The following is a 144179-nucleotide window of genomic DNA, read 5'->3' on the forward strand; positions in this document are numbered from 1 at the left end:
AGTATCATGCAGGTGTGAACAAGGTGAATAAGTGAACACAGAGGATAGCATTTAGCATTCATTATAAATGATCCAGAAACTACTATTAATCAATCAGTATGATTTTTTCAGTTGTCCACTATGAATTATTCAGTAACTACTATTAATTATTTATAATCCAGTATAAATTATTCAGTAACTACAATGAATTATTTAGTATATAGTGTGTGTTATTCAGTGTCCACTAGGAATTATTCAAGGGTTTTTGAATTCATTAGTGTCTACGATGGATATTCAGTAACTACTATGAGTATTTCAATTACTACTATGAATTAACCAGTATGTACTATAATACACATTATTCAGTATCCCCTATGGAGTATTCAGTATCTAGAATGAATTATTCAGTAACTACTATTAATTATTCTGTCTCCCCTATAGAGTATTCAGGATGTACTATGAATTATTCAGTATCTCCTATAGAGAAATTCAGGATCTAGTATGAATTATTCAGTATCCCCTATAGAGTATTCAGGATCTACTATAAATTATTCAGTATCTCCTATAGAGAAATTCAGGATCTAGTATGAATTATTCAGTATCCCCTATAGAGTATTCAGGATCTACTATTAATTATTCAGTATCCCCTATAGAGTATTCAGGATCTACTATAAATTATTCAGTATCTCCTATAGAGAAATTCAGGATCTAGTATGAATTATTCAGTATCCCCTATAGAGTATTCAGGATCTACTATAAATTATTCAGTATCTCCTATAGAGAAATTCAGGATCTAGTATGAATTATTCAGTATCCCCTATAGAGTATTCAGGATCTACTATGAATTATTTAGTATGCCCTATGAAGTATTCAGGATCTACTATGAATTATTCAGTATCTCCTATAGAGTATTCAGGATCTACTATTAATTATTTAGTATCTCCTATAGAGTATTCAGGATCTACTATGAATTATTTAGTATCTTCTATACAGTATTCAGGATCTACTATGAATTATTCAGTATGCCCTATGAAGTATTCAGGATCTACTATGAATTATTCAGTATGCCCTATGAAGTATTCAGGATCTAGTATTAATTATTCAGTATGCCCTATGAAGTATTCAGGATCTACTATGAATTATTCAGTATGCCCTATGAAGTATTCAGGATGTACTATGAATTATTCAGTATCTTCTATACAGTATTCAGGATCTACTTTGAATTATTCAGTTTCTACTATGAGTCTATGGCATCACTCTAAGAACCGTTTGTAGCAGCGCTGTACTAAGAGTACATAATGGGGCGTATCAGATATCTGGTGGAAAGAAAAGTGGAGTATTGCTTTAACTGAGCTGTGGGGTCACATTTAACACACAGCGCTATTCACAGTTTGTGATGCCATGCATATCTTTACACACCCTGCCTGTTGTTTTTTCATCATATTCCCCTTTTTCTTCCTTTCAAGTCTTTTTTCCTCCCCACTGAGTGTTTTTTTCATGAACTTCCTTTGGCTCAGATTCACATCTCTCTGCAGACGCAGGGCTGGAAGAGGAACACAGAACCTACATACACTCTCTCTCTCTCTCTCTCTCTCTCTCTCTCTCTGTCTCACACAGACACACTCGCAGTCACTCACTCACTGATGTCCCTCTCAGAGTGAAATGGGAAATTCACTGTTGATTCAACTGCAGTGACTTCCAGTCAAACTAAATCATAAGGAGATGAAATGAGCATCTCTTTAAAACACTCGTTTGACAAACATCATTAAAATGATGATGATAGTCTGTTTATGTTTTGCCACAAAGTGGAAAGAAAACAAACAAACAAACAAAAAAATTCAGATCATTGTACCAAGCTCCATAACCAGCAGCATCCAAGGAAGATGAGACAAAGTTTTTTGGTTTTCAGATGAGATGCAAATGCCCCAGAAATGCAGAATGAATAGACTGACTCACTGTCATAACTCTTCTCTTTGGGTGTCAGAGTGATACATGACCACTATTACAACTATGACAGCCCCTTTAGTATTGTATTTACATCACATAGAACTACTGTAAATACAGCCTCTTAGAGAATGAGGACATCAGTATTCATGTCAGTATTCTCCCATGTAGGCCTGCTACTTATCATACAATATATGGACATGAGTAGGCATTTTAGGACCACTTAATGCCACTGATCTAATGATAATAGCATAAAGAAAAATTAGACCCTTCTGACCTCCTAAAAAAAAGCCTATGGCCGCCAGTGGGCCAAAAGTGTTATTGCAAACTTCTATTACCAAAGAAAAGCCCTACCAATCCCTGTAGTAACTGAGTAATACGCTTTAGTGTGTAATAAGCCTTGGAGTGACAAGGGGTTAATGAGCAGTGAACTCTGAATCATTGAGACTATCCAGACTTTGAAATTAAAATGTTTGAAATGTCTGAAATTGAATAAATACATAAATAAACAGAACATAAATAACATATTATCACTGGTGTTACACAAAGCCGTCATACCATCTCATTCCCAATAATGGGCTCTCCTTACTCATTTGGTTTAAAGCCGAAATGTCCCCACACCGGAGCTGTGGAAGGCAGCTTAAAAACCAAGTCCATTTGAACCCACTCTTCCAAACTTTCTGTCTAGAGCTACGTAGCTTTGTCCAGCCTCAAGTGCAGGGCTATGAACATCCCAACATATACAATGATAGAAGCTGACTGGTGGTGCCCAAGAAACTGTGTTTATCGTAACATAGTTGAATAGTGAGAGTTCGGTCCATGGAACTGATGCACAGTGGGGTGAACCTCCAACACTGTGCGGTCTCTTCATTCCAATGCACATCCTGCGTTAGCAAAACAGGGCTGTAAAACAGACCAGCGTTCTGGCCCTTCTCCAAGATGGCGGTGCAGTAACATGCAGCAGCCAGTTCTTGAGGACCTGATACTTTTGTTCTTTCTGTAGTCGGTGTTCGGATATTCTTTCCCAATATGTGCTTCAACAGCACTGGTGAGCAGCACATCACTGCCAGACACTGCTAGGTATGGGAAAATATGCAACCTGAGCTTTACGACATGCGGCAGGCCTTCTGAAATAATCTGATTAGACAAACTGCATGTTGAGTTATCTCAGCATGCCTCGCCGACGTCTCGTCTTGGATGGCGGCTCACCATCTCAAACTCAACCCCTACAAGACAGAGCTGCTGTACATCCCGGGAACTGCTGGACCAAGAAACGATCTTGCCATCACCTTTGAGAACTCACTGGTCACTCCTTCTACTGAAGCCCGAAGCCTTGGTGTATTGATGGATGATCAGTTATCGTTCTCAAGTCATGTTGCAAACGTAACTCGGTCATGCAGATTTCTTCTGTACAACATCCGGAGAATTCGACCCTTCCTCTCTAGAGAGGCCACCCAGGTCCTTGTTCAGTCTCTCGTCACTTCCAGACTTGATTACTGCAACTCTCTTCTGGCTGGTCTCCCTCTGCGCACCATCAGGCCCCTGCAACTCATCCAGAATGCAGCGGCACGGGTCGTCTTCAATGTCCCAAAATTTTGCCATGTCACTCCACTGCTGCGTTCTCTCCACTGGCTTCCTGTAGCTGCCCGCATCAGATTTAAAACCCTGACGCTGGCCTACAAAGCCAAGAACGGACCAGCCCCTCCGTATCTGATGGCAATGGTCAAAAGCCGATCCGCACCAAGAGCCCTTCGAGCTTCAAGTACGGCTCGGCTTGACCCGCCATCCCTCAAAATCCGCGGAAGACAAGCGTCCAGGCTTTTTTCTGTCCTGGCACCAAAGTGGTGGAACGAGCTGCCCCTGGGTGTCCGAACGGCCAAGTCACTCGCCGTCTTCAAACGCAGACTGAAGACCCACCTCTTCAGAGAGTACTTGGACGAATAGTTCTATGGTCGCCTTATTGTATTGTGTTTAGCAATGTCTAAGCTTAGAGGTATCTTTTGAATTATTAGCCTATTCTAACTAGCTAAGGTTTTCTTGGGTAAATAGCAAAGCACTTTGTAAGTCGCTCTGGATAAGAGCGTCTGCTAAATGCCGTAAATGTAAATGTCAATGTTGAGTGTTACTCGCAATTCATCTCTTTTTTATGTTCTGTTGCCATTATTATTATATTCATATTACTCTTTTAATAATATTAAGATTACTACTATTATTATAGTACTATTACTATATATTATTATAGTACTATTACTATATATTATTATTATACTATTATTAATTATATAATGATATTTACATTTACGGCATTTAGCTGACACTCTTATCCAGAGTGACTTACAAGGTCACTCATATTACAGAGCTGGACCAATGCAGTGTTGGAAGTCTTGCCCAAGGATGTCTTATTGGTGTAGCACAGCATAGTCACCCAGACCGGGAATCGAACCCCGGTGTCCCACATGGTGTGGTAGCTCATTGGCAGGTAGTGGTTTTATCTGTTGCGCCACACCAACCACTTATTATTATTATAGGAGCAGTGGTGGCTCAGCGGTTAGAGTGCCAGGCTATCGATAACAGGGTTGTGGGTTCGATTCCCGGGCCTGGCAAGCTGCCACTGTTGGGCCCTTGAGCAAGGCCCTTTACTCTCTCTGCTCCCCGGGTGCTGGAGTTGGAGTTGGCTGCCCGCGTGTGTGTGTGTGTGTGCACACACACCTTTACCTATAAATTATTATCATTTTTTTTTCATTTTAATTTCTTTAGGATTATCATTATTAAATGGGTGGAAAGTGAGGGTTTAAGAAATGGTGTGTATTTAAACTATGTAATAAAAACATAACTAAGAAAAACGGGTCGAATTAGTCGTTCATTTGGGGGCGAGTTCATGTAGCAAGTCCTTTAGTTACGGAGGTTTTGGGGAGCATTTGTGACCAATAAGCCTCATCCCCCACCATCTCATTTGGGAGCTGGTTTTAGGAAGAACTTTAATTCGGTAAGTGAATTAGGCCCAGTCTTCAGAGCCAGTTAACGAAGTAGTTGTGGTTGCGAAGCTGTTTTGGGGGGGGAAACTTAGCTACCCCTGAACTGAACGCAGCCGCAGCTGCAGCTCGCTGCGCTCTCCCCCTCCACCTCCACCTCTCAGCTGCGTGCGCGTGCCCGCGTGTTTCTTCGTCACTGGCTTAACCCGGACGTGAAGTAGCGCGACAGAAAAATATCCGATACGGTCGAAGAAAAGCTTCAAAAAAGGTAAGTTTGGAAAGAGAAATATGGCGCTTCGTGCGACAGATCTTCATGCTGGTGGTCTGTCGCACTCCCACTGGAGCGGGGGCGCGGAGGACGCGCGCTTTAGCACGAGCGGGGAGACGCTTTGCGCTCGTTCTGCTGAGAGGAGGAGTGTGTTGACGGGCTTAGCCACAGCTAACCAGTAAAACTCAGTAGCTTCGTGCTACTTGCTGCCAATTGTGCTGCGATTCTTACATAATGACACAATTACGTCTGCGATTGACTTCATGATACGCTGCTTTTTGTGTGTTTGTAAAAATAAGAGATCTCAGTTGGTTGTTAAGCAGCTGTTCAGTCTCACAGACCTCTTGCTTAAGGCTTTGCCTCCAACTCCTTTAGCCTCATATTTAAAACTCGTATCTGTTCAGCCAGCTGACCAACTTAGCTAGCTAGCCTACTGGCTAACTAGCTAGCCTGGCTGCAGGTTGCTAGCTAGCTGTGTTTTGACTGGGGGGTTAGCCAGCAGCTGAGTTTGGGACTCCCTTAAGACCAAGCTGAACTGTTTACAGTATCGTTTGCTCATTGCTGTAAAGGATAAGTGGACATACACACGCGTGGGACCGTTCCTATGTGAATTAACGAGCAGGTTATTTGTGTTAAAGGGCCTGTGCGTCAGTGATGTTTAGCCTTTTGCCAAATAATGCGCCCTGATGCCGAGTAGGGGGAGTTGTGAGTCTGCGCATGCGCACTGACCCATCTCCGACGCCTGCTAAATAATGAGCCTTTTCTCTGCATGCGCAGTGCAGCGCTGCAGGGGAGCTCTCTGCCAGAAAGTGAGTTTCTCTGAGGTTGGGAAAAGAGGGTTCAGTGGCTGCTGCATTGCAGGAATTAGGTCCTGGAGGTCAAGTTGAGCTAGATGGGTAGTCGTTAAGCCTGGACGAAGATCCTGGCGTGGACGAGCAGTGACAGTAATGAGGGAGGAGGGTGTTTGTGCTTTTGTAAACAGGCCTTTTCAGTTGCTCTGCCAAAGTAGACCCCAAAGTGTCCAGGTAGAAAACTTGTATTTAGAGACATAAATCATTACCTAGGGTTTAATAAATCATGTTGTCCAAATCTGTCCATTCTCTAAAGTCTGCTAACAGTCCCTTTCCTCTACTTAACAATCCATTTTCACAATTAAGTATTTTTTCTTATTTTAAAAGTCTATTTGCCATTCGTTTCCTCAATTTAATAAATACTTACCTCAATTTTACTATCCGTGCTCTGTTACCCCCCTCCTTAATTTAAAAGTCTGTTTACTGCTGTTTTCTTTATTTAACAATCCGTTCTCCCAATTAAATTCCCCCCCTTATTTCAGGTTTCCTCAATTTAATAAATTGTACCTTTAATTTCACAGTCCGTTCTCTCAATTAATTATTTTTAATTAAATTTTTTCCTTTATTTTAAAAGTCTGTTAACAGTCAGTTTCCTCTATTTAACAATGTTTCCTCTACTTATCAATCATTTCTCCCAATTCAAGATTTTTTTCTTATTTTGAAAGTGTTTACAGTCTGTTTCCCGTAATGTAATAAATCATTCCCTCAGTTTAACAAGTCGCTTCCTCATTGTAAATATACCGTCCTGAGCTAAGAGGGGACTCTTTTGATAAACTGAGGGAACGGATTGTTAAATTGAGAGAGATTTGTTTAAATTGAAGGAATGATTTATTAAATAGAGAGAGCTGTTTAACTCCGTTTTATTTTGTTGTATCTTGATACTTTTGGACCTCCTTACTTTTCTCCACACTTGCTGTTCATAGGCTCCGGAGAAGTCGCAGAAACTCTGGCGCAAGAAAACAATCTCAGAGCAGTAATGATAACTATACTATCAACTATTTCAGTTCGCAGAGATGAAGATAATGAGCATGTGATTCTTCAGGGCTGCTAACCTGATATATTACATTTTGCTGAGGACCACCAAAAGGAGGCTTACCCATAGATATGGGTGATATATATTTTTCCGTAATATCTTGATTTAAAGACCTCTTTTTGATGCGCAGTATTTTATTTTGTGTGGGGAGAGGGGGGTCATTAAATGGATGAAGATGCTTTAGATAAAAAAAAAAGTTCTTTTAACCACTCACACATCCCTGTTACAAACATGGTTCTGTATGGAGCCAAAAATGGTTCTTCCACAGCATTGTCCAAAGAACTGTTTAAGCACCTTTAGTTGTAAGAGTGCACACACTGCTAGATTTTAGTTATTTTAAACTTTTTCATGAACTTTTGGCTGGAGAAAATAATCAGTAGGGTAGACATATCAATATTTCTGATCTGAATGATTGCTTATGTGATTTATTACTTATGTGTTTCTCAACTATCTCTCTCTCTCTCTCTCTCTCTCTCTCTCTCTCATATATATATGTAAAGGTGCACATATTTGTGTCCTCCGCAAAATGTGTCCTCCACATTTAACCCATCTGGTAGTGAACACACACTCACTCACACACACATGTGTTAGGGGCAGTGAGTACACACACACACCCAGAGCGGTGGGCAGCCAACTCCAGCAGAGAGGGTATCGATAGCCCGATAGCTCTAACCACTGAGCCACCACTGCCCCTATATATATATATATATATATATATATATATATATATATATATATATATATATATATATAATGTATATGGGTATATATATGTCTATATCTACATATCTATAGCTATATGATCTATATATATATATATATATATATATATATATATATATATATATATCTATCTATTATAACTGACTATTTCTGAAATGGTATATGTAATTTTTGCTGAAAAGAAGGCGAAATAAGAGAAAAGTCCCTCTGCTGTGTGAATATGATGACCTGTAGAGTACGCAGAGGTAGTCTGTGTAAAACCAGCCTAGTGCTAAGGGTTTTATTATTATTTAATGCCCACATTTTCACAGTGATTTCCTATTCTTAGAAGACTTTTAGAACTACATGTATTGGCACTGGGTATTGCTCATCACCAGTAATGAGGATTGGCGCTTTTTCCTCCTTTGTTTTGTACACCGGGCTTTTTTGGTTGAAGATGCTATGCGCTTGTTAGCGTGTGCTTTTCTCTACACTTGCTGTTCATCCTTGGACTCTGTAGAAGGTGCAGAAACACTGGCACACACACACTCTCCTACCTGTCACACCTGTTTAAACCACCCCTCCCCCACTCTCCACTTCAGCTTAGCTGTGGAACAAGTGTGTGTGTGTGTGTGTGTGTGTGTGTGTGTGTGTGTGTGTGTGTGTGTGTGTCTGCACCTGTCTGGGCATGTATGTTCAGTGAATGTACCCTTCAGAACTGTGCTCTATATTGTTGAAATTGATGTCTGTGAAAGTTGTCTCACTTTATCATAGTTATAATGTTAAGACTTGTAGTTGCAAAGGCAGCGGAAGGAGCTCCTCAGCCCGGAAGCGTTCTTCAGCACACTGTGAGGATTTAACTAAGAACTTTCTGTTCCTACCCGAACATTGTGGTGCCCCGGTGCTGGCAGTGTAGGTGTGTTTCAATATTTTTGAGAATTGGGATATATGTAATGCAACAGGTGTGTTCTTGTTATTCAGTGTAATTATTGAAGGAATGACTAAATAGCTGATTAAGTTGGTCTTGGTTATTTTGGATACACACACACACACACACACACACACACACACACACACACACATACCATGATGCAGTCATTCAAAAATGAGTCTGGCGCATGGGTGGGCCATAGCAACTTGGTATTGTCAAGTTTTCCACTTTTTGAACAATATTGATATGCTGACATGCTACTTACACCACAGAAAAGTGATGCTTTGAATGTACTTGATTTAAATGTACATATGGACAATAGAACCAGAGTTAAATTGTTAAAATCACTGTGGGGATGTAATGGGGAGAGTCGTGCTTTGTATCTTTGGTGAAGTGGGCAAGACAGTGCTTGTGAGAACTGTGTAACCGGAGTCTATATATTAGTGTGAGGTCCAGTAACATTACTCTACCACCTCAGTCCACATGATTGTCTCACTTTCAGTGGCGGTTCTGTATCTCTCAGCTTGTCCAGAAAAGCATGTCCTTTGGGAAGTAATTGTTTTGGTGTAATATCTAACTGATATGGGAATGGTGTACACGTTTTAATAAAGCATATTTTTATTACAAATCGAAAATGCATCACTGCAGATTTGCTGTTGTGATTTTGTGAGGTTTACATTGTCACAATGGCTATTTCAGTAACTAGCAGAGTTTTGGTCATAGTCATTCTGGGACACCTTTAAATGGAATCTGAATTTTAAGAATAGCTTAAAGGGTTAATTTATCTCAGGTGACTCTTTTGTAATTTTTCTGGTTTTGGGCTCACAGTTTCCATGATCCTTGTAACATCTGTGTCATGGGTGGTCCCCCTGACATCATTGATGCTTTTGCATTGGTTAAAATGACTTGCTGTTGCTTACAGCGTTTTCACGATTACATGACTGCAGCCGCTGCCTCGTCATCAAACACAATGAGGGGGCTCTCATGGGATTATGTTAGCTAAACACAAAGAGCCAAGTAGCTACCTGACTTAGTAGTGTGCTGCTGGCACTCTGTGAAATGAGCTCTTATATAACATAAGGTATGAACTAAGCTGGCTGTTAAACAGTGCTTAGGTTTTGCAGAGACTAAACCATGCCTAATTGCACAGCCTATATGGAATTACGTCAGGATGGACCAGTTTGGTGGTGTTGGGGTGGGGGGGGGTACCATACCTCCCACCCCTGAAGTTAGAACCTCATTTCCTCTCATTCTTTTAATGCTTTGGTTTTGTAAGTGTGGAGGCCTTTGTATGTTCTTGCTTGTGTGCTGCTGTCTTGGCCGGGGTTCACTTTCGTTTTTTTTTTTTATTTCAGTGTGACGACCCAAATCCTGGTTAAGTAAAGGGAAAAAAAAGAGGCATACGGCCCCATAACTGCCCCATCCATTTAAAGCTGTATAGCATGCTTTATTTAGCATTTTCACTGTTAATCCAGTTTGGTGTCACTCTAGATTAAGTCTTATAATGTGTAAGTGAATTAGTCTTAACAAGCCAACTTCAGCAGAACAGTCGGTGAGGCAAGTGGTAGGGACTAATGTAAAAAGTGGGCCTGGGTTTGAAAATGTTGTGTTTTTTGGGGCTTAATGGAACACTGGAACATTCAGCCAGTCACATTTTGAAATGTGGTGTGCGAGGGTCTTTAATACTATCCTCTAACCAGACTATCTACTCAACCATCTGGTTGACTTAAGAGCGATAATGCAATTAGTAGACTGGTTAATGCAGCCACCCTAAACAGTAAAAATACAAAAGTGATATACTAAAGTATACTCCCCAGTGGAAGGTGTTAATTGTCTTATCCTCTACAGTTGGGAAGGGTGTTTTGGGCTTTAAGCCACCCCTAAAGGACATGCCTTACACATGCATTTCTGGACAAGCTGAGAGATTCAGAACCGTCACTGAAAGTAAAAGAAGCATGTGGGCTGAAGTGGTTTTACAGGACTTATATAACCCGGGTTATGCAGTGTTACACAGTTGTCGCGAATGTTATCTGACTTGCTTCACCAGATTTACAGAGTGCATCTATCAGCGTGCCGAGCCCAGAGTAGCAATGTCAAAGACACTGTTCTTCCTATTACCGGTCAGTAGAGCATCACTGATTTTAAAGCTGTTATTTTAAGGTAAACATGCTGTTTTACATCGAAGAATCATGCCATATCAGCCCTAATAATGCTCACAGCGGCTAATCTGTTGCCAAGTAGAAGCTTCGAGAACGTTTAAACATGCAGCCGGCAAAGCGTCTTTTCTCTTCCCTCATCTAAGCTAGAGGGTCTGTTCTCTGTCCGTCAGCTCTGTCATCAGCTGCTTATTAAGCCCAGACTTGGAAGACGTGTGCTGTAGTTTCATTAGGATGTGCTGCTTGGTAACCAGAGCGTTGCCTAATAATAAAAGTGGCTTTGGAGGCTGCATGTGGAGAGTTTGAACACACAACAGTGGCATGATTGAGTCTAATGAAGGTGCTGCAGAGACGGAGCTGAATACCTGAACCGAAAGTTTGGGTAAATGTTCGACACGTTATAAGTGAAAAATCTTGTTCATGAAATGGAATTGATCCCTTTTTCTTGGTGTATTGGACTTTATATAATACAATTTAACCTCTTCGTTATCTTGCAGGTCAAATTGACCCGTTTAAGAAGTTTAGAACATTTTTTCCTGCATTTTTAAAATAATTTTTATAACATGAAACCGTTTCTGCAGGGCTGAATTGGTGTAATGAATATGTAAATAGAAAATGACTTGCATTTATATTGTGTGTTAATACATTTTTATATTACACACACACTTTTCTGGTCAATTTGACTTGGTAGAAAACAGTATACAACGTAGGTCAGTTATTATATTTTTGCGAATTATTATAAGTAAGCTATGATCTGTATGGATCACACTGCATATTGATCATATTGCTATTAACTGAGCTATAGATGATGTTAATGAATGAAAATATATTTTTTAAACCTAGTTTTGGATTGTTAAACATGGTTATACACTTTGGGACCTGGGAACATTATTGCTGTTCATTACAATTACAGGTAAAGGGAGGATTAACATTATTGGAGAGCAATTGGGTCACCAGAGGCACAGCACCACTGTTCAGAAAGGTGAGGTCTGTAGGGTGTGTTGACACTGTAAATTTGAAGCATTTTTTATAAAAACACTGATTTGGTTGTGTGGTAGTCTTCATCACAAAGGTATGAATCATGTTTACAGCGTAAGGATACAAAGATATTATATATTAGTCTGAATTGAATTGGTGAAATGTTCTATTTTGCCAACATCTGCCAATCTGACAGTTGTTCTTTACGTTGTCTCAAAAAAAGCAGAAATGCTCCAGAATTACTTAAAATCAAATGTTTTTACATGACGTCCATTGAAAGTTAAGAAGGTGGTTTAAGGAGATACAGGGTTTTATGTGGCAGCAACGATGGGTTTGTCTGTAGTGAGCAGTGATGCTAAACTTATGAATGGTTGAAAAAGAGACTCGTATAGAGCCTTAGATAGTACTCAGTGTTACTGTACTGGCACTTACACACTGTATCAGTATTGGCAATAGAGAGCACTGATACCATGAAGCTTACTGACACACATTTTTTTTTTATATTAAAATATTTATGCATATGACATTTTTGTTTGTATACTTTGTGAAACCAAACATGTAAACAACCAGTAAAACCCAGTCATAAATACTTATTACCATTAAACAGACATTTATTAGCACTTTTACATTAACACTCCATGTTTCCATGTTTTTTTTTGTTTGTTTTTTTGGTTCTGAAACCAAACGTTGTTAAAAGGCCAGATATTAAAGTTTAGTACTGCTCTGAAATAGGAATTTAAAACACCATTTAAAAAGCTGTTTGGTCAAGTTAGCAAGATTATGCTTCCCTTCTTGCATGTGGAAAGGTAAAAAAGATAGATAAAGGGTAAAGGTGCACGTATTCGTCACTGTACAGCGAAATGTGTCCTCCGCATTTAACCCATCTGTGGTAGTGAACACACACACACACTAGTGAACTAGGGGCAGTGAGTACACACACACCCAGAGCGGTGGGCAGCCAACTCCAGTGCCTAGGGAGCAGAGAGGGTAAAGGGCCTTGGTCAAGGGCCCAACAGTGGCAGCTTGCCAAGCTTGGGAATCGAACCATGTTATCGATAGCCCGGCGCTCTAACCGCTGAGCCACCACTGCCCCATTGTGTTTCTGTGTTGTGGCAATATTTATTTTTTCATAGCTCTGAAACAAATGTGCAGTTACTGAACAAGGTAATGCTGTTTTTTCAAGCTTACTGTATCTTATTTGTGATAAGATATAAAAAAGTACAGCCTATAAAATCTATCATGTTTTATAGCCATCTATCAAGCATTTAAGTCACCCTTAAAGGACATGCCTTACACATGCATTTCTGGACAGATGTGTCCTGGACAGTCCTGCCCTGCACATGTTTGTGGACTCCCTGCTTTAACAACCCCCCCCCCCTGCAACTCTAAAAGGGCTTGTTAATGAGCTGATTAGTTGAATCCGGTTTGTTGGGAGCAGGGTAGGGTTCTTCCAGGACCAAGATTGAGAAACACTGCTATATCTGACCCATTTCAAAAGGTTTTCCAGTAATCTGAAGAACACTTTAACCAGGCAAAGACCCACTGAAGCATCCAGGCGGTTCTTTGAATTGATGGTTCTGTGTTAAGCCATTGCCCTTACTAAAGAACATTTGAGAAAAGAAAGGTTAAAGCACTATAAATGCATAGATTCGATTGGTCTGGGCAGTTGTTGTTGCTGTTTACGCTCTTCAGGAAGCAGGTTATAATAAAACTACTGCTGTTGAGATTAAGAGAGATCCGTTTTCTTTTCATTAAAGTTGGTGTGTTCAACCAGGGTCAAGCTACTCGGAAACATTTAATGCATGAATTTTACCTGTTTAATGTAAACTTTACCTAGGGAAGAAAATTAGCATTGGAATGCAGTTTGTAATGAAGTCGTTTACAGACGAACAGATAAACTGATTAACTGTATTGGCTGAAACTGTGTATTTTGATTAATCAAACACCAGTTAATAAACCTAGTTTAAATATCACAGATTCTGGTGAGGTTTATAAGTCTGATACAAGGGAGATGTGTGTGTGTGTGTGTGTGTGTGTGTGTGTGTGTGTGTGTGTGTGTGTGTGTGTACGTACGAGCGAGGAATAGGGCGTTTAAAACCTAGGGGCGAGAATAGGCTCATTTCTCACAGGCGATTGCTGGTGAGGAAATACAGCCCAGATTGAATTAGTTTACATGAGGGGATGGAAATTGAAATATGGATTGGGGTCGCAAACGACTGTCTGCGCTTTCATATACGGGATGAAATATGTTATTGCTCTCTCACATTGTGTGTGTGTGTGTGTGCGCGCCTGTGCGTATGAGTATGTGCAAGAGTGTGTGTGTTTTGAAGCATCTTGAGCTTTTGTTTAAGAACAGTTAATCTGCAGTTTTTTTCTTTACATTCATTAATTCATTAATTACTTCCTATTTAGGATGGTTCGGTGTGTCTGTGGAACTTCTGTAGACATTTAAGATGCTGATTTTTCTAAACTTTTGAACTTTATGCTCACACAGCTTGTCTAGTCCCTGTAGAGAAGTACTGCTGACAGGATGGAATATCTCTGGAGCAGATAAACATGAAGCTGGTGGCACCATGCCTTATGCCAGGTGTGGGCTAGAGGGGTAAAAAGCCCCCAGCATTGAGCTGTGGAGTCTTCTCTAGAATGATGGTGCTCCATGCAGAACTTTTGGGATGAGTTGGGGATAAGGTGGGGTGGATTTTGTCGCTGAATGCAATCAAATCCTCACAGCAATGCTTCAGAATCTAGTACATCGCGTAGTGTATTTCTGTCCATATGTGATATCAGAGAAACATTTCAACTCATTTGCATGTTCCCGCCCATCAAGCTGACCGTAGTTAGCAGTTCTCAGGACGATGTTTGCTTTGATTGATTTCTGAATGACACACACATTATGAGCCGGACAGCCAGCCACAACAGAACTATCTTATATCCTTCTTAAAGGTACAGTATCAGAAAAGCCTGAAGAGATATGGGAGGTTGGAAAATTATAGGATAAAAATGAATAATGACCGTTTTTGGACCATAAAGCCACAGAAATGCTGTAAGTGGACCCCAGGGAAAAATAAAATACAATAAGAGCTGGAGCACCACCACGTGCACACACACGGGTTTCTTTTCCTTTGGCCTGTCTAGTGTTATATCTTCATTAGTATTCATGTAAATGTAAATCGCTGAAGATTGTTGCAGATATGACTGGATGGTATTTTCTTCGACTCTAGCCAAAGTGAGAGAGAGGAAAAGAGAGTGCGACTCTGGAAAAGAAAGGGCAAGATATTTTCAGGAGATACGAATAAGTGGCATTTTAGTAGCTTTAACCATTTTTTGTGTGTGCGTGCGTGTGTGACAGTAAGAGAGATTTTGGCAGATATGCAGAATGGATGGCATTTCAGTTTTAACTTTAACCTTTTGGTGTGTGTGTGTGCGCGCGCGTGTGTGTGGGGGGGTGGTTTTGGTACACTGAGCAGGCCTGGGTGGCATACAGTTTTGTGGCTGATTCAGTGGGATTGGCTTGGCTTTAGACAGTCTTCAGTAGAAACTGTCCTTCACTGATCATACGAATATCATAAATATTACCAATGATGTACCAATAATTGGTGAGGTGTTTAAGTCAGATACAATGGAGATTTTGTGTTTGTGTGTGTATGAGGGAGGAATCGGGCCTTGTCCTTGGTTGATTGATAATGCCAGTGTCAATAATATTACCAAAAATCTTCCAGTAATTTCAGAAATCTTACTGGGGTTTGAACTGACGATCTTCTGACGATGGGCTGGACACGCTGCTAACTGCTCTACGTAACTTTCGTAAAGTGGGCAGAATAACGATCATGCAGAGTCATATTTGTCCTGTAATTTTACTCGTATCCTGTAGTGGTGACCCAAAGCATGAATTACTCAGGAATTAAGAGCTCTCCAAAAACACGCTGTGTCATGAAAACGCACAGGGGAAATGATACGATGGGTCAGGATTGAGAAGCACTGTCCTCTACGGTTTAACCCACTGTTAACAACAACCGTTGTTAAAGCAGCGTTATGTGAGAATTGATCTTTCTTGCTTCTGGGCTTCCCCTACAGTTGGAAAGTGTAATTCATACTTTGGGTCACCACTACAGGATACGCTTTACACATGCATTTCTGGACAAGCTGAGACCTACAGACCTGTAACAGAAAGGAAGTGAAGCATTTGGTGGTACAGTAAAATTACAGGACAAATATGACTCTGTATGATCGTTATTCTGCCCACTTTACCAAAGGTACGTAGAGCAGTTAGCAGCGTGTCCAGCCCATCGTAGCAACAATAGAGATACTATTCTCTCTTTTACAGGTCAGTGGAGCATCACAGTGATTGATTGAAGCTGATGTCATTCTAAGGTCAAAATGTGACATAATGCTGCTTTAAAATAGCAGACATGAAGAATGCGTTCAGGCCTGACCTTTAGCATGTGATCATTTAAATAACAAAAAATAACATAGCAAAACTAGAAGAGGTCTGGGTATCTCCACCATCCTCCTCCGTTATTTATAACGTTTAAGGCTTTCCTTTAGTCTGACTTTCGGAAATGTGAGAGCAGCGTTAGAGCAGGTCAATCTGTAAACTGTGGGCTAGACTCCAGCCCTCTCTTCCTCACCCCTGCTTTAGACACTGAACTGTGGTACAAAGAGTTCAGGGTAAAAGAAGCCAGTGTGTGGCTGTTTTCCCGAGTCAAGTGAGCAAAGTTAGAAGTAATTGTATGAGCAGAGCAGGAGAGAGAGACAGAAAGAGAGAGAGCACTTGAGACCATTGGCTGAGTGAAATCGATAGTTCATATAGTTGTGAAATTGGCTTTTTGGTTTTTGGGAAAGAAGAAGAAGAAGAGGGCAGCGTGCGTTTGATTGTATACAAAAAAAAAATAAATCCAGAAATCGCTTCAGCTCAGTGTTCTGTGATCTCCAGGGGTCTGATTCACAAACGCTTTCCTAAGTAAAACAGTTGCATATAATCCAGTGCTGAGTGATACGACCTCAAATCAAATGATGCTTAATATGACCTCTGTTATGATTAAAGAACAGGGCGTGACTGGTCATGTGGCCTATACCTGAACGCGTATACAGACACTTACATAAGATAAGATAAGATAAGATAGTCCTTTATTAGTCCCGCAGTGGGGAAATTCACAGTGTGACAACAGAAAGGGATAGCAAGACACTCAGTTACAAAAATTTAGATAAATAATTTACACTATATACATAATATAAATAAGAATTAAAAAAAGCAATAAACAATATTATTTACAGCAAAAGACTCTTAAATATACAGAATTAACAGCATTTAAGAAAGCTGTATTAACTAAATGCAGTCGATCAAACTCTAAAGTCCACTGAGGGTGACCCTCGTTTTCAATGCAGCCGTCGTTCTAGAAAAGAGCTTCAACCATCTATCAGGACAGTTATTTCTAGAGAGTAACAGACAGACTGTGAGACAAATAAAGTGAGTTAAAGGCAGATATTGTAGTGTAGCAGTCAAACGTCACCTCAACATTCTGCTCTCCTGAAGATCAATAAATACGTCAATAAGCAGCCCTTATTAATCAATAGGTGATCGATCTCAGTTAGCAGTAGTGGACTGTGATCACATTACAAAAGCCATTAATCAATTCCGTTTTTTTTTGCTCGGATCGGATTTGGCTATCTTGACCGTTCACATTAACAGACTTCAGATTTGCTTTTGCTGGTTTTGGCACCGTAAAGAAATGTGTCAGAGTGTATAACCCAGCTCAATAAACACATGCAATAAATACAACAAATAAAAATGGACTTTCCGATGTTGATTATTAATTTTTAAGCAAAACCTCTGCAGTCTTAAAACATGTCTAAATGCAAAAAAGGCCTTTTTAATACATTATAATTTCTGTAGTTATTATGTGTTTTATGTGTTATGCTTTTCTTCTTGCAGCTGCATTTGTTTACTTTCTAAACTGGCAGCAAGAGCAGAACGTGTGGAACAGGGAGAGAATGATCGCCCCAAACATCTGAAAAGCCTTTGGAAAAGGGCTGGATTACGTTCAGCCCAAGATTCAAATTGGAGAAGGCGTTTGCCGTATTGCTGCAGGTGTTGGAGTAAATTGTGTTTTGCTGTAGCTACACAAACACACACTGTTTTCTCACATGCATGTGCACACACACACACACACACACACACACACACACTGCTGTGTTGCAGCTAGTGCCCGTTGGTGAAACAAAGTGAGACCAGTGTAAGACAGCTGTGAAGGATCCGCGTGTTCTCCATTTATCCTCTTGTTCCTGACACTTCTGAAAGATTAAGTGCTGGGAGGTGGTCTTCTGCTGAATAATTAGTGAAGCAGAGCTCAAATCACCCAAACCACCGTCGCTAATAAGCTGTTTAACTTTGAACAGACCAAAGGCAAATAATGAATCGAGCAGGCTCCTTATGTGCAGACCTCTTGAAGCTGGTCTTGTGTTTGAATTCTGTGCAAGATTTTATATTTAAGGTATGGAATTAATTGTATGAATGGTTTTAACCTGGGGGGGGGGGGGGGGGGGGGGTATTCCTCTATTACATCCACTAGCCACCAATACTGGGATGGTGAAGACCTAGTACATGCCCAAAAGCTTCCCAATACTATTGTCAAACAGCATTGGAATGGCTTTGTTTACATCTTTGTTTACATACATATGCAACTTTTAAAAAGCTGTGAAATTCTCTATTTAGGTGAAGCTGGGCAACTGTGCAGCTATCCCAGCTTCTTCATATTTAGTAAATATCTCAGCACTTAAAATATTGGGTAATATTGGATGTCAGTTCAGATATCAAAAGTATGAATGGTTATAACTTTTTTATTTTTTATTTTTGGGGGGGGGTGGGTATTCCTCTATTACATCCACTAGCCACCAAACTGGGATGGTGAAGACCTAGTACATGCCCAAAAGCTTGTGTCCTTTCAAACTGACATCAAGCTAACATCACTGAACACGCTTGGAGAAGAGCACTAACCTCCAACTACCAATGTGGTGAGAGCCGTGCTACCCAAGATTTGATTTTGGTGATCAGATCAGGTTCAGACCCAGGATGCACTGTGACCATCTTATGGTCAGATTACTCAAACCACATTCAGACGTGGTCAGAGATGAATCTCGACCGCATTAAACGCATTTAAGTGTGAACGGAATATGTTCTCCGTTTCCGGATACAGTTTGGCAAACAGAAATACCATAAGATGAAAAAGATGGGATTTGACGTGTCCGCACAGCCCTGAGAAAATCTGATCTGTGTGACATCAAGTCTGATTCGAGTCACTTCAGCCTGGAAATGTACGAGTAGCCTTAGATTGTGTTCCTTTGTGGTTGAAAGAGTCCTTCACATTTTCTGATTGAGGTCATGGGAATGTCAAACCATCTGTTGTTCCACAGCTTGGTGGGATCTCCCATCGTTCCTCAGAATCCTTCATGATTTCATGAGTCATACCACCTTAATGGGAAATCATTGCTTATGTGAACTTTAACAGACATTAAGTCCGTGCTGAAGTCCTTTTTATGTGGGGAAGTAAAAGTGGATCTGGAAGCGCAGTTTTAGTAAAAAGTGGAACCGGAATCTGAGCATATCCAGATGCTTCGTGGGTATGAAACGCATGCTATTACATGATGTAAACAGCCTCTTGCACTCCTGGCCACAGATGGCTGTGGCATCTCCAGAGATCGAACCCACAGTCTTTCAGAATTGATCGCTTGGGCAGCTGTGCGACTTGGTAGGTATTTCTGGCTGTCATCCTGCAGATCGTCAACGTTGCAAAGGTGTAACGTTGCTTTTCCTGAGCCTGAACCAGGAAAAGACCAGGATCCTGGTCTTCCTATTTTCTGTCTATCTCGCTTTCCCCTTTCTCTCTCTCTCTCTCTCTCTCTCTCTCTCTCAATCCATTGTTGTCTGTCTCTCTCTCTCTCTCTCTCTCTCTCTCTCTCTCTTTCTCTTTCTCTTTCTCTCTCTCTCACTCTAACTCTGTCTCTCTCTTGCTCTCGCATTAACTCTCTCTCTAAAATATCACTTGTTTCCCCACTTGTGTGGTAATGAGTTTGATGAATATTCATGAAGCAAGGCAGTCGCCAGCATGTGGTTCCAGAATTCCTCAGAAATTGATTCTGCCTGCGAGTGTGTGTGTGTGTGTGTGTGTGTGTGTGTGTGTGTGTGTGTGTGTGTGTGTGTGTGTGTGTGTGTGTGTGTGTGAGAGAGAGTGAGACTGTGTTGGTGCAAGAGAGGGAGATTGAGATTCCGAGGTTCTTGGATGCTGTATCGGAGAGCATCTGAAGAAGCCGTAGGTGTGTGTTTGAATGATAGGTGCTCCTCACTGATGAGAGTGGGTCATCTATTCTCCTCCTCCTCCTCCTCCTGCCTGTAGGACTGAATGACAGTCATGCAGAATTAAAGGGGAAGTCCACGTTTTTGCATGATTCAGTTGTTGAAACAGAAAGTCATTCAGAGGGTTTTAACGTGAACTGACTCATTGGAGACAACTGATTCTTTGCGGAGGTGGTGGGAAGGAACCGGAGTTCCTGATGCCTACAATACATCAAATATATATATTTATATATATATTTAATTTTTTTGTTTTATTTCCTCTCTATAACCAGTGACATTTCTCAGACTTTAAATGTCATTCTGAGAATGGTAAAGTGTTGTAAATCTGAAACAAAAAGTTTTCCTTGGGGATTATTTTATCTTACAGCACTCTGAATGCAGCTTAGTGCCATGAATGCCTTATTCAAAAAAGTGTTTTAGGCCAAAACCTTCTCAATGCTATTGTCAAACAGTGTCTTAAGCCCCAGGATACGCATTTATAACCATCTCATATCTGAGAGGGAGCTTTGAGAGCTTAGCATTAAACTGTTCTGATGTCTCTCCTTTAGAGCATTTTACACCAAACCACTCAGAATGGCTTTGTTTACATCTCATATGCAACTTTTGAAAAGCTGTGAAATTCTCTATTTATGTGAAGCTGGGCAACTGTGCAGCTATCCCAGCTTCTTCATATTTAGTAAATATCTCAGCACTTAAAACATTGGGTAAGATTGGATGTCGGTTCAGATATCATAAGAGGTCTCTGTAGGCCACAGTATTAATATTTTTGGACAAGGTTCTGTCTGAGAAATAATTGTGATATGGCATTATTGTCTGTATTCTTTTAAAGACTGTTTTATGCCACTGATAAATTGATAATGTAATGGCATAATAAAGCAATTACAACAATTTAAAGAGAATTTTTAAATTATTAATAGTTTGGAAAATGTATGCTTTTTTGGATGCTGTGCGGGTCATTTGACATTTTGTTATTTGACCGGTAGAGAACAGTCTGATGTCAAAGAATGGCGCAAGTCTGTCTGAGAAAACAGTTTGATGACCTTTGGGTCATTTAGGGAAAGTCACAATGCCTGTTTGCCTCAAATAAAAATGGCTAAGGTCAGCAAAAATGACATGTCTGGTGACAGTGACAGTCATGTCTATATATTGTACGAAAAGGTGATGGTTGGTGTGGCGCAGCAGATAAAACCACTAGCTGCCAGTGAGCTATTACACCATGTGGGAGACCAGGGTTTGATTCCCAGTCTGGGTGACCGTATGCTGCGCCACACCAATAAGAGTCCTTGGGCAAGACTCCTAACACTGCATTGGCCCACCTGTGTAATACGAGTAACCTTGTAAGTCGCTCTGGATAAGAGCGTCAGCTAAATGCCATAAATGTAAATGTAATAACAAAAGTATCAGTATCAGACCAGTAACTGGTCTGGGTATCTGTAGGTAATAAAAAATGCATTCCTAGGTTTTGCAGTATTGACTTGTAAAACTTTGTAATTGAATTTTATTGAATTTGTATTGAATTGTAAAACTTTCAAACGATCACCCATTGATCACTCATTGATTAACTGGTTCTGATGTCAGTGGTATTTCAGGTGAAGTAAGGCTAGGTAGCATTTTTACCTTTAAAATAACAGCTTGATGCTCCACTGACTGTAACAGAGAGGATAGCGGAGATACTCCGGGCTCGACACTCTGGTTACTGCACTATGTAGCTCTGGTGATTTTTCAGAAACATCCTGTAAAATTAATGTGAATTACACTTTCTGACTTTAGGGGAAGTCCAGGGGTGAGAGATGCCAGTTTTCCATAGTGTTGCTTTAGGCTGATTCTTAGTCCTTGTCTTGTCTGTACTTGTCTGTGTTCTTTTGTGACAACATCAGTCGCAGCCCAAATACTGTTCCATTCAGAAGTCTGCATCGAGCCAAGTACAGTCCAAAGGATGTGAGGTGACTTGTGTGGACTTGGGACAGCCAAAGGTCCTAGAATGAATGTAGCACCATGCTGGTGTTCCAATTGTTCTAGCTAATTGGTTCACATTGCAGGACTGCAGTGTTGAAACGAGCCCTTTATTAAATAGCAGAAATGGTAGTCGTGTGCTGAGGGCTTCCTGGATGTTCCTGGCTGAATCTCTGTGTGTGTTTGAATGAGTCACAGCATTCATGTGCTGCAGCGAAGGTAAATAAAGCTGGGGAAAGTGATTCCCGACAGCCTGTTGATATTGTTGCATGAACATGCTGTAATATATTGGGAAGTATTGTGTCCATATCGTGCAGTTCTATGATTAAACGTTAAGGGTCACGGGTCGTGAGCCTGCTGTGCGACGGGCCGTGCACATGTCGCTTGTGCGTCGGCAGGGTGGGCGAGAGTGAATCAGGAATGGAAGCCCGCTGTAAACCCGCCGAGCCGGTCAGCGAGAGCGACAGCTGGAGGAGCCGTGGAGAGAAAAGGCCTCTTGTCATCAGCGGCGTGGGGGTGGTTGGCCTATTTTAAGTCCGAGAGGTCACTTGTGGAAGGATTGGCTGAAAACAAGTGCCCGCAGCACTGAGTAACGCTGGCTTCTGTGTCTGGGTGTCGATTACACCGTGATCTGTAGCACTGACAGCTTTACTGCTAAGTAGTGATTCAGCAATCAGGAGAAAATTCCTGAAAGTGTGGGTTCTGATCTCACGTGTAGAGTGTGTGGGACATTCTTCAGCTCCCTGTCCATCATGTCCAGCGTGACCTCAGCACAGACTTAGTTTCAGAGATCATGCACTGTGTTAAAGGAGCATTGTACTGAGACGTAATCAGACTGCTGAGTTGTGCGAATCAGTCCGCCTGTTTACGTCACGTGTAGGCCACACAATAGGGCACTGAAAACTGAAGGAGCTGAAGTGGGGCTGCTGCGATTAGTCGCAGTTGAACAGTTTTCTTCATTAGGTTTGATTAAAGCACGGTTGATTATTGCAAATAACTGCCCGTTTCAGAGCTTAGGAGCTTCGTCAGGTAAAGCAAAAATCAAACAGCGCTTTCTCAATTCCCTGCTGTGTGTTCCTCTGAGCCTCTGTTAGCTCATTTCCCTTCTTTCATACTGTGAGCTTTGTTCTGTTCCTCAGCCCTCAAACAATAACTTCCACACACCTGTACACACATGTATTCCTGTATTCTCTCTCTCTCTCTCTCTCTCTCTCGCTCTCACTCTCGCTCCTCTCTCTCTTGCTTACCTGCTGTTTCTTGCTCTTTCCCCTTCTCTTTTCTCTCTCTGTCTCTCTGTCTCTCTCATTCTCCACTTCCCTAACTCTCTGCTTCTCTCTCTCTCTCTCTCTCTCTCTCTCTCTCTCTCTCTCTCTCTCTCTCTCTCTCATTCTCCACTTCACTCATTCTTTGCTTCTCTCTCTCATTCACTTCTCTCTCTTTCACTCTTTCTCTTTCACTCTCTCTCAAATGCTGTACTTCACTCATTCTCTGCTTCTCTTTCTCTCTCTCTCTCTCTCTCTCTCTCTCTCTCTCTCTCGCGCTCTCTCTCTGTCTCTCTCTCATTTTCTACTTCCCTAACTCTCTGCTTCTCTCTCTCTCTCTTTCTCTCTTTCTCTCTCTCATATTCTCTACTCTTCACTCATGCTCTGCTTCTCTCTCCCTCCCTCCCTCTCCTTCTCTTCCTTCTCTATTTGCTCCCCCTCTCTCTTCCTGTCTCCCTCTGTCTGTCTGTCGGTCTGTCTGTCGGCCTCCCGCTGTCATGTTTTTAACAGCTCGTTAAGCCATCTGCAAAATCTTTGATCTCTCGCCGTCCGCACGCGGCAGCCATGTGGTGGGGTGTGGGTGTGTGTCTCAGGGCTGATCGGCACAAGAAAAGTGTGTGTGTGAGAGAGCGAGAGAGCGAGCGAGAGAGAGAATGAGTTTGAGACACTTTCTTTCCCTCCTCATCTCTTGTGTGATTGGGGTGGAGTTGTGAACCCCTCAATCAGCGCTTCTCTTGCATTATTCCTGGACAGAATAGCTGCTGGATAAGTCGGATAGCAGCGCTTTTCTGTGTGGGGTAAACAAATCCGTGCTATCCTCTTCACCCTCACTTCCATTCAAGGTGAACAGGGTAATCGTTCAGTGGGTTGCATTGGCTCACTGTTAGTTATGCAGCTGGCATCGTTATGCATTAACAACCTGGTGAAGGCCTTCTCCCAGCTCCCTGAAAGATGTTTTTGGGATGCCAGTTTCTGTGCTTTTTTTGTAACCCCCGCCCCTGAGTTAATTGTGGGTGGGACACCAACACATGCTCCTTTTGATTCTTTAAAGCATGTTGACTCTTGGTTACAGTCTAAACCAAAAAAAACCCCCAAAAAACATAATAGTGGGATCCTGTTCGTATTTATGTTTAAAAGGTTCTATGTGCACAAGGTCTGAAGTCTGAGGAACCCTGTAAGATCCATTTCAGAAGCATTCATAGAGGCTATTTTAATATTGCATAATTGCAGATTCTAAAGAACCCGTGTGTTCAGTGTTCCTGGTCTTCCTGTTGCTCTATTAGGAATGTTCTGCTGGTGATGAGGATTTCAGGTTGATTGTGTAAACTAGTAAAGTAAGGCCCAGGATACCCTCAGAATAGTTGTTAAACACTGGGGCTGTGTATTGGGAAGAGCTTGGTGATATGATGCGCATCACGATATAGAAGTTACTACTGGGGATGAACCGATCTGATCCAGTGTCTAGTGATCTAGTGTCCTAGTGTCCTCGAGGCGATGTGAAGCCGGTGGAAGTGAGCCAGGCCCTTTTCACGAGTGTTTCCACTTTAAACTCCATGATGCAGTTCTGTAGGGGAATTCACAGACTCTTACAGCGGGTGCTTGCAGTTCTGCAGTGTTTCAAATGTGGCTGATGTACAATTACAGAAGCCCTGCATGTTTGCTTGGAAAGGTTAATATGGCATCCAGCCTCAATCAGGAAGATAATTAGTGATTGTTATTGGCCCCAAACACACTAATTTGTCCATCTCTACTAATCAGTATATCGCCGTACTGTACATAAAACTAAATATTACATTTTTTATCAAATAACTTAATTATTTATTTATTTATTTTTGGTACCGTTTGGCACCAACAGCTTGAATCAATGGATTGATCCTGCCTTTTGTCAACAGTCCAGACTGGTGCAGTTGTGTGGGGAATGTTTTCTGGGCACACTTTGGGCCTGTTGATACCAGTCAACCATCACTTTGAGTATTGCTGCTGACCATGTGCTTCCCTCCATTACCACAATGTACCTGTCTTCTAATTGGCGACTTCCAGCATGATGATTAACAATGTAATCACAACTGGAGATTCACTCCTACTGTCACAGTCTGCAGGAATGTCCTGATGCAGTCTTGTCAGCATGGACCAGAATCTCGCAGGGATGTTTCCGAACTCTTTAGGAATCCATGATGTGTCGAACTGAGGTTTTCAAAGCAAAAGGAGGCCCTATTTAGTGTAGTCTCAGTAAGCGTGTGTGTGTGTGTGTGTGTGTGTGTGTGTGAGAGGCGGCAGCAGCAGAATACTTTCTGGTGGTCTTTGCTTTAAAATGTCCTTGTGCAGCCAAAAGCACGTCCTGGAAAACGAAATCTAAATCTTTGTCTTTCATCACCTGTTTCTCGCTCAGTTTCTCGACAGGGCCACCACACACCCTCATCGTCGTGTCTTCTTCCTTCAAAGTGCTGTCCGTCCTCGGGGGCTGAGGTCACGTGACCTGTTACCGCGTCTGATCGCTTAATGATCTATCGGTCTGATCAAAGCCGGGCAGGAGGCAGCTGATAAGATGTCATTTGCTCAGCAGTGAAGGTGGCTAAAAAGGCTCTGTGCGCTAGAGTGACTGAACGCCACACACACACACACACTCACTCGCGTCAGCGCCTTTTATAGTTCTCCGATGTCTCACCCTCTTCTTGGGAGCAGGTTCACTGATCAGTGATAAAGTTAATGTCACTCTCTGAAGGCCTCATTCTCCTGCTCTCTCACACAGCTTCATCTTTTCTCTCCTCTCTCGCTCGGCTCTTCCCGTTAAGGAGAGTTTTGGGCCAGATCCATATTTTTGGTTGAATGAACAGAAGTAAAAGAAATAAAAAAGGTAAAAAGAGAATTCAGCAGGTTCTGAGTTCACGACTCACTCCCTCCAGTCCCTAATCACACTCTACAATCTTAAAAAAAGAGGTGCTATAAAAGGTTCGTTTGGTTCCTCTATAGCATTGCTCAAAAAGCCTTTTGTAGAACCTGCATACAAAATGTTTGTGGACACCCCTTCTAATGAATGCATTTGGCTACTTTATAAAGTTGCACCCATTGCTGACACAGCTTTGCAAATGCACACACACTGTAGAGAAGTACTGCCAATAGAATAGGACGCTCTGGAGCAGATAAACATGAACCTATTGGCACCATGCCTAATGCCAGGTGTGTGTTACAGGGGAATAAAGCCCCCCAGCATTGAGCTGTGGAGCAGTGGTACTGTGTTCTCTGGATAGATGATGCTCCATTCAATAGCTTTGGAAAGCTGCCTCAAGCCTAAACTGATCCTCCAGTATGTCACGTCCATGTCTAGTAGTTGTGATTCTCTGTGTACTGATGGTTGTACACGCACCCCTGGGTTTTTGAAAAGTGCTGTGTAACTGTTTAGTCTTTGGAGTCTTGCTTTGTTGGTCAGTGAGCTTCAACAAACAAGACTATAGACACCTAGTTTACTCTGGAGTGATCTTCTGTCCAGCTGACCTTGTAGAAATTTGGACATGGTCTCTTCCTTGGATGTGAGCCATATCTAGAGCTGCCTCTGTCTGTGGTTGTGCAAGTTTACCAGGTGAACAATCGTCTCATCAAGTCATTTATTGCTGCGGTCAGGGTTAAAGGATTAGTCTGCTTTGTCCGGTACAGCTCCGCTAAACAACCTGCTTTGTTGATCTTGCTGCAGCACCGACCACTTCACTGCTTGGCTGACCTGCTGAGTGGACTGTCAGAAAGTGACTGATCCTGCTAATACTAAAATCTCTACTGCCTCTGCTGTCAGTTGCAGAGTGCAGTGACAAACTGAGCCCCTTGTTATTTCATGATTCACTCATGTTAAAATGAGTGCAGTTCTCTTCTTACTTGAAATCAGGTCGCTGAACATAGCTGTGAGCATTGTCTTTCACTGTACGTAGTGAAAATGTTCTTCTCTGTGTGTGTGTGTGTGTGTGTGTGTGTGTGTGTGTGTGTATGTGATAGAATAGAAAATAATAAGTCAGTTTAGAATGACACATCTCTAAATTGTGTGGCTGTATTAAGTTTGAGTAAGGATTAGTAAAGAGTGGGTAGGTATCAACTGATGAACATTTAAGGTGGTTTGATCAGACAGAGGACCCAACACAACTGGATTGGGTCTATTTGGTCTACAATATTGTTGGTCTGCAATAAAATATGATGATATTATAATATAATAATAATAATAATAATAATAATAATATAATATATATAAACATAATAATATAATGTGCGTCAGTGCTTAAAGAAAACTGATCAGCTACATGCAGTTTTAATCGGATGGAGTTCTGCACATTTCGAATAAAAGTCCCTGTCCTAAGTATGGAAGAGTTGTAATAGTAGCTTTTTAAGAATCTGCATTTTGTCTGTGATCATGTAACGTGAAAATATTATGAAATATTGTTATATACATTTTAATTTTTTTATCTCACCCAGTCCTAACCTGGACATCCCTACTCTGTACCTTTTATTTTCTATGTATTATTTTAGATTTATTTTTATTAAATATGAAGTATTTTAATAAATATTTACATTTTTTTATAGTATTTTATTTTTTATCCATATCATTTTGAATTGTTGTAGATTTTAGAGTGCCGCTGTGTTAACTGTAGTTTTGTTGGCTCTCCCGTCTCCCTCATCATGTTATATCAGACGAGGATGATGTGCCAACATTCTGCCATGAATCTGGGTGTCAACATTTGGACGTTTGCTACCTACCGCTACGCAACATAGGGGAAAATCCTCACTATTTGCGAATGTAGACAAACTGTATTTTCTAACCTCTGGGTGGAGCACTAGCCCTGGTCTGAATAGCAAACTCTTGGCTTTTAGGCATAACATGGCTGCTGTTGGACGGAGTTACCTATTTTAAGTAGCTGAACTGCTTTATATAAAGTGGTTAGTCAGTTACTTTTCTCCTGTTGCTTTTTGTCTGTTCCTTTGCATAATGTGAAGACTCTTTCAGGGAGGAGCTCTCCCTGCAGGTCCTAAAACAGTGTATCCCATCTACCGCCATCAAGGCTAAGCGGCAAACGGTACATAGCTGTGTGTCTTATAGCTGTGTGTTCGTGCCTGTCCTAATCAGTCACGTCTGCCCAGGCGTTCCAGACGTCAGGGGGAAAACCTAGCTCTTTATGAAGTAACACACAGGCTGGTCCTATGAGTTTAATTATTTCTACCAGTGGGGTTCTTGTATAGTCTGCTCAGATGGAGGAAGAAAATCAGAAGTGTTGCCAGAAGTATTCTGTATCATTGCCATGAGTGGTTCTGGTCTTCACTCTGTTGCACACACACACACGTTACTGTTTGTCAATGAAAGTAGGAGGAAAAAGCTTCACTAAAATGGAAAATCTAAACTACTGGTGCTGATTTAGTCAGTCGTCATCTCCCATGTCCTCAGATCGCCTCATACACAGGTCGCTGCTCTTGAGCAGTTTCCAGATTTTGTGTATAATAATGCGTCATTGCTGGCCCTGGATGATTCAGCTCTGAATGTCATTAATGTATACTTTCTCAGAGTGATACATCTCAGCTCACACGAAGTAAGTTAGCTTTACTGGACAAATTAAGCCTCTCTTTCAACAGACGAGCTGAGAAGTCCAGTGTAGGACAACTTAGTCTGTGCAAGATTTCATGTTCATGTTTTGCTGTCTGCAGATAACTAGTACCTGGTGGAACTAGGAATATAGTTATATTTTAATATTCATATCTATAAGAGCTGATGAGAGGATGGTTGGGTGCTCTTTGACATCTTCATGCGGGTTTCTCTCCTCGGATGATATTCTAACTTTACATATTCATATATATATCTCTGGATCTAGCTAACATCAGTTAGAGTAGGTAATATCTAGCTAATATTGATTACAAGTTGTTGACATCTAGCTAATGTCACCTAGATAAATAACATACATCTTATGTCAGAGCTGTTAAAGGTGCTGTACATGATTCTGGAGAACAACTGTTGATTTGAACTCACCAGCAAAACAAACACATCCCCTGCCTTCAGTGCTCCTTCAGAAACCACCATCTTTTTTGTTTCTGGATCTAATTAGCATCAACTAGAGTAGTTAACACATACCGAACATCGGTAGCTGAAGTAATTAGCATGTAACTAATGTCTGGTAGAGTAGTTGGCACCTAGCTAGCATAATTTAAAGTATTTAACATTTAGCTAAAACCAGTTAGTCATTATCCTACAGACGCTTTTTGCATTTAGTCTCTCAGTATTTACCTTCAGATTATTATCAGAAGTCAATTTCCAAAACATAAAAAACCTCAAATAGCATTTTGTGGAAATGTGGTTTATGCCTAGTACATTTTGGAAATGCTGTGTAAGCTTACTTTGGTGGAATTTTAAGAAAAGCAGAACAGAGGAAAACTTTACTGACACAGCTTGTTTTGATTGGACTCCGAGGACGACGACGTTATTCAGCTTAATAAATGCAACCTTGAATATCAGTTAATACCATGAAGCTGTAATATATATTTGAAAACTATATTGTTATTGAATTTGATCATTTGATTAGTCTTCACAAAGTCCTAATACCTGCTCCTGATTTTACTCAATCAATCAGTCTAATGCGAATTTCCCCTTTGCTCTGCTTTCAGTTTCCTGAGTGGACCAACCGAGACACGGACAGAAAAGCACAGCCTTCTGAGACAAACAACACAGCAGTCAATGGAGAGAGGGACAGAGTGACGGAGAGAGTGAAAGACAGACACCTGGCTGGGCAATGGCTACTCCTGCTGCACCAGATGTTTAATGGACTTTGATCTCAAACCAGGTAAGAACCATGTGAGAGAGCAGGGGTGCAGGCCTGTTCCACCACAGCAAAGGGTGAAAGAAGAGAGGAAGGCTACTTTTAAACAGAGGAGTAAGAGAAAAAAGTGAAAGCAGCTTTTAGGTGAAATGAAATTAGGGATGGTTATCACGAGGGGACATTAGAGAAAGGTGGACAGAGCTTAAGAGATGGAATTAAAAAAGTTAGAGAAACTGAAAGTATAGGCAGGGTTAAGCTTCTTGATAAAAGTAGTGTGGCTGATATTTTTACCCATCCACTGAACCTGTGTTACTAGGTTGGGCAAGCTTGACATTGATAAAAAAAATCTTATTAAGCCTAATGAGACACTGTAGCACACAATACTTAAATGTAGAGTTGTTCATTTATTATAATGCCTGTATTATATTGTATATTACATCCAATCCAAGTACCTTATAGCTGAGTCTCGGCTGATGCCAGTCCTGGTACCACACCTTTTGTGTTTCTATAGAGAATACGACCACACAAAGTTTCTGGTAAACAGTTCATGTAACGAGGCATTCTAGTTTGATTTCATTTAAGTTTATTTAAGTATAATACAGTCTGCCTGACCTTCCTGATCGTTCTGCTGCAGGTGGAACCACAGTGGTACACACTCTGGACTGATATCTACTGTTGTCGACTACTGTTGTAAAATTACTATTTTATAGTGTGGTGAATGTGCTGTGATAATGGGGGTGGGGACTAGAACCCCAGATATTATGTAAAGTTTTCAAGTTCTATTAAATAGTTTCATGCTGCAGATTGTAAACCAGTAATGCTCAACCATAGTCCTGGATGGCCAGATTCCTGCACAGTTGTCCTGCTCAAGCTGCTCACACCTGATCAAACTCACTTAATTGCCAGGTTTAGTAGGGAAATCAGCAAACTGTGCTAGACTCCAGCCCTCGTTGCCCACCCCTGCTGTAAACTGCTCTGTTGACTACTGAGAATGCTCCTTACTGCTTTGGCCTATGGTGGTAAAAACCTGGATGTTGGTTTATATTGGTTTAGATTTGGCCAGTATTTCTAATTGGTGCTTGATGGTGTATTTTGTGTCCTGGTAGAGCAAAATGTTAGGTGATCCTCACAACAGTTACAGCACACTGTAACTAGGGCTGCACAGTATACTGATTTAGCATCGCTATCACAATGTGGTTATGCGCAGTCGTCACGTTGCAGGACAGGTGAAGCCGCATAAGGCATATTCAATTAAAAACTACTACTTTTGCTACTTGATACAAACGGAAAGTCCACACTGTTCTCATTTTCCAGGACGGCTATACCAGAGTCAGATTATATCTGCCCAGTATCATTTATTTTTACTCCAATTTTGGATACTTGGATTGCAGCATTGTCTTTACATGTTGGATCATTGACATCTGATGAAATCTGGTGAAAATTTCTGTATTTTTAAATATCGCAGTATTTACTATTGCAGAAAATAAATATGTTGCAATGTCAGTTTTTCCCCCCAATATTGTGCAGCAACACAACCACTGCGTATATATCCCAGGTCTTGCCAGCCCAGAGAATCGAGCCAGTAACCTTCTGGTCCAAAGCCTACTTCTCTAACCATTACGCCAAGGCTGCCCCCCAAAACATTACTGATGTGAGGTATGAGTGTCTGTAAGGAGTCAGTTGTTAAACAGGCAGGTAATGATGACAGTACAGCACTACTGAAGTCAGAATTCCCTTGTTGGTCAATGTAGGCGATTGTGAAAATGGGCACCCACCAGTGGCTGAACTGAACCACCGGTTTCTTGGAAAGGGCCAGAACCCCCCGTTTTTTGCTCTGTATTACACTTCAGACCAGAGTGGTCAGGAAAAAGTGTGACGGGATTTTGTGACCTATGTTTGCCTTTTAGGACCAGTTACAATACATTCACAGAGACACATATATACACACACACACACACTCAAACCTGACTGATCTGATGTGGCACCGTTTTCTGAGAGAAAGCGAGAGACTGATGACCCCCACAGAGACGGGTAGGTAAAATTGGAGATGAGGGTCAGAACTGGCTAATTACCCTGTCGGTAGAAATGTGGCCATGTCTTTGATCAACACAGAGAAGCCAGCACATCCGCCTCTCTCTCTCTCCCTCACCCGCACGCACACACTCTCTCACCGAGTGCTTCTCACTGCTGCTTTGTAGTTCGCTGTCGAGCTTTGCCTTAAAGGGGAATAACATCAATTTTCAGCTTTTACAGATATTGCCTGAACGTCAGTGAACATTTGCTCTACAACTTAGCTCTTTTAAAAGTCATTAAGATGCGCTGTGAGCAGACTTCTCCTGGGGTGTTCAACTCTGGTTCTGGAGGACCAGTGTCCAGCACCGGTGATTTTCCTTTCTCTAGCACACCCACCACACTGGCAAATAACAGCTGAAGTTGAAGCTGGTGTGTTTGAGAAGGGAAATCACCAAACTGTGCTGCATACCAGTCCTCCAGGACCTCTGGACATCAGTTTTGGATGTGTAAATAAGAGCCAGAGTACAAATAACACTGTGGTGCTTCACTGACTTGTAATAAGGAGAATAGCATCTCTATCATTGCTACTTTGAGCTCGACACGCTGCCAGCTGCACTAGGTAAATCTGGTGAGGTGGGTAGGACAATGCTTCATATTTCATATTTGTGTACAATTCTGTAATATTACTCCACCGCCTCAGTCCACATGCTTCTTTTTCCATGTGATGATTCCGTATCTCTCAGCTTGTCGAGAAATGCATGTGTAAAGCGTGTCCTTTAGAGGAGGCTCAAAGCACGAATTACTCTTTCCGACTGTAGGAGGAGCCCAGAAGCAAAAATACCCATTCCCACACCTTAACACTGTTAGTGTTTAAAAGATGAAATTTCCGAAATCCTAATCTCACTGTGTCCCTCAGTGGATCGAAATCTGCACCAATACAAGCAGTTTTGATGGTTTGGGAATCAGCTGTTTTGAGCTTTGATCTTTTTTTCTGATCCTGGGTTTTTACCACTGTGCCACTGTGTTCTAACACCTCATCCTCTGGTGACCTTCAGCTTTTAGCACCAGGACCCAAGTTTATCAGCATTAGTGAGCTCTTAATCATGCATGTTTAAGGTTTCAACACTAAAAGGGTGATTGACTGTCTAAGCTCCATTCCGTACACGTGACTGATTGGCCTATAATTCATTACGGAAGTAAATCTACCCAATTCCAGCACTCCACTCTTATTTCTGGATACAGCCACACCTCTGTTTTAGTTTCTAATATGCTAAAAGGAATCCCATCAAATTCAACATGCAATAAAACTGTAGCACCACGCAGCCCTGTGCCCATTTAAATGACTGTGGAGAACGTTACTTTGCTGTAGGAGGATTGAAGTTTGTGAGAATAAGGAGATGATGTCGTGTTTTAATTGCTGGTCATTGTGTTAATGTCATCCTGACCATTATGTGGCCAGAGGTCTTCTAGAGGGGAAGCAGCAGCTCAGTTAGTTTCATCGCTGCAGTGTTTCGATTTCAGAAAGGAAATGCCATGTTGGAATAACACCAGTGAAATGACAGTGGTAGCTCTGATGTAGAGAAACTGTGCTGGCCTTCGCTGGAACTGTGTTTCGGAGATCAGGAAAGGACTGTGGATGTAACCCAAGCTTTATTAAGTTATGTAGATGTTTGTGCTGGTTTCTGAAATGAGACACTCTCATTTCTATATTTCTCACTCTCTCGCGCACACCGTCACATTCTCCCTTTCTGCTCTGCTGCTTCACTGTGGATTGTTTATTCGTTATTGCAGTGTTGGCCTTTGCCGACAGCCAAAACATGAAAATGAGCCCTCGAACAAATCACAATTTCATATTGCGTGCTGGGAGCACCCTGAAAAAGATCTTAAATGTTCCAGAGGAGTGTTCGCAGGTTGTTTGGGTGATCCAACTGGAGTAAATGCTCAGAATAATGCAGAAAAAAGGTTTCCACCGTGGTCCTTTTCTAGGAGAGGAGTAGCGTTCTGATAGGGGCTCTTAGCTCCAGTCGTGCCCATTGTACGATTGGACCCTTTTGGGACTTGATGGCCATTAACAAGTGTCAGTTTTGTTAAAGCTAGAAAATCACATCTGCTCTGATTGATCAGGACCGTGCGAGTGTTTGAGACGGCATTGGGATTGACGGTGCTGTAGCCATGGCTACATAAGCAACCCCACAAGGGATTCTAGACTTTGCTTTTCTGTCCGAGATCGGACTTTGCATCTGTGTGACAGATCAGCTTGGAGTGGAGGTTGTGGAAGTTATGTTCAAGTAAGTGACTGCAGAAGCCACTGTGGGAAGTGTTGGTGGCCATTGTGAGTTGGAATCAAGTCAGTTGTGCCAGCACTGTTAGCATTAGGTGGCTATTTGGCTGTTTTATGGGTAGCTGGCTATAGGGTTGTAATGGGATGATTGGGTAACCGCCTCGGAAAATATCACCATATGTAAGTTTTACAATTATTTGGAAGTGAATCTACCCAATTTTAGCTCTCCTATTTCTGGATACAGCCACACCTCTGTTAGGGTTTATAATAGGATGAAGGGACATTAAAACTGTAGCACCCCACAAGGTTGTTTTGGCCATTTTGAGAGATGTAATGGCGTTCCGAAAATTAACCCTCATGTCTGCCTGTCTTTAACTGTATAATCTAGTCTGACCTTCTCATTAGAATTAATATTCAAGGTAAATATGATGAATATGCTTAAAGTATGCTATTAATAAATTGTCCCAGTATATTGCTGCTGACCATTTGAAAAATGGGTATCACCAATTTGTTAGTTAGTTTCATTAGTTTTCTCCATGGTTTAAACCTTGTAGCTGCTCTGTACACTGTGTCAATAATTCTGGTTGAATGGACCAATAGAAATGCTCTAAATTACTTGAAATAAAACTCTTTTTTTACATTGACTTCCATTCAAAGTTCAGAACATTTTTGCCTTTTCCCGTAAAGTCGCCATTTTGGAGCTACAGTATTTTCTGCCTTATGTGATTAGTGTTTTGACAGGTAAGTTAGAACGGGCCTGTCCTTAACGGCATCACCAGATTGTTATATGTGACTCAGTGTTGTTTATTTCTTGTTGACTCCAGATTTAATTTGAGGTGTTTCGCTGCGTCAACTTTAGCTCTGTGTTTGCTCCGAGTGGAGCTCTAAATGACTCAGAGTGAGAGGTGGAGCGCCTGTGGAAAGGATACTTTGGCTTGGTTTGGAGCCCAAGGTCTTTTGCTGAGTGGGAGGTGTGTGTGTGTGTGTGTGTACATAATTCACTTTAAGACTTTTTGCATACAAGCTGTGCTGCTTTAAATGTCACTCCTCCCTGTTTCTTCATTTCTCTCTCACATCCAGACAGACTGCTCCTCCTTCTGTCTGTCTGCTTCCGGAACTCTTACAGAATGAGAGAGAGAGAGAGAGAGAGAGAGAGAGAGAGAGAGAGAGAGAGAGAATGTGTGTGTGTTTGTGTGTGTGTGTGTGTGTATGTTATCTGGTTGGCATTTGGAGTGATTTGGTGGTGAGAGGAGAGATAGCGGTGCCGGTACCTTCAGCCTCTACGATAAAGAACACCACCAGCGTAGCACTCAGGACCACTTAACCTCTGTCATCACCGCAGCAGAGCGAGGAGGGGGAGGAGGAGGAGGGGAATCCTGACCCCTTGTATGTAGCTACATGTGTACTTAAGAGTTTTAGCAACAGCTGCTACAAATTATTACTCCTATGTGTACACATGCAGGTGGGCACGAGGTAAGACCGTCTCTATAGATCGTGGGCAGATCTTTTTCCCCTTGGTTTAAATGCCCCCCCTCTTTGCTTTCTCTCTCTTAGACCATAGCAAATTTCTCAAGCAGGATACATTCATACATTCATGTCTTTTGGGTCATTATGTGAATTTCATGTCACAACATTTGAGATCACATTGGGAGCATAGTAATGTGATCGGGACGTCCCTAATAAATATATAACATCTTTTAATGCTGAGTATTGTCTGATTCGGATCTTTGTGTTTGTATAAATAATACAGCCAGATAGTTTAGATAAGATATGCTGCTTATTAATACTGAGGTAATAGTAATGAATGCATGAATGAATTAATTGAACTGTTCTATACTGTGTTTAGTATCTTCTAATGCAGTCTGACTCCCCTTTCTGACTGTGAACTGCAGTCAGCTCACTTTGTGTGTATGTGTGTGTGTGTACTAGGGCTGGACTAGGGCTGGACTAGGGCTGGACTAGGGCTGGACTAGGGCTGGACTAGGGCTGGACTAGGGCTCTGGTATAATCTACCAGAGACAGATTATATCTGCCCCATATAATTATTGGATACGCAGAGTGCATTATTAGTATCATGACATGTTGAATCACTGACTTTTTAATAGTGTAATATTGCCAGACCCCCCCCCCCCCCAATATCGTGCAGCCCTACTATGGACTGATCTCTGTTGATCAAGCCTGGTGAGAGCAAGGCCAGTTGTGCCCTCTAAAGGCCCTGGCTGCTTTTTTTACGTTAACCATGCTTGTATTGCAACCCATAAATTAGGGAAATTCAGTATTCCATGATAGGGGGGGCTTTAATGTGGCTTTAATGCATTGAACACCCCCCCCCCAGTTGCATGTATAAGCCCTGTTTAAGCTGTGGTACATTTTACATGCTAGTTTAGCTCTGTTAGTCACAGTTATGATGGCGAGCAGCAGTTTCTTGTTCAGCTGCACTAAAGCTGTGAGTGTGTTATTAACACACATCCAGAGAAAGTGCTACAACATGGCTTCTTATGACTAATTTTGAAATTACAAATTAAGTAAACATTGTGATTGCAGAGAAGCAAGCGTGGCAAACGTGTCCTATATTAATATTAATGAGGGAAAGCTGCACAGCGCTGCCACCAATGCGGTACTTAGCTGAAAGGGAGGCTAGATTATTCAGTGGGAAAATGTGAAGACCACCTGAGTGCAGATGCTAATTTCTCCACACATTCTCTCTCTCTCTCTCTCTCTCTCTCTCTCTCTCGCGCTCTCTTCTTCTCGCACTCCCTCTTTCTCTCTCGTGCTCCGACTCTGTGTATTTCTTGTGCACTCTCTTGCTCTCACACTCTCTGCCGTTGTTAAGCTCTCTCTCTCTCTCTCTCTCTCTCTCTCTCTCTCTCTCTCTCTCTCACTCTTTAAGTTCTTGTCTGACATTTGGCACCCTTTAAAGCTGGGTTATGTCCCCTGCTGCAGTTGGTGTCAGGCCTCACTGCATAATGCATTGATTCAGTGTATATAATAGGAGCTGTGGATAATGTGAGCATACACTGATTTTAGTGAGAGGTTCTGGTGGAGGGGAATGTGTTTGCATGTCTTTACAGCAGCGCAGTAAAGTTTTCTCAGATTGCTGAAGTCAGTACCCTAGCTGGGCTAAGAGGTCATCTGGCTGGGCTAAATCACAGCATTGTACTATATCAGGATTATTATTAAGCAGGATGTGCAATAGCAGTTAATATTTGTCACATGGGTGAGCACCTAGTTTGTCTAGTAGGGGTGCAATGATGCCAGTGATGAGTATTCGGACTGTATGGACATCACGGTGCGGTGCACTCAGTCACACGGAGAGTGTGTAGTAACTGACAGTAACATATATTGTATATTATATTAGTGCTATATATGGTTATAAGAGTTAATGGAGCAGGTGTCTGGCTGGCTAGCTAATCTACATGGAACCACCCTCCTGCTTAACAGGACATGGCTCTAGCTAACTAATGTTCTCTCATTCATCTAACTAACGTTCTCCCATTCAGCTAACTAACGTTCTCTCATTCAGCTAACTAACGTTAGCTCTTTATCGTTCTGTCATATGTGAGCAGCACAGGTTGCTACTGGCCACTCGGCCCGCATTCCCTGCTGCAATCTGTACTGTAGATGTGTGTGCATGCTCAGCACAAAATCGGGCAGGGGGCGAGAATCTGGTAGTGACAGTCTGTGCTAAAGAGACAGTGCTGTCCTCTTACACAAGTATCATAGCGCCGCCTGCAGTCCTGGAGCACCCATACACAACAGCCAAAATACCCCAATTTAGACATGAAATTACCCAAGCCGCTCATTAGTACTCTCGTCCAGGGTCAGATAACGTTTGCATTTTACTCTGGGATTTTGTTGAGCTGGTTGAGTTGGTGTTTCACAATAGTGTGTGTGTGTGTGTGTGTGTGTGTGTGTGTGTGTGTGTGTGTGTGTGTGTCAGTTGTGCAGCATGTTAGGAAGCTCCTGGAAGTGGCTGGAAGCAAACCCTGTAGAGGTCCTCAGATTTGAAGTTTACAATGACGATGCCCTGAAGGTGGAGTGCTCTGGTGTGGCGCGCCAGACTGTTGGCTATAGGCATTGTTCAGTGAAGCCAAGAGCTGTCTACTTTGATAGGAATGGGGTGCTTTACTGACGTACGCGACGGCCAATCACAACCTGTGTTTTGCCTGACTTGCAGAGACAGGATATCAGAACAGTGCTGGAACGAGAGCAGAGCTGCAGGAAACCGAGAGATGCCCGTCAGCAAACAGGAGGAGATGCTGCTGTGAAGAGCAGCTTACCGCTGACTAACCAACATGTAGCTTTTATTAGCGTGTGTGTGTGTGTGTGTGTGTGTGTGTTTGCTTATAAGTTTTATTATTGTAGTTTTCTCCCTTTTCTCCTAATTTATATTTTACACTTTTATGTCTGTCTTTTTGTCCCTATGTCTTTTTTCTTTCTGTCTTAATATTTCTTTGCCCTCTTTTCATCTGTCCCTCTGTTTTTTTTCCTTTTGTCTTTGTCCCCGTTCTGTCTTTCTGTTTTGTCTTTTTTCCTAACCCTCTTCTTTCTTTCTTTTTCTTTTTCATTTTTGCAGGTGTTTCTGTCTATTCCTCTTTCGTCTGTCTTTCCGGCCTTTGTCTATTCATTCTTTTCTTTCTGCTCACTAGTGTTCTTTATACACTGCATACCTGCCTAAGTAGTCCTTCTTTACTGCACTAACAGCCTTTACATTTCTCTGAAGATATACTGCCACATGTTGGAACTGCTGGTGGAATTTGATTCCTCGCAAAGTCAGGTCATCAGGTCATTTGGGTGGTTAAATGGTTCTTCTCTGTGATGGGCAACGTTTTGTAGATGTATCTGTACAGAACCTTTTGAAAAATGTAGACCATCAGAGGTTAGGCTGTTATTATGAGCCAATCAACCCGATTTCTGAACTGTGAAGAAACCCTTTTTGCCAAGAATGTGGGCATCTTTCTCGGACGAAACAGACAAGAAACAAAACACAAGACACAGGATCTTCTGCTGGAGCAGAGTTCAGACGTCTCATGGCTCTCAAATATAAGCAGAACCCTAATGACTGTTTAGATATCTGACCGTTCAGTCTCTCACGCTAAGTGGTTCGTACAGGCTGCTGGTGTCCTTGATTTGTACCTGATTGAACATGGTAGGCATGTTTAAGTGACATGCAGTCTTTATACTCTACACACCAAGTTTGTAAAAGAGATGGGAGGGTCAGGAACCTTTAAACCTGATAATGGACCTTTATGTTAACCCTTTGTAGCACTTTTATTTTTCAGAGACAGTTCAGGAACAGTCCCATAGAAGAACCACATTTGGTTCCATGAAGTTTGTAATCGAGACGTATGAATGTGAAGAACTTTTCAAAGGCCTAAAGATTTGAATTTTTGACTTGATTGGTGACCTTCAGCAGTTTACAGGTTCTTCACATCACAAGGTCCTTTTTTCTGTGGCATCACTCAAAGCACCATTTGAAGCACCTTGAATTTGAAGAGTGTATTATAACATTTCTGGTCAGATTACAGATCTGACTGGTGGAATGTTGTGGCAGGAAGTAGTTCTGCTGTTTGTTCCTGATAAAAAGGAAAAGCAGTTTGATGGGTGTCTCATGTCTTCTCCATGTCTTGCTAGTTTGATGGTAGTGGGTTTGACTTTCTTGCAAATAAATTGGCACCACATGGAAGAAAGGGTGCTGGGAAAAAAACCTTGGCCGAGGGAGAAAAGCACTGGGTGTTTTGAGTCGTTTGAAAGCGCGGCTGTCCGAGTGTTTGTGTGGAAAGGGGGATCAGTAGAGATTAGACGCAACCGAGGGGAGCAGACAAAACTAGCTGTAGACATGCTTTGTTTTGCCGGCTTTTATGAGCAAGAGTGCCTGCTAATTGTGCAGCTCTGCGGTAATAAAAACATCTTTGAAATCCACTGGAGATGGATAATTGATGCTAGAAATGTGTTAACCTGGCAAAGTCAAGCTGAAGGACATTTCTTCTTGCGCCTTTCTCCAGTTGTGACTATCTTTGGTTTGAATTGAAAAAGCCCTAATGATCCATTTGGGAGAAGTTCTTTTTGTTGCTTCTGCTGTGCCTGTGTTTTAACTCTCTGGCGTTTATGCTGAAGCCAGCATTTGATGTACAGTAGCAAATTAAGGAAGGACCCGAGGGTGAGCCTTGGGGAACCCCTAACTGGCTGCGTAGAGGGCATGAAGGGACGTCCACAAATCTGATCCGTGTTAATCTGTTATTTTCCTGCACCAGCTTTGAACTTGCTCTCAGTGATGACTGATTGATGATCTGATTTCTAATAGAAATGGAGATAGTAATTAATCAATTAGTCGGTGTGGAGTAATTCTTAATTAAGGTTTTTAAGCATACAGTGTAGAAATAGACTTGGAATAAAAACTTAAATGTTATAATAGAAAAGATTTCACCCTTGAAATGTCTTCTGAATGTTAGATATAACGACTGTTGCACAGAGCAAGGTCACTCTGTAGTTAGTGCCGAAGATGGCGCTTGTTAAAATTTAACCGAGTTCTGCTTTAAGAAGATGTCAGAAAGCATTGTCTGTCTGCACAGAGCTGTCAATGGTGAGAAGTGGATTAGAGGCATGTAAAGGATCTTTGTAGTAATACTGGCATTACGCTGTTACAGAATTCTTATGAGAGGGGAGTGTGCTGTAGAGAAAGGAAGAGGGAGAGAATTGCAGTGAAATTTGATCATGTCTAATAGACTGGCAGTGCAGTGCATTTGCATTTTAATTATAAATCGCATAATTACAGGCAGCGAGTTAACCGCTCCACCTCTCACGCCCCCTCTGCTTCCTTCTGCCCCTACACCCCCCCCCACTCCCACATTTCTCTTCCCTCTTCTCATTATAGCAAGAAACTTCTGGCTTTTTCTGATGAGAAAACTGTAGATTGCGGACTTGCTGTTATGACAAGTACGTCTGCGCTGGTCCTAATAATCTGCTACGGTCTTCTTTTGATGAATCTCCTGGATGGAGATGCTTCCTGCGGATTGCGTGCCCTTTTCGGAATGACACACAGTTTATCAGGAGACGGTTGGAGAATGTGGAGCATAATCAGTCATTGGGAACGCTGTGTGGATGGATTTTTTGGGGGGGGAAGGGAGTACGTTATGGTGGCAATCACGAGGAGTACTCCATCTGTTGTGACTTTTCAAGATTTGTGATATGCTGCTGTTTTGTAATATTAAATACATCCATATTGATCTCACTTCTCTATAGCAACACTGTCTGCCTGTCTGTTTATAAATGTTGCGTTTAATATGCATGTAGCAAACTAAAGGAACACAGGCACCTACTGCCCCGCCTCTTGTAGTCTGAGGCCCCCCGTCCAGACTTATCGGGACCAGCAGCGTTTCTAAAAGTCTCATCATCCACACAGAAACGCAATAATGGCCCGATAATGCTACTGTGAGCATGTCAGCCCTGCAGGGGGTGCTAACCTCACAAAATTGGATGTAAAATTCCTCAAGAAGCAAGAGTAACGACCAGGATAGACCTAAATACAGAGCTCAAACATATTTTCCCACTCTTCCCACGCTTTTTTCCAAATGTGGCAGAGGACGTCCGACCACAGTGTAATTTTAGCAGCAGGTGTGCTGATGTGAACTGCTCGTTGTCAGCATTTTTAAAAAGCTGTGTTTTGCTTGTTCACACAAAACGCCTGAAAACTGTTCTTGAAAAAGCATTCTTGAAAACCTCATTTTTGAAAAGGGCTTGGCACGGAGCTGATGATCTGATACAGGGGTTGCACACACACGGCTTGCCTAGTCCCTGTAGAGAAATATTGCCAATAGAATAGGGCTCTCTGGAGCAGATAATCTGTCCATCTGCAAATGCCAGGTGTGGGCTAGAGGGGTACAAAGCCCCCCATTATTGAGCTGTGGAGCAGTGGAACTGTGCTCTCTGGAAGGATGGTGCTCCGTTCAATACTTTTGGGATACGTTTGTCAGTAGGGGATAAGATAGGGTGGAGATCATCCAACATCCTGCGCTCAGCAATGCTGTTATTGCTGAATGCAGTCAAATCCTCACAGTAATGCTCCAAAATGTAGCGGAATACCTTCCCTGGACAGTAGAGACAGTTACTCCAACAAAACAAATGCCCTTGAATTTGGAGGGAACAGTGAATGAACAGGTGTCTAAATACTTTTGTCCATTGTGTATTACGTTTTAGAAAGGTTTATGTATCAGTGTCCACATCAGCTGATCTGTGAATGAAAGTTTCATCCCACAGCTCCCTTATTGGTACATCCCTGATTAGTAGTTCAGTGAACTGAAAGTAAGTGATGTGCCTCTGTGTACTGATTCTGTTACCTAAAATATTGTAAGTTTGTGTGTGTGTGTGTGTGTGTGTGTGTGTGTGTGTGTTTTGGTTATACTGCTAGTGTACAGGCTTTTGCTCACAGGGAACTGCCTTTGGGTATGTTGGTCTCTTGATTTTGCGTATATAGAAATTGTGCTGTGCATTAATTTGTAATTAGAAGTGCCACACCGCTGTGTGTGTGTGTGTGTGTGGTGTGTGTGTGTGTGTGTGTGTGTGTGTGTGCGCACACAGTCTAATTGATCACACTGAAGCAGTATGCAAGGGCAAACTGTTAACACAAACACCAAGACTCCAGCACTGTGTACTAATGAGAGGACACCCAGACCGAGAGAGTGAGGGAGAGTCTGAGGCCGAGTAAAGAAAAGCCAGTGATGAGTGATGGAATCAGGACAGAACTGGGCTTTCGGACACTGGAGCTGCTTGCGTGATTGTTTCAGAGTTGGGACTGGGTGACGTGGAGGTGGAGCGGAGACCTCCTGGGCCTGAGTTCAAAACTTGGACATGAGCTCTCTGAATAATTCAGATTGAAAAAAAGTCACTTATTCAAAACTGTCTGTGCTGTTCTGCACTTTCACTACAGGGCTGAATATAGTTCCCAGTCCTTGATATAATAAATGTTTATAAATTGTAGAACCTGGATTATAACCTATTATTTTGTATTTAGGTTTTTTTATTATTTTGTATGTCATTATTTATTTACTCATTCGTTTCTTCATTTCCGGCCATGTGGAACTCTTCTAGCTGGCATCGGCTCTTCTTACGTTAACAGTCGTTAGATGGTCCAGAACTCGTATCATCACTCAAGCCCATTCACAGTTAGTTGAGGAGAGAAGAATGGAGTAAGGGAGCAATGAGGAGATGGGGATGGAGTAATGGGGCGTTGAGGTGGTGGCGATGGAGTAAGGCATTGCTGAGGAGATGGGGTATCGGGGTGTTGAGGAGATGGGGGGTGGAGTGTCTGGGCGTTGAGAAGATGGGGATGGAGCAATAGGGTGATGAGGATGGAGTAAGGGGGTGTTGAGGTGGGGTAGAGTGAGGGAGCTTTGAAGAGAGGGATTGAGATGGAGTAGAGTAATGAGGCATTGAGAAGATGGGGATGGAGTAATAGGGTGTTGAAATGATGAGGATGGAGTGATGGGTGGAGTAAGGGGGTGTTAAGGAGGTGGGGTAGAGTGCGGGAGCTTTGAGGAGATAGGGGATGGAGTAAGGAGATTGGGTATCGGGCGTTGAGGAGATGGTAGGTGGAGTGTCGGGCGTTAAGGAAGCATTAAGGAGTTGGGGATGGAGTAAGGGGGCATTGTGAAGATGGGGATGGAGTAGGGGGGCGCTGAAGAGATGGGGATGGAGTAAGGGGGCGTTGTGGAGATGAGGATGGAGTAAGGGGAGCGCTGAGAAGATGGGAATGGAGTAAGGAGGCATTGAGGCGATGGGGATGGAGTAAGGGGAGCGTTGAGGAGATGGGGATGGAGTAAGGGGTGTTGAGGAGATGAGGATGGACTAAGGGGGTGTTGAGGAGATGGGGATGGAGTAAGGGGGCGCTGAGGAGATGGAGATGGGGATGAGGTGGAGTAGGAGAGGGTAACAGGTTGGCTCAGACAGCTAATACTCATCTGCTGATGTCATTGCTATAATGTTTCTGATGCTCTACGTATTTTAGTTTATCTGAATTGGTTAAAATCGTTAGAAAATCCAGTGCATCTTCAGACTGAAATGAGGAGTAAAGAAATAAGGCCTCTTCTCTGATGTTTTCACCAGTATCTCGCTCTCGCTCTCTCGCTCTCTGGTCGTACAACCTACAAATGCAATTCAAGGTTACAGCCGTTTGATGCCCACACCCCTCCCGTTTCTGTTATAAAGCTCCGCCCCCGGCTGACGGCGATCTGGTGACTTGGACAGTGGGAGGGGCTTTACTTACTTATTTATTTATTTGAGTTATTTATTTTTTAGAAAAATGGGATGGGACACATTTCCTCTCCTCCACAGGAAGTGGAACCCGGAGGGAGAATCTTGTGGGTGGCGCTGCATTTGATGTTTCTCTTTCAAGTCGCAACTAAAAGAGACTTTCAGGCCAGAGCCGCTGCGTGTGGGATGCTTTTTCTCCTCCCTTCATTAATTCATTAATTATTTTGGCAGGCTAGCGGCTGCTGTAATGAGTTCCTGAAGGGCTAAATCGCCTTGCCTGGCAGCCGGCTCCTCCCAGTACGCCCCAAAACTCCTCTGTGCTAACACCAGAGCTCATATCTGCTGTGGTACACAGGGTTCGCTTTTCCTGCGCCGGCTTTGTTTTTCAGCTGTGCCAAAATTCCACAGTTAGCTACAGAAAGTACAGAGGTTTTGTTCATTTGGCCTAACAACAGATAAGGAAGTAATATTAGAGAGGCACCTGAACTTGACCGATTTCCCCATGTCCTGTCCCAGCTTTGGGATGTGGTGTCCTAATTCCGAAGCCTCTTTTTGTCCCTCACCTCTAGCTGTTCAGTTGAAAGGTGTAAGGTATAAGGTGACAGGATATGAAGGTTCTGTATCGTAGTGGTGTTTATGTTTATTCATATGGTAAAACATAAGAACTAAAATAATCAAGAAGAAATAGATATAAATAAATAAATAAAGCAGTGCAGCCATGGCTGTGAATAATGAGCATACAGAGTTGAACTTTTTATTCGGAGCAATAGCACGGAGCACAGGGAACGCAGACTCACTGAGCTTGGCTTAGGGAAATGGAAATTGAAAATGAAATTGAGAAGGGAGGGCAACAACCCCGTTATACAGCAGAGGAAGGGGGGGGGTGGGTTATGGGGGAGATTTGGGAAGGCAGTCACTGTGTTCTTAGCTTTTCCCGACCGAGGTTGTTGAAACTTCAAGCTTATCGCAGTTTGGTGGTGTTTTATCTGCTTTGTATGGTGATAAAGCTGTGTTGTCAGGGCATGTTGTCTGTTGCTTGGTAATAGACGTAATTAATTGCCTTGGCGGCTCTTAAATTGGGTCTAAACATGGGATGTATCTAAAATATAGCTATTTATTTTCACCTGCAAGAATAAGGTTTTTTTCTGAGATGGACAACTCAGCCAGAAGCCTTTAGAATCAATCAATTTAAACAATAACTGTGTTGTGGTGAGGAGTGAGGTGGAGTGGTCATTAAACATGCTGTCTTCACTAGTTAAAAGAAGTAATGAAAGGATGAAATGATGATTGTGCAGGTGTCCCAATAATTTAGTCCATAAAATGTGTATATTGTGTCTGCATGTGTGTGTGTGTGTGTATGTATAGTGGCTGAAGTTATTGAGGTTATTGATTTCTGACAGTGGCTTGTAAAGGCAGTGTGAACAGTTTCACAGGTCAGTTATAAACCTGCCCAAATGACCAGGATTATAAGATCCTGGTGAGAAGTGATTGTTCTCACGTGGTGTGGTTTGTTCTGAGGGGGTTTGTCCAAGTTGGATCTTTCCTTGACAACAATCTAAACCAAGGAAAACGCTCCAGAATTAGAAACTCGTTACTGATTTGGAGCAGAGCAGACCAACTGTAGGTGTGAAAACATCCTTAGAAAAAAAAACAGGATGATCAATTAAAAAAAACTAAAAATTAAAAAAAAGAAAAAAGAACACAGAGAACAGAACAGTAATTGAGCTCTTAATTTTTTGGCATAATGTGAATCTGTTCTTAATATTGTTACTATTGAAATATTGTTACTATCAGATATATATATATAAACCTAGTAATTGCATGGGTATGTGTGTCAATATTTATCCTGTCTATGTCTTGTGAATTATTAGCCATTAGTCACTGTCCGTGTGTGTTTTCTGTGTGTGTAAGAGAGCCCATAGTGATGAATGAAGTGTCTGAAGGTGTCTGATGAAAAAGGCTTTCGATTAGCAGGCTTCACTTCCTCTTACAGCCCTGACGTGCTTTTAGCTCTGGCTGTAATCTGTTGTTGTCAGCCGAAGCTAAAGTGTGTGTGTGTGTGTGTATGTTTGCTCATTTTTGTTTGTGTGTGTGTGTTACCGCCGATCATCAGGGCCTATTTACAGAGTGGAGCGATTGTTAGCTGCTTTGTGAACATTATTATGTTGCCACCAAGTGAGTTCCTGTTGATTAGTTGACAGTTGCGGTAGACATGATACAAATACCATTGAAAATGAAGTTGGGAAAATAGACAGCAGGCGACACATGACTAAAGACAGACACACACACACACACACACACACACACAATGATGCGTGTGCATGCACAAATTAATTGCCAGGAAGTCTACTGTAATTTAAATTGCAAATGGGCACCAACTTGTTCCCCAACTTTGAGTGATTAATATTTTATTGTCTCACTGAGTGAAAATGCCACCAGTGTTTTTCATCAGACTCAAATAGGACAAATGAGAGAGAGACGGAGGGGGAGGGGGGGGCGTGGGAGAGAGGGGAAGAGAGAGGGGGGGGGCGTGGGAGAGAGAGGAGGGGTAGCCGAAGCCCAGTTGTAGAGTAGAATTGTTGGACAATGGAATTGATGACCTCAGTAGAGCTGGTGAACCTGGACCATAGGAGGTACGGTCTGTTGGACTGTTGGAGGTAGGAGTGGACAATATAGTATAGTATAATATAGTATCGCAATACTTGAATACAGTTTCACGATACACTACAGGTCAAAAGTATTAACCTCCTCCCCCAGTTTAACCAGTTTTTAGATATTTAAACAGTTCGTCCCAGTAAATCCCTTGACAGTGGGCAACAGCAAGACAATAACAGCTAGGGGTTTAAAAAAAAAAGAGAGAGAAGAAAAGTTAAAAGTAAAAAACCCATGTTTAACCCATTTTTGGTGCTGTTTACACTACATGTCCAAAGGTTTGTGGACACCCCTTCTAATAAATGCATTCTGCTACTTTTGCACAAAGTTACATACATGCCTGGTACTGATGCCAATAGAATAGGACTTTCTGGAGCAAATAGACATGAACCCATTGACACCATGTCTAAAGCTGGGCTAGAGGGGGGTGTAAAGTCTCCAGCATCGAGCTGTGGAGCAGTAGAATGGTGTTCTCTGGAATGATGGTGCTACATTCAGCACTTTTGGGATCAGGTGGGGAGTTAGGATGAGGTGGGTGGTGATCAGCCCACATACTGCCCTCACGTGTTGCTGAATGCAGTCAAAATGTAGTAGGAAGCCTTCCTAATGGACTAATATGGACTAATTATGGACTAATAATTTAGTCCATAATGTTTATTATAAACCATTTAAAATGTTTATAAAGAACTGTCTATAGAAGGTTTTCCACCTGTGTGAAGAACCCTTTAACCAAGGAACGAACCAGTCAAGCCTCCAGATGGTTGTTTGAGATGTGAATGAGTGTATTTACAGAGTGTCTGGAGTTATTGATATTGGAGGTTATTGATTTCTGACAGTGACCTGTTAAGGTAGTGTGAGCAGCAACAGTAGCACAGGTCTGTTATAAATCTCCTCAAACTACCAGATTTATGAGATCCTAGCGAGACGTGCTGCTTTTCAGACCTATTTCTTAGTAACTTCTGTAAATGAAACTGTCCAATGGGCACTCAGACACAGCGAGAGGCAGAATACGAGTTTCTATAACTGGTGGATTTGTGTGTCCATAATCTGCCTCTCTTCTGCAATTGGTGGACCTTGTGGGTCTGTCTGTGGTTGTGTGTGAAGCTGACCAATGCCCACTCAGAAATGTCTTCTTCCTCTCGCTGTTAAAATACCATTTTATTCCACTACTTGTGAAGCTGAGACTCTGGTAAACTTATTTTAAGCACCAGAACAGGTATGATTTTACAAAAATATGAAAGTCTGACCTCTGTTTTTCAGGTTTAGGGTCAGAGTACCTCTCCACACAGCGTTCTAGGTCACATATGGCTCATTATTGAGAGAGCTGAGAGCCACATGTACCTGTGAGGCCTGTAGGGCTCAAATGGTCAATCGGTTATCAAAATAAGTATGACAGCAGCTCTTTATCAGTGATCAAATCCAGGGAATAGAAAGTTTTCTCCGAGTGTTAATTAAACTCCGTGAGCATGACTGTAAAGGTATGTAGGTACAGGGTTCAGTTGCTCTGTGGCCCTTTCCACTTTTCCTCTCAAAACTTTAGAACTGACCTTTTTTCTCTCCGCTTGCAGACCATCCAGCCTCCATGTGCTAACTGCTATTCTTCCTCCACTAGTTAATCACCCCACCTGCCACCACATCACCACCACCACCCCCACCACATCTCTGTTGTGCCGTTCCCTCTATTCTCTTCCCGCTTCTTCTTCTTCTTCTTCCTCTTCTCCTCAAACTTGTTCTGTAATTTCTTGAAGGTTCCACCAGGCCGTGATCTATCCTTTCAATCAGACGCTAATTAAAGAAAAAAGGAACGGACTGTCCCTCGCTTCCCCGCTTGCTGGCTGAGGGAGGCGCGGGTTGAGTGACAAAGGCGAGAGAGGAGAGCACAGAACAAGGGAGCCGGAAAGAAAGGAAAGATGAAGAGGTGATGAGGTGGCTTCAGCTTTGCTTTTTTTACTCTTTTTTTTTTCTCTCCGTTCCTCCCTGTGCCGATGAGAGACAGAGAGGAAGTGAAGTGTATTAGTTTGTTTTGCATGTTATTAAAAGTTCATGCCTGAAGCGCTTCATGACGGGGCTGATAATTAGCTCGTGAGATGAATCAGTTGTTTTAGAACAGTTAAAAAGCCCAAACTGTGACTCTCCAGGGCTGGTCTAGTCTGCTAGAAACAGCATCAGGATGAGCTTTACTGTGGTGAATGAGGTTACTGTGGCATCTTTGGGCATCGGTTTGTCATAATGTTGACCAACCGTTTTGACCGCGTCAGTTCATTGGAATGAAAAAAACTGTCCGAACATGCTGTGCTTCAGCTCATACTGAGCACTTGTTGGACTTCTGTTTTTGAGAGAGTTTCCTAAAAGCCTGGTGCAGCGCAAACATACAGTGAGATTCAGTGAAAATGCTGATTTTCATTCTTTTGTGATTCATACAAATAGCATTACAAATGATCAGCCAAGCAATTGAAGTAAAAAGTCCAAAAGAATTTGTATTTTATTTCTTTATTTTTATTTTTTTACTTTGTTTTTAGTATTTAAAAGGTAAAGGTGCACGTATTTGTCACTGTACAGCGAAATGTGTCCTCCGCATTTAACCCATCTGGTAGTGAACACACACACATACCTGTGTGTTAGGGGCAGTGAGTACACACACACCCAGAGCGGTGGGCAGCCAACTCCAGCGCCCGGGGAGCAGAGAGGGTAAAGGGCCTTGCTCAAGGGCCCAACAGTGGCAGCTTGCCGAGCCCGGAATCGAACCCACAACCCTGTTATCGATATCCCGGCGCTCTAACCGCTGAGCCACCACTGCCCCTAGCCACCACTGAATCTTGAATTATTTCTTATACATTTTTATCATTTTAAAAAATCCGTTTTTTATATTCAAGGTTAAAAAAATAGCAACAGATTTTGAGTCGAATCTTCAGTCTTCAAACGCAGACTGAAGACCCAGCTCTTCCTTGGTAGAGTACTTGGACGAAGAGTAGAGTACTATGGTCTCCTTATTGACTTGTGTTTAGTAATGTCTAAGCTTAGAGGTACATTTGAATTAGTAGTCTATTCAAACTAGCTGAGGTTACTCTTGAGTAAACAGTGAAGCACTTTTGTAAGTCGCTCTGGATAAGAGCATCTGCTAAATGCCTTAAATGTAAATGGATCTTATATTTTCTGACTCCACTGTATACAGCTACCACCTGTTGAGAATGTGAAAATCCAAGATTTTCGGGCTGTCACTAATGACTATTTTTCCGATTAATCTAGCGATTATTTTTTCAATTAGTCGATTATTCTAAGCAAATATTGTCCTCCTATCTAGGAGAAATCCTTCCCTGAGTCGTAGAAACATTTACTCCAACAGAAGCAGGATAAACACTTTTTTATAATGCCCTTGATTTAAAAAGAAATTATGATTGAGCATATGTCCCAATAATTTAGTCCATAAAGTTAATTATAAACCATTTAAATGGACATGTTGTCACTAATGACTATTTTTCAATTAGTCGATTAATCGAAACAAATATTGTCCTCCGAATAAGTTAAATTGAGCACAATTCCTTTCATTTTCACAAAACTCTAAATAAAGGTTTACATATTAAGTGCTGAACAGTACTTCAACAGAATGCTCAGCAGTGCGGTGGGGTATTTATACCCCTTATTAAAGTGCATGTAATCTAGTGTATTCGTGCTGTTCCCAACACAAGGAAATGTGCTTAAAATAATGGCTGAATAATAATGGCTAGATATGGTTTTATATCCAGACATGCCCAAAGTGCACATATATCCAGACAAACCCAAGCCCAAATACCCCCCTGTGTGTGATCAGGGAGTCTGTTTGGGTCTATATATTTTTTAATAATATGAAGAACTGAAGTTAATAAGTGCTATTGGTCATTTAAAATGTTGAATGTATATAATTTTATGGTGAGATTAAAGTTAGTGTGATCTCCGGACACCTCCTTGTACCTTTACCCTCACCTAGTTATAAATGCAATCTCAAAATGCCTTTACATAGAAACGCTGGGGTCTGCATCCTTTGTTGGTAGTTTGTACTGAGCAGGAAAGAGCAGCTTCCAGCTCAATGTTTGAACAACTCCGAGAACTATATTAGGTAGTTTTACATTTGATTTTACTGCATTTTTAAACAGGTACTCAGTTTTATGCTGTTTCTGGGTGTTCTTACATTATTGGGTTGAGTTGTTGCAGTATTGAGTGCTACATGGGTCCTAATTTAAAACAGTGACTGCTTTGATGCGTTTCATTTGGGATGGTGATGAGAAATCCGTATCGCTTTGGTGTTTAGTGTCATCCATTAGGAAACTGCAGTGATCTTGATGGAGACACATTTCTCCTGTTGGCATTGGTTTCGTTAGATTTGATCTATGGTCGGACTTGCAGTTTGAGGCACCTGGGACTGTTGGTGTGCAATCAGACGTCACATTAAAATGACAAGTGTTAGAGCAGCATGTCTGTGCTGAGTCATGGGTTTGTTGACTTTTTGTTTTCCAGTATGTAGCTGGTGCTCTGCTGATGCGTCCTATCAACGCAATTTATTATGTAGCATTTGTATGTCAAGTATGTAACGTGCACTGCATGTTGATTTTTCAGGGCTCAGGACTAGTAGGGACGTGCATTCCCGAATGCTTTGGATATGGGATTCTTTACCAAAGTTAATGAACGGATAGCCCAAATTACAGATAAATGAAAATACAGCCAAACTGAAAAAAGTATGTTGGTCCAGGCTTACTGTTTAAAGTGATGTCATTGGTGTTGAGAGACTAAAAAAGATGAGTAGTACAGTAGAAAAAATGTTTTATTATTCAGAAGTAGTCCAGGTTTTTCATGTTGGATGAGTAACAGAGGCTGCTGCACCCAAATAGTGCAGTAATATCCAGCTTGGAATTGTGCACATGTGGCTAAATCCCAAATGACTTTTTGTTAGACATGGTTATGATCGGTTTGGGCTCCAGAAGCAGTTATTCTAAGACCTACATATTGCGCTACACAGGGAATAGGGAGACATTTAAGATTGTGCCTCTGCTCTGGGAAACTGGACGCACCTGTTAGTTTGATGATGACGGCACTTGAGACACTAATGGAAAGGAGCGCGGTGGTTACAGTGGTGATTGGGAAAGAAAAAATACTAATAAGACAAACGTTTTATAAAACACTGCTGTAGGATGAAAAATTCAATATTTTATGATAAAATGTACATGTGGAAGCTGCATGACATTGCATGGAGTGGTCTGTACTACAATAGGCAACATTACTGCGCAGAGGAATTGCTTATCGTTTACCGTTTTTGTGTATGATGTTATTTTTCCCATTATTACCATTATTCTGTTTATTATTCCTTTAGAAATGGGGTTTGTATGGTATCTTGATGTAGTGTTGAATCAGTAATATATTGTTTGTTTATATATGTTTGAAATAAATAAAAATAATAAATAAAAAGTAATATACTAGTAGCAGTATTTTTTATATTTGTTACTTTCATATTACTTAAGAAAATCTAAATTGACTTGCTTAGCTATTCAGACTTAAATACATTTTCTTAAATACATTACAGTGCAAAAATGTCTGAATGTGAATGTATTTAATAGAAAAAGAAAAATGTAAATGAGAAATTCTTTAACGGTTCATCATTTCTTCAATGTGTACATCATAATCTTTATTGATAATGAGTGTTAATGATGAGACTCTCTTTCTCCCTCTCTCCCTCTCTCAGGATCTGCTGTTGCTGTGACTGTGCTCCGTGTGCTCCACCCTGCATTCCATCCGTCTTCTCTGGACAGCTTTGAACCTCAGCGTGTGCACAGATCCTAGCGGCGGCTGTGCTTTCCCAGCTCAGAGTTTGTGCCAGAGTGTGAGGAAGCGTTACTCCGAGAGTGTGTGCGAGCTTACGTGTGTGTGTGTGTGTGTGTGTGTGTGTGTGTGTGTGTGAGAGCATCGTCTGCTGGCAGCTGTAGTGCCCTCCCCACCTCGCACGTTCAAAGCTGGCGATGTCCAGGGTCCCGAGTCCGCCCCCCCCAGCTGAAATGACCAGCGGCCCTGTGGCCGAAAGCTGGTGTTACACACAGGTGGGTGTTTGCCGCCTTGTCGTATAAGAGAGGTTTTGTAATTTGTAACCTTTGTGCATGTCATCCTTTATGCTGTGTAATAGGAATAGACACTCTATAATTAAGTCATCGTTCTGTAGCAATTCTACCTTAAAATATCATCTTCAGAATCATTTTAATGCTCCACTGACTTCTACCATGACTGTCCACATGCTACTTTCACTTCAGGTGCCGGTTCTGTATCTCTCAGCGGTTTGGTCAACAAATGCACATTTATAGCTGTCCTCAAGGGGGAGCTCAAAGCGTGATTGGTATTAACAGCAGTGCGGAGAAAGTGAATTACACTCCGCAACTGTGGGGGGAGCCCAGAAACAAGAAATACTGTTTATCGTTACTGATTCTGTCATTAAATATTAATGGGAGATTGAATACAGTTCAGACAAATGCCATTATAGTGCAGCCAGTAATGGCACGTAAATACACTGGAAGGTAGTAAATAAATAACAGCCTGGGCTCGGTTTCCCAACAGTTTTCAGTGTGATGCTTGCGTTACAATTTAAAGCATCATTATGGGTCCCCCTACAGTTGGGAAGTAGAGTTAAGCCACAGCTAAGTTTAAACATGCATTTCTGGACAAGCTGAGAGATACAGAACAGTCACTGAAAGCAAAAGAAGCATGCCAACTAACTGGGTAGAGTAATAATTCAGGATTTTACATAAATATGACTCCGGGTATGTGTAAGTGTTATCCTGCCTATTCTTCCTATTACAGGTAAGTGGAGCATCACAATGATTTGAAGGTAAAAATACTACATGGTGTGGCTTTAAGTTTTTAGATGCTTTCAGGAAACGCACAGATGAGAGACCTTCACACTTTACTGTTGCTTAACTGCTCTTCTGGATTATTTTTCGCTGTTTTGTTTGGGGTTTTTACAGAATAAACAGCAAAAGGCAATGAGAAAAATACATTTTCCAAATGGTTTTCGATTTTTAGCCATTTTCTCCCCAATTGCCAAACCCGTACATATTCTCTCCCTTTAACATACAGTACTCCCGACAATGGGAGGGTGAAGGCCGACACACACCTCCTTCCACGTACCCAGCCAGCCACCACCAGGCAACCAACCCGCTGAGAGGAAAACACTGTGTGTCCGGTGGTAGCCAGCAGATGCCAGTGCCGGCCAGGATTGCACTGGAGAAATGTCGGGGGACAGGCCAATTGTGCTGTTTCGGAGGTCTGGCTGCCGACGTACTGAAATAGTGCTCCTCTGGTCATAGTGACAGCGCCTTATTCTGCTGGACCACTCGGGGCGATTCAAGCCGCATTTGTATGTGGTCTCAAATCTGAGTCAAATTACATTTCTGGAAATTTGATTTCCTGAAAATGCCAGGCTAAATGCCAGGCTACAGCAGCTCTTGATGTCAGAATGTGCAGCAAGAAAGTTTGTGGTTCGCACTGACTTTTTCTCGCTTAAACACACAGCTTTCAACAGCATTTAGGTCTCATAATCCTGGATGCCACGGCACCTCATGGACCTGTCTTGTAACTCACTTGCTCACGTTTAGCAGGCTGAATATGTTTCATGTGAGAAGCTGCTGGTACTCTGACCGTTTTTGGTGCTTTGCATGAATGATGCAGTGTTCTGGAGTTCTGTGGTTTTACAGTAATTGTACAGTTACCTTATAGAATTATAAAAATGTCTCATAATATTGGTGGAAGAGTCTATTAGCTAATGATGTCTTCCCACCAGATCTCGTTCTGTCCTTTTCTGTTAATGCTGTAGTTAGTAAAACAAAATAGGATCAGATAAAGATCACTCCTCATAAGCATTACACAGCAGTACTGCAGAGTTTAAGCTCTGCATTTAACCCACCCGTAGCAGCAAACACACACACACACACACACACACACACACACACACACACACACACACACACACACACACACACACACACACACGCACACTAGAGAATAGAGGCAGTGAGCCTGCCTCCCGGGAACGGTGCTCAGTGCCCGGAAACACAATTGGGTCAAGCCGTGAATGTTAAAGGAGGAGAAAGTGCTGTTCCTTCACTCTCCTGTCCCAAACCAGCGACCTTCTGGTCCCATGCCTCTTTCTCTAACCTTTAAGCCAAGGCTAACTCCCGCCCAGCTAGGAAAGCCAGAGGCCAAACGGCAGGTCAGCCATGCGATACGACGCTCCTCGAGCAGGGAGTGGTGTTGAACTCACAACCTTGTGATCACTAACCCAGTTCTCTAATCACTGAGCCCCCACTGCCCAGTTCAGCTGTGTATTACTTAAGCGACAGTGCAAATCCAAGCTCAGTAGTGCAACGGGTTAGCTGGTTGATGCTAGTTTATACCAGTATGCCACCACTTATTTAATATGAGCTTCAACGGCAGGAACAGTTTGCCGATTTCTGCGTCCATTTCCAATAATATTTCCAGGCATCAATTTTTCACGCCCATCCCTACTGTGTTACTAAAGAGTTTTCTTTATGAACAAAAGACCATATGAGTGTTTATGTTTATGAATATGCCCTGGTGTTTATGTATAGCAGTAGAAATTGGAGCACTGCAGCACACAGAAGGGTTGAGACCAACAGGCATGTCGCCTCCCTGCTCTTCTCCCACCACCCTGCTTCCTTCATAAACTAGTGTTTGTTCATTACCTTTTTTCCCCCTCTTTCACTCTCTCACCCATTTGTTTCCATGGTGCATCAAGATGAAAGTCAGTTTTGATGTAGCCGATTTTTGAAGTCTTGGCCATCATTTACCTATATATCAAATGAAAAGAAAAGAGATGGGACACAGATGCATGAATGTGTGTTTTGTGTGTGTGTGTGTTTATGTGCCAGATCAAAGTGGTGAAGTTTTCCTACATGTGGACCATCAACAACTTCAGCTTCTGTCGGGAGGAGATGGGCGAGGTCATTAAAAGCTCCACCTTCTCTTCAGGTGCCAACGACAAGCTCAAATGGTGAGAAGAGCCCCAGTATTCCACATGTCGTTGTTTTCTTAATCCTGTTAAGTGCAGACCTGGTCAGTTATTGATCCTCAGACTTGGTTTACCGGGTGTGGAACGGACTAGTCACCGTTACGCAAAAATCTCTGCTTTTGCAGTTTTTTTTTTACGTTTTAACGCAGCCTAAATCTGGCAGATGTACTTTACATTGCTTAGAATTGTCATGAGAAATTGACCAATAAAAATGCTTCAACATTAAGTCTTTTTACATTGATTCTCCTGTAAAAATGCTATTTTTGAGATTCACGCTTTTTGCATGACAGCAATAAATTATTAGATTAGACTGAATAAAAAAAAAATATATCACACAATTAAAATGTACCTTCTTGGTCGATCAGCCAGCATTAGTCAGCAGTTTAAATTATGATAATGCACAATTTAAAGTATACTCACACTGTGTCGTTGCTCGTCACCCCTCCCCACTCCCCTGCTGGTCAGTGCTCACATTGTGCTTTACATCCCAGACCCGAGTACGCTTACATAATCACAGTATGACTTTTTGGGGTTAAAGAAAAGCGTTGCTGCCAGATCTATGTCACCTGTCCAGTTTGGGCTGCACATGCAGTCCCGTATTCGGAACCTCCTCAAGCAGGCCCGGGCACGGTTCACTGTACTGTGCTTAGGCACAGTATGGAGCGATCACACTACTCAGACGAACCAGGCTTTAGTGGGGAAACGTGCTTGGGCACAGTGCAGATTGCCTAGTGTGAGTACACTCCTAAATTGTCCCCATTGGTTTCAGTAGGAGCCTGATGGACACTTTTAGGGTTTTGGGTGTTATTGTTCAGGTTCATTTGAATTGCTTGCCAGTTGTTTAACTTGATCACTTGGTTACTAACGTAGTTGACTGTGACGGCCCTAAACTGGGCCAGAAATGACTTCTTGGCCTCGGTCTGAACTTGCACTAACCATGGCCTTCTTTTCTTCTCGCTGTGTTGCAGGTGTTTGCGGGTGAATCCAAAAGGGTTGGACGAGGAGAGTAAAGACTACTTGTCTCTCTATCTGCTCCTGGTGAGCTGTCCCAAGAGCGAAGTGCGTGCCAAGTTCAAATTCTCAATCCTAAATGCCAAGGGGGAGGAGACCAAAGCCATGGGTGAGTCGATACACTGGGCCTGAATCATTTATAGGACCCAAAACCCAGATCAGAACTTCATTATCACGGCTTTCAGCTCTAGATTTTCTCTCTATGAGTTCATATTAATCAATTGTAAGTGTGAGTAAATGTTAAACATCAGCAGTCTGCAAGGAGCGTTAAAACTCTTAAAACTCTTAAAAATAAAGGTGCAACAAAGGTTCTTTTTGGTTCAATAAGGAAGCATTTTATCTAAAAGAGATATGATTCTGAAGAACCTTTAAATGAATAGAGCATTTACATCCTCTTCTATAACCCTTTTAAAAGGTTCTTCAAACAACTCTCATGTACAAAACAATTAGCATTGCTCAAAGAACCTGTGTAGAACCATTATTTTTAGGAATGTATTAATGAGAAGTGGTCATCCTGTCACTGGACCATGATATCATGCAGAACAGGTGGTTGACCAGCCCATTGGGCACCCAGTGTGGGAGCCGGCCAACCCAAGTGTGTAGAGTCCCGCAAATGACTGAATTGCTTTCTTGTAGGCTGTGTCCCAAACTGCCTACTGGTGTAGTAAGTACTCAAGTGTGTGGTTCAGGGTGGAGGCTTAAGGCTGCTTTAAAAAACAGGCCTGTTGACCATGATTGTCTTCCGCGGAAGACAAGCGTCCAGGCTTTTTTCTGTCCTGGCACCAAAGTGGTGGAACGAGCTTCCCCTGGGTGTCCGAACGGCCGAGTCGCTCGCTGTCTTCAAACGCAGACTGAAGACCCACCTCTTCAGAGAGTACTTGGACGAATAGTTCTATGTTCGCCTTATTGTATTGTGTTTAGCAATGTCTAAGCTTAGAGGTATCTTTTGAATTATTAGCCTATTCTAACTAGCTAAGGTTTTCTTGGGTAAATAGCAAAGCACTTTGTAAGTTGCTCTGGGTAAGAGCGTCTGCTAAATGCCGTAAATGTAAATGTAATTTTCATATTATTCCAGCATTATTTCAGCAGTGGTTTGTTTGTGAATAAACCGTGTCAAACACCAAATGTTGTTAGCTTCTATTAGACTAAGTGGGTGAGGACAGGTCAAAGTGTTTAGATTGTGGGTGGTTGTGGCACAAGTAATGCAGATTTTCTGCATTAGGGGGATGAAATTATGCAACCCCATGCAGATGTCTAGTTCAGAACATCCTGACGGTCCTAGAGCTTTATTCCTACAACACGCATAGTTCCTTCATTTGCATTTCCATTAGGGGGGAGGACGTGGGTATATAGTCACTGCTTGGGTGGGTTGAACCCCTCCCATCTGCATTACTTTGTCTTTGGATGGGAGTGTATAGACTGTTTCTGTTGAGTTGATTGAGTTGATTGAACTGTTTCTGTAAACGTGGTTAGCTGGTTTTGACTGTATGAGTGCGATGACTTATCGAAATGGCAACTAATGTAATAGTCGATTAGTTGGTGGCGTCATCACGCATGTTTCTCATGGGTAAGTAGGAAAGGTTTGAGGCGCATCACCAAATTATAGCCGTAAGAGTGTGGAATACAGTTTTACTGCTGCTGTTGCTTTTCACAGTAAAACTTCCCTCAATCTGGATGAAAAGCATACATACCGCTACAAAGCCAGAAGGCAACACGGCCACGTATCTCCAGGGTCATCACTGTGGAGTGTGAGTGGAGAGTAGAGTTATAACTTTGAGGTGTGGGAGTTTTATATGGACATGGACTGAGCATAAAAAAGGAGAAATCAAGTAAGTCAGAGACGTTAAACATGAAATGATGTATGAATGGGAGTTCTTGTAACGCTCAACATGGTCTGGTTAAAAATAAATAAATAAAAAAAATCAGGTTGCCAATCAGCTTGCTGGTTACAAGTAAGGTCCGCCCTTCCCCAAAAAGAGCAACCATAGAACTATTCATCCAAGTACTCTCTGAAGAGGTGGGTCTTCAGTCTGCGTTTGAAGACAGCGAGCGACTTGGCCGTTCGGACACCCAGGGGCAGCTCGTTCCACCACTTTGGTGCCAGGACAGAAAAAAGCCTGGACGCTTGTCTTCCGCGGATTTTGAGGGATGGTGGGTCGAGCCGAGCTGTACTTGAAGCTCGAAGGGCTCTTGGTGCGGATCGGCTTTTGACCATTGCCATCAGATACGGAGGGGCTGGTTCGTTCTTGGCTTTGTAGGCCAGCGTCAGGGTTTTAAATCTGATGCGGGCAGCTACAGGAAGCCAGTGGAGAGAACGCAGCAGTGGAGTGACATGGCTAAATTTTGGGACATTGAAGACGAAAACTTTCCCAATATTCCCAATATTGAGCCAGTCAGCTTGCTGGTTACGCTGATACGCTAGTTTTTGTGGCTCTGGCCAGACCATGTCAAAATAAAAGTCACTAATGCAAACATAGCAGAAACACAAAGTACTTTCAGACTGAAAGCTAACATTACTGTCTCACATTTCATTGCTAATCTGAAAAAATATTTTATTGTTGCTAACTCCACTGCACATCCTCGTGTTTTAATTTTTGACAGAAAAAGGATATCGGAATTCTGGATATTGATTCTTGATGTTAGCGGAAAAGTTTATTAAAACAGTGAATTTCTGATTTCTGAATTTTCATCTTTTCATACATTCATCTTTATTGTTAGTTAGCCAATGCATAAAACAGCCTGGAACCAAATGTAAAAGCTGATGGCTACATGAGAGAAATTTGTTAATTGAGCATTTTAGAATTGGAATAATCAATCGTTTGTTTCAGTAATCGAAAGATTATTCGAATATCAAAATAGTCACTTGTTGCAGCCCTGTTTGACTGTAAGGACTGTGAATGTACAGTGTAGCTCTGGTGCAAGCCAGTGCCTTCCGTCAAGAAAATATACCAAAACGTTAGGCATTCCCATTTGATTCAGAGAAATAAATAGCTAGAAAACTTGCAGACACTATTGCTTGCTTTGAGTCTTTAAATCTGGTCATTTATGCCTTTGTAAATGTGAAGAAACCAGTGCACAATTCTGCAGGGTGGGCCATGAAAGCGGGATGCTCACCCCTCTCTGTTTATCTCTCTTTAGCACACATTGGATGGCAAGTCTTAGTACGAGTCCAAGTATAGCTACATAGCTTCTTAAGACTGCTGGGTTCATTTGCTGTAATGTAAGTGTTCTCGCTCTTATTGTGCTACGAATGGCCGACTGATGAATCAGTCAGTGGTTAAAGTTATCTGCCTGTACATTAAGTCAGTATTTGAAGCTCTCATTCAAAGGACACAGACAACTTTGCGGAGGTGTGGCGTAGTTCTCTCTCGCTCACTCTCCCTCTCACTCACGCAAGAATTGAAATTCATGGTATTAATGCAATAGCAGTGACCATCTGTATGCACTCTCCCCTCATAATATTTGATTTAAGTATAGGAAGTGTGGTATGAGTTTAGAGTTTTAATTGGTGCTGGAGCTTCTTAGACGGAGGTCTTGAGGCCGTCTCGTTTGATGAGTTAGGGGGAGTGTGTGTGTTTAATTGGGTGATATTGAGTCCAGGCTGTGGTGGAAGAGAATTGGTCAGATAAGGCCAGTTTCATGCTTTCCAGTGTTTTGTGCTGGGTTTTCTGTAGAACGGAGGAAGTGTTTAGTGTGTTTTTATGTGAGTAATCGAGTATCTGTGGGAGTGTGTGTGTGATTGAGAGAGAGAGAGAGAGAGAGTGCGGTTAGGGTATGCTCAGTTAATTGGATGTATGTCTGTTTGTTTGTTTTTGTGTTATTTATTTATTTATTCATGTTTTATTTAACATAATAATTGAATATTTTTTTTATATTTGTTTAATAGGGACAGAGACCTGAGTATAGCAAATTGCAATGAGTTGTCAGATGCCGCCACAGTACTGAGAACAGATGGAGCTTGAGTCTGCAAACATTTATTTATCATCACTGTCACGCAAAAACCTTGTTTATCCGAAGCGGTAACTTTACAGGAGAAGAGAGGAACCTTCTTAGCTTTCAATGATAGTCAATGTAAAAAGATTGAAGTCCAATTAAGGTTGGAGAATTATTATTGGCCGTGTTCATTACCCAATCCCTGTTCAAATGAATTCCCCCTTTCGCTAGCAGTGCCCCAATACTAAGGGTGTAAGGACTAGAACATCTCCTCCGACACGTGCAGACAGCCACCGCCTCTTTTTGAATCTCTCTCCGGTCCCGATACAGCTGCTGACCAACACCACACTAGGAGTGAGCAGTGAAGCAGTCAGCCCACCCCTTAGAGAGCATGGTCAATTGTGCACTCCCTGGCTCTGGCTGCTGATGGCAAGCATACATCGCTATATTTATCAGAATAGACGTGATCGCAGACAAAAGGCATCATTACTGACTAATCTGATGGTGTGCTATGTCACACTATCAACGTTTTCCCGAAATGTGATAAAATTGATGATCGCCTTGCCTACAGTATCACAAATATTTTATAGTAATTTGAATTATAATCCTTGTATTATAATACATATCCTATTACCAAGTTCACATGCACAGGCTGGTCCTGCAGATTCAGGGACCGTTAGATTTAAAACATTGCACTGACCACGTAGATGACCAAACCAATGAACCTTCTGATCAACATAAAGAAACTTGAGGCCACAAAAATAAAAGCATGCATATTGTGTATGCACCGTTGTATGTCCACAAAAAGTTTGTGGACACCTCTTCTAATTGGAGATGTAGTTCAACTAATTTAAAGTGACCCATTGATTGTGATCAAATATCAATGCATCATATTGCCCACCTGTGGTTGGAAGCCTAGCTGCTACTATTGGTCAGTAAACAGTAATATCAAATATTAGAATATTTAGCTGCTCGCAGACTGCTCACATCAGTCAGGCCCTGGAGAGGGTGTGTGTCTGTATTTGTAAGACTCTGTAATAGTGGAAGAATGTGTGTGATTTGCAAAGTAGTTCTCGTGCTCCTAGTCCCTGGAGTGTATGCAGCGAGAGAGGAGCAGTTATACCTCTGAACACTGTTGGGTAGACTCCTCTTTTCCTTTCTCCTGCTCTCGCTGACATTTCACAGGTCTCTGTGTGCCTTTCATTCCTCATGCTCTCATCCTTCATTCCTTCCTCTCTGTTCTTCTCCACACTTATTTCCATCATTACATCATTATTGTCTTTACCTCCATTCACTTGTCAAGGGAATTCCATGCCTTCCTTTTAAAAGCCAAATGGTAATAAGGCACTGGGGCTAAAGGGGGAAGGGGTTGGGATGGGGGATTTCCTGGGATATTGTGAATCTTTTAAAGTAAGAACTCCAAGAAACAGGCCTCCTCTAACACTCCTAAAAATCAAGCAATATGTAAATTAAAGAAAATCCACTGTCGCGCATGATGATGATATTTTCAATTAGGGAAGCACCGATCCAATACTAGGATCGGATATCTGCCCCGATACTAACTAAAATTAGCTGGATCGGGTATCGGATAATTATTTAAAGCCTCTGTAGCTTTGCTGTTTCTGCTACTTTTTAGCAGTAGACAGAAACAAGACCTGAACTGCTTAGTTGGAGACTTTATTTGTCGCTTATAATTGAGGACAACCAAGAGTGAGGGGGGGAGAGGTAATGATGTCACTGGCAGAGCTGGTCTTCCATATAAGGAGAATCGAGAAGGAAGGAGCTGCTAGCACCTTTTTGGTCTCACAGACTTCGAATTTCAAAATAAACGCCCTGAGCCTGGACAAAACAGTCCAGCACACTTATTTATTATTTATGATAAATAAATACAAATGGGTTTATTTATATCTGTGTTCATTTGTTATGTTTTCTTTGACAGAGTTATGTAAGTAATGTTAGTCAGTCCGGATGCCTATTAATTCAACAGTGGTATCGGCCTGTACACAAAATGTATGTTTCAGTATCAAAAACAGTAAAAGTCGTATCGTAGTACAGTCCCATCAAACAACTGTAGTTTCAATACCAAACTAAAATACCCATGCATATAACTCTATAACTATGCACTTGCTAATTCAGTTATTTGTGTAATTGTGTTTTTCAGCTTTGATTACTTTCGTTTTTATTTTCCTTATTTTCCGTGTTTGTTTTCCCGCATGTTGAACCATTAATTAAAATCTATTTCCTATCATGTCAGCATTTCGTAAACCTAAGTCTCAGACACAGACAGAGGCAACAGAGCTGTAGCGCTTTTCCTTAGGGCTTGAGTCAGAGCCTTCACTCTTAAAAGTTTATTTACTCTTCTAATGTTCTGATTTGTAACTTAAATTATAGAACAGCTCAACAGGATGTGTCCTCAAGTCTCACACAGCTTCATCCAACTGGGAACGTTCTGACTTTGAGACACTAATTCAGAAGACACAGCGAAGCTACTGCCTTGAAAAATGTACATGAGAGCTACCGTACAGTAGACATGCAGTTTTCATACCTGCACTTTTCCATCCGGTTAAATTGGACCCCGGTCTGTTTTCACCTTTGGATGCGGTTTGTTTGGGCCGATGAAAACACAGTAATCGCCCTAATTCTGTACCAAAACAATGGTACAGAGACCCTTGAGAGGAGGTGGTCTCTGCTCAATCCTAAACGAACTCTGGAGCAGTTACACAATCATTTCATAATGTCCATGTATTGTACGATAATTACTTGCATGCTACAATACATGGACTCAACCTCGATCGTTTTTTCTGACCTTAATATTATCCATTGTGTTTACTTACATGTTTGTTTACATATGAATGAAGGTCACCAGTGTTTTAGATGTTCTGTTCTCTAGTCCACTCTCGGTCGGAGGCAGGGCTTGAGTCTACGAGCAGCAGCGGGCCATCTATCTATGCATTAATGCAACAGCACCTCTATAAACTTTGGGACGGCAGTACGAATTGCCAAAAAGAAAATCTCCCAAACAATTATTAATTAAACCTCCTTTGCTCTTGAAACCTGTGTAATTGCATTATTATGGCATTATATTATCATATTAGCGAAATAAAAGGGCTTTAAAATGACTGATAGTGTTAATCACAGTTATTTTCTGTGGCAATATTTCATCCCCAAAAAAATAGCTATCATGTCAGCCCTACTCCTGATTTGGACCAGAGCGGAAAAAGTGTCTTTACCTAGATACCTTTATATAGACAGCCTCACAAGCACCTGACACATCCTCTTTTTATTAGAGCTATTTAGATCAGAGCTAACTAGCTTTCTGACACAGCACAAAAAGGCAGAAACTGGGAGGTACCATATCCCTGCATCTTTTGGAGCACCCTGCATCTTTGGCTAAAGATGCAAAATTCTGCATCGAGCACAAACTTCCATACGTCTGCTCTTTCCATTTTGTGGAGGGGGAAACTAGGTTAGAAAGCTTGGTAGGACATTAGCCTAAGAGTTAACTTAGCTAGCAACTCTCATTTCACATTTGAAGAGATAAATGCAGTCCAAAGTAACAAGAATGTTTCATTTTGAAGAAAGTAGTTGAGCTCCTGTTAGCTAGTTGGAAGAAGAAAGCTTTAAAGGTCCCAGATTTGTCCTGGATTCCCCCAGCCACAGAGCCACAGAGTCCGCTGTATTGCCCACCTTGCCCACCTGGATTACAGTGTACTAGTAGAACTAATCAGAGCAGGGATTTAGCTTCAGTCACTTTATGGCTGATAAAACTGATTACTGAAAAACATTGTAGATTACAGTTAAGCATATCCACATTATGTTCTGATGACCAGTTTTAGGCCTAGTCCTTAAAAAAGACGGCAGACGTGGACGAAAACACATTTTGTAAAGTAAAAAACTGCAGTAAATGCTGCAGTACAATCAAATAGGCTTGTTTAGAAGTCTTGAAGCTCTGTTTTTCCCTAAATGAACACATGGATGAAGGGATTTCAGTCCTGTTTCTTTTGGACTGCAATGTATGAGGTGGTGATTCAGTCTTTACCCACCTCGTCACTGTCTCTGTACATATTTGCTTTAAACCGGCGCTCTTATCCAGAGCAGATTGCAGCATTAGGCATGTTGAACACTGCGTGCGACTGCCGCAGTCTTCAGGAAACTCAACTCTACAGTAAAGCCACTTTAGTTTGAAGGTAGTATCCAGGGACAGTATCCACCTTATTCTCCATTAAACAATGGGGTGGCCATCTTTGTCTCTTTTGTGTAGGACTTCTGGTGCTAGGACAGATCCGTGGATATAATTATGACCACAGTGATGGTAAACATATAGCGCTCAGTAAGAGGGTGTGGCAGTAACTGGAAGAAGTTGAGAATTTAGCTTCAACAGCAGCATTAGGAACATGATACAAAAAGATCAGTGTTGTGGAGCACCATATAACTTATATCCACCCCTTTCTATTATAGAGGACCTGCGTCTGTGGTTGAAGACACTAAATGGAAACCACCCAGACGTCCACCAACCAACACCAGAACATCCATACTCAGAGAAATGGCTCGGTTCTGAAGAGCTGGTGAAGCGGATGCACCGGGTGCTTGTTGGTGTTTAGGCTAACAACAGCCTTGCAAGCGCCCGATGCGTCCTCTTTTTATTAGAGCTATTTAGAGCAGAGCTAACTAGCTTTCCAACACAGCACAAAAAGATCAAAGGAACCATTTCCTAAAAAGAAAAGCACTTACGTCTAAAGTTGAAAGCACTAAATTTAAAACATTCACCCAGACCCCCATACGACTGCTCTTACCGCATTCTGCGGAGGGGGAAAGTAGGTTGGGAATCTCCAGTAAAGCGGACGCTTCAGGTGTTTGTGAGGCTGTCGGGTAGGATGTTAGCCTAAGAGCTAACCTAGCTAGCTAGGGGTCTCACAAGCACCTGATGCGTCCGCCTCATCGGAGCCTCATGAACAAGCCTTTTTTTAGGGTGAGGGTGTTCTGGTGTTGCTTTCCCCTCCATAAAACAGTAAGAGCAGACGTTTGGGTGGACATTTTAAATTTAGCACCTTTAACCCCAGGCACAGGACCTCTTTTTGGATGGTGGGGGATATATGTTATGTGGTGCCCCCACAACACTCTGATCTTTTAGTTTTGTGTATGAAACACTACTGATTAAATTCTCCTCTTCGTCCAGTTACTGTGACCCTCTGCCTGAGCTCATTATACTACTATCAGTGTGGTTGTAATCTATATGAATGGATTCGCTGTAGCTCCAGATGTTCTAACGCAAAGTACACTATTAAAAGTATTTTTTAAGGAACTTTTGGAGGTTCTTTAATTTGAAACTGTGGAGGAACCTCTTAAGGTGTTCCTCAAAGCACCTTAAGAGGTTCCTCCACAGTTTCAAACTGAAGAGCCTCTAAAGGTTAACAATGTAAACAAAGATGGCCACCCCCATTGTTTAATGGAAATAAGGTGAATAACTGTAGTTGTGTAGCTTCACAATGCACACCAGTCCCTAATAAACACCAACTTCATAAACACCCAATAAAGCAGATGTGGAGCTCTTCAGCTAGCTTTAATTACATTTAAGCTCATCAGCCTGTAGTGCTTTTTTACTCTGTGAACTTTCACTAATGACAGCGAGCCACTGAGCTATTGTGTGTGTGTGTGTGTGTGTGTGTGTGTGTGTGTGTGTGTGTGTGTGTGTGTGTGTGCAAGTTATTAGAGAAGAAGGGGGAGAAAAGAAGAGCGTGCTCCTGCCCAAAACTCTCTTCAAAGCGATGGGAAGCGGAGGTGTGAGTCTTAGTCACGGATTCATCTTTCTGAAGCATCCCGGGTAGGAGCGAGAGGGGGGGAGAACAGGCTGAGATGAGAGGCTGAACAAGCTCGTATTTCATTTTCCAAATTTTCTCATTTTCTGAACCTTAATGGGTGAGACGCGCTCACCGGCCGCGTCGGCCGCCCCCTCGCTTTTTCTCCTTCTCCTCCTCCTCCTCCTCCTTCTCTGCCTGCTTTTGCTCCGCCGTCCTCCATTCCCTCGCTCTCGCGGGCCCTCCCCGGGGAGGCGCAGGGACCTGCTGAAGCTCCTTGCTGCTGAAAATGAAGCCCCTGACAGCGCTGTTGTGAAACAGGAGGGTGGTGGGTTTGCAAGAGATGGAGGGGGGAAAAATGGCAGCAGAAATCGGTTCTGGATCATTTAGAATCCAATTTAATCCTGGCCTCCTCCTGAAGGGGTGGAGGTGGGTGGAATAAGAGAGAGAGTGAGCGAGAGAGTAAGGGGTGAGAGAGGGAGAGAAATAAAAACAAAGTAAAGTGCTTTAATTAAGAGGGCTGTGTGTCAGCAGAGGCACACCGCATTACGGCTGCTGTTATAGCTGTCGGTTATGTGTGTGTGTGTGTGTGTGTGTGTGTGTGTGTGTGTGTGTGTGTGTGTGTGTGTGTGTGAACGTTTAGGGTAAGTGTGGGGGGATTTTAGAATGGGTGAAAGACGGACAAAGGGACTTAAAAGAGGCTCATTTGTGAGTGTGTGTGTTTCTCCATTGCAGCACATTATGAATGGATAGGTAGTCTGTGGTGGGCAGTATGAGGATATGTCATCATTATCTAAGCAGATTATGTATCATCAGTGCTTTAAGTACACTGACCGGTGGCATTTTCATTACAAGGAGCATAATTACTCCTGTTTAATTGGATTTAGTACAGTGCAGTATGTAAAACATTGGGTAACATGCAAGCAAACTTGTCGCCCCTGGGGCGAAATTCATTGTATTGAATGATGCAAATGCCTGTTATGTGAATCCTGTAGGCCTGTAAGTTTCAGAGAGAGATTTATTTATGTATTTATTTAGGGTGGAGGAGGGTTTCAGGATTGGCTGCTATTAGCACCTTGTGCCCCAGACAACTCTTGACAACTTATTCATTTATTTAGTTTTGTGGACCAATCAGAACTAAGATGAACATTGGAGGCTGGAGGCTCTTAAACGGTGCCACTGTTGAAGTATTAGCCCAGTCACCAGGTTCAGTCCTTGTGATGCCCATAGAGCACAATTGACCTTTCTCTCTGAGTGGCTAAAGGTGGCGAAGGGGTTTCAAGCTCTGATTCTCAGTCTGGCTGAGTCTGTGCTGGTTGGTTCCAGTCTAATCTTGTCAAGTCTCCGTCAGGTGTTGCACACCTGAGCTGTTGAACAGCTGTTCTTGGTGGTTCGGTGACTCTTATCAATAACTTATGAATAGTTCTGACCAGAGGAGGATGGTTCGGGTCCCCCTTGGTTCCTCTCAAGGTTTCCAGCTCTGAGGAGTTCTTCCTTGCCACTGTCGCCCTTGGCTTGCTCACTGGGGGTCTTAGGTTTTCTTGTCTTCTTACATTGTTGATTTCTTGTCTTTTTACTGATTACTGATCCTGTAAAGCTGCTTTGTGACAACACCAGTTGTAAAAAGTGCTATACAAATAAATTTGATTTGATTTTGATTAAGGAAATTTGGGTGGGTTTGGGTGTCCAGTCATTTTACCAGTGACTTTTTAATATGTGTAAAAATGCTAAATAATAAAGCATTGATTCTTGGGCCCTCCTGTATCAACGCTATATTTTCACCCAGAATATTGTGATACTGTTCTGTATCGATTCTTTTTCCTCCTTCCTCCTATTCCTTCTATTAGATTAGAATGGTGTTGGAGTCAGTGGAGAGTGACTCATAGAGTTGAATGGTGGTAAAATGCAGAGCGAGAGAATGAAGTAAGTGAATTGTATCATTACAGGCATGCACCCGTTCATGCATTTCTCCACTGGCCATTTTGCAGCCCTGCTGCACGCTCTATATTAGCTAATAAAACACTGGGCTGGTGATAAATGTGTAGATGCGCTAGAGCTCATCCCCTTGGGTTGATGAAGGAATTGGAGAGTTAACTGTAGGATGGATTGATATGGCTGAAGGCCTGGGTGTATTTAGAGCTCTATAGCTTCATAGTCTGTTTCTCTATCGATCCTGTCAGGTGGTTATTCAAATGAATTTGTGCGCTGTCCATTACGGCCTAGGCGCATGCTTTATTGCCTATTTGACTTTATAAAGCTGTAAAGCAAGTGAATTGCTGCTTTAGCATGAATATTTATATGCACACTGAGGGTTATTCATGCTTTGCTTTGCAGGGTTCTCTCATATCATCAGTGCTACTTTTTTCTTTCTCCTTAAGTCAAGATTGTGCAAGTGTGTGTTTAATGACTAATTCCCTTCATCGTATAAGGAGGGCTGGCATATATTTAAGATGAGTTTTTGGGGCTTCTTTTATTTGAGTTGCCTTCGCATCCACCTTGGTGAAAAGCAGAGAGGTGGAGGTGGGGTTATTTGCTGATCATATGGATGAAGCTCTGGCATTATTATTAATCACATGTTTATGGGTGCGATATCTGTGTATGCTAAGCTGCCATTGTTAGAGTCTTAAGCAAGGCACTTGACTATCTCTGATTAAAGGGGTGTGATAGCATGGCTGACCCGGACACTGTCCTCCTTGTTTAAATAATTTAATTTGTTGTAATTTACATAATTAATTACATAGTGTGCAGCAGGAGCATCGCTGGGGTCTTGGTTGGTGGATGATGCCAAGCCCTTTTACTTAGAAATCAGGTCTCCCTACATTTTTCTAATGCCAGTGAAAGTATTCCAAAATATAATTACCCAAAGGCACAGAGTTCTTGCATTCTTGCGATTTTATTTATTTATTTATTTATTTATTTTTGGCCATATCACCGCTATGGCCATATCATCAACTTCGATGGTAGCGCTCACTATTTACACACAGTCGTCTACACCAATACTGGAATGAAACCAAACCCCTGTTCCTGTTTTAACATCAACATGTAAACAGAACATTGGGCTGTGTTCAGAAATTAGGTCCAGTGATGTCACTATGATCAGAGGATCGCTGGTTCAAATCCCGGTCATGCTGCTAGCCATCCGAGGCAGCCGAGGCCCCAAGAGAGCACAGTTGGCTTTGCTCTCTCTGTGGTCTAGGGTATCTCTAGGGCTCTCCCCACATTGCTTTGCAGCAGTGCTGACAGTCACTGGCTTCTGCAAGCTGGGTATGCAGTGCTACCCTCCAGCCGCATTGGTTGCCCGGTAATGTTGCATGGGCAGCAGTTCGAAAAGGCTTGACTGTGCACATGTGCGATGGGGCGTTGGGGAGATGGAAGTATGTATTGGTTGGGTAATTGGTGGTCCAAATTGGGAAGAAAATAGGTGAAAATCGAATAAAATTTCTTTCTTTCTTTTTTATTTATTGAAGAGGACAGGCCAGAGCAAATTCCAGGCAAAAATGTCCATGTCTATAAATGCAGTAATATGCATCTTATAAAGTGTGATTCATGAGGAGCCAAGCGTATCCACATAACGCATTATCATCTACCAATTCTGCCTTAAAATAACAGCATTACAAGCATTTTGCTGCTCCACTGACCTGGAGAGTAGTGTCCTGTAATATTACTCTACTGCATCAGTCAACATCTCCAGATGCTGGTTTTGTATCTCTTACCTTGTATCTGTCAACAGGTGCACATTTATAGCTGTCCATAAGCACAGTTTGTATTGACAGCAGTGGTGTAAAAGTGAACTTCAATTCTGGTGGTGGTCTGTGGTCAGTTTTTGTTGTAACTGCTCAGATATCTGTGTGACTATGTGAATGCCTACCCTACTATAGCTCTTTTCCTCAGATCTCCTCCATATTTATTAAGAAAGTGCAGAATGTACACGTTTCAAGGCCTGTAGAGAATGATGGACCTAGCAGGGCTAAAGGGGGAAGCCTGCCCTGTGCCCCTCCTTCACTCGTCTGTCCCCGCTTGCTCTCTGGAGCAGCTGTGGCAGGGCGGAGGTGCGTGTGTTTGTCTGGAGCAGTGCCGCTGGCTTCGTCATGTTTGGGCTCGGGTTCAGTTTGAGGGCTGGAAAGCCGCTCTGTGTTCTGGCAGCCTCGTTCACGCTGGCAGCGTGCCACACTGCTGTTAACCTCACACAATGCCCACTGACTCCACACACCAGAAGCAAGGCTGCTGGCACAGGAAACATTACGCTTATAGTGCCAGTCATTTATATAGCTGCATGACATGGACTTGAAATGTGATGTGCAGTAATGGTTGGATATTGTGGTTATGAGGGATTCAGTAAATGCTCAGCACTGCAATTCAAGAATTTGAGATTTCTTGTGTTAATGGTTTGTGTTATTACGTGGATTTTAATATTTGATTTTAATATTGAAACTAGACACCAAACAGACAAGCCTTTCTAGATGATAAATGTACTATAGGTACATTCTTGATGCTCTCCAGCCTCTCTCTGTCAAAAATTCAATTCAATATTGAAGTAATTGCATAAAATATTTTTAGAGACATGGACAGATGATAAGATCTAAAATGGACTAAAATGACCGTATTTGCATTTGGAACCCTGTGAAAATAAATGGCATATCTCCACCATCTTGTCCAAATGTTTGTGGACAGCTTTTCTAATGAATGCATTCAGCTGTGTTAAGTTGCACCCATTGCTGCCACAGATGTGCAAATGCACCCGCACAGCTTGTGTAGTCCCTGTAGAGAAGTATTGCCAATAGAATAGGACTCTCTGGAGCAGATAAACACAAACCTATTGGCATCATGCCTAATGCCAGGCGTAGGCTGGGGGGGGGGGGGGGTGAAGCATTGAGCTGTGGAGCAGTGGAACTGTGTTCTCTGGAATGATGGTGGTGCTTCATCCAATATTTCTGGGATGGCCTGTGAAGAATTGGGGGTGAGGTGGGGTGGTGATCATCCATCATCCTGACCTCACTAAAGCTCTTGTCACTGAATGCAATTAATTTTTCACAACAATTCTCCAAAATCTAGTAGGAAGCCTAGTAGATCCACTTTTTACTACCCTTGTTTTTGCCCAAATAGTGTACCTTATAGTATTAGTGTGTATTTGGGACGCACCCCCGGAATGCAAAGAGGCATGCAAAATGTGTCCTTAAGGGTTAATGATAGAAAAGCTCTTTGGCTGGGTCCGTCCCTTGCTTTGTAGCTGTCTGTCTGCAGTCATAATGTGTGAATGAGTTCACTCTGGTGCTGTGTAGGGTAATGTAATTTGAGTGGTGCTATTATTTCCAGCCTTCAGATTATCACAGTGGTTTGCAATGTGTTTACCACAGCAACTCATATTACAGAGACAATACAAATGATGCATCTTGCACCTTTGTAGCTTTGTAAATAGATTGAGCAAGACAAATGCTCTTGGAGGTGTAATGCATGTGAAAAGCGAAGGCATCTTAAAGTGGATGCTGAAGGAATTTTCTGGTGTTGAGACCAATTCTGGTATTTCTAACCACTGGTGAGAGAGTGAGTACTGTAACAACCCTGGAAACGTAAAGGTTTTCAGTGTTTGTGAAGGTTTTGTTTGGGAGTGTGGGGCGTGTGCATCTGAGTCAGGTCTTGAGTCTCTGGGGACAAGTCTGAATCAGGTCTTGAGTTTCGGGGTAAAAGTCTGAGTTAAGTATCAGGTTTTTGGGGTGTGAATCTGAGTTAGGTCTTGAGCCTCTAGGGACAAGTCTGAGTTGTGTATCAGGTTTTTGGGGTGTGAATCTGAGTCAGGTCTTGAGCCTCTAGGGACAAGTCTGAGTTGTGTATCAGGTTTTTGGGGTGTGAATCTGAGTCAGGTCTTGAGCCTCTAGGGACAAGTCTGAGTTGTGTATCAGGTTTTTGGGGTGTGAATCTGAGTCAGGTCTTGAGCCTCTAGGGACAAGTCTGAGTTGTGTATCAGGTTTTTGGGGTGTGAATCTGAGTCAGGTCTTGAGCCTCTAGGGACAAGTCTGAGTTGTGTATCAGGTTTTTGGGGTGTGAATCTGAGTCAGGTCTTGAGCCTCTAGGGACAAGTCTGAGTTGAATATCACAATATTTGGGTCATGTGCATCTGGGTATAAGTCTGAGTTGTGTATCAGGTTTTTGGGGTGTGCATCTGAGTCAGGTCTTAAATCTCTGGGTAAAAGTCAGAGTTGCGAACAAGTCTGAGTCTCTGTGTTCTAGTCCGAGTTCAGTATCCAGTCTCTGGTTGTAAATTCTCGTCTCAAGTTCGGGTCCAGTCTCTGGGGTGTGAACCCATTGAAATCTCAAGTCTTTAATTGACCATTTGACTTTTGTCTTATTAGTAGCTATGGGATTTGCGTTGTACAAAAGTAATTACAAAAAATCTCGACACAATCTTCAAATAATAAGGAGCCTTTCACTGTAAAAAGCCTCAGTTTCTCAGTGTGTGAGAGACAGAACTGCAGCGCTGTGCTAAAGGAGAGAAAGGGCTGAACCAGTTGTTCAGTCTGTGGCTTGTGTGGTAGGTCTGCTAGCTAGTGTAATAGATCATCCTGCTGCTGTAAGTTAGTAAGTTTTAGTTCATTAGCTAACTACACCACAGCCAAGCTGATTGGCCTTCCCCTTTGCAACACTGTATTCACTCTGTGTGTGTGTGTGTGTGTGTGTGTGTGTGTGTGTGTGTGTGTGTGTGTGTGTGTGTGTGTGTGCAGTGCTTTTATTGAGTCCTTCAGTCTGAAGGCTTCTCTGTAATGAAGGCCTTGTTATCTAAAGCCATATTGAACCTGGTGCCACTGTGAAGCACACTGAAATCACTCTCTGTGGTGATTAGTGCTGCGATACTGAAGCAGCAGATAGAGCAGAGTGTGCCTTTAATAAAACCATGAATGAATGAAGTCCTTAATTTACACAGGTGGTGTGGGGTTGTGGTATTGATGATGGGGATTTGGGACGTCGGTTGCAGCTGCAGTGTGGGGTTGCACTGGGTGTTTTATGGGCTCGGAGGATAGGCCGGATGGGGTCGGGTGTTGTGCTGTATTGTATTGAGTGCCTGAGCAGTGGGGAGATTTACTGGTGCTTGATGGAGTAGGAGGTATTGATGAATGTTTACTGTATTAGATTGTATTGATGCCTCCTGAGAGGATGTCGATAACCACACGCGTTTGTGCTGACACTTCACTACAGCGGCCGCTCCTCAATTAAGACTAGAGTGTGTTTCTTATGTTTTACAAGTAGAGATTGTAACGATCTCTCTCTCTCTCTCTCTCTCTCTCTGTTTCTCTCTTTCTCTGTCCACTGGCTGCTCATTGGAATTGTCTGTTGTAGAGATTCTAATGAAAAGGGATTGGTGTCATTGGCTAATACACTCCCTCTCTGTCACACACACACACTCTCGCCTTGCTGTCGCCAATAATTTTGACCAAGTTTGAGCTAATGCTGCCTGCCTTTTTGACCGTGTGTATGTGTTTGACCTTCCCTTTCACTCTATTCCAGTTCTAGCACATTGGCAACTGAGACCCCCAAAGCCCATAGCAAGGACCTGAATATGGATGTTGTAATGTCCACACACACAGACACACACACCCTGTGCCCTCGTCCCTTTATTCTGATCCTTATCACACTTTCCTTGTTTGCCTCTCAGTCTAAAGTTTCCCCTTGTCTGGTCAGCAGGTCGCTGACCTCTCACTCGCACTCTCACTCTCTCGCTTGCTCTGTCTGTCTCTAGTCCTTCTCCTCTGCAGCGAGGCTGATGCTCTGTCAGCAGCCACTGACGTTTGACCTGATTGGCTGGATGCCACCAGGCCTTTGCCCTCTCTTAACTTTGATTGGTCAACTGCCAGGACAGGCCCCAACCAGGGCATGGCCCCGAGTTGACCCTCAATACTCTCCAAAGACCAATCAGACAAGGTCTCTCTCGCTCTCTCTCTCTCTCTCTCTCTCGCTCTCTCTCTCTCTCTCTCTCGCTCTCTCTCTCTCCCCCTCTCTCTCTCTCTCTCTCTCTCTCTCTCTCTCTCTCTCTCTCACGCTTCCCTCTCGCTTTTCTCTCTCTCTTCTCCCTCTCTCTCTCAGCTCCCACATTTTTTCTGCTTTTTTCCTCTTTTCTTTTTTTATTTCGGTTTTTTTTCTCTTTTTCTTTTCTTTTTTTTCTTCATTTTTTTTTTCGCTTTTTTGTCCTTTTTTCTTTTCTTGCTTCGTTTTACTTTTTGTTTTTTAATTTTTAGTTTTTCTATCTTTTCCATTCTTTTGACTGTTTCTCTCTTTGTGTTGTCTCTCTCTCTCTCTCTCTCTCTCTCTCTCTCTCTCTCTCTCTCTCTCTCTCTCTCTCTCTCTCTCTCTCTCTAATGCTCCCCTGTAGAGCGGATCAGTGTCACTATCAAACTCTCACCATGGAGCATTTCACACTGCGTTATTACACACACACAAACACAGCCTGAGCTTAGGAAATGGTAGAAGAATGTACGTGAAAGGAAGAAAGAGGTGAAGTGGAACATTTTAGAAAGAGACCGTAGGGAGAGATTTTTTCACCCTGGATGGAGCTGAGAATTAGACAAACCCTCAGTGCAGCTGATGGACAGAAGAGTCTGCTCATCTCCTCCTCTGGCTTACACCCTCTTCACTTATTGCAGAGGAAAGAACAAGTCAGGGTTGAGTTAATTTCATTCTCTGTGTGTGAGAATAACAGCCTCCTGTGTTGTGATAGACGTACAGTCACTCCCTACAAAGAAGTTCAAATTCAGACCCCAGGCAGTAACCGGGCGAGACGTCAGCTCTTGTAATAAAAGGGGTTAATTTAGTTCGGATGCATGACTGACTTCTGTCTGATCTTCTCTCCTGCTTTAAATTGCAAATACGCTCCTCTCATCTGAGGACTCCGCCGTCTGAAAAGAAAAACGTCTGTGAAATTAAAACCGTAGTTTGGCAAAAACAGATTACACAGGTTAGAGTACATGTAGTCCAGCACCCAAGACTGGTTCTGTAAACAATGAAAATACACTCACACACAAATATACAGTTGTTTTGACTGATCCAGTCTGATCCTTGTGAAGATGGGGGAGTAAATAATAAATCAATAAATCAATAAATCAATAAATAAATCACATTTGCAAATTTGACCTCTGTTTCTAACCCATCCATGCAGGGAACACAAACCCACGTAAACTAGTAAACATACAGCCCTAGCTGTATTACCTGGGGGGGGAGCAGTTTGGGGCGAGGGGGTTAGGTGCCTTGATCAAGGGTCTTTCTGTCCTGTCTTGTCCTGTCGGTTCAGGGGTTTTTTGGTCGCCTCATTTGCTCTGCTTGAACACAGTGGTAAAAACTAAGGATCAGAGCTGGGTGGGGCTTAAAATAGCTGATAACTGATCCATTAAAATGTGCCTGGACCGGCTCCGTAAAATTAATCATTATTTTTTTATAAACTGGTTAGAGATCTGTTCTAGGCTTTGTACATCTCCTAATGCTGTGATTGTGTGATTGCATCTCTCAGCTTGCCTTGTAGTGGAGGCTAAACTGTAGGGGGAGCCCAGGAGCAAAAAATGCCAGTTCTCGCATAATCTTAATGCTAATTTAACAAAGTGCAAATAGCGAGCGAGTACGTATAATCGAATGAACTCTCCGACCCTGACTGTTTATAATGACCCTGTTTACCTCAGAAATCTTTCACAGTATGGCTCCCATTTCAATGAGGGCTTTTCTCTCCTCAAAATAACCAGTAGTTTACTGGCTGTGTAATGTTATTCTTACTGACAGCCCTGATCTTGATCTGTGTGGTGTTACTTTGCTGCAATATCTGCTCCCCTACAAGCCCCCCCCCCCCACCCCACCACCACCGCCCTCAGTCCAGTAGCCCCCTCTGCACAGGCTGGCTTTTAGCATGGCTGCAGGTTAGTGCTCCATCTTGCTCTCCTGCAGGACCGCTGGGGCAAGGGCCAGGTCCGGCGAGACCACCCGGCCCGCGCTTACTCTTCTGCGCACACACTTACTGGTCACTTCAGCGCCTGCCGTGCTTTGCAAGTGACCATCGAGGGCTGACCCTGATTGGCTGGTTGCCACCATGACTTCTATGTGGTCTACACTTTGATTGGCCAGTGACCAGGCAAGTCCCCAGTGAGAGCACAGATACAGCTAAAAGCCCTGCACTGTCCCATGAGGCACTCTGGAGAAGACCACTCACTCACTTTCTCTCTCTGTCTCTCTTATTGTCCCCTTCCACCCGTCTCTTATGCATTCTGTCCCACTCTGTGTCTCACACATTTGTGCTCACCAGCTCTTAGCCCTCCATATCCAGTGAGTAGGAGGGGGAACGAAATTAGTCAGCGCTTGTTGGAGATTTGCTCGACTTCACTTGTTTTTTTCTGTCCGTCAAGATAAATTTATTCCTTCTGTTGTGAAATGGGGGGTTTCAGCCGTGGGGTCGCTTCAGTTGGTCTGGCTTTAAATCAGAGGAAGTGCATGGAGTGGAAGAGCGAGGATGAGGATTTGGGGAAATTGGCAGTACCACTGAGGAAGGGTGCAGAGACAGGACTGAGAATGTGTGCTCCTGCTTATAATGTGAAAGAGAAAGAGCTCAGGCTGAAATGATGGGCAGATAGAGTCGAGTGCAGACGTTTGCGTAAGCGTAAGTACACATCCTCTACAGAGACACACTTACATTTACTTTTTATTTACTTCATTTCACAGCTGTGGCCTGGCGTCGCTGCCGTGCCGAAACCTTATCTTATTTATGCCGGTGTCACCAAACAAGACACAGTCTTTTAAAAACACTATTTACCTTTAGTAAAATCTGTACGTCTGAATGGTGAGTACTCAGCCGAAGTACTGCTCTGGAGTACTGCACTCCTGAAAACCCAAAAACCAAGCTTCCATCACTGCAATAGGCATCCAGACTCAATAATGAGCAGAAAAACAAACCAGCAAGTGAACATTCAGGGCAAGCATAAGGATCTGACTGATCGATTTTAACAAGGGCCAATTATGTGGACCCGGACTAGGCTTAGTCTCTGCCTGGTCCTGAGACTTTTCCTCACTTTTCCCTCTGAGCTGTTGTCAGAAGCCCCTTTCAGACATGCATGGTAACCCAGGACTTTAATGTCCGAATCAGTTGTACCGGACAGTATAAAGTCTGGGTAGTGTCTAGGTGAGCCCATGTGTGAATAGATCAGGTAATTATCGAGAGATAATTATCCTAATTCTCAGGGGGCCGTGTTGATGACGTCAACATGGATGAATCGTTAGCCTCGTTCTACATCTTCATATGTGCTTAACAAAATATAGCCATTTCCGCAGTGCTATGCAGGGGCGCTGCCCCTTTCCTAAACCACACTGAACATTTCACTGAAGTGAGATTGCTTCTGACACGGAAAATCTCCAGCTCCAGAGTATGACCTGATTCTCTGGATGTGCAAACACAGCTAAAGTAGCTTATGCTTGCCCACACAATATTAGGCCAGTGGTTTTAATGGCTGATATAGAATGTGGACAAAGGTATTGGGACACCTGGTGACTTAATGTTTCTTCTTAAATCAAGGATATTAAAAAGAGCTTATCCTGCTTTTGTTGGAGTAACTGCCTCTACTGTCCAGGAAAAGCTTTCTTCTAGACTTGAGAGCATTGCTGTGAGGAGTCAGTTGCATTCAGTGACGAGAGTGTTAGGGAGGTCTGGATGTTGGATGCGCCACAGCTCAATCCCGGGGGGCCTTATATACCCCTCTAGCCCGTGTCTGACATTAGGCATTAGGTGCCAATAGTTTCATGTTGATCTGCTCCAGAGAGTCCTATTCTATTGGCATTACTTCTCTACAGGGACTAGACAAGTGTGTGTGTGTGTGTGTGTGTGTGTGTGTGTGTGCGCACATTTTCACATCTGTGTCAGCAATGGGTGTAACCTAAATTAGCTGAATGTGTTCATTGCAAAGTAAGCAGGGCTGTTAACTTGTAAATTGTCCATAATCATGTGGCCATAATCAGGACCAATAAGATTATTATTATTATTATTATTACATATGAATTTATATTAAATGAACAGCAGTATTTTTGGTTGGGTTAGAGATGTGTGACAGGTGGCACAGTAGCTGTGAAACACACTAGCTGAGAAATTATATATTTTGAGTGAACCATCCAAGGGTGATGGATCCTTGTGGACAAGAGATTGAAGTGTGTGTGTGTGTGTGTTCATTCTCCAGAATGTAGCTTACGCCAGAGTAATGGCTTTTTTTTCTTTGTCTCTCTCTCTCTCTTCACCATAGCTCTATGGATCTTATTTATTTATTAAAGTTTTGTTTGTGGTAGAATTTTGGGTTTGCTCTGCTCTGCACATTAAATGACTATGTAAATTTGAGGATTATGACTTTCATCTCTCTCTACCTCTGTTACAGCCCTGTTAAGAGTATAAGAACAGACCTTTTAACTAAACATCTAGAAGCTGAAACATTAAGGTGTGGGTATGATACTACACTCCTGAAAACCTGAAGCCCAGAAGAAAAGGGTGGTGGAGAATTTCACTGTTCTGCACTCTTAAAAAAGAAAGATGCTGTGGATCGTTCTTTGAGTGAACCAAAAGTGGTTCTTCTTCAGAAACGCTCGAAGAACCAGTGAAAGCACCTTTATTCTTAAGGTTGTAGGTACCAAGGCCAAAGTAATTCCCAATTGGCCAATATTACAGTTTAACAAAGTGATCAGTTAAGTTGAGTCTAATCTCGTCTTGAGATGATTGGTTTTGAGCGTGACCATGCTTAGCTTTCAGACTGTTCAGATATCCTCATTCAGTCACTTCAAGGTGACGGACCGCCATTATTCATGCACTGTGTGTTTTGTGGTTGTTTGCAGAGAGTCAGCGAGCCTACCGCTTCGTTCAGGGCAAAGACTGGGGCTTCAAGAAGTTTATAAGGCGAGACTTCCTGCTGGACGAGGCCAACGGGCTACTGCCTGACGACAAACTGACACTCTTCTGCGAGGTAAGGCCCCGTCTGGTTGGCTAATTCGTGACCACTGATGCACGATGGCACCTCTTAATTGAGACTGAAGCATTTAGAGGACCTGGGCAACTTTTTTCCACTGCAGGGCTGAAGAGTTCTGAGCATGGAGGGTAATCATTCTGGTGGCTTTTCCACACAGACACGGTTTACCAAGATTGAACTAGCAGTAGGACAACAAATAGGATCAGCTTCGATAGGATAAGCTTTTAGTTATATTAATTGTTAGCTTGTTTTATTGGATGATTATTTAATATTTAGTGTTGATTGATATATAGTTAAATAATAAGATATATATATATAAATAGAGAATGCATTTTTTCAGTATTTCAAGCCTTGGGATTTGAACCACACTTGTTGCACACTCTCAAAAAGTGCCAAATTTATTATATCTTCATAATCCAAAATGCACTTTCTTCAAATACTAATCAAGTAAACAAAAAAAAGTTCAGACATCTTTATAACTTCTCCTGTCTTGGACAAGAATTAAATGAAAGATTTAAATAGAGGTGACTCTTTTTCCAAGAAGAGTTGAAAGTGTAGATGTGTGCATGTTGTTTACATCATTGAGAAAAGCAAGAAAATCCATGGAGTTCCACTTTTCTTTGAGATATCACCCCGGTATCTTAAGGTGAAGAACTCCAGTGAAAGACATTAAATTGCTGGTCTTCTTCCAGCCATGTTTGTACTCTGTTGGTGCGAGAAGGGCACTGTCTGTTTAGATTTCTACATGGAAAGAGGCATCATTGCCACAGAGCCCGCAGTTATTTGTAGAAAACACTACTGGAGCAAAGATCGATCTGGCAAGCCTGCAGATGCCCACAAAAAGTCTACAGTCTTCTTGATATTTCTTTCTTTATTTATTTTTGAAATTGAAAAGGAGAAATTATGGATTTTATGGCATACATAGGACTACTAATAATGATGTGGGTTTCACTTTGTGGCCTTCATTCGACATTCTGTTCATGATGTTCATGAGGAATGACCAATAGAAATGCATTTTTCACCACACTTAATAAATATGCTCAGATTCAGTCCGATCAAATTGGGGCAGCTGGTGAAAAGCTATTCTGCAGTCTTTGCCACAGCGTCTCAATCTGGTTAAGGTCTGGGCTTTTACTGGGACATTATTAAACAGATACTCAGTTTTGGACTCCAGTATAGCTCTATCAGTCTGCTTAGAGTCATTGTCCTGCTGTATGGTGAACAGACTTACAGACTAGAACAAATTGCCCTGCGTTTGTCCCTGTTTGTCTTGTCCTCAAACCTGTCCAGTTTCCCAGCCCCAGCTGCTGAAAGGCATGCTCATAACATGCACTACCACCTATACTACCACCATCATGCTTCACAGTACAGGATGGTCTTTTCAGGGTGATGAGCAGTTTCAAACATGGTATTTTGCACAAAGACCAAAAGTTGAATGCTGCTCTTATCAGAACGTCCCTTTCTAACATTACTTTTATATGATTTCAACATAGCAAATGGTCATCAAGATTACTCTTCGTCTGTACTATATGGTAATACAGTTAACAACAACCATCAACCCACCCTAATGTTGATACGCCAAGTATCCTCACCTTCATCCCCCTCCTACCACTCCTTAAACTCCTCTTCTTCGTCCTCACCTTCATCCCCCTCCTACCACTCCTTAAACTTCTCTTCTTCGTCCTCACCTTCATCCCCCTCCTACCACTCCTTAAACTCCTCTTCTTCGTCCTCACCTTCATCCCCCTCCTACCACTCCTTAAACTCCTCTTCTTCGTCCTCACCTTCATCCCCCTCATACCCCTTTTTAAACTTCTCTTCGTCATCATCCTTTCCCCTCCCACAGTTCCCAATGTATTTATAAGACCCACCTGAAATATCCCTAATCAGACTAGACTGACCGTGATGGCCCCTTGGTACTCATACATCCATGTGTGCATCCATAAACTCGTCAACACTGAAGATCCAGGCTCCTGACTAATCTAAGAGTCTGATTACATGCATCTACTTTGACCAAATTCTGTTTACACCTGTTTACACAAATGCGTCTCCTGTGTGAGCAGAAGAGATCTGATTCTACTGTCCTGTTTAAAAAAACACACCAACACGTTCATCATTTCCCTTTTACTTGCTGTAAACAACGCTTTCTCATCAAACCTGTCTACGATGGGGCTTCTACAGCACTATGAAGCGACACATGGTTCCTGCATTCCCCTAATGCGACAGACTATTTAAACCGCGAGGGAACAAATTCTGTTGGAGTTCTGCTCTCACCTACAGGTAAATAAGCTCGAGAGTGAGCATGCGCACAAACATGCGATAGCCGGAGAGCGAGAGCGCAAGAGGAGAGAAGCCAGGACCCACTGTACATTTTACTCATATTAACGTTTTTTCTGACAGACGTATTACCAATCATGGAAAACTGTGGACGAGATCCGTCTCTGACCACCTTCAAATGTGGGTTGAGTATCCTATCTCAATACGATCACAATGCATCTTGGGAGTGTTCACAACTGGCTTTCCATGCGGACAAGCGAAATCCGAGCGTGATCCGATTAGGAAAAACGCATATTAATGCCAGGTGTAAACAGGCTCTAGAGCTTTCCCAGTAAGTTTCGCTTATGCAGCCACACCTCAGTAACGTTCTGAGCTCTCAGAAGAAAGGGGGGGGGGGGGGGGCGAAACTTTCTAAAGGTTCTTTAGGTTCGCGAGTCTCTGAGCATTTCTCCATCCTTAAGAAGACCTGTTGATTCAGTAGATGTCAATGGGCACCTGCTTCAGAACCTTCCTATCGACTTATATTTCAGTTGCTTTTTTAAGGCTGGACAGAAACGCTGGAGTACTCCTGACTGAAAGCCTTTGGAGTGTGCTTAGCCGAAGGACAGGCGCCTTTTTCATATACAGCACCAAGACTTGCAGTGCAAAACGTAAGTGAATGGAAGCGAAAAAAGGAGTAAATAACATGTCTGAAATACAAGATACTGTGTGTGGCCAAATGTTTGTGGACACCCCTTCTATAATGAATGCATTCAGCTACTTTATGTTGCACTCATTGCTGACACAGTTGTGCAAATGCACACAGACATACAGTTTGACTAGTCCATGTAGAAAGGTACTGCTGATAGTACAGGATTCTCTAGAGCAGAACACATGAGAACCTATTGGCACCATACGTAATACCAGGTGTGGGCTACTTAGGGTTATAAGGCCCCCAGCTTTGGGCTGTAGAGCAGTGGAGCTGTGTTCTCTGGATTGATTGTACTCTATACTTTTGGGATGAGGTGGCCCCCATGGTTATCATCTAGCATCCTTTCTGACGCGCTTGTCAGTGAATGCAATCAAATCCTCACAGCAGTTCTCCTCCCAAATCTAGTACAAAACCTTCCCTGGACAGAGTAGAGTTACTCCAACAAAAGTAGGATAACCCTTTTTTTTTTGTGTAATAGCTTCAACGTTGGAAGGAACAGTGAATGAGCAGGTGTCCCAATACTTTTGCCTATATAGAGTATGTAGGTTTTTAATGCACAGTAGATCAATATACAGAATGCATGATGGTAGATGGATACGCCTCTGATATTCTCTGTGAAAGCAGGCCAGGTTGGGATTTCAGACTTTCTGCCCTTCTTTCCTCTCCTCCTTTTTTTGTGGAGTAGGTTAAAGCATGCGGAGAGCGCTATGCTAATGCGCTAGCTGTAATGCTATGCAGTGATTAATGTTTAACGCACGCGCCGCGGAGTTGGCTGTTTCAAGCTAGCCTAATGAAGCCTGCAGGCACACAGCAGAAGGCTCGCTCTCTCTCTCCTTCTCTCTCTCTCTCTCTCTCTCTCTCTCTCTCTCTCTCTCTCTCTCTCTCTCTCTCTCTCTCTTTCTGTCTTTCTCTCCTAGCTCTCCCTCTCGCTCGCTTGCTCTCTTTTTGGATGAGAAGAAGAAGAAGAAGGGAAGAAGAATGAGGGCTCGTTTTAAGTGTTTCCAATCTGGGTCCCATTACGTCACAGGGACCCAAACATGTCCTCAGCACCTCCTTTTTTTCCTCTCTCTCTCTCTCTCTCTCTCTCTCTCTCTCTCTCTCTCTGTGCGTGTGCGTGTGCGTGTGTGTGTGTGTGTGTGTGCGCGCGCGCGCGAGCCTAGTGTTAGTTTGTTAGTGTGCTGGCTCTGCTCCCTTCCAGATGGATTGCTGCTGCTTGAGAGAGAGAGTAAAAAGAGAGGAGTAAAAAAAGAGCCCATTTTTCCTCCTTTTCTGAGACTCTGTTTGTGTAGTGATTCCTGTTGGGTGTTTCCCCACAGTTTGAGGTGATGTTAATGTGAAAGCTGTCAGTCTGCAGAGCTTCAGTCTGGATGTTCTCCTAAGGGTTCCTTTTCATTACTAACGTGTGGAAGTGTGTCACCTCGTCTCTGACGTTTTTTTTTGGCGGTTTGAAATAGGAGCTTTCTGTCTTTCTGATCCCTCTTCCTTTTTCTCTCTCTCATTCACTGATGCTCTCGCACACCCATTCGGCAGCTTCTCTCTCTTTCTCATTGTCTCTCACTCGCGCCCCTCTTTTTTAAGCTGTCTTTCTGTTTCTCTCTCACTGATGCCTCTCATGTGTTCCCTTAGCTCCCGTCTCCTCTCTTCACCATCTGTTGCTTATTCGCTCTTATTCTACCTCTCTCTCTCTCTCTCTCTCTCTCTCTCGCTCTCTCGCTCTCTCTCTCGCTGTGCTCTCAGTGCAGTGTGTATAAGCGTGATTGAATCGCTTTATCACTCTAATGAAAGATACTGAGTCTCCATTCACACGTAAACCTGTACAAACATGCTACAGTATAACCGCCGCTCTCGCGCTCTCTTCTTCCTTTCTCTTTCCTTCCTCTTTCTCCTCTTCTTCCTTTCTCCTTCTCTTTCTCACTCACTCTCTCTTTGCACTGGTTCTCGCCCACTCTCTCTGTCCCTCTACACTCTCGTCTTTCTCACGCTCACCCTCTATTCTCTCTCCTTGCTTTCGCTCGCTCTCACTCTCTCTCTCACTTTTATTCTCTTTTTTTTTCTTTCCATTTCTCTCTTGCAGTCTTTCTTTGCCATGTCAGTGTCTGTCCTTTCTCTCTCTCTCTCTCTCTCTCTCGCTCTCACTCTCTCCCTTTCTTTGCCCTCTTCCTCTGCTTGCTTGCTCTCCCTCTTCTAGCTTTCTGTCCATTCCTCTCTCATTGCTCCGTCTCTGTTCGCATCACCTTTACTCTCTCTCTCCCTGTCTCTCTCCTTGCTCTCTTTTTTCTTGCTCCCTCTCCCAATCTCTCTCAGCCTGTTCTGTTTTCTCACTCTTAATCTCTCTCTCTCTCTCTCTCTCTCTCTCTCTCTCTCTCTCTCTCTCATTCTTAACCTTCTTCTGTCTCTCCTCACCCTCGCCCCTTTCTCACTCTCTCACCTCTCTATACTCTCTCCTTCTCGCTCATTCCTCTCGTCTCTTTTTCTTATCCTTAGTGGTCTCTTCTGTATGTCTGAAAGATTTTTTTCCCCCATACTTGTGTGTGTGTGTGTGTGTGTGTGTGTGTGTGTGTGTGTGTGTGTGTGTGTGTGTGTGTGTGTGTGTGTGTGTGTGTGTGTCTCAGAGCCTCCTGAAGGTATTTAATGAGGAGAAAGTTCCCATTAAAGGTGCTGTGCTGGATGTCATTACACACCGAGTGAGAGAGATGGAGGGATGAAAATGAGTGAGAGGAAGAGAGTTCCTGGACTCCCTCTTGTCTCTTCTTTTATCAGCTGTGCTTTTCCCCATGATGTATGTGTGCGTGCGTGTGTGTGCGTGCGTGTGTGTGTGTGTGTGTGGGGGGGGGGGGTCCAGGTTTTGGGTGAATGTAGTTTTAGTTGTTTGACTTGTGCCTCTCTCCACCTCTCTCCTTCATGGTCATGCCTCTCTGTCTCTCTTTGTCTCCATCCCTCCATCTACAGTGTGTCCTCCCTTTCTCTCGCTTTTCTCTTTCTCTGCTGCTGTTTCTCCATCCAGCTTCTGCAGATACACGACTGTGAGCACCCCCCACTCTCTCTCTCTCTCTCTCTCTCTCTCTCTCTCTCTCTCTCTCTCTCTCTTCCTGACAGCCCCCATCTTTCATTCACCGGGGCCATATGCCACACTGATGTCTCAGAGAACTACTACAGCTGCAACATCTGCTACACACACACACACACACACACACACACACACACAGAGAGTTTGTGGCTTGGAGCAGGTAGTTAGTTGGAGAGAGAGAAGTGCTATACCTGCAGCATCTGCTATAGGCCCAGCATGATACAGGAATGTGAGGGGGAGCTGCTTATAGGCTGTATGATGAAGGGCTGCAAAAGATACATTTAATGAGAAAGTGTGTGAGTGTGAGAGAGAGAGAGAGAATGAGAGGAAGAAAGAGAGAGAGAAGTAGCCTTGAAGTAAGTGTTATTTTGCCTCTCATTCAGTTCTCTTGGCTGCAGGTGCAGCTGTTATGACACTTAGTAATCTTTACAAGCCCAGAGTTGTTATTGTCCTTTTTCTAAATATAGGAATTACAAAATTTAGACCAGAGACTGTAGAAACATGGACGCTGTGGTTCCATTCCAGAGACCAGAGGCCTCAGTTGGTAGATCCGCCCCTCCCCCTCAATTCTCCCAGACCAAGCGTGTCTCAGACCGCCTTCACTAAGCTTACAGTGCATAAGCAAAGTGGATTTCCCCCCTGGATTCCCAGTTTGTCCTGTAAGAGTGCAGTTCATGAGATGTCAGCTACTCCATGTAATGAACAGAAAGGGACTGATGGAAGTCCTGCAGACGATCTCTTCCAGCCAAGGCTGTCAATCATGTCATTTCTAAGTGCCTTCTTACTATAGGGCAGAGTAACACTTTAAACACTGATTTCTGGGGGAAAATAGCTGTTTGAATTGGACACTGGAGATATTAAGACAGTCTAGAAGAGAACTATGAGATGGAAAATGGGGTGTTTTGTCGTACTGCAACCAGCCAGCAGAGGCGATAGATCTGTTGGTGCTTCACCTTTGAGAGACCGTAACATTAGAACCACCTGTCTCCCATGTGCTGCCACAACAGAGCTGACCATTCGAGGCATGGACTCTACAAGGCCCCAGTGTTAGTTGGCACCAAGACTTATGTTGGCAGCAGCTTCTTTAAGTCCTGTGACTTGGGGCCTCCATGGATTGCATTAATGAGCCTTAGGTGCCTATGACCCTGTTGCCGGGTCACCGGTTGTCCTTTCTTGGAGCACACTTGGTAGGTATTGACTACTGAATACCAGAAAAACTCCTCACTGAGAAACCAGGCTGCCTCAGGCTAACCTTCACTATTCCACCGACACTATCCCATTCTAAATCCCTAATATTATACTTTTCTAATGGGTAATGGGAACACTACTGCACCATGTTGAACTCAGTAATGGATAAATGAATGAATCTCTGCATCCTCAGTGGGTGGAATATTAGGAAAGAGGCTAAATGGAAAACGCTCCACTGTAGGAACACCAGGGATGGTGTGGTGAAGGGTACAGCGCTCCCTAGTTCCTCTACTCCGATTCGTTCGTTTCTGTTCTTCAGCTTTTTGAGCGCGCCCGTTTGAACTGGGCCTCAGAGCCTCCTAGCGATCAGCTTCTCTGTCTCTCTGATCTTCATTCCGGGGAAAAGAAACAGATGATTTGAGAGAAAAAAAAGAAAGAAAAGAAAACGTTCCAAATGCTTCTACAGGTTTAATGTGATGCGAGTCTGCTGATGGTCCCAGAGAGAGAAAGAGCGTGAGAGGGGGAGAGATGCGGGTTGGTGTTTGTGGTCCGAGCCAGACTTCGAACAGCTTGAGTGGAAATGATGCGTAAAAGTTCCCTCTGTGTGTGTAGACTGAATAAGAATGGCTTTTCCAACACATCAGCAATGCCTAGAATATCAGCATCCTGCCTTGTCTCTCTCTCTCTCTCTCTCTATATATATATATATATATATATATAACTTACTCAATCTCTCACAGTGTCTTCCAGTCTCTCGCTTTCTGGTACTACAGGTCATTGGTAGGTCGAGCTGATGATTCTGTCTTCTGTAGATCAGTCTCTTTAAGGCTCTTGGATGGAAATTTTGTCCCAAATTTTTATCCCACATTTTCCCTCTTTCAGTTTTGCATTTTGTGGTGGATCAATTGTACAAAAAGTACAATTTTGTTTCAACAAGGACATCCGTCCCACCATCCCTTTGTTTAGTTGAGTTATTGTGTGGATTCTTGGTTATTGTGGGAAAAACGGACAACCAGGAGCATCTGGAAAAGTGTAAAAGCTTAGATTTAGACGCTACAGATGTTCTCTGAATTTTCCATATCTACTCTCCATGGATAAGATGGAAAAGTTTGTCCAATACTAGGCTTAATCCCTGTCTGGGAAAGTAGCGGGAAAGCTAAGCTTTGGAGCAGTTGAAGCAAAATGCTGGGGAGGATTTTTTTTTTTGGACCTGGACCTGATTATTCATCTTTTTCCATCATCTGAGAAAATCTAGTACAAGACTAGGCTGAAGCAGCCCAAAAGTGTGTCACAGGCAAAACACAAGCACTGCTGAGATGATTGTAAACAAGTCCAAGACTTTTTGACAGAGTTGCAGGTGTTTACAGCCAGTTTAAAGTTTCAAATTAAGGGGAAAACTCTGTATCGATGCTTTCAGATGCTATCAGACAGGTGTGCTGCATGATACAGTTCCACACATAACATCCTACCATGTTCTGCGAGCAGGCCCAGCTGACCTGGATTTTGGATCAACATGACGGGGAGGAAAAGATCTCACAGGGTCTGACGGTTTGAGAAGTGTGACAGCAAAGTAGATCATATGCTGTGGTCTTTGGTCACCAGATCATTTTTTTTTCATCCCTCTTGTACTGTTATAGTAACTATGACTGGGGTGCACTGAAGCTGTTCTGGTGACTGTTCTGTGTTCTCTGTAGAAGATGTGGACAAAACATGTAATTCAACAAGACTACCACTCAGAAAGGCCTCCTTTTGCTCTCAGAACAGCCTCGGTTCTCCATGGCATAGATTCCAGATGACGGAATCTCCTGTTCTATCAAGTCTGGGACTGGAAGCCTGCAAAGACTATGGATGAACACATTCATGAACTCATTGCCATGCTTATGATACCAATTTGAGACGACTCTTGCTTTAACATGGTGCCTTGTTATACTGGAAGTCACTGTTCTGTCACTAGCCTGGAGTGTGGATGCTAGGCAGGTTGGGTTTGATGCTGTTTACGGATTGACGCTGTTGGTACCAAAGTCTGACTCTACCATCCGTCTGCCTCAGCAGAAATCAAGATACATCAGACCAGGCTACGTTTTTCCAGTCCTCAACTGTCTAGTTTTGGTGGTCGGTGCCCGCTGCAGCCTCAGCTATTTGTGCTTGGCCCACAGAAATCCCATGAGATCAGCAGATCAACAGTCATGCCAAGCTCCAAATCAAAGAGGTCATATTTGCTCCTCATTCTGATGGCTGATGTGAACGTTACCTGAAGCTGCTGGATCTGCATGATTTTATGCGCTGCACTGCTGCCACACAATTGGCTGAGTAGGTGTGTACAGGTCTTTCTAATAAATTGCTCAGTGAGTGTATATAAGGCACTTGTTTGACCCCGCATCCTGACATCGTATAAAACCCCTAGCACCTGTGTGTTAGTTATTCGGCGAAGGGCTGCTCATGCATTACAAGCAGATGCTTGTGCAAGGTGTTAGTGATTAGGTACACACATCAGTAAGTTGTGCTTGTTTGTGTTTGTTTGCTTTTCGAAGCCCTCATTACTTTGGATAGAGTGAAAAAGCATCTTCTGAAGAGGCTAATTTGGTTAATTCTGTAGTGTGTGCCTGTTTACACATACATATATATATATTTATGTGTGTGTGTGTGTGTGTGTGTGTGTGTATATATATATATATATATATATATATATATATTTGTGTGTTTGTGTTTGATGCAAGTGCTGTTTGTTCAGCTAAACGAAACAGTAAAGGAATAAATACCAGCTCTCCCCCGACTTAATGAACTTATTGGATTTGATTTGTGTTCTTTCTTTTGGCACTATTTCACGCTTGGCCACTCGCTCCACATCTATAAACAAAGCGCACAAACAGACGCCCCGGAAAGGCCGCTCGCATGGATCCATTAATGAATGAATAAAGTAGAGGGAGTCTAATGCAGAGTTTATGAGGTGCTTTTCTTCCGCGCAGAACGCAGGGCTTTTATTACAGTAGCTCACGGCAAAGTGGTCCATGTGTCGGTGTGCTCTGGCGGCGGAAAGAGAGGGAGGCGTCTGGAGCTTTAACACAATAACGGGCTGGCAGGAAGGATCGGAGGGGTTACGCTCGTACTGACGCATCGTTTAAACTGGAAGCCCTCCGGCCTTGATTTCCCAGACACAGATTAGCTTTAGATTCTGAACGCATTACGCTGTCAGTGAGGAATCTCCATAGGCAGATGCTTGTAGCCTAGAACTAGGTATCTTCTCCTCCTGCAGGGAGACGTTCATGAAGGTTAACTTAACCACTTTTAACTTTTGTCGTCAGTCTTTGGCAGTTTAAACACTCCATCAGCGCTGCTGTGTCTGAGCCACTCGTACCAGCGAAACACACACACCCTAACACCACCATGTCAGTGTCACTGCAGTGCTGAGAATGATCCACCACCCAAGTACTACCTGCTCTGGGGTGGTCCTCTGGGGTCCTGAGCGTTGAAGTTCAGGGTGAAAGGAGACTCATGTTAGGGTGTGTACATTTTTGCCATTCCTCCCGTCCTGTCCTTCGCCCTCCCTATATCCTCACTGCTCCCTACTCGTCCACAATTTACTAATGAGCGAGTGATGAATGTGTGCACGTGTGTCCCCGTGAGTGAGTGTGTGCATGTGTGTGTGTGCATCACAGCCTGTTTCCCACAGCTGCTTTCATTAATCACACTGCAGGGGGGAGCTGAGTTGACTGACCACACATGCATGCGTGTGCATACACACACACACGGACGGACAGAGTGTGTGTGTATATGCTTAACATTCATTACACTCTCATTAGATCCTTATCATATGCTTATTTCAGATATTTATATTTTAGGGCTGTCCAAATAAAGTCAGTAATAATGTATTAGTGCAGTCAGCTGTTGATATTGGTATTTTTTTAAATGCCCTGAAGCCCAGCTGCCTGTGTTGTATATTAGTGTAATAGAATCTGTGACTGTAGGCCTTTATATTGTAACTTGATTAAATGCAGTAAGGTCAGCAGATCACGCTGGACTGTGCTAAAGGGAGTTCTATGGATATGGAAATCAATAAGGAGCAAATTAACAAAAGTAGCAACAAAGTGGAGCTCCAATTTTTCCATTGTAACAAGAATCTACGAGCTGTATGAATGAGAGCGAGAGCGCTAGAAATCTAGAGAGTAAGTATAGCAGATATACATTGACGTTACGTTCCTGCTGGAACATGCCCCCTCTAGTCAGACTAAGCCAAACATTCTGCAGCATGTTTGCGTTTATTAGGGCGATTATCTGCTCAGGTTAAAGGCAGTTGGACCCAACTGCGACCCATCCAAGTTACCTGGGAATCAATGATTCATGTGTAGCCAGGAACATCCAGCTGAGGCTCAAATCACTGTTTATAAATAAAGAAATTTGTACCATCCGGTTCTGATTCTGTCCTTTTCTCTGCCATGTTAAAAGGTTGAAGGTCGCCTTAACTCTGGTATTGAAATCATCTCCAAACTTCTCACTAAAAATTAGGGGGACTTAAGTGGGGGTTCATGTGCTACTTTCAAGTCAGGAAATTTACCATAATAATTTACCAGCAATTTTTTTTGGAAAAGTTTTGGTAGTGGGGGAAAAGGCAGAAACCACTGGTGGTTCTGAGTAGTTTAAGAGAATAATAATTAAAAAAAACATATATACACACCCAATCTGGCAACCCTGATTGATTCCTGGTGCTTTCTGGTTGTGTCAGTGATGAGCACTACTTTCTGCCTATGCTAAGCTTAACACCGTGGTGCCGAGTGGTGTCCTCCTTGCAGTCTAAGCAAGTAAATGTCCTGCTGTAACAAAGTAAATGTAAATGTAGGCTGTAACGATGATAGTAGCACTGAAGTATAACCAGAAACACTGTTGAACCCATAAAAATGCATAAACAGGAGAATGTCATCATCATGAAACAAACCAATGTCTGAGGTAGTCCTACAATAGAGCAGGAAGTGGACTGCAGGAGATTATACAGTCCAAACAAGACCAGCTTAACCTGTATATTTTGCTCTGCCTGGGTTTCGGTTTACTAGTGTGGCTAATCCTAGACAACAGATGGATATAAAGTTATATTTAGCTACATTCGAAGGCCGAAAACAAGCACGACATGCAACAAGAACATACTATATCTTCTAGAAACAGTCTTGACCACAGAATGCCTCTAAAATGGCACTTAACCCAAAATCAAGTTTTATATGAGCTGTTAAAGGCAGGTTGCCAGAAACTGCTGGCTTTTTTGCTCTCAATACACACGTCAGTCTCTTCCTGCCGATGTAATGCTACTCAGAATGCAGTACTCTTGACATTGGAAGGACTTTCATTTCTGCATAATTGGAGGTTATCAAAGCTTTTTCGAAGGCAGCATTATTTGCTGTACTTTACGCAGCTTATTCCTCCTTTAAGAAATGTGACTTTGCTCAATGTTAAATGCTCACAGAGGCCTGAGTACAGCCCAAAGAAAACTGAGCCAAAATGCTCTTTTCCTGTCCCTGCCCATTCTGCAAACCCATACTGACAGACAGACATCTGTTCTTGGATACAGCTAATAAACTTGTTGTTAGTTTGTTCGTTTATTTATTTATTTCTTACAGCAGAATAATTTCTTCCAATTTTTAAAAATGAACGGTGTAATGTTTTCGAACCTGGGCAGCGTTTCATTACGCAGAGGCCACCCATACCTTGTTTGTTATTTAAAACTCTCAGATTAGAAGGAGCCACATAATAAGATGAAATGGAGAAATACAATACACACCCCTTCTTTGTCATCCATCTTCTCTCTGTCTATTTTTTTTTAAAGCCTCTGATCCTTTTACTCCTTTTAACAAATACTTCTCTCTCTCTCACACTCTCTCTCTCTTCCCCGAGGTGAACATTTAGTCCTCCATTAAGGGCATACAAGGGTCCTTGACATTTAATTTCCTGTTTGCAGTGCACTTTTCCCCTCTGCCTGTGTACCACTCTCTACTCTACTGGGCGCTCCTTTCTTCTGCGTCTGTGTGTCGGTACATTACACTCTATGCATGTGTGTTTGTTTTTTCCAGTACAAGTTGTGTACGCTCTGTGTCGCTCATCTGTTTGTGGTTTTGCGGACCGCCTGGTAATGGTGTCCATAGTTGGTCGTAAAGTCAAAAGTTGTTTTTTTTTTTGTTGTTGTTTTTGTTTTTGTTTTTTTCAACCAGTCAAAACGTTTGGTATCTGATAGTTATCTGAGAGATGATGGGCTAACATTGCTAACAGACACTGAATATAGACTGTTACCAATCTCATTTCTGTTAAAAAAAAAAAAAAAAAAAAAAAAAACTCCTCCAGATCTTCATGTGTTTCATGCGGATAAATCAGAGTGGTTTAGAATATGGATTAGTTCATAGTTTAATATGGCAGAAATAATGAGTACTACTAGCTCTTATTATGTGAAGACTAAATGGCTCTGGGATACACTAATCTGAAGGTAAAACACATACAATTAAGTCTAGCAAAAGAAATTGATGATACGACCAACACCCTGACCTCACTCTGAATATGCTGAATGCAATACTTCCTACTGCACAGTAGAGACAGTTACTCCAACAAAAGCAGGCTAAACACGAATGGTACGAATGGGCGTGGCTAAACGGAGATAAGGTTAAATTGGTGGAGATCCGTCAATAGGTGGATTCTTGTGACGTCAGAGAAACCGTGGCTTCCTTTTTTCCATATGAGATGATATTAGCCAGTATTATCAGTTACCATTGCTGGTATCGTTGACCTTTTGGGTCTGGACCTAGTGTGCGGTTATAACCCTTGATTATGGGATGCTGCAAAACTAGCCGCTAGTGTGTTTTTTGGATAGCCAGGAGCCGTGGGATCTAATTACAGATGAGTAAATTAAAAACAAATAAACAAACAACCACTGGCATCTGTTGTCGCCACAAGCCGCATATGAAAATGCATGGGCTGGCACAACAAGCCGCATATGAAATCGTTCAGAAGTTCCGAACTTCTTTTTACCTGCACCTGGTGGACATGTCGGTTCACCAGTGTGAGCACATGCTTGATATTTGTATTCCGAGTGTGTACATGTGCACATGAGGTCTGTATTTTCTGTGTCTGTGCACATGTTTGTGTGTGTGTTTGTGTGTATGTGTGTGTGCATGCCCTGTAGAGAGATAAATGAATGTGCTTACTGTCTACAGGAACAGGTGGCAAAGTCAGCATGGTGGCCCTCCACGCATGCTTGCGCACACACATACTCGTACACACTCACTCTCTCTTGCTGCAACCAAATGAAAGCAATTTGTGTAAATTAAGACATAACTGGATGTCTGCCCTTGTTCGACACTCTAGTGTCCCTCCTGAGCACCTGTAGTTAACGGTCTCGAGTCACTTCAGAACACGGTTGTCATTTTGACTGAAATGCGTTCTTCTAAATGCATGAATTAACATCTGCCTCGCTGTCCCTGCTGGAGCTCGGAGACAGCCTTCATCTAACAGAATGCTTATGTGAATTGTTTACCAGTACAGCGCTGAGGACATGTCCCTACGTTCTCGAGTCTCAGTTCCACTCTTAAAAATAAAGGTGCTTTACAACAGCCGCTTTTGGTTCTAGAAAGAACCATCTTTGTGAGATGTGAGAAAGTTGGGGCCGATTTATGCTTCTACATGGAGTCAACGCAAGTGTGAAGAAGTGTCTGCATCGCTCTGGAGCAGAAGCACTAGGCTGGCGAAGGGGGTTCTTAATACCATTGTGTCGACTCTCTCAGCATATTACAACTGACTGTGACCGAAACTGAGTGGATTATGTTGGAGTTGGAGGAGATGGTCCATGTGCCATTGAACCGAGGCAGAAGTAGGGTTCATTCTCTGCGCTCATCCTGCCACTGGGAGACCTGGATGAGGAAATGCAGGTAGATGTGGTGATTTGGTTCTTTGTGTGTAACCAATGTATCTCACGTCGGTGTTCACGCGATCCATGACAAATGTGCTGCAATGCGTAGTTACGTGTCTGGGGAGGTCCGCGCCAGGCTACGCTGTAAGGTACGACGTAGATTTCACAAACAAGCATATATTGATCTTCAAGAAACTAAGTTCTAAAGAACCATCATTTCATGTAAGGCCAATTAAGAGTTCTATATCATCTTGCTGAACAGGAGTCAGTCAGTAGTGCCAGGCCCTCCCGTCCAATGTCAGTGTTTCCACAAACACACTCCGAAATCTTGTAGAAAGCTTTCACAGAAAAGACCAACTCTGTATTAATGCCTATGGCACAGTGCGTTGTTTATCTGTTTGTTTGTATTCGTTTTAATGCTGGTAGGTTTTGAACAAACAAACACCTACTGCCCAGATAAATAGCTATGCATGTTATTATCTATGTCTACGTCTGTACAGTGCTGATAAATGGGACAATTTTGTTGTCTAATTTTTGTAATTACAGCTGATAACTACTGCCGCTAACTTGGTTTGTCGTTCTTACTCATACATGTACTGTTGGACATATAGCCACACTCTGACGGTGCTGGAAAAACTCATTCCACTACTCCTTGTAGCCTCTAATGATCTTCTACAGAACTTTCATGTATAGATTCTGTACCTGTATGGACTGATAAATTCAGCATTAGTCTCATTACTATCATTTCAGTAACAGTGCAGGTTATTGATGCTGTAACTTGTGGGTGTTGATTTTGTGTGCCGTGTACAGGTGAGCGTGGTGCAGGACTCTGTGAACATCTCTGGGCAGAACACTATGAACATGGTGAAGGTTCCGGACTGCAGACTGGCTGATGAGCTGGGCGGACTGTGGGAACACTCTCGCTTCACCGACTGCTCGCTCTGCGTAGCTGGACAGGAGTTCCAAGCACACAAGGCCATCCTGGCAGGTAAGTCATACACACACACAGTATCCATGCTGCTTGGCCTATGCAGTCATTTGATTAGAATTTGATTTGATGTTTAATACAAAACAGCTGTCTTGATTGGATACATTTTTCGATACAGAGTCTGAAAACATGCATTATATTATAATGTTGTTGTATCATTTAATTCAGTAATTATTAGACCATTCAGCAGTATAGAAGGTACAGTATTCATGTTGTATAATTTTTTTTTTCTAGACGCTCTACATTAGTGCTGTATTTCTCCATGTGTTGGGATCATGCAAGATGTGGACCATTTGTGGGGCTAGCTTATGAACCACTGATTTATATAGTAAATTAATGCGTTCCATTTACTTTGGAAGATGGATGTTAATGCTGGTAATGATATCACACCCAAGTTGACAGCTCCAGTTAAACATCATGATAAATCTGCTATTTTAAAACATTTACAACAGCATAATATAATAATATAATTTTGTTCTAGGATATCATTATTAGCAGGATATCATTTTATATATATATATATATATATATATATATATATATATATATATATATATATATATATATACACACACACACACACACACACGTTATTGCTAGTAATGCTAACCTGGGACAATGATAACAACAATATCCTAGAACAAAACAAAATAATTTATTTTTAAATTATTTATTATTTATTTATTTATTATTATTAATTATTTATTTATTATTATTAATTATTTATTTATTATTATTATTATATAAATAAAAAATACAAAAACAATTTTTTAAAAATACATATTTTATTTATTTATTTACAATAAAATATAACGTGAGCAAACATTCTGAAAACTGTATTCTACTTCAAAACGTTTCCAAAAAACACTTGACTAAGACTTTGGAGTTTGGAGTACAACAACTGGTTTGACAATCCTTTACCTGCGTAAAGTTTGAATATTAATATAAATATGTCCGACTTTGTTGTTCCAGTGGAAACATCTTAATTAGCTCAAAGCTAACACACTAGTCACAAGTTAACAGAAAAGTCGCAATGCAGCTATAGAATATAATACATTATGATATAATGTGATACATTGCATTGTTAAATCTCTTCTTTGTCCTCCATAGTAACCATACTGAATACTGTACACTGGTAGTATATGTTTTTTGTCGTTTATTTATTTAGTGGACTGTACTCATTAAAAGAACTTGAAACCCATTCACTCTAAACACAATAGAATAGCTAGTGGGTAGATGATCAAGCGCCGTTCCACTGGCTTTATTTTAATAAAGTATGTTCTGTACTAAGTACAGGGAAATTACTACTGGTGATGATGAAGATACGCTATACACTACAGATGCAACACACAGAGATTAGGTCCACACTCGAGTATTATTCCTTTAATGGGTATTTACTCTGACCCACTCCTATATCCCTGCAGCACAGTGGAGTGAAGTAGACGAGCAGGTTTCATAATTCTACTTCATTTAGAAGAAATCACTGCCGTCCATTCTCCATCCCTCCCTCCGTCTCCCAGTCTGTCGCTCGCTCGAGTTCTGTCCCAGCTGAGGCAGGGTTCCTCGTTATCTCGCCGTATCAGCCTGTGGCTCCCTAATTGCTGAGGAGACGGGCGAACAGGGCAAGCTGATTGGCCGAGAGTGGCTGGTGTGATTAGTGCAGTCGTTGCAGTTATAGGATGTGTTAGACTTCACCTGGCATTCTGAAACTGTCAGAGTTAAGCCATGTAGATCTGAAGCTGTATCCGTTCTCACTCTGAGGAGGGTGCGCTCATGTAGGACTGGACTAAGGCTGGCAAATGCTGTCTTGAGGCTTGGAGTGGACTGACCTTAGCCTTAGTGCTCTTTTGCACGTTTTTGTACGATGTGATGACACATGAACAGTGGACAATACTCTACATTTTGCCGTCAGAGGCGGAGACTCTCCACTGGTTGGAATATGAATGGGGTGGCTTGTAATGCTCAACATGGTGACTGTATTACAGGAAACTGAGCTGCACAGTATGAGCTGCATTTATCATCAACACAGTACTAATGTTCAAGGTGCCCTTGAATGTTTTTTAAATGGATGCAAATGAAACTATAACCAGTTATGTGCGTTTTGACTCGTGCTGGGAGCATTATGGACATATCTCCATATCTTAGATGATCCAAATGAGTTTCTGTGTTGGAGTTTTTGGTTGAATAATGGCGAGTTTTTGGTTGAATCATGGCATTGACCTAATCCACAAACTTTAGGAATAATAACACAGGCTGATTAGTGATGCTTAATGATATCTGCATCATGTATCAGCAGGTTAACCTTGTTATACCAATGTGTTTTTAATATACACTACTTGGACACAAGTATTGGGACACAGGTGTATAAAATCAAGCACCTAGCCATGCAGCCTGCCTGCATGAGCCTGCCTGAGCATTTAGGTACTCCAGCAACTCGGCCATGAAGTGACAGACCACATAAAGTTACAGAGCGGGGTCGCAGAGTGCTGAGGAGCATTGAGCAGAAAAGTCACCAGCGTTCTGCTGACTCAGTAACGGCAGAGCTCCAAACCTGCTGTAAATGTCCCAATACTTTTGTCAGTATAGTGTACTTTAAAGTATCAAACTGTATTGTTATGTTGTACAGGGCCATTCTTCAAAAAACAAAAATAACTTTTTCTACAAAAATGTGGTGGCATTTTTATGGTGGTGGCTATTAATAAATACATTCATACATATAAAGAAAACCGTGATTGTGTAATCAGTCATTTTCTCTTTCTTTCTGTGTCTGTCTGTCTGTCTGTCTGTCTGTCTCTCTCTCTCTCTCTCTCTCTCTCTCTCTCTCTCTCTCTCTCTTAGCTCGCTCACCAGTTTTCAGTGCCATGTTTGAGCATGAAATGGAGGAGAGCAAAAAGGTGAGTCACTCATTTTCTTTTCTCCCTCCATAACCCCCTCTCTCTCTCTCTCTCTCTCTCTCTCTCCATCCCTCTCCCTCTCTCTCTCTCTCTCCATCCCTCTCCCTCTCTCTCTCCCTCTCTCTGACTCTCCGATGCCTTGTCTGGCTTTTATTCTCTCATTAAACTTCAAAAGGAGCAACAAAGCTCTCATGCTGTTGGAAGCAGTGAAAGACTCAGAGCCCCCTCTAACTATTTTGTGTGTGTGTGTGTGTGTGTGTGTGTGTGTGTGTGTGTGTGTGTGTGTGTGTGTGTGTGTGTGTGTGTGTGTGTGTGTGTGTACACATGCACTGTAAAGCTACTTGATATTCTAAGATCAAGTGTTATTCTAATATCTCAATTAGTCTTCCTGCATTGTGGAAGTGTATCAGTGATTAGTCTTTAGGGGATGTGTCTGCAGACCACACTTTTCAGCCTGAAATGCCAGAAGATAAATGTCTCTGTCTGTGTGTGAGGGTGTGTGCGAGAGAGAGAGAGAGAGAGAGCAGGATACTGAATTATTTTCAGAGCTGTACAGTAGGGGCGAGCAGTATGAGCGTGTGTTATTGTTACTATGAGCAGCTACGTGATGATATGCCTCTCTACATGGTGGGCATCATCAGTACCTCTAAACATCGAATGACTGCATGCATTATAAACAGACTTGAACAGTTATAAAGACAACTACACAAACTGCATAGGTGTTGATTGGACATCCTATTATGCATTCCTTATCTTTCATATATATATATATCCATCAGATATATTCATATATATATATATATATATATATATATATATATATATATATATATATATATATATGAATATATCTGATCTGATAAAGCATTCAGTAACTGCATGGGAACCCATGTGGAATAATGGAGTTATTATTAGTTCAGAAGAGAAGAGTGGCATTAGTCATTGCTTCTTCACAAACCCAGAACAATGAAGTGGACTGATATGTATGGTGGTATTACATTTTTGCAACATAGCCCAAACCTGCTGAAAAATATCCAAAGCTAAAGTCTATAGCATGGAAATTAATCATCTACAGTAACTGCTCCAGTAACTCCAAGAATAGTTTTAAATATGATTGACAACCAACGACAGCTTGTGAACAATAAGTGACCATCATTTCATAATATTTAAGTTACAGGTTGCTGTGCTGACGTTTGTGCAGTTGTTTAAAGCAGATACAGATACATTAGGGCTATTAGTGCATCTGAGACTGATAATTCAGCCGTGCAGTTATATAATTGTATTATATATATATATAGTCACTGTCTCATTTTTGATTGACATTTTTGCAGTTTGTCCTACATTATGACATGTTCTTTACATTTATCAAACATTGATAATTAATAAACCAATAGAAATCCTCCAAAATGATTTGGAATAAAAAAAAATGAATCTTACTTCAATTGAAACATTTCTCTCCTGTTTTTCTCCATTTTGTTGCTTGTTCTTTTTTTTGGAGGGGAGGGGGCTGTTTTTGGGGTTGCTCTGGCTCTTGTCAGAGTGGCTCAGGTTCTTGCGCTTCCCCTTTTTTCCTGCCTCTGGCGTGAAGGCCTCAGGGTTCTGGCTGTTCCCACATTGCCTGGTCTGTGGGTCCCCTCCCTTAAGGGATGCCATTGTGACCAGGTGGTCAGTGTTGTTCCCTTTGGCCATGGGTGCTTTTGGTGATAGTGATGGTGGTAGTATATAAATTGTAATATATCAAAATTATAATTGATTATTATAATTTATATAATTAGTAAAGAATGTGAAAAGATTTTTTGGTCAGTATAAAATAGTTTATTGTTATGATGGAATTAAGTTGATTTGTGGTTGCATTAAATCACTTTCTAAAGATTAGAAACTTAATTGAATTATAAGGCGACGCGTTTCCACTTATAGTTCACAGGTATGTTCAGAAGTGTCTCACTCCTCAGCGCTCCTTACTTCTCTATTAACACATGCTCCAAAGTGTTTAGTCTAACTCTGTCTGACATCACTTTCTCTGTCAGGCTGTTGTTCTCCAGAAATGATTAATCACTACAGTGTCATAACATTGTTATAACCTAGTCTTTGCTGACGCCAGTACTACCAACATGCAGCCTTTTCCTCATGGTGACACACTTCCAGATACAAGCTTTTCCCACATTCTGCTTTTTCTCGGCACGCCTCTCATCACTTCCTGCCTTTGACCACCTGCTGTTTCCCTGCGCCTCCTTCTCCCCTGTCTTTCTCTTGTCTTTTTTTCCCCCACATCCCTCTTTCCCAGAGTTTCATCATGCCTTGTTTTTTTGGGACGAGATGTGCTTGCGTTTGGGATTTCTAGACTCGGCTCTGGAGAAACAGTTTGAAGACATCGCCGGTTTTTCATGAAGGAGACGCTCCATCCCATCAGATCTAACGGGGATCATGCAAATGCCTGGACACACTTGGTGTGTGTTTGTGTGTGTGTGTGTTTGTGTGTGTGGTCTGAAAGTAGTCTTGTATAAAATACACTGCAGCTGAGTGACATGTTTCGGGGGGGGGGGTATGTGTAGATGTGTGTCTGGGTCAGATGGGTAAATGGGATTATTTGTTTATTTAACAGCAATTCAAAAATGCTGGACTATTAGATATAGTCTAAAATGCCCATAACATTCTATTCTCAAGCAGATCATACAACAAAATGCATTTTGCAAGATTTTATTACTTAAAATAATTATGTATTTGTTCTTTGATGTATAAATAGCAAGAATGTCACTGTGGTTGAAAAACACTGATGTACCCCCCTGTTATTGTGTCTTAGAAAGAAACATGCTGTTTGCCTTTAAGCCCTGCTTTTGCTGGCTGGTTTATGTCACCTCAGCAGCTCACAGGAACCACATTGCACAGCATAGCTTTGTTTCAGTGCTATATAAGAATAGTGTAATGAGATATACAACGATCAGCCATAACATTCAATACCTCCCTCATGATTTCTCCACTCACTGTCCATTATATCAGCTCCACTCACCATATAGGAGCACTGTAGTTCTACAGACTGTAGTCCATCTGTGTCTCTGTGTACTCTGTTAGCTTCCTTTCACCCGGTTCTTCTACGGTCAGGACCCCACAGGACTGACCACCAGAGAGCATGTATTATTTGGGTGTTGGGTCATTCTCAGCACTGCAGTGACACTGTGACATGGTGGTTGTGTGTTAGTAATGTGTGTTGCGCTGGTATGACTGGACCAGACACAGCAGTGCTGCTGGAGTTTTTAAACCCCTCACAATGTCACTGCTGGACTGAGACTAGTCCCAACAGCGTCCTGTGGGGAGCATCCTGTGACCACTGATGATGCACTAGAGGATGACCGACACAAACTGTGCAGCAACAGACCAGAGAGCTTCTGTTTCTGACATTACATCTACAAAGTAGGAGTGTTCAATCGTGTCTACAGTAACTATTCAGTCACTGCTCAGTGTTCAGTCAGCACGGTATGCTTTTACCTACCTAAAGAGATTGTAGCCAGTTGGTTGGGTTAGCTATTGGCCTAGCAGCCTCTTAGCACGCACTCAACCCCAGCAATAGGGTGGCGCGCCATTCAGTCTGCTAGCCTTGTTTCCTTACATCCTGGGGAAAGATGAACTGCCGTGAATGTTAATGTGAATAAATGTCCACCTCTCTTAACCTCAGAAATGAGCAACATAGGTTGCCAGGAGTGTCCAAACGTCTGCACAGAACTGTGTGGCCGCTGTGAAGGCCACTCTTGGCCGATGGAGAGCTGATAAATCATTGCACAGTAAAAGATAATTAAAGAATTGGGGATATGCATCTTAATTGCAGCTTAAGAGATCACCCTAATCAGAGAGAGAATGAGAGAGAGAGGGAGGACTAAAGTGAAGAGGGATGAAGAAAGGGACGTCGGTGCTCTTTGGGCAGGAGATGGAGTGGTGGGAGCAGGGTGTGTAACCATGCACTTTAACAGTCTCTTTCTATTTCTCTCTTTATTTGTCGTGGTTGTTGATAAATGGCATGAGTGCGGATGGATGTTGGATTGAAGCCGTGCTCTGACCTCGTCGGTGTTTAGTGAGGGAGAGAGCTTCATTTAGATTGTAGGTTTGTTCTTGTTTTGCCACTCTGCGTTTTTGCTTATTCACAGGTTTTGGAGAGGGGCATGTTGGAGTGTGTGTGTGTGTGTACATGTGTTGTGTTTAAATGCGTCGAACAGCCATTTTAGCAGGCGTGACCTGGGTCAGGCTGTTCGGGGTTCTGTGAATACGATAAAGCGGCTCTGTAATTGGTTCTCTGGTGGAGCAGGAGAAAGGTGTTGGGTTGCTGTAACGGCAACGGCAAGCGATAAAGAGCGCTCGGCACAGTGGCCCGAGGCTAGCGAGAGGGTTGGAGCGAAAGAGAGAGAGAGAGAGAACATGTAGGATTAAGTCAGAGGAAATCGACCCAAAAGAAGAAAAGGAGAGGGAGAATGAGCGTGGATTGTGGTGCATAGGTGCATTTTGAGCTTGTACTACTTCAGTTTCAGTTTTTTGGGATTCAGACAGCGTTCTGTCCTGGTGTCCCGGTGTATTGAAGTTTTTATTTGTGAACAGACACCAGTGTTTGAGGTCTGTGAAAGAGGTGTGTGTGTGCACACATGTATGTGTGTGTGTGAGAGAGAGCCCTTTGGATGTGCTCTTTTTAGTTTTGAAGGTCTGTATGCACAAGGCTGTGTTGGCTTAGGTGTGTGTTGTGTAGCAGATCCAAGGCTGCGTTGGCTGGTGTATTTGTTGTGTAGCAGACATAGACTGCTCTTGGCAGTTGCCTGTGCGTGTGCTTTGTGTAGCACACACAAGGCTGTGTTGGCTGGTGTGTGATGTCTGTGGTATGTTGCATATCTAGGCCTGGCCGTATGTGTGTGTGTGTGTGTGTGTGTGTGTGTGTGTGTTGTGTAGCAGATACACAGTGCTCTTGGCTGTGTGTGTTCTGTAGTAGACTTAAGGCTGTGTTGGCTGGTCTGTGGTATGTGGCAGAACCAAGGCTGGCCTGGCCTGTGTGTGTTGTGTAGAGAACTGGTTTGCTAGTGTGTGTGTGTGTGTGTGTGTAGGGTGGTAGTGTAGGCTAAGAGTAGAGCTTGAACTATTCGTCTGATCCCAGCAAGATTGGACTCGTTTAGTTTGAACATCATCCGAATCTGGATCACAGGAGTCGGTAACGGTGTGGAGTTTAGCCACATGCATTTACACTGGGTAGTCAGAGGCGCCTGTAGTTGGTCAGACTGAAATATGATTGCTGTGTTGGACGGTATATGCAAATTAGCTCGTTGTGCTGCAGTTATTACTGGTGTTTCAGTTGTACTGGGAGGAGTTTTGGTTGTGGAATGTATCTTGAGGTGACCAGGCGTCAGCAGGGTCTGAGTAGTCATATGAGACTGAAATCTGATTGCTGTGTGGGACGGAATATGCAAATTAGGTCTTTGCACTATTGCACAGGAATTATTATTGGTGCTTTGGTTGGACTGGGAGGTGTTTAGGTTGTGGAATGCGTGTTGGAGAGTCTTGGATGTGTTTACACTTGCATTTGCATGGGGTTTGGCCGTAATCCTGATCCTCAAGGCGCATAAAGTGACCAGGTGTAAACAGGTAGTAAACTTTGGAGTCAAATTTAAGCACGTGAAGGGAAACGGGGGGAGACACATCTCGGCCAGACGTGACACTAGTGTAAAATTCACACATCTCTGGATGATTGCTCACATTGATTCAGAAAGTACCGTAGCATGGCTGACCCTGTGCTCTGAACCTGGCTTTCTAAGCTGAGATATGCAGAGTGAAGAGTTGTACTGTACAAAGTGTAAATGTCAAAGACACAATACAAGCCACATTCCCAGCCAAAACTACACCCCAATGCTGTGACTGTGCCTTGCTGGCTTTCACATTGAGCTAGTCAGTTTAAATAAAGCACCAGTTTGATGAACCTTGACTTCACCTAGTCGTTTCTCAGCATCATGCTATGATATATTGCTTTTTAACTGGCGAGATTCATGAAGACCACGTGAACATCCACAGTTGGTGCAGGGAAATGCACATCTCAGAATACAGAAACATGATTTTATGAAGTATGGAACTATCTTTTAATAGAACAAGGGGGGAAAAAGCAACTGTGGCAACTAGTTGTTGTATATGGGCTAATTTTGCATTTTACACACCATATGGGGATTGGATTTTAGTCTGATTAAACACTGGGTTTTTGCATTGCCTCACAAAATGGGTGGGACTGCAAGTGGGGCTGAAGATCAGCTTTGTAAAAAGTCTTTCAATTTGGTGAAGAAGTTTCACAAACTAGCTAAAGACCCCATTTAATCCCACCTTCCGACTGGCTGTGAACCATGCTGCCTCTCGCTGGTGTGATATTTTATATAGTATAGCATCTCCTGTTTAGAAACTGCAACAATCAGCACTTCCTCCCTGTTAGATCAGACAGAGATGGTACAGAGTGTGTCACACAGCCAGAGCAGCAGCGCTATTGGTTGGGTGACGTGAATTCGCATGTCAAAGTTCACCAAAGTTGGCCTTGAGTTTGCAGGGAAAATATTTTTTGCAGCAAATCTCATTGAAATGCATGAAAATTCGCACTCAGACATTTGCGGACGAAAACCCAGCACAAATGCATGTGGTTGGAATGTTATCAGCTGACAATCCAGATAATATTTACCTGACCCAGCCAGGTGTAAACAAGATCAGAGTCATTACTATCTCCTGGGTTATAGTATATGGAAAACTAATTCTGAAATTCCTAGCGCTGTGTAGTTTCTGTTCCCCTGTTAGCTTTGGTAATGAGAGTGACCCTGCTGAAGGTCGTCAGATCTGGACCAACATTTTAGGCCCGATGGAAGCTTTAGTACAGTATAGGCTTTGTATGCTTTATGTAGCCAGTGCAGGGCTGCATTGGCATTGTAGCTGTCTGTGTGTGCGTGTGTGTGTTGTGTGGCAGTTGCAGCGCTCTATGCTCAGGGGAGGTGTATAGGAGCTGTTGGAGTGGAAAGGAGGAAAGGACAGAACACACTATAACCTTACACTCCTACAGCAGCTGCCAATGCAGTGACTCCAACTTCTACACTCGCAGCCAGCAAGTGGAACTAGACGCAGAACCAATAGGTTTACTGTCCCTCTGCTAGCATCTAGAGCTGCAGCCAATACCGAATTCACAGCCAAAAAGACAGAGTTGCATTATCTGAAAAACACTTCATTATTTCTTATTATTTTCCAGCTTGTTTGTATTCACACACATTAGTTGGCTCAAGTTGAAAGCAGTGGTTTGGGGACAAAAATGTCATTTACACAGCAAATTCCTCCTCGTAGTTAATCAGCCAAGACATTTGCCATGGTTTGGCGCCCAAAGTTTGCTTCTTTAGTTGTTGTTGTACAGTAATCTGGACTTCTGTCCATTTTCATAGATCTCTGTATTTCATACAGTGTCCCAATTCACATTAAAGATGCCAGCTAGCCCCTTTTGAATGTAATAATCAGCAGTAAACTCACTTTTAGGCCTCACAAAACCACTAGCCACGTTTACATGCAGCCTGATCATCCTCTAATAATCCCCTTCTTTAAGAAGTAAGTGTGAAGTACATTTTCCTGAGTTCGCCCTCATTTTAAGACAATTAAACAAACTCACCTACTTCAGACTCTGACTGGACTCTTCTGACTGGGTGCACGTTGTCATGCTCATTGTCATGAAGTGTTGAGTATGATGGTCTCCATATTGACTTGTGTTTAGTAGTATCTAAGCTTAGCAAGCACTTTTGTAAGTCGCTCTGGATAAGAGCGTCTGCTGAATGCTGCAAATGTAAATGCTAGCGTGCATGTAAACGGAGATTCCTATCAGATCGTTGAGTGGAGTGTACATAGAATCTGAATGAATTCAGTCAAATTAGAGGAACGCTTTGCATGTAAACACAGCCACTGTCTTTCCCACCTCCAAGTTTCATGTTAGCATGCAGTTGGCATGTCACATTTCTTTTGGTATTGATTACAGACAGATTCATTTCAGCTTTCATTCACTATTCACAAAACAATTGTGTGCAAATATAAACAAATAAATATATTAAAGGGACGACACACACACACCCACATGTGGAAATATAGTGTACGTTACAGTAGCCCAAAATGTTGCTATGCAGGAAAAAAAAAGCTTCTGCTGTAACACTGAAGCAAACAATCACAAAAGATGTGTGAAGAAAAAAGATATTTACAGAACACCATTCCTACTGTAAAGCATGAGGGTGGCAGCATCATGTTGTTGGGCAGTTTTGCTGGGAAACTTTTGACTCAGATTAAAAATCTGATGTAGTAAATAAAACCTGAAATGAATAATTAGTATTTTTGTACACTTTTTACATCACCATTTATTTATTTATTTATTTATTACATTTTTAAATACAGGTATGGATATCTGTCTTTGCTACCCTGTGTGGATGTGAATGAGTATAGGAATGTCTGTGTATGCAGATCCCTTGTATATGTATATCTCTTCTACAGTCTAGAAGGTAGACAAGAACAGTAAGGTAAAGAAAGGTAATCCCAAGTCATTCTGGAACATATTTATTGGTTCAGCAGTCATGAAATACCCGCAGCGATACTCCTAGCCTTTAAAGCCTGGTTGAGATTCTGTCTATTGGAGTTAGACAGACGTGACTGATATAGTTTGGTTATGTCAGTGGAGGATGATGAGGAATTTAGTGAGAGGCAGACGTGAGCTGGCTGTTCTGTTCTGTTTAATGCTCTCCTGCAATAAGACGTTAAAGTGTCTTTATGTCCCGCTGTGCAGAATCGGGTGGAGATAAATGACGTGGAGCCAGAAGTGTTCAAAGAGATGATGTGCTTCATCTACACCGGCAAAGCACCCAACCTGGACAAGATGGCCGACGATCTGCTCGCTGCTGCCGACAAGGTGAGCTGTAGGCGCTCACACGTTCATACACACACACTATTCACAGTTTTGACGACTGACTTTCATGGGAACAAGTCACTCCTTCTGCGATGATGAACACACACAGCTTTAACATGAAGACATGAAGTTTGTGAGGATTTTAACCACTGTGTTCAAAGACTGCTGAATTAGCGGACAGTGCTTGCTCACCTGTTGTATAGCAGTATAAGGCAGACCTGGTGCATGTAAACACAGAATCATGGCTAGAACCAAAACTGTAATATAAAATACGTCCAATTTAATGTTTCATACGAGGATAAGAATCCTAACAACTGACCGACCACAGCTAACTCACAACACTGTTAATCGGTAAAGCCTTGGAAGACTACTGGAGCCTCTATTAGAGTTAACATTAATGGTATGTCGAGACCGCTCACTCCAAAACTTTGTATCTCCAAAATGGCAACTTTTCAGGAAAAGGAAAAAAGCTTCTTAAATTGCAATAAAAGTTAGTGTAAAAAAGGTTGGTGTATTACAGGTCACTGTGGAGCATTTCTATTGGTCCATTTATCAGGAAATTTGTAAAGACATTATGTAAAGAACAGCTAACAGATTCATATTATGTCAAAACATTAGAAATCAGAAAAATGGACACGTTTTTGTCCAACAGCGGCCATAAGCACCTTGGTCAAATGTTAAAGGCCTGTATTGCATGATGAAAGAAAACGTTTATTTTTTTAGGTATCACTTTACTTGGATGCTTCGTAGATGCTCACTTGACATTCAACTAACATTCAGTTGAATATGTATTAAATGCAAGTGAACTTAAGTTAAATATAAATGATTGTCTTTTGAATGTAACCCTAACCTTGATTGAACCCTAAATCCTAATCCTAACCTTAACCGAAACCCTAAAATGGTACGGTTGTGGTTAAGGTTAGATTTATGATTTAATAGACAGTCATTTATATCCAACCTACAGTTCAGTTGCATTTAGGAGACATTCAGTTAAATGTTAGTTGAATGTCAGTTTAGCATCTATGAGACATCTACAGTCCATCCAAGTAAAGTGAGACCTTTTTTTTTTTTAAATTAAAAGGGGTGGGTCTGGAAGAATGGACCAATAGAAATTATTTAAATTGGCTTAGAATATAATCTTTTTGCATTGACTTCCATTGAAATGTTAAGCAGGGTTTTTTTCTTCTCCTGTGAAGTTGCTGTTTTGGAGATGCATGTTTTTTTTTGGACAGAAACGATATGTAGAATAACACACATTCTGAATACATGTACAGGTACATACTCTAAATACATCACTGAAGAAACTATGTGAACAGTAGTGGGATTTACTGGAGTATACACTAATAGTACAACAGCCTCAGACTAGAGAATTCCAGAAAATGTGTTTGACCAAAATAGTGCTTTCCAAACAGGCTGTTATATTTCAAATAAGTTTTAGGTTGAAGTAAAATCAACATTAATCTCGAAATGTTCAGATCAGTCTGGCCACACACACAAACACACACACACATTCTTCCTTTAAAGAATAAGGAGTATTTTAAGCAGCTCTGATTAAACATTTCTTTTGGAGTAGTGCTGCCTGTCTTGCTCAGGGTTTTCTCTTCATTATAGAAACGCCTCACTCATTTCATCTCCTAATTACACACTGCCTCACCTCTTAGTCTCTTGCGCTGTGTCACTGTCTTTAGCCTTATCCTGCTTCATAATGGGAGGCTATTCATAGGACTTCTCATAATGTAGCATGCATTGCTTTGTATGTATTTCTTTATTTGAGTAGATACAGAAGGAGCAGGCATATGTGTGTATGTGTGTTGGGGCATGTTGGGGGGGGGGGGGGTTTGGGCGTGACCATAAGGCTTTGGAAGGGTTATGTAGCAAAAAGGACAAAGTTGTGCTATAGTGCATAGAGGGGTCACAGTTCACATGTTCAATCTCATCTTGAGCTGACATTTTGGGTGGCTGTTTACATTTTCCTCTTTGCTCCTTAGATTTGCCAGGTTTTTGTTCTTTTCAGCATAAGCTTCATCCTTCCTGATCCATAGGCCCAAAAAGTCAGTGGTTTGTCTGGAGGAGGAAGAATGAAGTATATGCTGAAAAGTGCACCCTGCCTTCAGTGAAGCATGGCTGAGGCTTGGTGATGCTCTGGGGCTGTTTTCCTTCTTCTGGCACTGGAAACTTGCAGTGTATGCAGGGCTGTGTTCAATCAGGTAGCAGAAAGTCCTAAGAGAAAGCATCATGCTTTCTGTGAAGAAGCTGAAGCTGGGCGTTATTGTACCTTCCAACAGGACAATGATCCCAAGAATATCTTAAAGTCCACCAAAGCTTAGATTCAGAAGAAGTCCTGGAAGATTCTGGAGTGGCTTTACATTTGCCTGACTTGAACCCCACAGAAAATCATTAGGAGAAAACTCAAGAATATGAATTAGCTGGAGGGCATGGAATGGGCTAAGACTCCTCAGGAATGCTGCCAGAAGCTGGTGTCTGGTTATGCATCAGGTTGGCAGCAGGTCATAACAGCAAAAGGGTGCTAAGTACTAAAGATGCTTGTCATGAAGGGATTGAATAATTCAGAGACTGCAGGCATCATTAAAAGACCCTGGAGAAAGCATGTGTTCTGTTAGTTGTGTTGAGCTGTTTAAATTGCTCGTTTGATTGGTTTATTTCAAACAGCTGAATGTTTGTAAAGTTTGCTAATGAGCCTAATTTGCAGGGGGATTAAATAGTTTTGAGTGCAACTGTAGTTCTGTGTTTAATGTATAATACTGTGCAGTAATATCAAGATAAGTAGCATTCAAGGACATGGAAGAGCGCTGGAAACAGCAGTGTTGTCTGCCTGATGCCTGACGCTGTAACCAGTTGATCCAAAGCCAGTCTGAAACTTCTCCATTACAGCAGAATGTGGTTGTTTCTTCCATCACCTCTGTATGTATGTGTGTCCCATGTGTGTGCTGATGATGGACACTCCTGCCTTGTGAATCTCCAAAGTCCCTCACACTTTCTGTGGCTTGTGAGTGTTTTTGTTTTCTGGCGTGTGTGTGTGAAGATGTGCCTACATGTTTTTGATGGCAGTTAAAGGACACGCGGAGTCTCCAAGGGAAAAGGATGCTTTTAGTTTGGAGTCTCTATAAATGTCTCTTGTCTCCCTCTTCGTGTCTTACAAGCTACATTATTGCAGTTAACAGTAAACATAGTAAACAAACTAACCGTACAAAGCACGCAGGATGAGGTGAAATAATGAAAGCCTTAGATCATGGTAATTTATGCATAGTTTGACAGTTTCTTTCTGTGTGTGTGTGTGTGTGTGTGTGTGTGTGTGTGTGTGTGTGTGTGTGTGTGTGTGTGTGTGTGTGTGTGTGTTTGTTTGTGTAGTACGCTCTGGAGCGTCTGAAGGTGATGTGTGAGGATGCTCTGTGTACAAGCCTGTCTGTGGAGAATGCAGCGGAGATCCTGATCCTGGCTGACCTGCACAGCGCTGACCAGCTCAAGACACAGGCGGTCGACTTCATCAACTAGTGAGTGAATGCAGCACAAGCTCTATCTGAACAAACCTTTATGACACACACTTTAAAAGAGACATAAGCAAAGTGTGGTCAGATGTTACTTAGTTTTTACTCAGGTAGGTCACAGAAATGAAAATCTCTTGGTTGCTCTTTGGTTTGGTGACCTTTTAGGAAATATTCAGTTAAGAGAACATGAGGTTATAGAATCCCAAGTTTTGTTAGAATTCACTTGTTTTAAGTGTTATACTTTTGGGGATGCACTCATACGGGGTATTTTTTGTGTATATATCTGCTCATGCCGATACATAAGTATAGAAATTGGGCCTACGACATCTCTTTTTCCCAGACATGTCCTTATTTTGGGATTTCTACACTGCATAAATTGGCTGGAATTTTGCATTCATTCAAAGTTGTTTTTTTTTTGTTTGTTTTATTTTTTTTTACAGCTTTAACATGTCTGTTTAAGTCCTGCCTTCTACTTGCCACGATTGGTCTATATGTACCTGCATCTACATTTAGCCATTGGCCAAACTGCTTCCTAGAGAGACAGAGCAGGAGAGCATAAAAATGCTGTAACGCAAATTATAGAAAGACATTATTATACTAATTATAGAAATAATACATCCCATGGTTTTGACTCGGTGCAACAGAGTGGTCCAAATATTCAGAAGGTCAAAGTTTAAATTCCTAATTCAGCCACTGTCACACACACTGTTATAGCTTGTTAGACTCTGAAAAGAGAATAGTAAAATGGGGGATTTATATTTGCATTGAAAAAGTAGGTGGTAAATGTCATTTTATTATTTGACAGAATAATGTTCATGCATTATTGTTCATTGGCACAGTTGCATGATTTAGTTCTTTAATCCAGTCCTGGAGGACCAATGTCCAGCACAGTTTGGCAGCTTTCCCACTGAAACACACCTGGGTTAAAATGTCTGTTAATTACCAGGTGTAGACCGGGTGTATTTAGGCAGCGAAATCAATAAACCCTGCTGGACATTTGCCCTCCAGTCCCCAATGTCCTTCCTTTTTGAAAACCAATATGGTCATCAAAAATAAAACAGTTGCCCAGAATTATAGAATCATTCTCATAAACTTGTTTTTTAAAGCAATTACCAAAACTATCCCGCTACCCTGACATGGGCAAATAAATATAACTGTCACAACTCCAGTTGTTACACAGTACATGCTTCAACAACCCACCCAACTCTTATGTAGATGAATATTCCAACAATTTTGGCCGGGAAACTAGTGCACAGTTTTTAATATTGTGTTCACGCAGTTTTGTTTATTCTCACACCTCAGAATCAGCGCACCTTCAGATCAGTGTATTATAATGCATTGATACATTTTTACACTTCTGGTGGGCTATATTACATGATGACAGGCAGTGAAGGCTCTCAGAACCGCCGTGCTGTTATTTTTAGAACTATGTGGCTAGCTGCCAGCCCGCATTATTTATAATGCACATCTCTACCTTTGCTTGGTTATACTGCCTTTACACCGATGTCACTGGTCTGAACCCCATGAACTTCGCTTCCCACCTGTTCAGGGCTATATATTTCCTTTATAGTCTGTTCTGTTTAACAGCGCTCTCCAGCTAATTACTTTCTCATCTGGCATATTGTTTCCTAGTACTTATAATATAACAATATAGCATTTCGTCATGTTGAACAATCACCCTTGTGATGAGACGCTGAAATTGGTTACTATTTTTTTCACAATTGAATTTCTTGGTGTACAGGTAAGCAAATGTAGTTTTAGGAGTTATTATTAAGGACTCTTATGGATGTAGCGTGGTGTGTATAAACTACAAGGTCTGCCACAGGGTCGAACTACCAGGTCAAACCCTAGGTCTGCCACAGGGAAGGCAATGTTGTTATCCACAACACCAACCGAAGTTCATTTATAAACAATGAAAGCAAAAGTAAACTCTTGATATTTACATTTTTAACCTACACAGATTTTCACAGACCTACTCGTTGTAGCATTTTATTAGCACCCCTGATTTATGCCAATGGATTGCGGTTCTGCTGTTCTGAACCTGCCTGTGTCTATTCTGCTGTCTGTGAAATCTCCTCTCAGTTGATGATGAAGTTGTGTAGCAGTGGGCAGCACCTGCAGATACTGAGGGTGAATTCCTCTTTAAATGATTGTTGTTGGAAACCAAATGTTAAGTTTTTATCTGGAATTGATATAGAAAGGGTTGATTTCTATGTACTGCTATGTAAGATGTTTAAATTACAGCCCAAGTGGCAACCATGGGGGTTCAAGCACTATGTGCCATTATGGAGCTAGCAAAGCACCAATGATGGGCTGTGTTTTAGACTGGCTTTATTTGTAGTTGATGTTTATTATCCTGAATTGATTTTGCGTAGTTGTTGGACTAAATCATTCTGCAGCAGTTATCCCTGTATTTTAGTATTTGAATACATGCAAATGCACCAGAAGTTACCTGGTAACAATGGTTTTCTTCTAAGAATGATGCCTCTGAACTCAGTGGCTACAAGAAACTGACTTCTGTATTTGGTCATTAGATCATTACAATAGTAATATCTTTTAAGATTGATACTTGTGTGGAGTTTAAGGGGTTAAACTTGAGCTCCACTGGTCTCGAGTGGTGCAAGTTTGAGTTAATTTTGTGTGTGGCTTTGTAAAACCACACTGAAGCTCAAGCTCTCTCTCTCACTCTCGCTCTACCACTCTCGCTGGCCCAGTCTCTGCCCAAAAACCACAACAATAACACAAGCCGCACCAAGAAATCAATAAACCACTATGACAGACAATACACACACACACACACACACACACACACACTGGCACACCTGCTTGTACATGTGCACAGACACCACGTGTTCCTGTGCAGGTTCTGTTCACTTATAAACACAAGCCGGTGCACTTTCAGACAAAACACAACACACAGCCAAGCCAGTTGTCGTTTTGCCCCCACTGTGACCCCGTCTACTAAAACGGTCTGCATTCAACCTTACATCCGCATTCGCCGGTTCTCCTTTTGTTTGTTTACGAGCAGCTCCCTCTTTCCAGAGCGGCGCAGGGCCGCATGCGGCGTAATAGTGGAGCTATTGATCTGCTGAGGGACTGCGAAAGGGTTCGACTGGAGCATGCTGGGCTGAGCCACGCTGCTTACAGCCTTCTACAGGATCGTGCACAGATGCGGCACAAAGCATAACAAAAACCAGAAAAAGCAGCAGCTATGAAATAGCCACTACTTTGCCAGCATGTGCTGGTAAACATGGCACATTTCTAAATTGAGGCGCTTGCTCCATTTTGCTACCCCAGCATGCCTTCCAGACGTTTAGAAAATTAAAACAGAGGGGTATTCTCTAAACTGGCCAGTCACCTTGCACTGACCTTTAGCATCTTTGGCATAGTGTTAGCGGTCTCTCAGGCGAGAGGGCACAGGCTAGCAGCCTGCCAGCCCTGATCTCATACTCCAATTAATGTCAAGAGTTTGGGGGCAGCAGTGAGGCGGGGTGAGGTAGAGGACACAGGCACACGCACATACTGACACACACTCAGACAGAGGGTAAATGTCGTTAAAGGCCATTGGTTGGTATATGTGATGGTGCTGTGTGGACCCCTCAGGCTGGTGGGCAGAGGGAATGCTAGGAAAAGCTGGAAGATTAGATATTGTTCAACGGTTTGAAATCAGTTGACAGTATTTGTTTATGTGCAATTGTAACATATATATATATATAATAGATATAACTAATATATATATATATATATATATATATATATATATATATATATATATATATATATATATTGTTTCTCACCTTCCTGGTCATTCTTATGCAAATTCAACAATGTTGAAGTCTGGACTCTAGAGTGGCCAGTCCATTGTTCTGATTCATTAAAATGTTCTTCTAATTTGTTTCTTGTTACTTTTCTCAGTAAGTTCCTCCTGCTTATCTTCCTTTTAGACACCCAGTGTTTTTTTTGCTCCCCCTTTTTCTCCAAAATTGGTACTTTCAACCTGTTGGTAAATCCCCCAGCACTTGCAATGCTCCCGACACTAAGAGGGTAAGGACTTCACACATGGCAAAGTGGCATGGCTCAGGATTCAACCTTGTGACCCCTGGGTCATAGTGGTAGCGCATTAGACCGCTGAGCCACTCGGAGCCCCAGACCTACAATGTTGAGTTGCCTTGTTTTAAATCTCAAGCAAGAGTTGAGCTTCATCTTCTCCACTCTCTCAAACACATTGAAGACAGTTGATGGAGACAGTTTTGGTGAACTACCAATTTTCAAACTCCAATTTAAGACACTTCTTATTTTTTCCTTATTTTTTTACTCATGATTATTTCATAACTCATAATGTCCTCAGAAATAACTCCCAGAGAAATCAGTAACTTGTATGTATTAGGCAGTTTGACTGGACATTGAATAAAACATGCAGGCCTTGAGGTTCAGTATTTAAAATACGAGGTACTTTGGATTATTATTTATTTTATTATACATTAATTCTAGAGATTATCTACCAAAACCTTTAAACAGTACCTTCTGGACTTTCTGCATAGTCTTCTGTATACTTCCACTGACCTCTCTTTTTTTACCTTCTGTCTCTTTCAGCCATGCGTCAGATGTGATGGAGACATCGGGCTGGAAGTCCATGGTCGCGTCTCACCCTCATCTGGTGGCTGAGGCTTATCGCTCGCTAGCCTCGGCTCAGTGCCCCTTCCTGGGCCCTCCTCGCAAACGCCTCAAACAGTCATAGTGCCCACCTCCCCGTAGCCTTTCCTTCTTAAACACCCCCCACAGGACTGCCCGCATGGAGGCGCCATTCTTAAATTTAACCTTAACCTCTAAATATACCCCCCGGTAGGGATTCTAGCCAACCTTTGACCTGAGGTAAGTGTCCTGTAGCGTCCCTTTTCGTCCTTAAACCAACCCACCCTCTCCTACACCCGACAAGACAGAGTGAGCGAGAGCCAGGGGGGATCCTCTTGGCTCTCGTCCCCAGCAGAGAGCTTGTCCATGATGGCAATGCAAAAGCTGTAGCTGAGGGCGTTCCCTTCTTCTAAGCTATTCCCTCCTCAAAACCCTATCCCACCCGCCCTGCTAACCCAGGATAAGATAGATTTCTGCAAAGTTCCTGGTGACAGTGGTCTGGGGATTGGATGAATGGTTGGACAAGTGGGCAAGAAAAGAGATAGATTGATGCCTTTTTGATGGAACTGTTATATATAAATATATAAATATATATATATATATACAGATACAGGACACAAGCTGTATTGACCATGGTCTACTCTATCTATGGACTGTGACCTTTACCCACTGTCCCCCTGCGATGGACTCTCCTTTACTGTGTGTGTCTTCGTATCCCTTTGTCGGTGGCAGATAAAAGAATTTCTGTCGGACGAAAGGAACTGAGCGGGGTAAAAAAACCCAAGAACAATTACTGGTGGAGGACTGCAGAGCTTTTTCCATAGGTAGCTTGTCTCTTAAGATGACATCATCAGCATTTTCGTCAGATGTTCCAGTAGGTCCTGTGTCTCTTTTTTGATAATGTCCCCTCCCCCCTTGCGACTTCGCACAAGTCCAGGATGGCCCTGGAGAGAAACGAGTCTTCTACAGAACTCTTCTCACTAGTCTATGGCCTGGGATCTTCTGACTGGGAGGCTGGACATTGAAAGAAGCAGACTGACTTTCCCAACGTCTCCTTCAAAGACCATGCGGTTGGCCGGATCGACGGAAGCGGGTTGAAAGCAGGGGACATTTGTGTAAATATGAGGGTTAACTTCTTTTGTTGTTTATTTGAGAATTTCTCCTCCTTGTAGCACTTGTGTATTTAAACCCAGGCTTTCTGTATGAAAATGAAAACGACAAAAAAAAAATTCTACAAATAAACCTGGCTGTGCTTATGTTGTTTGTTCCTGGACTGTTGCAGTGTAGTGTTTATCCCCATTTTCTGCCCTTTTGGTTTTGTCTCTTTCTGTTTGCTCTCAGTTGTGGGTTGAAAGGGTTTTGGAGCATTTCTGGAATAAAAGAATTCAGCTTTGTGGAAATAAAAGTCTAGCTGACAGTTAGTGTACAGAAGGCTCTCTGTCTCTGAGTAAAGATAAAGTAGTTGTTTCGAGCTGTTTTGATCGAGGTTTAAAAACAAAAAAAACAAAACCCAAAACAGTACAGATCCAAAAAAAACCCTAACAATGAATTACAGAATGAAAACGCAAGCCATCCCCTCAGAGTGTGGAGCATAAATGACCTTTCTCTTTTTTGTTGTGCGACAGCGAAATAACGATGCACTTGTTCAGATCCTGGGAAACATCACTTCTTGTTAGTTGCTGTTTGACAAGCAACGGGCAAAAGCGTGCAGTGGCTGTGGTAGATTTTGCTGCTGAGCGCTTTTAGAGTTTAGGACTGTGTGCCTCCCTCCTTCCTTCCTTCCTTCCTTCCTTCCTTCGTTCTTTAGTTGTCTGGCAAAAGCAATTTAGAGGCTGTAAGAAATAAGACTGAACCAAACAATGTCGTCAGCACTTATTTTCTTATCCCAGGCTGCACACAGGCCCAGCGTGTTCCTAATTTATGGCTCAAATGTTGCCACAGAGCAGATATCCAGTCATTTTAGGAGTTTGGAGTTGAGTCTTACTTTGTGGCTAACTTAACACTTCACTTAATGGAGGCCAGTGCGTTTACAGTAACTTCTACCCTGCATTAACTATGGCTTGAGTTCAGTTAAAGCAGCAGTATGTAGAATTTTACATCACAATAACTGCTTCAAAATCATCTTGATGCTCCACTGACCTGTAAGAGGGAGAGTCACTGGTTGCTACTTCGGGCTCAGCACGCCAGAAACTATGTAACTACGTAATTTTGGTGAAGTGGGCAGGAGAGCACTCACTACAACTGCGAGACACCAGAGTCAAATTTGTGTAACGTTCTGCAATGTTAGTCTACCACCTCCACATGCTTCTTTCACTTTAGATGTCGATTCTGTGTGTCCTTTAGGCCCAAAGCATGAATTACACTTCCTAACTGTAGAGGAAGCCCAGCAACAAGAACTACCAATTCTTGCATACTGCTGCTTTAAAGGAGTAATTTAACATCCTGTAAAATCTATTTTACACTTTACAGCTTGCTGCTTGTCAGATGTGTTTGATCAGCTAGAACATGTTTGGCGTATGAAATTTGGCCTGAGGTGTTGGATTTGATCATCACTCCAGTCTTTGCGCGAGACGTTCAGTGTGCTTGGTGTTTTCACTGGTGTTTGCAGTGAATTCATTCTACCTCTCAAAAACACACATGGTAGGCTAGGCTGCACAGGTGTGTGTGGTACCCTGGCCTTGTGTCCTGTGATTCAAGGTAGGTTCCGGACTCACCGCTAACCTGGAAGAAAAGGAAAATGTACAAATTAATGAATGAATAAATTTGTGCTGGAGCTACAAGACTAATGTAGCTAACACATAACAGGTGTGTGTTAGAGGACAGCTACCTGCAAACATCAGTCCTCAAAATGTTTTTTTTTGTTTTTGTTTTTTTTTAAATGCAACATATGTCCTTTTTATAGATGGCAGAATGCCATACAGCGTTAGAAACCACACAAGCTAGAAACAGCTGCAGATGGAGCAACTGGTTTGGAGAGCATAGTGCACCACCAGCTCTGGATTAACATCACACAGGGCCCTGGAACTTCAGCAAATGTAAGGGTCCTTTTCATAGGATCGCCATGCACATATTTTCAAGCTTATTTCACAGTATTGTACCATCGGCTTACACATGCATTAGTTAATAGATGAGATCATGTAAATTAGAATGAAGGAGAGACACTTGACTCTACGTTTTATGATGATGTCCAGTTCACAACCTGTCTGTAACCTTATAGGAGTGAATATTCTAATAGGACAGCCTCACATTAAGCACAGTTAACATTAAGAGGGGCTAAATTCCTCCTCCAGCTCTTCAGTCCACACCTCTTCTTTTTCACAATGAATAATTAACAAATGTCTCTGCTGACATTTAGTACTGGGTTTAAATGGTTAAGTGAGAATCATATTTAATGCATTTCTCTACCAGTTTCTATTACCTTAATGCTAACAAGATTTTGGGAAGCTGGGCCACACTATAAACACGCAGTAAAGTCTGGATAGCCTCACGTTAGCTACTGGCTACTCCCAGTACTCCCATGTTTTCCTCAGCATACAGTGGCCACATCACATTCATTACAAACCTCTTTTCTTAACCCTTAATCAGATTTGACTGGTTTACAAGTTTCCTTTCTTAAAAAATATACCTTATATAATCTGATTATCATACGCTTCCATGACTTTGTCATGGTCACACTGGGCAATAATCAAAAATCAATTTTGATTATTGTCATAAAAGTTAGGGTGTTATATTTAATGTTTGTGGAGTGGATACAGGTGAATCCAGTCTGAAAGCAGGGCTCTTCAAGAGGAGAGTAGGGCTGGGCGAAATGGAAAAAATATTGTATCATTTATTTAAAGACATTTTCACAATACACAGTATTAATTACGATAGACATGATTGCAGACAAAATGCATCAGTAGTGACGGATTTTTAAAGACTACCATCCAAATACTCTCCCATTTTTAGCACAGTGATTTTTATTGCAGTGACCAAACCTGTAGCAGTATGAAAAGGCAGTCCACGCAGCTCGAGAAGCAATATTTCTACTGGACCAGAAACACAACCATCACACAGTTCTCCTCAGCCGTCTCTTTTATTAAAAGTTAGACACTGAATAAACTCTTGCTCTTGTCAATCAATGAGTCAACCAACGTCACCAAAAATACTTTCCTGCCCTTTTCCAGCCAAGCGGTGGAGCCCTTGCAAGGTGGACCCCGGAGCTCCAGGCTCAGTTAGCCGATTCATTGATCTGACCCTGTGCAAAATCCTCCATAGCTGCTCTGTATGGACACCTGCTCATTCATCAGTTCTTCAGAAATCAAGGATATTAAAAAAGAGTTTCTCCTGCTTTTGTTGGAGTAGCTGTCTCTACTGTCCAGGGAATTTTTTCTACTAGATCTTGGAGCACTGCTGTGAGGATTTGATTGTATTTAGCATCTGGGGCGTTAGTGAGGTCGGTCAGACTCGTCACTTCAGCAGCATCGTTCCAGAGAACACAGTTCAATGCTGGGAGGCTTTGCACCCCTCTAGCCCTCGCCGTACATCTCTACAGGGACTAGACATTAGTCTAGTGTTCTAGTCTAGTAGTTGAATGCGTTAATGAGATTAGAAGTGGTGTCCACAAACATTTGAACATATAGTGTTTTTTGCATGAATCAAGTCAAATAAATTACATGCAGTAAAAGTACAACTTTAAGACCTCTTTTCTCTCCTGTTTCTTGTGCTGAAGGTGAGTTTAGAGTTGAGTTGAGTTACAGTGCCAGCAGGGGCTCCGCTTTGAAAATCCGTTGGTTTAACATTTGCCTGGAAAAGCAGGAAAGTGCTTCACTATCACCGTCCAAAGAGAAAGCTCAGAACTGCTTGGCATTTACATTCAAAGTCTGACTGACTATTAAGAGCACTCACTAATACCCACTCCTGTCCTGAGCCCAGAGAAAAATAGGAATTCTTGTGGCACCTGGTTAATGAGACGTGTGTGTGTGTGTGTGTGTGTGTAAGAGAGTGAGTGAACAGCTGTGATGGCTTACAATCCTCTCTCCTTTTGTTTCTTTAGGAATACATTGTGACTCTTGTATTTGAGTGCAATCCCTCTTTAAAATTCTGATAGCAGTTTTACTCGGTTAAACAGGGCTGAGAGAGAATGGACTCCTTAATCCGTCCCCACGGATTAGATCAGTAATCATGTCATCATGTTATCTGTTATCAAATTATTCACTGGAAACAGGGACGCTTTTAACCCTTCCAGTTATGTTGCAGGTTAAACTGGCCTGTTTATTATTTGGTATTTGGTTTTTAATCATTTTCTTAAAGTTTTATTAAGTTTTTCAGGCAAACCATGATCTGTAATATATATATACCTCTTACAGATCATGGTTTGCCTGAAAAACTTAATAAAACTTTAAGAAAATGATTAAAAACCAAATACCAAATAATTTTTTCTATATTTTAAACATATATATATATTTTTTTTTATTATTTTTTTTTTTTTTCTATTTTAAGATTGTGAAACATGCACTGGGTCAATAGACCCAGGAATGTAACAGGAGGGTTACAAAGACAGCAAAAATCAGCTCAGGCTGTTCATTACTATAAAAACAGTGCTGTAGACAGCAGTACACTTAAGATAAAGGGTTTCTTTAAATAGTTCTTTGAGTGATGCCAAAGGAGAACCACTTTTGGTTCTATAAAGAACCATGTTTGTAATATAGATGTGTGCATGTGAGAAACCTTTACATTGGTGTAGAACCTTTCTAAGTAAAGGTTCTTTAGATCTTTGCGAGGTTGTTTTGTCGGCTGCGCTACTGAATACTGTCGTGTGAAGACATGAATTGAAGTCTTGAAGTTTCACCAATTCATTAAAACCTACAGAAACAGCAATAATAATCAAACATATCACTGTATTCATGATCTGATCTGCATTTTAGATTTGCTGTAAACTGTAAACTCTTCCTATAGAAATCTATATTAAACAGAACGTTGGTAAAGGCTTATTCTGTGGCATATCTTTAGTATAAACAATGGTAAGGTATTTAAAACCAGTAGACAGGGGCTTTAAGATGTGTTTAATTTAATTACTGCTGATTCATTAATTAGGTCAATTGTAATAGAATAATTTTTAATAGACTAATTGAGTGTAATTGACTATCCTGCGTTTCCACCTCAGGCCATGACTTCTTTGTGTGGGTGTGTGCTTGTGAGAGAGAGAGAGAGAGAGAGAGAGTGTTTGGTTGATGTGGATGAGTTATGGCTTTGTGAAGCATGTGAGCGCCCACTCAAAGATTTCAAAGTGTCCATCCAGCTCCACAGTTCATTCAGCCCAGTTCCAAACTAAAGAGTAGGGCCATCTGATGGTGACTGAGTTTCAGTCTGTCTACATGTGCTCACTTTTCACCCTTTTCCTTTATCACAGCTGCTGTTTTTCAGAGGAGCTGTTCTGCTGCAGAAATCTGGAGAAATCTTGAATCCTCCTGATCCAAGTCATCCCAAACGCTTTTCAGAAATGTGGAGGTCTGGACTCTGGAGTGCAGAGATGCTCTGAGAACGTCAGCACCTTCAGCAGTTTGACTGGTCTGTTTGCTTTTCTCAGTAGGAGCAGTTTGATCAGCGCCACATCTATCTGTCTGTCTGTCTATCTATTTATTTATCAGTTGGTCTGTCTGTCTATCTATCTATCTGTCTCTCAGTCTATCTATCTATATATCTCTGTCTGTCTGTCTGTCTGTCTGTCTGTCTGTCCGTCCGTCTATCTACCTGTCTGTCTGTCTGTCTGTCTGTCTATCTATGTATATCTATTTGTTTATCTATTATCTATCTTCTACATTCTCTTTCACCCCTTTCCTCTGTCTCTGTCTCCTTGTCTCTTTATCACCACACTACCACTTGCTTTCTCTCTCTCTCTCTCTCTCTCTCTCTCTCTCTCTCTCTCTCTCTCCCCTACATCATTCTTTGTCTCTTTATGGAGGTACGGCAGGTCAAAGCTGTAAACAGCCCGAGCGCCTCTGTGTCCCTGTCATTCCCTCAGAGAGAGAGAGAGAGAGAGAGAGAGAGAGAGAGAGAGAGAGAGAGAGGTATATGTGTCCTGGTAGCACAGAGTGGAAAAGAGAGAGTGAGATAGAGGGAATTTAAGGGAGGGAGGACGTGATGCTGCTGCAGAAAGGGCACAGCACAATTGCCTCTGACAGTTTTAAAAGCACTATAAATACACACACACACACACACACACACACACACGTGCATGCCTGAATGTCTATCACTCATGTAGTATTGACACATTACACACATTTCCCAACGTGACACACACACACACAGACACACATACACACGCACACTCACGCGAGCACACACAGACACACTCCTGTTCCTGTGATGAATGGCGGATGCCGAGGCCTTGAGAGAGAAAAGATAGATGGATATTGAGGTGAAAAAGGGGAGGGATGGACTGATAGAAAGTGACACAAAGACCAAGCGAGAGAGGCGGACAAGACAGCTGGGGAAAGAGAGAGGGACAGAGATGTATGGAGAGAGACGGAGGGGCTGGGTGTGTTAGTGTGTGTTTGTGTGTGTGGGGAGAGGGTGTACTCTGTGGTGTATCAGCGGCTGCTGATGCTTAATAAATATCAATGAGGTGTAGTCATTATTGGATCAATTTAGACTTCTTGGGTCTTGCTAATGCACTTGTCAGCCTTCAATGCAAGGCTATTGTTTTCGCCCAGAAGTGAGAAAATGACTCAACCTTCCTGAACCCCCTGTGTTAATGAGACGCGAGGATGCTTTCCGTTCCATAGCAACTGCTCTAACATCTCGCTTTCTTCAGAAAAAAGAAGGGGTGAAAAAACTCAGACACATTATGTAAATTGTACTCTGCTATAAAACGATTATCACCCCTGATTTAGCAACACTGCGCTTGTGGCAGGTCTGATTGTTAAAGCGCTCAGATGTGAGGAAACCGCAGAGTCCAATGCATAACACATATAGGAGAATTATTAACAGCAGTTAACCTGCTGCTTGGTTTCTGTGGCAGTGTCACATTTCCACACTTAAATTTGTAGGCCATGCTTTTAAAGGAACTCTACAGTTAGCCATAACATCAGATCTCCTGAACTTTCCCTTTACAGCAAATATAATCAGTCAGCCAGGACATATTTGATGCCTCTTTGTTTGCCTCTTTGTGTTTGTGCTGGTGCTGCAGGGCTAATGTAGCTAACAGTGAATAGAACTATACAGTTTCAAGAAAACGTTCCTTTGATTATTAATAAAATATTGCCTATACATCGCAATTATAGACAAATGCAATCTAACTAAGCAATCTAACACACAGTGTTGGCAGTTGTATTGTCCCTATCATTTATTGAACACACTGAGTAAATACCTTGATAAAGTGCAGGCTAGAAAAAGTAAGTGATGAGTGATAAAATTAAGTGTTAATGGCTTTTGCGAGAGCTAGTTGGCAAAATGTGTTTCAATTAAGGAGATGAGATGGTAATTAATAAAGTCACATGGAAGGAAACTTCATAAGGCAATGAGTGGTTGGGGTGTGGTTGTATAAACCTGCTCAGAACCATGTTATTTTGCCTCAGAATGAAACATGCTGGTGAGCTCTAAAAGTGCTGCTTTTATTAGCTATTCTAACACTACCGCAATGGGTCACAGCTGCCTAGCCTAGCCTAGCCTAGCATAGCACAGCTTTTAACTGAGCTTATAAATGTAGTGTTTGGAATTCATTCCTGAGTCTTACTGGATAGTGTTGGTGTCTTCTCAGAGTCCAGTTAGCTCAGTGTGTGGTTAGCTAGCTGAACAGACTGTAGTAGGGTCTGATAGGGTAAGTTTTTAGCCTTTAGCTACTTGTTTGACTGACTTTCCCCTGGCCATCTTTGCTCTGCCGTTCTTAGAGTGGTGCTTCACCCAGTCGGCTAGCGTGAGCTTTTAGCATTTTCAGCCTTACTTCCATATTCTCCTGATATTTTCTTCTAAACACACACATACACTCTTGCATATGCACTAGGCTGTATAGTGCAGCTGACTGTAGAAAACATGGACGCTGTGGTTCCATTTCTTTCTGTTCTATAGAATTGAAGCCAAAGCTGTCTGCCATGTTGTTGAATTTACAACCAGAGTCTGTGTAGTAGATACCAGAGCTGAAGCTAGACTCACCCCCTTCTTCAAGACCAAGCGTATCTCAGACTGCCTTCATTGAGCTTCCAGTGCAGAAGCAGAGTGGATTCCCAGTTTGTCCAGTAAGTGGAAAGCTTCAACAGTAAAAGTGCAGCTCATGTAAGTTCCACTAAAAGTCAGCTACTCCATGTAATGAACAGAAAGGGCAGGATGCAGGTCCTGCAAACAACCAGTCTCTTCAATCACTTCATTCCTAAATGTAACTCCACCTTCTTAAGATGTAACGTTTTTAAACACTGATGTCTGGGGGGAAATTAAAAATAGCCAATATTAGCACAGTAAAAAACTAACTGCTGGAATTAGAGCCAGGAGATGGACAGACAGGTTTAGAGGAGGACAATAAGATGGAAAATTGACTATTTTGTCATTGAAACATATGGGGATGGACGGAGCTACACACCCACCCAGCCAGCAGAGGCGCTAGACCTGTGGTTACTTCACCTTTGAGAGACAGTAATGGGTCTGTAGCAGTGTTACTGGGATGGAAGAAAATGGGAATTGATTAGAGGTTGGAGGTTTCCTGGCTGTCAGGATCATTGTAGCTTCCCAAAGAATCCCGAAATCTAAAAAAAGCAAAGCAAAAATTCAGGTTTTCTCTGTTTCATTCATCTTCTGATAGGCTTCTTCCTGCTCTGGGCTGCAGTGGGCCTAGAGCCTCCCTGGAATCATTGGGTGCAAGGCAGAAATATACCCTGGACATTGCATCAGTTCACTGCAGGATACCACACACCTGGGGGACAACAGCACACAGATACAGTGGGGAGAACAAGTATTTGATACACTGCTGATTTTTCAGGTTTTCCCACTTGCAAAGCATGTAGAAGACTGTAATTTTTATCATAGGTACTCTTCAACTGTGAGTGATGGAATCTAAAACAAAAATCCAGAAAAATACATTGTATGATTTTTAAATAATTAATTTCCATTTTATTGTGGGAAATAAGTATTTGATCATCTATCAACCAGTAAGAATTTTGGCTCTCACAGACATGTTACTTCTTCTTTAAGAAGCCCTCCTGTTCTCCACTCATTACCTGTATTAACTGCACCTGTTTGAACTCGTTACCTGTATAAAAGACACCTGTCCACACACTCAATCAGTCAGACTCCAGCATCTCCACAATGCCCAAGACCAGAGAGCTTTGTAAGGACATCAGGGATAAAATTGTAGACCTGCACAAGGCTGGGATGGGCTACAGGACAATAGGCAAGCAGCTTGGTGAGAAGGCAACAACTGTTGGTGCAATTATTAGAAAATGGAAAAAAAATGGAATGCAAAATAACGGATAATCTCCCTCGGTCTGGGGCGCCATGCAAGATCTCACCTCGTGGAGCATCAATGATCTTGAGGAAGGTGAGGAATGAGCCCAGAATTACACGGCAGGACCTGGTCAATGACCTGAATAGAGCTGGGACCACAGTCTCAAAGAAAACAATCAGTAACACTCTACGCCGTCAAGGATTAAAATCCTGCAGTGCACGCAAGGTGCCCTTCCTCAAGCCAACGCATGTCAAAGCCCGTCTGAAGTTTGCAAATGACCATCTGAATGATCCAGAGGAGGAATGGGAGAAGGTCATGTGGTCTGATGAGACAAAAATAGAACTTTTTGGTTTAAACTCCACTCGTCATGTTTGGAGGAAGAAGAATGATGAGTACAACCCCAAGAACACCATCCCAACCGTGAAGCATGGTGGTGGAAACATCATTCTTTGGGGATGCTTTTCTGCAAAGGGGACAGGACGACTGCACCGTATTGTGGGAAGGATGGATGGGGCCATGTATCGTGAGATTTTGGCCAACAACCTCCTTCCCTCAGTAAGAGCACTGAAGATGGGTCGTGGCTGGGTCTTCCAGCATGATAACGACCCAAAACACACAGCCAGGGCAACTAAAGAGTGGCTCCGTAGGAAACATCTTAAGGTCCTGGAGTGGCCTAGCCAGTCTCCAGACCTGAATCCAATAGAAAATCTTTGGAGGGAGCTTAAAGTCCGTGTGGCCCAGCGACAGCCACGAAACCTGAAGGCTCTGGAGGAGATCTGTATGGAGGAGTGGGCCAAAATCCCTGCTGCAGTGTGTGCAAACCTTGTCAAGAACTACAGGAAACGTCTCATCTCTGTAATTGCAAACAAAGGTTTCTGTACCAAATATGAAGTTTCTTTTTCTGGTGTATCAAATACTTATTTCCCACAATAAAATGGAAATTAATTATTTAAAAATCATACAATGTATTTTTCTGGATTTTTGTTTTAGATTCCATCACTCACAGTTGAAGAGTACCTATGATAAAAATTACAGTCTTCTACATGCTTTGCAAGTGGGAAAACCTGAAAAATCAGCAGTGTATCAAATACTTGTTCTCCCCACTGTATGGCCTTCAAAAGGAGAACAATGTGGGAGAAATGTAGAATACAGGCCCTTTAAACCTGAACAAGACAATTACGGGCCGCTTAGCCCTGCACTCCACGCAAAACAGATTTGTTTACGTGGAATTATTTTGTGCTAAGGGTCTATAAGGAATCATCTGCAAGAGAGTTTCCTTGTATGTGAATGGAAGAACCATTGAAGCACTCAAAAGGTTATTTGAGGTGTCAGGGGTTTATGCAGAACCCTTGACTTTTACTAAAGAACCTTCCTTTTTAAGGGTGTGTAAAGATAAATGTAGAATACAGGCCTCTCTCTTATATTCTCACATGCAGGCAGAGGAGCAGGAGTTAACAGGGCTGATGCAGTGTGTGCAGTGTGCTTCCCTCACACTGGCAGGCTTGAGCAGCGAGTGTGTTGGGTGCAGAGGCCGGCGAGTGTATTAAGAGACGCGTGCCATTTGGCTGTGTATTTCCCCTGTGACTGCATCCATTGCTCTGAAACGCCACCTTAATGAAGCACAACTCATCATCCACAACACCAGAGACAGAGCAGAGAGAGAGAAGCAGCAAGTGAACGAGCGTCCTTGCTCCTTTCCCCACTCTGTACATCTACTGAGCATTCAGTGTGTGTGTGTGTGTGGTGATTTATTCTGCTTAAACAAGCCTGTGAAAGGTCTGTGTTTTTATTTCTGTGGCATTTCCCAGGGTTGCAGTCTCTCAAGGTTAGCAGCCTGGCCTCTTTTCCCCTTTACTTTCGCTTCTCTCTCTCTGCTGAGTGAAGGCTTCATCTCCTCGCAGGGCTCATTAAGCGACGAGAGAGCTAGCAGTTTAATAAACGGGTAAATAGAACTATAGAGAGTGTGCAGAGGGAGGACAGGAGAGTGGTAAAAAGAAAAAAAAGAAAAGTAAAAGCTAAGAAACCAAGGGCAGGTTTGGCTCTAACAGTGGCAGTAATGCCTGGCAATAACAGTGGCTGTGTTCACACATGCAGCTCCGCTCTGCTGTTCTTTGTTTTGTTTTGCCATATCTGATTTGAAAGGAGGGGCTGAACAACAAAAACAACAAAATTCCAGACAAATTCAAGCGACATGTGTTTTAAATTGGATATATTTAGATCTGCGACTCTGAGCCTGTTTACATCTGGTATTAAGACACGCTTTTGGTGATTCATTCACGTTCAGATTTCACTTGAACACATGGAGCCTGTTTACACCTATTTTAGCTAGAAACGAATCATCAGTCTCCCAGAGCCAGACCACTCTAAAGAGAAACTGTAGTTTACAGGAAGTGAGACTACAATTAGATACGTGTTTTTGAGACATGGGAAAGTAAAATCAGATCTCATCTGCTCACACTGGGAACGCATTTAAGTGTAAACAGGATCCGGCCTGCGTATGAGAATATAACAGAGAGGCCTGTATTCTACATTTCTCTTACACAGCCTAAAATAGGAGGGTTCTTAAGTAAAAACAATGGTTCTACATAGAAGCAGGACACCTCAAAGAACCATTTGAATGCTTTAATAGTTCCTTGCCTGATTAAATAATTCTTGCAGTTACGGACACAGGTCTCTCGTATTTAGGTCTGTTTTGGCCGTTACACTGCTTCTTTGGTGAATCAAACTTTGCGAGCCCCGTGTTGCTGGATTGGCATGAGCACACAAGTGTTTTTAAAAACCTGTGTTTTTAAAAATATCCTGTCAGAATGTGCCACAAAAAGTCTTGTGATTTTGTTTGCAGATGCAGCCGTATAATTATGAATGGCATTACATAGCAATGTTTAATATGGGAGACTTTTACTTTGCTGTATAACTAGCATTTATACTGTTTACCTCGGACCCTATTCTGTCCTTTCCGTTTCAATTAAAAATACAGATAAAAAAACTTTCTTTTCATTCAATTCAAATCAAACCAAAATGTTCTTTTTTTAAGAAACACATGATAGAAATCAAAGGTTTTAACAGATCTGCTTTGCATCAATAAGCTACAATTATGCAATCATGCGTAAGAGTGAACTGTGTGTGTGTGTGTGTGTTTAAGCTTGCACTGCACATGTTTTAGCGTTTCTACTCCAACATTTCATTCAGTTCAACAAAAGTTCATTCAGTGCACTAATTAGCTAATGATGCCACTCAGGTGCAGGAAAACAGTGACTGTGCACTACAGCAAAGGAGTTGTGAGTGTGTGTGTGTGTGTGTAATGCAGTGACACTCTGTGATTAAAATCCCTCTTAAATCCTCCAGTGTCCCACCGTCCCTCAGCAAATAGACAAGAAGGTTCCGCTTCAGCTATCTCCTCCCTTACACACATCACAGGTACTAAACCAGAGCAATACACACAATTACACACACTTCTTTTCTCCCACGTCCATTACACACTTCAAGATTTCCATGGCTCATAGAATGTGTGATACTGATTGATTTGAGGAAGGTAAACCAGCCAACAGATGCTTTGTATGAATTTGCTACACTTCAGTTCAGTGTTCTGGCTCCTTCTACATGTTTCAACATGAAAATAACCACCAGACCAGACGCCTGACTCAGAACAGCCTTGGTATTCACCTTAGACTCCATATATTTTAGACTCCATTTGGTTTTACTCCAAAGATAATGGGGCCTACTCGCTACCACAACCACACTTGTGACTTCATTCTGACTGATGGTGTCTGTTCTTCCCCAAACCACAGTGATCTCAGATCATAATTTTAGCTCCCAATTTGGGTCCCATTAAAGGTTTATCTTCAAGCTTTTGTGTTGTTCTATACAACCCTGCAGAACTAGTAGTTTTATTGATAGGCTCACCTATCAATCAGTTCTTGCTACTGTATTCCTTAGAACTAGATATTATAACCAAATGCTTTGAGTATGTTTGGCTCTACTCTAGATAATGTGACGCCACTAAGATTGAAAAGAATCGGGTAGAAAAAGCTTACCCGAGTGTAAAATGAAGAAGTGGCAACTGAACAAACTTGAAATATTCTCTGTCCTCAGAAAGACAGCCTTACAGAATACAGACGAGAACCTATTGAAGAATTACGCTTAACCTATTTTTCTCTCTCATCGAAGAGTAATCCTATACACAATATAATATATAGCACAATATAATAATGTAATATAACTAAACTAAAATTCAGAAAGCTACTGAATTCCAAATACCAGCAGTACCGATGATTTTATTGGATTTTCAAAAACAAAACTGAAGTATAATAAGTCATAAATAATTAATGTACACTTATTTCCTCTTTAAATGTTTTACTAGCAAACTACAAGATTCCTCCAAGTTCCTACAAGATTACTCCAAGAGATATAACCAGAAATAATCAAGATTCAACAACATCTTGGTCTTGTCTACAGGACAGGATACGTCCTGTGGACGTAGCAGGATAACCGGAACGTTGGGGGTTGGGTCATCCCATTGCTCTCATATGTTCACTGAAGTTTGTTGATGGTAAGGCAGAGGGTTTTCGATGTGTCAGGGAACTCCCATGTCTGTGCTTCCGTCTGGCTCTCCCTTTTTATATAGACTGCTACAGTGAGGCCTGCCGGAGTCACTGTCTGGATGTTTGTTTGTTTGCATATACTGTAATGGTAGATGTGTTTTTTAGTCAGGCTAACCTGCAGAAGTGGTCTGGTTGAGGCTGTGCTGATTGGCTGTTGGCTGCAGATTTCCAGACGTTTTTATGTGCAATGTTTAGACTTTTTCATTGTTGCCTCTTCTTGTTCCACTAACACACATTAAAGGAAGAAACATTAACATTTTGGCAGATATAAGTTTGTCTCACAGCAGCGATTATATTCTGGAGTATACTGCACATCAGAGGTGCCCAATTCTGATCCTAGAGATTTACCACCTGCACATATCAGGTCTAGCACAGCTGGCTCTAGTACTTAAACACCCCAGAAGGCATTTAAGACCTGGATGAAGTGTGTTAGGTTTGGTTTGGAGCTAAACTCAGGGTTGTTAATCACCAGGGCCAGGATTGGGCAGCTGTAATTAAATGAATATGAAGAACTTTTGCAATCACGCAGCTGGAGCTTCATGTTTAGAGTCACAGGCCACAGTAAATATTTTGATCATGAAAAGTCACGACTTGGAGTGAGAACTCTGAACGTTCCACATTTGCTCTTTCCTAGTTTAACTAACTCACACCCCCCACACACACATCCACACACACATGCTGCTTTCTAACTCCATAATGAGGCTGTGCCTAAGCAGAGGGTTGAAAGACAGGGGACGTACACTCATTTAATCCCCCTCTCTTTTCATCTCTCCGCTCATCTCCCTCGCTTTCCTGCGTTTCGGAAGCGTGTGATTTGGGAGTGAATAACGGACTCTGTGTAATCACTCAGGGTGAAAAGGTGAGAGCGGAAGGAAAAGGCATCACCTCTCATCTCTACTTTCCCAATTTCATTTGCCATGTCTGCCCTAATCTGAGGTGTTTGGTCTGGATTTTATCCACAGCAGTTCAACAAATATTGTTAGACTATACGAGGTGTTCCCTCTAAAATATATATATATATATAGACCTTTATTTATGTATAATATATATATATATATATATATATATATATATATATATATTTGTAACAGGGATGTGATCTTTATACTGAAGGCCTGGCTACACCTGGCATTAACACATGTTGTATCCGGATACTATCTGGATCTACAATCTGTACCGGATTAGGGGTTACTCCTAGCTTTTCATGCGGACAAGTGAAATCCAAGCGTGATTTGATCACGAAAAAAGGCAAATGAATGCCAGGTGTAAACAGGCTCTAAGAGCCCCCCTTTTAAAGTCCTATCAGACCCGGAAGTTTGATTAAGCTTCCCTCGTACTCTGCAAAGTCTTCTTGGTACAGCAGTGGTTCAGATTCTCTCTCTCTCTCTGTCTGGGGGCGTGATGGTGTTAGCATTTTGCCCTGAGTAAAATGTGGTGCTGTCCACAACAGCATGTAGGACTGTGATTTAGCATCGTTAGCTGCAGCTGACCAGTATTACATATCGTTCTCTGTAGGAGATTCAACCAGAGCTTTACTGTACTCAGCTCTCTAATGATTCGACAGCATTTATCTACTCCAATCAGTTTGTAAAGTCTATCACTCAAACAGTCCAGTGCATTCTACAGATTTACAGCTTTTACACACCTGTTCAGGATGTGAAATGTCTTAGTAGTCAGTCAATAGTTTCATGTGAATCACTTGGTAAGTGAAATACACTACATGGACAAAAGTATTGGGACACCTGCTTATTCATTGTTTCTTCCAAACCAGCTGATATTAAAAGAGTTGCCCCTATTTTGTTGGAGTAACTGTCAGTACTGTCCAGAGAAGGTTTTCTATTAGATTTTGGAGGAGCATTGCTGTGAGGATTTGATTGCATTCAGTGACAAGATCGCTAGTGAGGTCAGGACGTTGGATGATCACCATCCCACCTCATCCCCAATTCCCCAACCCACTGCAAAGTATTGGATGGAGCACAAACAGTTCCACTGCTCTACAGCACAATGCTGAGGGGCTTTATACCCCTCTAGGCTAGCCCAGGGGTGTCCACAAATATTTGGACATAGTGTATCTTCCATTGTTGGCCCACAGTTACCAGTTTGTTTCCTGCCTACACTTTGTACACATCACGTTAAAAACAGTCATCTTCAGCTGTTTGAAAGCATTTAAAAAAAATACCTTTTATTTGAGATTTGAAAAAACAACAGAAAAATCTCAAAAAACATAATCTAAAAATAATTTAGGGAAGGCAGTGAAGTCTTGGGGTCTGAAAAGACCACCCCACTGTGAAGGAGAGCTTAGCCCGTCTCTTTCCTTCCTCCTTTCTTTTCATGTCTCTGTCTTTATGGATTCAGCACATCATAACAGTATTGGCGCTCTCCCTCTCCCCATTTCACCTCTCTCTCATCTTCCTTTCCTGTCTTTCTACTGTTTCTTTCACCCTCTTACCTGAACACACTGTTATTCTCTCTCTGTTTCTTGCTCGCTCGCTCTGTGCTGTGGGTCTGAGGGTGTAATTGGCAGTGCCGCTGTTGGGTTTTGTATTGAGAGGGGCTTTAATCTTTAGTCTCGCTCAAAATGCAAAGTGAAGGCTGGAGGCAGGCAGGGATTTCATTCTGTGTGTGTGTGTGTGTGTGTGTGTGTGTGTGTGTGTGTGTGTGTGTGTGTGCACGTGTGCACATGCTGCATGAATTCCCTGCTAACAAACTGCATCTTCTAATGTGTTGTATAGATTTATAGAGGCATATGTTTGATTTTGACATTGGTGAGGACAGAAATGTTGACGCTGAGGCTTTTTACACTGTTAAAAGTTTAAGTTTCTTGATGAACTTTAGGAGGTTCCTCAATTTAAAGTTTTGGAGGAACCGCTTAAGGTGTTTTAGGGACTTAAGATAATGTTTTTAGACAAAAAGGGTTCCTTAAAGGGTCCTAGAATTCCTAAAAGTTCTTCAAGGACCTTATGTTTTTAACAGTGTAGCTTTCTAAAACATTTCTAACATTAATTTCATGTCACCTAGAGCCTTAATATATAGATATATGTAATTCTGTTAACCAACGGCACCACAGTAAGCTTTCTGTACTTCATGATAGAACATCTAAACCAGCAAACATTCATACCTGAAAAAACAACACTATTCAGGATTGACTAAGGTGAGGTTTTTAGTCTATACTGAATTCAGGATTGAATTTTGCAATGTTAGAAGTTAAACAATACTAATGACAAACTACCACCTGTCAGGATTGCTTCTGTCACCTGATACAATAACCCATTGATACATGAACAGCGAGACATGTTTCTATTCAAAGCTCTCGTTTAAAACACACACTAATGAACCACTGTGCATCAGTCTAACACCTGTCACAATACTGAATCTCTCTACCAACACATCAAGCTATTATTCCACTTATACCTGCGACCTTGCCTCCCCTCTGGCTGAGCTATTACACGATCAGGTTAGCTGTCATCTCACAAAACACTGATGCTGCCATATGAACAAATGTATTATTATTAAAACTACAGTTATTTGTGACTCACGCTACATATCAGCAACCGAGAATGTTTTCTATGACCTTTTTTTTCCCTGGCTGTCATCCTGACTGAGCATATCACCAAATTAGTCTAATCGCCACACACACACACACACACACACACACACACAGTTCTGATAATAGTCTATAGAATCGCTCCTCATTTAATAATGAAATGCACTGTCCTTGTCCACTGTCCTGAATCAGTACGAGCCCATTTTTAAGCACACGGCTGTCGGATGGTGTCTCACACTCAGAGCTTTAGCGCTTCTTATAACCACAGCATCTCACAAGTTAGCAAGAAATGGCAAAGCCAATCCTGTTAGCGTTGTGTTGTATAAGTTTGGGTTGAGGCAGGACGCAAGTGCAAGTTCCTTTTATTTAACCTTTTGCTATGTCCAACTCAGAAGTCACAGAGCTGAGAAGAGAGGACATGCCCATGACAGAAAGACACTAAACTAAACACAGAACAAAACTAACAAAGACTGGAAATCCAGAACATCATAAATAGTGTAAATGCAAACCTAAGACACAGCAAACACAAGGGTACAAGAACACCAAAGACAACAAGGAACACCTGGGGGGATAACGAGAGGGCGGGGCTACTAAGAAGGCACAGGTGACAACACTAATGACTTGGAGGAGCTAGAAAGGAGACAAGGACAAAACACTAACAGAGTCATGGCAGAGAAACACAAGCACAGAGACCTGGAACAAACAGGGGTAAGACATGTTGCATTTGGGTCCAGGAGGCAGGACTTGTAGCACAGAGGGAGATCTGTTAACCATTTGTGGACCGAAGACATGACTTACTAAACTCTGATGGACTGTTGTATGCGAATTTTTGATTAAAATTATTGCTACGGACATGAATGGGGTGTCCTATTTTTTTCACACAACTGTATATGCAGTCATGTGCACCATTCTCACCAGGATATTCAGCTCTGATAAATAATATAAGATTGTATATAGGGCGGTTATTAAAGAAAAAGTTCACTCGAGTGTCCTTTGCAAGCATTTAGGCCGTGACTGACAGATGAACACACACAGGCCTCGTATGAGCGGACAGGCTGTAGCAGCTCCTATTATTCGCTCAGGGGAAAGAGCCGGAGCGTGTGAGTGGGGGGTAGAGTTGCAGGGTGGAGAGACAGAGAGGGAGAGAAAGTGCAGGGAGTCATCAATCGTCTTAGCGAGAGACAAGGTTGATACATGAGGTTCTGGAATTCTTCAGAGAGAGAGAGAGAGAGACCTAGCTACACACACACACACCTGCCCAAAGGTCACTGCCACAAAATAAATGTGTTTGCCATGTCACATGACCTATTACCTCTGTCCTCCCTCTCTTTCTTTAGCTCTCTCCTCTGCGTGCTCTGCACTCGTTTCTCCATTCATTTGAAACTAAATCAGTTCATAATGGAGCTGCACACAGTTCTAGGATCAGGGCACCTAAGCGGCTATATTGAGGAAAATACACAATAATTATATCCCCTCTATTCATAGGCCTCCATCTGAACACATCAGAAGCAGCTGGACAATTGTCCAAAGTGCCAGTACATGTAAAAATATGAATGAACAAAGCAGAAACATCAGAAACCGTTCATAGATGAGCTAAAGAGAAGAACACACAGGTATCGTCTCTAAAAAGGTTCAGTATGGACGTCAGATAAAAGAAAGGTTGAAGATTTTTAATTGGATGAGAACTTGGGTGTGAACTGTAAGAATTTACACCAGTCAGCTTTAACATAGGAACCACCAGTCTAATACTGAGTAGATCCCCCATGTGCCGCCACAACAGATCTGACCCCTGAAGGTGTAACCCGACTGTAACCCAACTGTAAAGCATGTTCAGGTGTTCAGATAATGAAAGCTAGCATATTGTAATGCTAGTCTTCTGAAGATTGCCAGCTCAATAGCGATAGTAATAGGCCTACTGTTAGTAATATTATTCCCATGACCTTTCCTCGACACGCTTTCTGGCACACACTCTTATCCTGGCCCTGACTATAAAGCGTGTGTCAATCCGAAAATCCGTCTCATTAAAAATTCCATCAAAGCTAATTCTGTTCTTCTTCTTTTTCTTCTTTCCCTTTTTGTTTATGTATCAGCGCTCCCCCGTTTTGGGTGATTTACATTCTGTTCAAAGTTTTCATTAAAATGCAAAAGATTTTTTTCCCTCCCTAACTCTCACTCTTTCCTCTTCAATCTCTCAAATCCCCTGGCACTCGAGAATTAGCTTCACTCGCAAAGCTTTCTCTCTCCCTGTCTCTCACCTTCTCCTCTCCTCATCCTTTATCCCTCCCTCCTCCTCAACACCTTTAACAACATAATAGGGGATTCTAATAGTTGCGTTGCTTCTTTGGGCTCATGAGTTGTCAGTCAAGCTCCTATAGTGGGGAAATAAACACTGTTTAGAATGATTCATTCAGTGATGTTTGCTAGATGTCGGCAATTCAACTAATAAATGTGATTATTTTTGAGATGCACAAACACATTTTTTGAGAACATGATTTGTGGTGAGTCTAAATCCTTAATCATCGCTTTATGTGCCAAGTAGACCTGTATGTGTAAAACAACGCATAATAAAAATAGCAAATGAATAATAGAAGTTAATACAACACACAGGCATGTAAAAGTGCTTTACAAAATATACAAATCCACCGACAAAATCACATATAATACAGACATATATACCGACAAAATATTCCTAACATTTCCACAAGTTCCCGCCCGATATTTCATACATATTTTGGTTATAAGGTTATAAGGTTTCACAAGGAGCTCCCGTCCACTGGTGGTGCTTTTTTTTGGGCCAAATACACACAACCCAGTCAGTCATGTCCTCAAAGAAGAATTGAGAAAACAGCAGCGCCACCCGAGATCCTGTAGAGAGGAGAATTACCACCTGCGGATGTCTTCTGGGTTTGTCAGACCAGACTAGAGAGCGCCCCGAGCGAGTCCATGAATGTGCTTAATATGAAGCGTTTGAGCAAAATCATAGTTTATAAATGTTTGATCATTTTCATACTGAAAAATGTCACATTGTACATTAACATTAGCATTAGCGAATGGTTCAGGTTGGCACAGGCGTTCAAGTATGCAGACGTCACGACTGCTCAGACCAATAAAACTTTGAACTGAACTAGCCAGGACATTCACTGCCGGTCATAGTTACCACCAAAGAAGCTGTAGTGCTGTAACTGGCTGTAACTCCAGTGTCAGCTTGCCAACCAGTCAACACCAGTCAGCACTCAGTTGCAGTGATGCTAGCGTCTCTACTGCCCAAAACCTGTTTGCTGTAGAAAATGTATTGGTAGGCTTTCTTTTCTGCTTTTTTTTGTGAAATACATCCTCGTACTTTGATGGCGTTTCAGGAAGAGATCTGTTCACGTTATAGACGGATACAGTACATTTATTAACATGAACCATTAAGCCAGATCCGATCTGAGCAAAAAATCTGAATTGGCTAATAAGGCTTGTAATGTGAACGTAGCCTAAGTGTCCTGGTGATTCAACAGAGTGAAATTGCGCAAATACAATGCGGTTGTGTGTGTGTGTGTGTGTGTGTGTATTTCTGGAGGTGAGAGTTGAGGGTTTTGTTCAGTTGTATGCAAAAGTTTGGATACTCTCAGCCCATGTTGGCCTTGTTTTTTTTTTACTGAGAAGTAGAAAAACACTTTGGATACCCTAAGCTTTGAAATGGCTCAAAATTTGTAAACAAGGTCACAAGATTTGCAAATCAGGTCTGAGGCATGTCGTTAGTTTGCCAATCAAATCAGTCATGTCAATCAAATTTCCAGCAATCAGAGTTTAAAGCTTTATACATTCTCTGGCTCTTCCAACCTTGTTTTAACACTCAGCAAACACTGGATCCTCTTAGCAAGTCTCTAAAGATGTGTACTGTTATTAAAGAATAGTAGTTCTGGAGCTGTGGAGGTCAAGATGAGATCTGGAAGACCATACAAACTCTCAGAGGGAACACAAACCCCTTCTAAACCCTGCCAAGAATGTTTAGCCGACTCAGGAGTGGCAGGAGTGCAATATTCCATTCCACTATGTTTTGTATGATCATCCTTTATAACCCTTGCACAACTAAATTTAGCCTTCACATTTAACTTATCCATGGCAGTAAATACTCAGACAGGCAGTAAATAGAGGCAGTAAGAGCACACCTTCAGTGCTGTTTCTTCCATCTCCTCACCCCCACTTCTTGCCATTCCACGGCATTGAACTAGCGATCCCCTAATCCCAGGCCAGTTTCTCTAACCTTCAGGTCATGGCTACATACAAGCAGCCACACTAACTCCAGCAGGTAAACAGTTTGGATATGGTTTTATTTAATTAAGTCTTGCTACACAGCAGCATCAGTAAATAAACTGCACATTATTTCTACAGGTGCGCTCTCACTGACAGCCCACTAATAGTGGCTGGTGTCCTGTGTGCTCCGACACTCCAGAGAGCTAATCCCCATCGTAGCCTTGGGCTAGACATGCGTCTGGGACCCGTGGGCTTTTGTCACTTTGTATCCATCACATTCGACTAGACACATTACTCAAGCTAAACTCAGGCCTCAGGGTCTATCCCAGCCTCTGACACACACAATAGGTGCCCAGGACACACTGGTACAGTATTATAGCCGGTGCTTTGATTATGATCCCATGACGACCTGTGTCTAAAGCTCTGCCTATGCAGAGAGGGAGAGACAACTGTTCATACTGAAGCAGGTTAGCATCAAATGTGATGTGAAACCTTGCTCTGTAAGGTAGTTAGCTCGTATTTGTCTAACGTGAGTTAGATTTGGAATTTGTTAACATCAAGCAAGCAGCGCAGACACAAGACAAAGATAAACATGATACTAATCACATGGAAACAACATTCAATCATGTTTTAAACTCACTGCACAACATGCCCAGTTAATACAGCAGAGTACAGATAATGATGCAGACACAGATCAGCCATAACATTAATACCACCTGCCTAATGTTAAGTAGGTCCCCCCTATGCCGCCACAATAGATCTGAGCATTCTAGGCATTTGAGCAGCAGATCCTTTAAGTCCTGTAAGATGTGAGGCGGGGCCTCCATGGGGCCTACATCAGTGAGCCTTAGGTGTCCATGACCCTTATCCTTTTATGGAGCACTTTTGGTAGGTACTAAGCACTGCACACCAGAAAACCCCCCACAATACCTGCCTATATATATATAGTATATACATATTATATATATATATATATATATATATATATATATATATATATATATATATATATATATATATATATATATATATATAGTAGGTGAATGCCTTTATTAGAACAGGTGTCCACAAGCATTTAGACATGTAGTGCATATATCTTATATATCTTATGCTGTTGTCCGATGCTTACCAATTTGTACACTTATTTAGCTGGTAAAAATGTTTAATTTATTTAATATTATTTATTTATTTAATAATAATAATCACTCTAGCTTCTGATAGTAACTGTCTGTTTGTGTATTTGTATTGTTTCCAGGGACAGCGTCGGATTGTGCATTGGCTAAATTCACTGAGCAACTTTAGGCCTACAGCATCCAACCCATTCCCTCCCAGTCCTCCATATACAGCACGGCAGAATTTGTCAAAGCGACATTCGGCTGGATGTTGGTTGGGACTGTGACTTTAATACATTGTTGCAGCTACAGTTTGGCTTGGCTTCCATGGGAGCAATGCTGGGAGGGTATTTTTCGGTGTGTGTGTGAGGCAGCCTGAAAATTGCAAGTTGGGGAACAGCCTATCTGTCCCCACAGTGCAGTTATGCTGATTCCATTTTCTTGAGCGAACCGTTCTGCAGAGCCAGCTCCGTTTGAGCCTCTGCTTTATCTCTCACTTAGTTTCCGCTTTCTGCTGGAAACAAAGAACAGGTGTGTGTGTGTGTTTAGTGTGTACGTTTCTCTGTATGTGTGTGTTAATGAAAAAATAAACGGACATCCACTCCATTCTATAACAAGAGGCAAGGTGAACATGGAATAAACATGTCTCTGATGTTGCCTTAATTTGATGTTCTTTGACGTACCTTTTCTAGGAGAATGAACTCATTGAGTGTGTGTGTGTGTGTGTGTGTGTGTGAGAGAGAGAGAGAGAGAGAGAGAGAAAGTAGTAGAGAGACAAGTCTTTTTCCTCTGCCTGTGTGGCTACTTTTTTTTCAGCCTGACCACGTCATGTTCTGTGGTTCTGATCTGACTGCTTTAGGTATAACAGTGATTCATGCTACCTAAGCGCTAGCCTAGTAAAATCTATTCAGAATTCCAGCAATCCTCGATTCTAATCAGGCTTTAGGTAAAATGTCTCCACACAATGTGGCTGTAATGAGATTAGACTGCACTGTCATTGCGACAAGGAGTGTTTTTAGCCAAAAAAAGGAAGCTAAAGCCATAGAAACGAGCCGGGATATCTCTGCTAGACTAAATCCCTTGTCGATCAGCTTTTACCATCTCTTCTTTCCAGCATCTGCTTCCTCCAAAACAAACTGGACTACCTCAGAGCTAACCACACATCAGAAGGGGAACTCACAAGGGGCATGTGAGCCAAACCAAAAGAGGTCAGTAAGTGCTATGCTGAAACCTACATTAGGCTAGCATTAATAAAATACACTATATGGACAAAAGTATTTATGGGACCAGATTTTTATTTGGGGCCCCCCATACCATCCACCTCAATACCAAATGCTTCATCATTTCATAGGGGCTGGGCCTTTATTGTCCACCCAAGCGGCGTTTATGTGCATTTGCCCAACAGTGGCAGCAGCCAACAGCAGAAATTGATTAAGCTAGTATTGGTGTGCCAACTATAAAATAAAGTAATACAAAAATCACTTTTACCTGTTTAATACCATTTTGTTTTATTATTCAATGTTATTTTTTAAATATGTATTTTTGATCATAATATCCTTCTTGGATATCTGAGTAATTCAAGCATGCTGTGGGCTGGCTCTGATTAAGGTATTATCCAGAGTTTATCCTGATTTTGTTGGAGTAGCTCTCTCTACTGTCCAGTGAGGGCTTTCTACTAAATTTCTGGAACATTGCTGGAAGGCTTTGATTGCATTCAGCAACAAGAGTGTTAGTGAGCTCAGGATGTTGGATGATCACCACCCCACCTCATCCCCAACTCCCCAACTTATCCCAAAAGTATTGGATGGAGCACCATCCATCATTCCAGAGAACACAGTTCCACTGCTCCACAGTTCAATGCTGGGGGGCTTTATACTCCTCTAGCCCATGCCAGGCATTAGGCATGATGCCAATAGGTTCACGTTTATCTTCTGCAGAGAGTCCTATTCTGTTAGAAATACTTCTCTACAGGGACTAGACAAGTTGGCATCATGTAATAATCTTTTTAATATGTTTATTATTATTATTATTACTTTATACACAGTACATCTACTGTAAATAATTTGTGCCTGAGTGAAGCAGAGGTGAGGGCCCATAACACCATATTCATGGAGCTTTGTCTCTCCCTAATGACCTCACTTGATCACGCTGAGCCGACCTGGCCAGTCATCTGGGTCTGCCTTGCAAGTTTTGCGCTGGACTGTAAAGGAAACTCCTTACTAATGCTTTTGAGTGCAGGCCTATTGTGAAAGTGTTGCTGCAATTGCTGATTTGATAGAACTTAACAATTTGCAGGTGTGCGCCTCTGTGTGTGTGTGTGTGTGTTTGTGGTTGCAAGCATTGTTTAATTTGCACTTCTCCTGCCTCTCCTTTTGTTTCTCTGTTCTACCAAATTAAAAAATGCTGGGCTGCAGGTGTGTGAATGAATGAAATGAATGTCTTAACTCTTGTCGCAGTTATTTCCAGTGATGATAAAAGCTGTCATTTTTATGTTATTATTCATTTAGCTCAGTTAAACAAGCAGAGAAATCTGTACTAAGAGCAGACTCGAAAGTGTCACTTTATGCCATATTTTGTGTTTATAGGTAGAAGATTCATGCTGACTTCTAAACCACACACTTCTGTACTAAAGGTTAAAGAAGCAGGCTTGGGGTCAGAAGGTCGCTGGTTCAATCCCCTGGACCAGCAGGATGTCGGGACAGAGAGCAGTGAAGGAACAGTGCTTATTCCTCCCTCAATGTTTAATGGCGGAGGTGCCCTTGAGCAAGGCACCTAACCCCTGACTGCTCCCCAGCGCTGAGAGGTAGCTGCCCACCACTCTGGGTGTGTGTTCTCACTGCCCTTCACAGCTGCAGAGGTTGAATTATAAAATATAAACATTTTAGATTTTTCCATATTCATCTCACATAAACAGAGACCTTTCTGTTCTCAGACTCAACTCAAAACCTAACCTTAACCCTGGTCCTAATCCTAACATTAACCTCAACCCAAAACTTAATCCTAAGCCTTTTCAACAGCCTATGACCCGCCAGCGGGCCAAAAGTGTTCTTTTAATTTCCTATTACCAGAGAATAGCCACACCAGTTTGATTGTCCCTGCAGTTACTGGGTAAAAGGCCTTGATGTGTAGTAAGATTCAGAGTGGTAAGGGGTTAATCTGACCCTAATCTAGTTAAGATGAGATGGTCCACATTAGACCTGTGAGTTGATCAGTGATTTCTTAGGTGACAAATCGGACTCACAAATAAAGTGAAGAACAGCTGAATTCAGCAAAGTCTTCAGCAAAGTCTGCTACATGCTCAGAGGCTGCTCCATCATTGTTTAGATGTTTCTGAGAGTCTGATGAGTGTTTATGTCATCACCAAAAAGTTGAGTTAGGTTAAGTAAGTTGAGGTACGCTCTGCAATCAGTTAAAGTATAATTTTAAGTTGGCCTGACTTTGAATTGTGGGAATGCTGTTAGAGACAAATTTGAGTGTTTGTCTATTTGATTCTACAGGCTTTTCAGTGATATGTGATATGACGTGGTTGTGGGCGGAGTGTGGGTGGAGCAAAGCTTTCATTAAAGTTACTAACTTTTAAAAATACACCCAGACACGAATTGACTATCTGAAAAATGACTGACTGGACCAAAATCACTTCACTCCCGTCTATAGAGCCTCAACTTAAACAGTGGTCTTATATCAAAACAACAGTAATAACCTGTAATAAACCTGTTGGCCATCAGTGATGCCCTCAATGAGATCCTCATGCCTTCATACTTCAGAGAGGGGAGTTTTATTACAAGCCTGCTTTTCCCTACCTTCTGCTCATGATGTATTATTAAAAAGCCCACATCTACGTGCATTCGCATTCATGTGGGTGTGTGTGTGTTTGTATGTGCACACCGCATGCCTGAATGTCATTGCTCCCTGTCCCCCACGGCCCACTCTGCTGGGGAGCCGCTCTCCCATGGTGCAGTGCGTCGCTGCTTTTGCCCGCGGCGATATAGGGGAGTAAAAATAGAGATGGCAGCGAGCTGATGATATTTGCCCATCCCACCTGCCATTACTGCGGGCCGTGTTTGCTCTCCGCTACTGAGCGCTGAAACACGGGGAAGATATTAAAAGAGAAGCGTTTTGTAAGAGGCCTCTCTCGCTGACCTCGCCGTT

The 144179-nt window shown here is 42.2% G+C and overlaps 1 protein-coding gene across 5 annotated transcripts; it reads left to right on the forward strand.

The window, feature by feature from the left end:
• Positions 1-5042: 5042 nt before the first annotated feature.
• spop (speckle type BTB/POZ protein) lies at positions 5043-117387 on the forward strand. 5 transcript variants are annotated; one of them, XM_072694405.1, is made up of 12 exons: positions 5043-5163; positions 30004-30179; positions 49098-49267; positions 53060-53411; positions 56250-56371; positions 57358-57509; positions 79957-80084; positions 95997-96174; positions 99013-99068; positions 107863-107985; positions 111352-111494; positions 116082-117387. In XM_072694405.1, exons 4-12 carry the CDS (start codon positions 53334-53336, stop codon positions 116224-116226), a joined length of 1125 nt encoding a protein of 374 aa, XP_072550506.1. In that variant the 5' UTR covers positions 5043-5163; positions 30004-30179; positions 49098-49267; positions 53060-53333; the 3' UTR covers positions 116227-117387. The 5 variants fall into 5 exon arrangements, with proteins under 5 accessions (XP_072550506.1, XP_072550503.1, XP_072550504.1 ...); XM_072694402.1 differs by lacking the exon at positions 49098-49267; XM_072694403.1 differs by lacking the exons at positions 5043-5163; positions 49098-49267 and adding an exon at positions 11623-11818.
• Positions 117388-144179: the final 26792 nt, after the last annotated feature.

The sequence above is a fragment of the Salminus brasiliensis genome, chromosome 12 (genome assembly GCF_030463535.1).
Source record: "Salminus brasiliensis chromosome 12, fSalBra1.hap2, whole genome shotgun sequence".
Taxonomy (NCBI): domain Eukaryota; kingdom Metazoa; phylum Chordata; class Actinopteri; order Characiformes; family Bryconidae; genus Salminus; species Salminus brasiliensis.

Coding starts and splice junctions, on each gene's coding strand:
- spop (XM_072694405.1), top strand. CDS start 53,334: ATGTCCAGGGTCCCGAGTCCGCCCCCCCCAGCTGAAATGACCAGCGGC. Junction 96,175..99,012: donor ACACAAGGCCATCCTGGCAG/GTAAGTCATACA, acceptor TCTCTCTCTTAG/CTCGCTCACCAGTTTTCAGT. Junction 99,069..107,862: donor AAATGGAGGAGAGCAAAAAG/GTGAGTCACTCA, acceptor CCCGCTGTGCAG/AATCGGGTGGAGATAAATGA.